Source organism: Mobula hypostoma, chromosome 9 (assembly GCF_963921235.1).
Source record: "Mobula hypostoma chromosome 9, sMobHyp1.1, whole genome shotgun sequence".
NCBI lineage: Eukaryota > Metazoa > Chordata > Chondrichthyes > Myliobatiformes > Myliobatidae > Mobula > Mobula hypostoma.
Window position 1 is genome coordinate 93101945 of NC_086105.1, and position 144179 is coordinate 93246123.

At 43.0% G+C, this 144179-nt stretch overlaps 1 protein-coding gene across 2 annotated transcripts; it reads left to right on the forward strand.

Annotated features, from left to right (window-relative positions):
- Nucleotides 1–20736: 20736 nt before the first annotated feature.
- LOC134351861 (ATP-sensitive inward rectifier potassium channel 12) lies at nt 20737–104553 on the forward strand. Of its 2 annotated transcripts, none has more exons than XR_010019280.1 (2): nt 20737–21416; nt 100745–100841. XR_010019280.1 is itself a non-coding variant. In XM_063058691.1 (2 exons), exon 2 carries the CDS (start codon nt 100945–100947, stop codon nt 102241–102243), a length of 1299 nt encoding a protein of 432 aa, XP_062914761.1. In that variant the 5' UTR covers nt 20738–21416; nt 100943–100944; the 3' UTR covers nt 102244–104553. The 2 variants fall into 2 exon arrangements, 1 of the variants encoding a protein (XP_062914761.1); XM_063058691.1 differs by lacking the exon at nt 100745–100841 and adding an exon at nt 100943–104553 and having other exon boundaries at nt 20738–21416.
- The last annotated feature ends 39626 nt before the right edge of the window (nt 104554–144179 follow it).

Sequence of the window (144179 nt, forward strand, 5' to 3'; positions counted from 1 at the left end):
TTACGAAAGCATTTGACTCTGTAAATCATCCTGCCCTTTGGCAGGTGCTGTCTGAAATCTGATGCCTGGAGAAATACCTCAAGATTTTGCAACTCTTACACAATGATATGATTGCAACAGTGGCTCTGAAACAACACCTTTTAAGATTGAGACCAGTGTCAAACAGGGGTGCATCATTGTCCCAACTTTGATTGCTGTGCCAAGACCTCTCACAAGGAGTCCAGATGGTCTATAGGATAGATGGGGGTGGCTCTTTCACCTTAACAAGTTCAAGGCAAAGAGCAAGGTGTCAACTACTTCCATCATGGAGCTGCAACGTGCAGATGACAATGCCATCGCAGCTCACTCTGAGGAGGATCTGCTGTGCATAATGGATGCTTTAGGCAGAGCATATAAGCTCCTGGGACTTGATCTAAACATCAAGAAAACCTAAGCCCTGGACTAACCTGCTCCAGATCAAGCTCCTAAACCTCCAATCAACCAAGTTAACAATATCCTTCTGGAAAACACTGATCATCTCCCATATCTTGGCAGCCTTCTTTCTTCAAGAGCCAACACTAACCTTGGAATAAATCACAGAATAGGCTGTGCAAGTGGAGCTTTTGCCAGGCTGAGAAAGAGGGTTTTTGAAGATCGGGATATGAAGAGCAACTCTAAGCTCCTGGTCTATAAAGTTATAGTCCTCCCCTCCTCGCTATATGGAGCAGAGTCATTGACAACATACAGCAGGCACATAAAACCCCTAGAAACTTACCATCAAAGATGCCTCCGAAAGATTCTGAAAGTTAGCTGGACGAACAGGCACACTAACTCCAGCATCCAGGAGGAAACTAATATTTACTCCATAGCCACAATCGTGACTCAACACCAATTGCGATGGGTCGGCCACATTATCCATATGCCTGACTCCCACCTCCCTAAACAACTCCTGTTCGGCCAACTCAAGGATGCAAAGTGCACTCCTAGAGGGCAGAAAAAGTGGTTCAAGGACAATATCAAGACCCACCTGAGGAAGTGCCACACCAACCTGAATGGATGGGAGAAATTAGCACCGGATAGGGAAAGCTGGAGAAGGACTGTCTATGAGGGGACTGTACAGCTCGAAGAATACCTCTACCATGCTGCTGAGACTAAACGACTTCTATGTAAGGAGAGACTGGGAAAAGCCCAACCAGCTACATCCACCACCACTTCAATGACCCACACCTGCCAACATTGCAATAGGGCTTGTGGATCATGGATCGTCTTCTTCAGTTATTTCCAGACCCACGAGTGACCATATCAACCACCAGAAGAATCATATTCAACTATGAGTGATCGCTGATGATGATACGCCCTTTTTTCAAGATCCTGGTGGATAGTAATTGTTCTTGAACCTGGTGATGTGAGTCCTGAGGCACCTGTACCTTCTACACAATGGCAGTAGGGTGAAAAGAGCATGGCCTGGGTGTTGTAAGATGTTGTAGGATGTAAAACAACACATAAAGGAGCTGGAGGAACTCAACAGGTCAGGCAGCGTCAATGGAGGGAGGTGATTGAGACCGTCAATCTGGGTAAGATTTAGATGTTTTGCTTGGATGAGTTGTGTTGCTTGGCCTAAACTGTAAAGTAAGAAGGTAGGAAGGCAAGCCAAAAGATGTCCTCCTAACTCCAGCATGGATTGAAGTTAATTTGGATTGAAATGGATTTCAAGTAAGGATTGATTTTCCTGATGTGAATTGGATGTGATGTCTTTTAATTTATATTAGAATCAGTTTCAATTATATTTATATTTGATTTATATTGGAGTTTAATATATTACATCTTCAAGGATGTTGTTTGAAAATATGAACATGAGAAAGTCTACAGATGCTGGAAATCCAAAGCAACACACACACAAAATGCTGGAGGAACTCAGCAGGTCAGGCAGCATCTATGGAAATAAATAAATAGTCAACTGTTCAGGCCAAAACCCTTCTCCAGGATTGCTAAGGAAGGGGGAAGACACTAGAATAGAAAGGTAGGCGGAGGGGAATGAGGATAGCTAGGAGGTGATAGGTGAAGCCAGGTGAGTAGGAAAGGTAGGAGATGAGAGTGGACCATGAGAGAAGGGGAAGGAGGAAGGAACCCAGGAGGAGGTAAGAGGCCCAAGTGGGGAATAGAAAAAGAAGGGAGGGGGAGGGATTTTTTTACGAGAAGGAGAAATCAATATTTACACCATCAGGTTAGAGGCTACCCAGATGGAATAAAAGGTGTTGGTGGTCCACCCTGAGGATAGCCTCATCTTGGCACAAGAGGAGCCCATGGACCAACATGTTGAAATGGGAATAGGAATCGAAATTAAAATATTTGCCCACTGGAAAGTTCTGCTTTTGGTGGATGGAGTGGATGTGCTCAATAAAATTGTCCCCCAATTTACAATGGTTCTTATCAATGTAGAGGAGGCCACATTGGGGGCACTGGACACAATAGATGACCCCAGCAGATTCGCAGATGAAGTATTGCCTCACTTGGAAGGACTGTTTGGGGCCCTGAATGGAGGTGAGGGAGGAGGAGAATGGGCAGGTGTAGCACTTCGGCTGCTTGCTGGAATAAGTGTCAGGAGGGAGATGAGTGGAGAGGGACAAATGGATAAGGGAATCATGGAGGGAGAAATCCCTACGGAAAGTGGAGTGGGAGGAGGTAACGATATGCTTGCTGGTAGGATCTCTCTGGATGTGGCAGTAATTGAAGAGGATGATCTGTTGGATGTGGAGGCTGATGAGGTGGTAGGTAAGGACAAGAGGAACTCTATGACTGTTAAAGCAGCAGGAGTGAGCATGGATGCTTGAGAAATGAAGGAAATGGTGGAGGAAGGGAAACTCCATTCTTTGAAGAAGGAGGATGTCCTGGAGAGGAAAACTGCACCCTGGAAACAGATGCAGAAGAGATGAAGGAACTGAGAAAAGAGAATAGCATTTTTGCAGGAGACAGGGTGGGAAGAGATATAGTCAAGATAGCTATGGGAATCGGTGGGTTTACAAAAGCTGGAGGTTGACAGTTTGTCTCCACAGATGGAAACAGAGAGATCGAGAAAGGGGAGCGAGGTGTCAGAAATGGACCAAGTGAATTTAAGGGCGGGGTGGATGTTAAAATTGATGAAATTGACGAGTTCAGTATGGGTGCATGAAGCAGCACCAATTGCTCACGGTGAGGATCAGTTCTGTCAGACAGAGGAGGCTGGTGGTGGTTGGTTCTTTTATTGAGAAAGAAACAGAGTGCTTTAAGGCTTTCTTTATGGGCGCTAGAGGTGAACAGGGACTGAACATCCATGATAAAGGTGAGGCAGTCAGGGCCAGGGAATCGAAAGTTACTGAGGAGATCGAGAGGATGAGAAGTGTCACAGACGTAGGTGAGTAGGGACTGAAACAAGGGAGGTAGAATGAAGTTGAGATATGAGGACAGGAGTTCAGTAGCACAGGGTCAGGCAGAGACAAGAGGCCTACCTGGACAGTCAGGTTTGTGGATCTTGGGTAGGAGGTAGAAGTGAGCAGTGTAGGGTAAGTGAACTACGAGTTCGATGGCAGTAGATGGGAGTTCTCCAGAGTTGATGAGGTCAGTGATGGTGTCAGAGACAGTTTTCTGATGGTGTGGAGTAGGGTCCTCTTCAGGAGGTAGATATGAGGAGGTGTCTACAAATTGCTACCAGTCCTCAGCAAGGTAGAGGTCAGTCTGCACACTGCAACAGCAACCCCTTTGTCTGTGGGTTTGATGGTGAAGTTGGAATTGGTGTGGAGAGAGCGCAGGACAGTGCATTCAGAGGGCGTAGCCTCCACTTACCGTCATCACTGTCAATGCGTGGAGAGACAAAGGTCGACAGATGCAGGAATCTGAAGTCACAGTTCTAGCAGCCTCTGTGAGAGGAAAGGAACCCTCAACGCTTGGGGCGGAAACCCTGCATCAGGACTGCCCTGTCTCGATGCAGAGTTTCAACCCGGAACATCAACAGTTTCTTTCCTACAACAGATGCTGTTTGACTTGTTGAGTTCCTCCAAGAGATGGTGTGTTGCACCATCTACCTAGTACAGCTGCTTCCTCAATGCCCCCAACTCCAACGCAGGTCTCCTCCTCAGGTACAGTCCTGACCATCACTGCTGTGTCTGCACATTCTCACTGTGACCATGTGGCTTTCCATTGGCTGCTCTCATTTCCTCCCTCATCCTAGCAGCATATGGGTTGGTAGGCTAATTGGCCATTGCAGATATTACCTTGTATATAGATGAGTAGTAGGCTCTGGGGAGAATTAAAAAGAATATGGGGAGAATAAAAATCAGATTATGGTTGGTCTAATGCTTTCCATCCATGTGGGGTTAAGAGCTGGTATCTCTTTGAAAAAAAAACTCACCTGGCAGAAGACAATGGCAAACCACTGCTGTAACTTGCCTCGTACGCGAATTCCAACTACGTCAGAACTGCGTGCGAGGAAGTCGTCCGGAAAAATTCCAGGTGCGACATACATTTATTTTTTTTAATGTAAAAAGGTGATGGTTGGTCAGTACAGACTTTATGAGTCCATGGACCCACTTCTGTTACTTGTGCCTGCAAAGTTGATTAATCAGTTAGCAAGTGAATTCAAATGCAGTTTCTCAGAATTGGCTATAAGAGAATTTTATCAATACAACCTATAATTTGTTGTTTCATAGCCAGATCAGGAGAACGTGTAGGAAAACCCCAGCTCAAGGCCTGAGGGCAATGTTCCTCCTGCCTCCAGATGTGGAGACACAGCTGGCAGGGCAGAGCAAGTGCCCAGCCTGCCAATCAGGAATGATACTGCATTCCACTTATTTGTGGGCATAAGCTATTATTATGAAGATCTGCAGATCTGAAAAGCTGCTGGGAAGAGCACCTCAGCTAACTGACAGGAAAGAGGGCTATAACAGCCATGAGCCTCAAGGACTGCAGTTGAAAGCAGATTATCCTGTTACAGTGGTAGTCAGATGGCATGGGGAAATCGTGGCCACTTGTGTTGCATCATTTGCGATATTAACATGTCCATGGCAGTCTGAGTCATCAATGACCAGGCTATTTGTTATTTGGGAGGTTTGGGAGGGAAACCTGATGTCTTACTGTGTCCCTGAGGGGATAGATAGAGAGTAGATAGGCAGTAGGTAGATAGAAGATTATGAGAAGCACAGGTAGGGTAGATAGACAAACTCTTCTACCCATGAAAGCAAGAGGGGAAAGGTTTATGAGAGAAAGGAGCTTTAAATGGGATGGCACTGGTTGATATTTGAAAGGCTCTGTCAGAGGAGGTGGAGGAAGCAGAGATAACCATTACATTTAAGAAGTATTTAGATAAACACTTGAATAAGCAATTATGTGAAGGAAGGATGTGAGCCTAATGAAGGTCATTTGGATTATGTAGATGAGCAGAAAGGTCAGTATCAATGCAATGGGCCGAAGAGCCTATTTTTGTGTTGTGTGTTTCTGTGATTCCAATAACTATAAAGATGAGGATTGTACCTGACAGCCTAATATGAATAATAATGTACAAATAAAGGAGATCAGATAATTAAAAGTAACCTTCTTGATGTGAGCTGTTTACCCACACTGTTCAATTGATATCTTCCTTCCATGGATCCCTCTGCGAACAATACCCTGGTCCTCATCAGAAAAGCAGAGGTAAGAGCACAGGAGCAGAACAAGAAGACAAGAAACATCCACAAAAATGCAGAAGTTAGGTCATACCCCTGTCTTTGCCCCCTTTCAAAACTGTTGAAGGTTAATTAAGCTAGGAGAAAGATTTTAAAAAAAGTAGTGATTTTTTAATTAAAATTAACATGATTCTAGGTAATTGAAAAGATCAAATGCAAGTTTGGTAAATACATTTAATGAAAAGTAGGTCATTTACCTTGGTCCCTGGTCGTCGCTCATTCTAAACAAAATGACTAGAATTGCTTTTCCTACATTAGGAATACTCCGGAGCAAGTTCAGCAGGCAGATTCCCAATGTAATTCTGGGAAATCAGGAAGTCTGCACACTGTTGGAGCACCATATTAGAGCAGGTAGTAGAGCTGTCTGTGTGGAGTTTGCATGTTCTCCATGTAACTGATTGGGGTTTCCCCCAGGTGCTCCAATTTCTTTTTATATCTCGAAAACACGTGGGTTGGTAGGTTAACTGGCAACTGTAAATTGTCCCTAGTGTAGATGAATTGTAGAATGTGGACTGGGTGGGGGAGATTAGTGTAGGATTTGTACTTACTGGTCAGCACCGAATCAATGGGCCGTTGGGTATGTTTTGCTGCTGTATGGCTCTTTAATTTAAAACATAAGTACACAAAGTAGAAGCAGGAGTAAATTATTCATTCCCTCATGCCACACCTCTATTCATTAAGATCTTTGGTGAATTTTATCTCCATGCCACACTCTTCCATACCCCTTGAATAGTATCAAAAACTACATCTAAATCTCTCCTGCAAATCCCCCTTGGAACTCCAATGTTCATTGCCTCTGTGTGGAAGTATTTCTCCTCTTCTCAGTCCTGAACGGCCAACTGTTTATGATACTGAGATTGCCCTCTAGTTGTAAATAATCCAGCCATGGGAATGGTCAACAAATAGTCTGCTGGAGCAGCTCAGAAGTTCATGCAGCAACTGTGGGCGGAAAGGAATTGTCAAAATTTCAGGTCGAGTGTCTGCATCTCTACACATGCTGCCTGACCCACTGAATTCCTCCAGTGGATTGATTGTTGCTCCAGATTCCAGCATCTACAGTCTCTTGCATCTCCATCCTGTCGAGCTCCGTAAGGATGTTGTATATTATAACTTGCATTTGCACGGCACTTTTCATGACCTGAGAATCTCCCATAGTGTTTTACTGCCTGCAACATAGTCACTGTTGGATATTAAAAACCATGATGCATTCATATAATTATATAGTAATTGATATTTACCCAGGTTAAGTGTGTGTTAGCTTGAGTCAGCATTATTTTGGTTTTTCCCTAATCTTCATTCTAAGCTGCTACAGAGGACATATCGAAATTTGGTGCATGTTATGCAAAATTTGATTTTAAACACCCTTTAAAAAAAACTCTTTTGGAGTTTGGCTGTATTTTTATTGAATGCCTGCTTTGCTTAGTATCTGCATTCAGATAATGGCCATATGTCAAAAAGAAAAACACCACAGATGCTGGAAACCTGAAATAACAATGGCAAATGTTAGAAACACTCATTGGAACAGGCTGCGTCTAGGCAGAGAGAAACAACATTAATGTTTCAGCTCAGAAACCTTTCATTGGAGCTCTTCTGATAAATGTTCATCTTCCTCTGTGCACAACCTGTGCTTCCAGCATTTTCAATCTTTATTCAAAGGGCCACATGTTGCTCCACAACCAAGACAACATCGGTGGGTGCTCCCAAAAGAGCTCCTTAGTTTAGCTCCATGATGAGGATCAGGAGTTCGATATAAGAGGCCACAAGATGGGGGTGCCTTGTCATTTGATCTCTTGTAATTTCTCTATTCTGTTGATAATCTAAGTAGAACTTGTACTTCAATTCCACATCCCTCACCATATCAGGGCATACACTCAATATCTATTCAGCAGTAGTCATGGTCCTTGCATCATATTGTCTACCTGCACTGCTCTTTTTCTTCAGCTATAACTATAACACTATATTCTGCATTTTGTTACTGTTCTTCCCATGTACTACTTCAATGTACTGATATTTTGAAAAGATCTGTACAGATGGCGTAGCAAAACTTACCTTTTCACTGTATCTCAGTTCATGTGACAACAATGAACCAATTCCATTCACAGATAGTAGTCTGGGGATAGAATGGCTTTCACCTCTTGCCCCTTTGAGCTTTTAAATGCACAGTGTAGATCATTAACCAGATCAATGGTTTAGTTCAATCAATGCATGCACTGTCTTCTTATTTTGAGGACAGGCTGGATCATGTATCAAGACAACTAAGAAATATAAGTGATAATCTTACTGCCTAACCTTAGTTTCACAAAAAAAAAGTGTATGGTGTACACACAACACCCATTCTTGTCATTCAGACAGACCATACAACATTTCAGTCTAATTAGCAGCTCTCGAATTTATAGAGAATTTGCAAGCTTTCTCTTATCTTCCACACTGAACAGGTTCAGAAGGTAAACTTCCCATTTTCCACTCCTCCACTGTTTTGGAAGTTCATTTGCTCCCATTCACAACATGCTTGCAACTGAATTTGTGGAGAATGTCCGGTCTAATTGGTCGAAATCCCATGTTGCAATCACCCTTATTCTATTCTGTGGCACCACTTGCCAATGCCACACCTATTTCTGGGTTTATGGCTCACACTGCACTTGAAGTACCTGGTTATTTAAAGATGAAATAGGAAACATATAAACGTGTACAGATGTTTTCGGAAGGAGGGGTTGGGGAGGGATTGTGGAGAGATGGGTGGGGTTGAACACAAGGAGAAGAGAAGACTTGATTTATTTCCTGTTGACATCATCAACTTCTAAAATATAAAGGCAACCTCTCTGGAAAATAGAACACTTTGTTGAGAGATTGCGCGACAAGATCCATTGGCTTCACATCTACCTTGGTGAAGTCACTCAGGTAAGCTGTTCGCTCTTAAAAAGAAGAGTGCTTCATTGGAAAATACCACCTGTCTGTAGCCTCATCTCTGCTTGTTCCACTGGCATGGTTTGACTGGGTGCTTTGCTAAATTAGAGGTCTTTGCTCACCCCAGATATAATATTTTTCTCTGATTTGACCAAGCAGGTTTTTAAAATGGGCTGATATCTCTTTTTTTAAAAAACAACTAATACTTAGGTTAAACAGCGTGGAAAGGGATTTGTTACAAATCCGTTAAGCACCTATACACAAAGACTACGAACAGCAGTATCTGTACTTGTATCTAGTATATGACCCTTAATCACAATTTTCTTCTGTTAACTGTACTTTACACATCACAATTTCCTATCATAGTTGCAAATAAAATAAGATCTGTCTAATTGTTTAGGATCAGCCGGCAACACAATACTCTTGTTTTACTTGCTCGTCTTCCTGGGGGTGATGAACTGGAGAGCTGAACCTTGATTAAATGCTCATACTTAAAACCAAATTGGAAAGAGAAACACAGAGAACTTATTTGAAAAAATAGTTTGTCAAGCTGAGAGTGAGAACATACTGGAAGATTGAAGGCAAGGAAACCTGGGCAGGCAATACACTGGAGGAGACTGGAGAACCACCTCATTTCAATATAATGATATGAGTTAAACCCAGCTTGGTCGATATAGAATGGCGTTATAAACCCATGGTCTCAGTGGGAATATTGCCCACTGGCATAACCAGTCAGAAATCTGGTTCCATGTGTACCACATTGTTCCAACTCATACTTGCTGATAGGAAGTGAAATTCAAATGACTGAATAGTCTGAATTATGCCACTGTTGATGTGTCTCACCAGCAGAACTCATTGGTAACCATAAGGTTAATGCATTCCACTCCAACAAGGATGCTGTATCTTGGCAAAATTTTATTGTGTTAGGCAAAATATTCTTGCTAACAAACAATATGCTAGAGGAGCTCAGCAGGTCAGTCAGCATCTATGGGGGGAAAGAATTGCTGGTGCAGCAGATCGGGGCTTTGCACTGGGACTCGTTCCTGCTGGTTGGGAAAGTGCAGAGTCAGAGGACAAGAGCTAAATACTAGAGCTGGATCTTTCAGGATGAAAATAAGAAAAAGCACTGTTACATGTAAAGGGTTGTAAAGCTTTGTAATTCTCTGCAACAAATCACGAGTAGGCTGTTAATTAAAATGTATAAATGAGGAGCTTTCTTTGGGGTGCTCTGGTTACTTCCTGCATCCCAAAGGTATGCAGACAGATGGGGATAGAATAAATGGTAATGGTAATTTGCTCCTAGTGTAAGTGAGCATCAATAGAATCTGTGGAGAGTTTGTTGGGAATGTGAAGACAATAAACTAGAATTAGTGTTGGATTTGTGTCAATGGTTGGTGGTTGGCATGTTCATGATGGGCTTAATGGCCTGTTTCTGAGCTGAATGCCAATGACTCTGAAAGCAGAAAAAGCTGGAAACACATCACAGGTTAGGCAGCATCAGTAGAAAGAATTTCTTTCTTTTTTCACAGATTCTCCAAACCTTCTGAGTACAGTACTTCTGTCATTTTCCATATTTATTTCAGATTTCAGACCTGTGATCTTCAGTTAATGCTGACAGCAACTGTTAGGCATAAACCTGAAGCCACTGATAAATGCATTTATCTGTAAAGGTGTATGTGGTGCTGAGTCTCAGATTTACCATCTCACCAAACAGTAGAACAGCTTGGAGGAACACAGTCTTCAATTGTTCCTATCTTTTGATTATTCTCATTCCCAAATCCCACCACAACCGCACTCATCCACCACACTGTCTCCCTATTCTGCCAGCACCACTCTTCCCCTTCCCATTACATACCCCACCCCATCACTCTCCATCACCCCAACACAATAATATCTCCTCCCCACTGCCCGCATGTCCATCACACTAGACCTCCGTCACCACCAAACACCTGTTCACCACATCACATTGCTTCCATAACTATGTTGCCACCCTACTACTGAAAATATCAGCCCACCCCGTATCTTTCCCATCACCCTTATCTCCAATCCGTTACACCTCCTACACACCTTCATGTCACCCACACACCTGCACACCATCACCTCTATTTCCACTCTGCTTCATATCACTCACCCCATCACCATCAGCCACACTTCCACCTTCACCTCCTCCATCACTGCGCTCCGCCCCGCTCCACTACCCACCTCCACTCCTCCCCATCATTCCCACCTCCATCGCCTACTTCCACCACGTTCCATCACCCAGAATCTACCCCCTCCCCACATTCCCACCTCCAGCCCCACCTCTATTATTTCCATTGCAACAACTCACCTCTCTCCATCACCCCCACCTTCACACTATCACCTCCACTGCCCGGCAATCCTCCCCACATCCACCCGCTCTCCATGACCTCCAAGTCCATCCCATCTGCATCCCTACCATCTCCTTTTCACAATCACTTTTGCCCAAATGCCCGGAGTGTTTACCAGCCAGATCCCCTTGAAGCTAGCAGCGGAGTTAACCCCTTGCAGGTAGTTCAATAGGACTGTCAACACTCAGAGTCCAGGGACTCGTTCCAATGAGGCTCGTGCTGTGATACTGGTGGGAAGTAGCCCCACCTTCATAAAGTAACCATGGATCGAAAAGGCAGGATGATGGGAATGGTGATTATGAGGTCTCAGAAATTTCAATCAGAAACACAATTCAGGAGTCCCGTCTCTTCCCTATCTTGTTATAGTACCAGGGAACTGAGGAACCAGAAGGAAAATTCCTGCTCCCAGACTAATTGGTGCCGGGAGCAGAATACTTAACACAACGCTAATAAGTTCAAACATTCATTCATTCTATAAGGGGAAGAGATGGTGGCAGCGTTTGAGGGGTGGGGTTTGATTGCTGCTGGTGGGGGATTGGAAAGAAAAATACTCACAGGTGGAGGTGGGGAGACAAAGCTCAGTGTCAGTGCATAGTTAATTGTACAGGGTGGCTATTTACTCTCTCCTGAGGTTTGTGGCTGCTTTCTAAAGAGTTAATGATACTCACTGTCCTCTCTGCCTCTGACAGTCACATCTGCTGTTCCCAGTCCCTGATCGAGCAGTTTTGTAACTATTCCACCACCCCCCCCCTTCGTCCTGCTGCCTCCACCAGCTCGCTGGCTGGCACCCACCGCCACCAGCACCAAGAGTGCTTCACATCAGTTTGAAGACAGCACTATTTTTCCCTGCAGCAAAACAACAAACTCCAGGTTTGTAACTTACAGTTTTTTTGAACTACATTTTGTAGATTTATTTCTGAAGTTACACAAAGCCAAAGACTGTCAGACAGTCAGCATCAGACGGGTACTCAGCAAATAGGGCGAGTTAGGAATGTGTCTGCCAGACTTTTATATATAATCTAATTATTATTATTAAGGACTACAAGCTTTACACCTATATCAAATATGTGCTTCTGTGTGACTTTTTTTTTGTTTTCCCTTGATTGTTACATTAAATTCTGCTTAGAAAAGCAAGATTTAGATCAGGAGGTAAAGCACTTCTTTTAAAGGACTTAATGTGTTTTGGTTTTGTGAAAATTTTTTTATGACAAGAGTCAATAACTGAACCAAGAGTGAGTGGGACTAGAGCAGATTGGTTTAGGGTTACAATCTCTGGGGTCTACCCAGACTATCTTCCGTTTATATTGCTTGTATAGAAAAGGAGAGAATGGTTCTCTTTTACCCTTAAGCTTTACTCTGCCTGTTTCAAACTAAAAAGTGTTTTGCACTTCGGGATGTACATTAACATGTGAATGTCTATATGGATGTTTGTACATGTCTGCATTTCTGCTGTGCAAGTGTATTTGCCTATATATGTGCAGATGTGAATAACGTGTTTGAGTGTGTGCATGCACAGATATGTCTCCGTCTGTACAGATATCTAGATATGTGTGCGTACACATGCAAGAGTTTTTTGTGTGATAATGTTTGTGTGTTTGTGTGTGCAAATTAGTGCATGAACATTGTGAGTTTACTTTTACCGGTTACAAGGACCGGGTGGAGTAGAACGTGGTGAGAATGATTATTTGGGTGTTTTGATTGTCCTCTATGTTCTACTAAAAAATATACAATCAGTATACCTTCAAGAAGTGGGTTGGCAATTATGTACAAATGACAAGTACTCTCTCAAGACATAGAATCATAGAGTCAGGGAGATGTACACATATATCCTTTCACCCACTGTGTGTTGTCAACCGTTATGCCTATTATACTAATCCTACTTGCCCGCATTAATTCGACTGTAAATTATCACTACTGTGTAGGTGATTAATAGGATCTGGGGGAAATTAGTAGGAGTATAGGGAGAATGGGCTATAGAGAAAATTAATGGAGAAAGAGATTTCTTTGAGTCTACTATTGACTCGATGGTCAAAATGGCCTCTTAGTCATCAGGCCAAATGGTACATGGTACTTTGATTAGAGGTCTGCACAAAATTAAACCCACGCTGTAATGTTACTTCCACCATTGGTTGCAACTGTCTTGAGAATGAGTTTTGATCTTAAATTGAATTGCAGTGCCCTCAGTGTCCCAAATTTTTCTCTTAAATAAATAAGTATAAATGATCCCATAGCATTCTTGAAGACAAGCACACAGGGTATCCCTAACATCCTGGCCAATAATAAACATTCAATTAACGTTATTGCGTGTGGGTACTTACACCATGCAGGTTAGTTGCTGTGGTATCTGAAATTAGAACATTTAAATACATGTGGAAGTGTTTAATTGGCGGTAAAACATTTAGAGGCCATAAATCACTCTTTCTAAATGCAAATCTTTCTCACTACTTTGTTGTCATCCTCAGTATGATTATTCCCGAAGGAATTTCTCCTATCATCCTACCAGAAAGGAAAGAAACCAGGATAAATTACCATACTTCCCTCCGGATATTTTTGACCAGAATAGAAGGGTTAGGGTTCGACCATAAGGCAATAAGACAACAAGGCACAGAAATAGAATTAGGCCATTCAGCCCATCGAGTCTGCCCCGCCATTCAATCATCGCTGATTTATTTCACTCTCAACCCTATTCTTCTGCCTTCTCCCCATAACTTTTGATGCCATTATTAATTAAGACCCTATCGGCCTCCACTTTAAATGTAACCCAATGACTTGGCCTCCATAGTCATCCATGGCAATGAATTCCACAAACACACCACTTATGGCTAAAGAAATTCCTCTTCATCTCTGTCCTAAAAATAACTATTCTAAGCTATTCTCTCTGGTCTTAAACTCCTCCGCTACTGGAAACATCCTCTCCATATCCACTCTATCCATACCTCTCAATATTCTGTAGGTTTCAATGAGATCTCCCTGTCATTCTTCTAAACTCCAGTGAGTACAGGCCTAGAGCCATCAACTGATCCTCATTCATTAACTCTTTCATTCCTCAGATAATTCTTCTAATTCTCCTCTGGACCCTCTCCAATGGCAGTACTCACTTTCTTAGTGGCCCAAACTACTCACAATACTCCAATTGTGGTCTGACCAGCACCTCGTAAAGCCTCAGCATTATTTGCTTGCCTTAATATTCTAGCCCTCTCAAAATGAATTTTATGCCTAGGATTAGGGCTGGGGCAGGGTTAGGGAGTAGGGCACCCAATGCTACTCCACACCAGGTCCCTGAGGTAATTCCTGCGGGCATTCCCATTTTCCTGTGATACTTGTTTTCATTGGTTTTGATATTTTCTTTAAAATTAGATGAAATGTGATGTTGTTTTCAACTGTTGCATAGGGCAAAATAAGAGGTCAAAATGTCTAATGTTACTGGTTAAGAATTATTTTTAGACACTCTTAAATTCATTTTTAAAGGTATTTATTTTCTACTTAGTAAACCTCTTAGAGCTGGTAAATCTGTAGAAACATTCCTACATTACCTGTAAAACTAAAAATAAAAGTTCTCACTTTACAAAGTCTCAGGACTGGAGGTACATGGGCAATTGATCTTTAAAACACAGTTCTCAACGACTGTGGCAATGTTGTTGGAGAACGGGTACATTCCATAGATCGCAATACATTGCTCACAATACAAAGTGGAACATCAATCAATTCACATTCTTTCAAAATATTTATGATACCATAGTGGGGATGTGTTGTTTCAAAATTTAATTTTAGTATCTTGCAACATAGTTCATTCATAAATATTATGAGTGTATTTTCCTGCTAAAATAACCTGGCAGGATTTTGGTGATCATGGGAGCATATTACATTACATATAGTACTAACATTCAGGCCAAAAGAGCAGTGCTTGTTTTAATAATTCAGTTGACATGCACTTCAGATGTGCCTTGTTACTGTCTTGCTTTATTGAGTGTTTGAAATAAAAATGGATTTTCTCTTAATTCATTGTTAATTGACCCAAACTCCCGCCCAGCATTCGTCCAGTGTCCACTACAAATATCAAAAGAAATAAAGGTAATTTTGGAAATACACTTGCTTGTGTTCTTCATTGACACTGGAATCTAGGTCATCATATGCAGTCTTGTATCCCTCCCTCCTTCCTCCTTACCTTCTTCCAGCTGAAAAATTCACTGATATCCCTGCCCTCCGCCAATTCCAACCTCTTCTGAATCTCCAGCAATCTCCAGGTTGAGTGAACTCGGCCTGGTTAAGTGAACTTGGCCTTTTCTCCCTGGAGCAACAGAGAATGAGAGGTGACCTGATAGAGGTGTATAAGATGATGGGAGACCTTGATCGTGTGGATAGTCAGAGGCTTTTTCCCAGGGCAGAAATGGTTGTCACAAGAGGACACAGGTTTAAGGTGCTGGGGAGTAGGTACAGAGGAGATGTCAGGGGTATGTTTTTTATGCAGAGAGTGGTGAGCGCGTGGAATGGGCTGCCGGCAACAGTGGTGGAGGCGGATACAATAGGGTCTTTTAAGAGACTTTTGGATAAGTACATAGAGCTTAGAAAAAATAGAGGTAAGCCTAGTAATTTCTAAGGTTGGGACATGTTCAGCACAACTTTGTGGGCCGATGGGCCTGTATTGTGCTGTAGGTTTTCCATATGTTAACCATATCCTGGAATTCCCTCTCTAAATCTCTATAGTCATAGTCATAGTCATACTTTATTAATCCCGGGAGAAACTCTCTATCCCTCCCTCACTTTTTGAGGTGTTCTTTAAAAACTACCAACCCGATTAAGCTCCTGCTCACCTAATATATTTGCACGTGGCTCAGTGTCACGTGCTTTTTGATCCTACTTCTATGAAATGCTTTGGAAAATTCTTTGACTTTAAAGGTGCCACCTAAACACAAATTGTCATTATGAAATCAGTAAGAACTAGTTGTGACAAGAGGAAGTGCTGCTGAATATCATCAATCTTTTTTTTTATTCTGAGTAAATTACGTATGGTAGAGGTTCATATTGTACTGTAGTTTGATAGGGGAGGATGGGGAGGGTGGGTATTCCCTGATTAATGGGACACATCATAAAACAGCATGCTTGAGGTGAGTTGTGTGATACCAACGAGTAGTTTCCAAAGTATTGCCACCTTCTCTGGCTGCTTTAACCACTGCCAGTTCAAAAAGTAAGAAGCCACTTTGGTCAAGAGACTGGTAGATGGAAATCCATGTGAACTGTAGATGATAAATATTTGAAATAAAAACAGAACATGCTGTAAACACGTAGCAGGTTAGACAATATCATAAAGAAAGCAAAAATTAATGTTTCAGGTCAAAGACCCGTTATTAGAATTGACTTCTGGGTGATTTTAAGCAACGCACAGAAAATGCTGGAGAAACTCATCAGGCCAAGCAGCATCTATGGAAAAGAGTAAACAGTCGACGTTTCAGGCCGAGATTCTTCAACAGGACTGGACAGGAAGGGGAGAAGTCAGAGCAAGAAGGTGGGGAAGTGGATAAAGAAGTACAAGGTAGCAGGTGATAGGAAAAACCTGGAGAGGTGGGGGGGGCGTGGTGAAGTAAGGAGCTAGGAAGTTTATTGGTGAAAGAGATAAAGATCTAAAGGAAGGGGAATCTGCTTGGAGAGGACAGAAGACCATGGAAGAAAGGGAAGGGGAAGGAGCGCCAGAGGAAAGTGCTGGGCAGGTAAGGAGATAAGATGAGAGAGTTCAACAAAGAATGGGGAAAAGTGAATGGGGGGGGCGGTGGGAGGGAGCAATTACCAGAAGTTAGAGAAATCAATATTCATGCCATCAGGTTGGAGGCTACCCATACGGAATATAAGGTGTTGCTCCTCCATCCTGAGTGTGGCCTCATCGTGGCAGTAGAAGAGACCATGGACTGACATAGAAAGGGGTGGTATCTTCCAATCACGTAATCCCAGTGTAAGTACTGCAAACCCGGTAATTTCTTAAGGGAAGGGATCAGGGTGGTCTTCTTTGCCTATCTGATTGATCATTTCTGGTAGTAAGTGAATCATACTCCAGCAGTCAGGTACTGTATTTACTATCTGCCATTCTTCTCACAGTCCCGAGGAAACACTACCGTTCTGATAGTTCCATCCCCACCTCACAGGTACTCTGCTTAAAGGTTCAATTATCACCATGTTTTTGGCAAAGAAACATCAGATTTTTGCAGTCATTTTGCAATTTGTCAAGTGCTTTTTTTTTTAACATCTGCCCTGAGATCCTACTCTAGATTTTCATTGATATCAGCATAGGTCACACTGAAAACGGTTAAACTTCTCCATTTGGAGATTTCTCACACAGTCTGGGAAAATAATTACAAACTACAGAAATGGATATATAGTAGCACCCTGGCCTCTTTCTTGGGTCATTGTCTTTGGTGTTGAGTTATGTTCACATAGTCAATACTTACACTTGGGGGGTACAGTAATGAGATGGCAACAGAATGTATGTGGGATTGGGACATTTACAACCAATTTCATGTACATGAATGTTACACCTTGTGGTTTTGTATGAATCTGGGGTGTTATTAATTTGTGAAGGGTGTGTATAAAGCTTCTGTGGGATATGATTAATGGTCTCTGTGGAGTGTGATGTGTTTGGAGTCTGTATCAGTGTATGTGTACTGCATGTGTTCCAGACCTATGTTGGGGCACATTCTGGAGTCAGGGTATATAACAAATATTAAGTTCAACAGAGGCCATTCTTCAGACATGAACATGGATTGTAGATTAAGATTAAAATGCAACCCTGAACAATAGTTTTCTTGGAACAGTGGATACTACTTGATTGAGAACCAGACAATGCTGATTAGCATTCATTTTGGGTGTCAGAAGTGTGGGTGCGAAGAAGGAGGATTGTAAAAATTATATGTAATTCAAAGGAAGCATTGTAGATACACTGTAACTATAGAGTTATTCTGTTGATACCTTTGGCCTTTAGCATTTAAAATGTCATGTAATATTGGGTTGAACAGGCCTGCTCCTCCAAGAGTGTCTCAGTATAGTGCCTACTGTTCATTTTTGTTGAACAAAACACTTCTGTATCCACTAGCTTCAGTGTCTCTCCAGTGACATTGTTCATGTTACAACATGCTGTATGGATTTTGGGTGACTGAGGATTGACATGTTGTGCTTTTATACCTGTAGTGGGTAAAGTTGTGTACTGGTACATGGAAGGTGTGTAGGTATGTATAAGTATGTTAGATTATCCATGTATGTTCTAAGATGTATAGGTATGTGCTACATAATTTTATGGATTGAGTATTGGTTCGTTCTGAGGCATTTTGGGTGGCTTCTAGGGTTTGTGGGTGCTGTATCTGTGCAGCTGAAAATGTGTGTTGATGGCGTAAGTATATATGGTGTTCAAAGTTTGAGTCTATGGACTGCAAATATGGATGGGCACATACACGAGTGTGTCTAATTATATTAACAAGGGACGAAAATAAGTTGAGTGTAGCTTGGGTGAAGTACATGAGTGTTGACTTGTGTGAATTGTGTTGACGCAGTGGCCACTTTATTAGGCACACCTGCTCACTAATGCAAATATCTAATCAGGCAATCACGTGGCAGGAAGTCAATGCACAAAAGTACACAGACATAATCAAGAGGTTCAGACCAAACATTGAAGTGGGGAACAACTGTGATCTAAGTGACTTTGATTGTTGGTGCCAGATGGGGTGGTTTGAGTATCTCAGAAACTGCTGATCTCCTGTGATTTTCATGCACAGCAGTCTCTGGAGTTTACAGAATAGAGCAAAAGAACAAAAAAAAACATCCAGTGATCAGCAGTTCAATGGGCAAAAACTAGAGAGGGCAGACTGATTCAGCTGAGAGGAAGGTGACAGTAACACAGATAACTATGCGTTACAAGACCAGTGTGTAAAAGAGCATCTCTGAACACTCAACACACCGAATCTTGAAGTGGATGCATTGCAGCAGCAGAAGATGACAATAATATAGTCAGTGGCCACTTTATTAGGTACAGGAGATATGTAATAAAGTGGTCACAGACTGTAGATGACTATGTTGATTTGTTGAATGTGAATGGGGGTATGCATGAATGTTGATTCAATAAGTGTATGTCTGGGTGTAAGCTGAGTTGATTGCCAGGAGAGTGTGCACAGACGGGTGTTCAGTTGATTGAGTGCAAGAGGAGTGCGCACTGAGTTGAGACAGTGCAATTAATATGAGTGTGTTTTGGGTTGATGAGTGTGAATGAGGTGTGTTGAGTTAATAAGGGTAGGGAGCCACAAGGGAGACTGCAGCTGCTGGCATTTTTGAAACACACACACAAAATGTTGGAGGAACAGCAGGTAAGGATACCATAGATGCTGCTTGACTTGCTAAATTCCTGCAGCATCTTGTCAGCGTGTGGGTTGCTTTGAGTTGATCAGTGTAAATGATTGTGTTCATCTGAATGTTAGTGATATGCAATGGGTTCCTATGTGTGTTCAAGATGCTGAGTGGTGCAGGGTGCGCTGCCCCGAGTAGCGACCAAGTTGATGAGCATGATGGGAGGTGTATTGGTTTGATGAGTGTACATTTGTTGAGGGTGAGTAAAGTGTGTTGAATTAATGAGTGCGAGCAGGATGTACAGTGTGAATGGAGTGTGGCCAGGGTATCTAGATTTAATGGCTTTAAGCAGCATGTATTGTGCCAATGAGTGTGCGCAGGTTGTGTTTAGGGTGTGTGTTGAGTGTGCGCAGGTTGTGTTTGGGGTGTGTGTTGAGTGTGCGTAGGGTGTGTTTGGGGTGTGTGTTGAGTGTGCGCAGGGTGTGTTTGGGGTGTGTGTTGAGTGTGCGCAGGTTGTGTTTGGGGTGTGTGTTGAGTGTGCGCAGGTTGTGTTTGGGGTGTGTGTTGAGTGTGCGCAGGGTGTGTGTTGAGTGTGCGCAGGGTGTGTTTGGGGTGTGTGTTGAGTGTGCGCAGGGTGTGTTTGGGGTGTGTGTTGTGTGCGCGCAGGTTGTGTTTGGGGTGTGTGTTGAGTGTGCGCAGGGTGTGTGTTGAGTGTGCGCAGGTTGTGTTTGGGGTGTGTGTTGAGTGTGCGCAGGTTGTGTTTGGGGTGTGTGTTGAGTGTGCGCAGGTTGTGTTTGGGGTGTGTGTTGAGTGTGCGCGGGTTGTGTTTGGGGTGTGTGTTGAGTGCGCAGGTTGTGCTTGGGGTGCGTGTTGAGTGTGCGCAGGGTGTGTTTGGGGTGTGTGTTGAGTGTGCGCAGGGTGTGTGTTGAGTGTGCGCAGGGTGTGTTTGGGGTGTGTGTTGAGTGTGCGCAGGGTGTGTTTGGGGTGTGTGTTGAGTGTGCGCAGGGTGTGTTTGGGGTGTGTGTTGTGTGCGCGCAGGTTGTGTTTGGGGTGTGTGTTGAGTGTGCGCAGGGTGTGTTTGGGGTGTGTGTTGAGTGTGCGCAGGTTGTGTTTGGGGTGTGTGTTGAGTGTGCGCAGGTTGTGTTTGGGGTGTGTGTTGAGTGTGCGCAGGGTGTGTGTTGAGTGTGCGCAGGGTGTGTTTGGGGTGTGTGTTGAGTGTGCGCAGGGTGTGTTTGGGGTGTGTGTTGAGTGTGCGCAGGGTGTGTTTGGGGTGTGTGTTGTGTGCGCGCAGGTTGTGTTTGGGGTGTGTGTTGAGTGTGCGCAGGGTGTGTTTGGGGTGTGTGTTGAGTGTGCGCAGGTTGTGTTTGGGGTGTGTGTTGAGTGTGCGCAGGTTGTGTTTGGGGTGTGTGTTGAGTGTGCGCAGGGTGTGTTTGGGGTGTGTGTTGAGTGTGCGCAGGGTGTGTTGAGCCGATGCGTGTGTGAAGTATTGGTGAGTCCCTCTTCGCTGCCGTGGATCCTGTGCAGACGAACAGGAGCCCGCAGCTCCGGTGCCGCTAGAGATGACGGGCTGCGGATCCTAATAAGCGGTTCGGGAATTTACTCGGCGTTAGCTTCGCTACCCTGGCCGGAGTCGGAGTGTGTGTGTACATGCGCAGTGCTGTGCGCCGGATCCGATGGGTTCCTGCCGGATCAGGTAGCGTTGGGCACGGATAAAAACCTCGCAGTGTGGCTTGGCCAGACTCTGGGCGCTTGTACAGCCGAGAGGGAGAGGGAGAGGGAAGGGTAGCGCTGCGCTCCAGCAGCAGCGCCAAGTGAAACCCCAAGTGAAATTGACAAGTGCAGCCATGCGACACACACTCGGGAACTGTGGCATCTCCCGAAAGACGGCCGCACGCTGAACGGGCAGTTTTGCCATGGATTCACCCCGTGTCTCCTCTGTAGCCAACCCCAGGGAGCGGTCCGACGTTTTACCATGAGCAGGTCCGAGCAGTCCCAAACTTTTGATGCGGGATTTACAGCTGACTCTTCCCTGAGAGCGACCCCAGTCCCTAAAATGCTCCCAGCTCACTGGAAAAGAAGGAATATTCGGGCCATTTCGCCACCACAACCGCTCTCCGTCTGAAGAGGCGGAGGGAGAGAGTCGGCGAAGCAGGTGAGCCAAAAAAAAATTAACCAAGATAAACAAGCCATCTCCTAATCTTCTAAATTATCCAGTAACTTTGTGGGCGAACGATCGGAGTGGAATTGGTCTTTCAATCTCCGCAAGGCGCGTGTTTGCAGTGAAGGTGGCTTTGAGCCCTGCGCACTTCTAATTAAAAAGAAGTCAACCCGCATTTCCCCCAGTGTCTAGCCTTTTAAAGCAGAAGGAGATGGTTAAAATTATTCTTAAGTGCCCGATATTTCCCAGCTGGGGGGGGGGGAAGCAAAAGTTAGACTGCAGAAAGCTAGGTTCGCTGTTAAATAACGGGAGGTGAAACGCAAGAATATTGCAGAGACTAAGCGAATGTTTGGTACCCACTGATCCAGCTATTTGAAACAAATTTTTAACATAATTACCTACCTTTTTACTGTATCGGATTTGCCCCCTCGCCGTTAATGAGCTAATGACCATTTTAGCTGTTACATTCACTTCAAGTACAAACCGCAGCAGATATTGCGACCCCTCTATTAGCATGAATCGGCATGAAGGTGCAGCTGAGATTAACTTTTAAAATAATTAAGAATTGTTGTAGCCCCTCTTACAAAAGCTGCCTAAATTAAATGTGTTGAAGTTACACATAATGCTGTCGTTAACTCCTGATCAATAACTTTAGGCACCGATTATATTGAGGTTATTGTACGAAAAGTATCATCTCCGCCAAAATTAAAACATGTTTCGTAAAATGTCCAAGTCGATGATTAGGTTAATCAGGGGAACATACACCAAACTCACTCTCCCTCTCTATGTATAGAATGTATGTATATTGGGGTCAATGGAACTGGATGGCTCTGCTGGTATATTAAACGAAACGTCACTCTTAATTTGAGTCTAATGTAAAATATTGTCTCAGAGCTACATTTATTTTCAGTTTTGAAGTTTAAATGGAGCTCTTAATGTTTTAAGTTGCAGCTTAGTTTGTTAAAATTAAAGAGGAAATATTTGTATCGTTCCCTGGTGTTGGATATCACAGTTCTAAACAACGGCCTTTATTTACTTTGGGAATGCTAGCGAGCACAAATGTTACAGTCAATAGACGCCACGCTGAAAAAAATTCAAATTGTAGCCGCACCGTTTCAGGTGATGAGTTGGGCCGGGCGATTTCCCTTTCGTGCACTCTCAGCAACATCGCACCTACCCACCCTCCTCACCTGAGCTGGGGGGTGGGGAACCCCACTGCCGTCCACAGCACATGATGCAGCGTGGTTTGGGAGTGAGCCAATAGGAGCAATGGTCTGAAGGGCAAGAGGATGAGTGGGAGATGATGTCATTGTGGGTAGGAAGGGTCATGGAAGAGTGGTTGGAGGGGTTGGGGAGAGATGGATGGAAAATCACAGGAGCGAGTACAGCAAGGCAGACAATTTGTCATCTTGTCAAAACATCAACAGCAGGGAAATAGAACGTATTGAAGGTTTTAAGAATGATGGACACCCAAAGAGGTAAGTATTCATAGGCACTCTTAGAGCCAGGAGGAAGAATGAGGAAGCAGTTGCTGTGATCTAGAATCTACAACTGATTGCTGTTCTTCCCGTAGACAGTTTCAGTTAATTAAACAAGGCAAGAGGAGCAATGAGAAAAGAAAAGAGAGGGGAGAACTCTTTAAACCATAAAAGGCTATGGTTCACAGAAAGAAAATTACTGTTTAAAAAACAAACAGGTGCTGCAAGATCACCACCACTCTGGAAATAAAAAAAACAAAACATTCCAGCACATGAGAAAATTACAGTGAATACTATAATGAAATATTTATTGTCCTTTTCAATAGGCAGAGTTGAAATGTGAAAAGAAGATTTGACACCATAGTGAGGTGCTAAAATGATTGAATTAGAGCTATTAACAACCTTGAATATTATTCTGTCAATGATTTCTCTATTTTTAGCTTGAAGTGGTTTGTATATATATATATATAAATTATGTAATTCAACTGCTGTCTGTTTAAAAATAAGCTTTTCTCCTAATTAATTCAATAGAATAATAAACTCCTACTAATGTGTCACAGAAGATTTGTGTGGGAAGAGTTCCTCCTTAAAATCATATATCATTCCCTAAAATTTGGCTTTGTGACTTGTGCTCACCATATTACTCAGCTTCTGAAACTGTTGTATCTGAGACTGGATGCTCTTAGAAACCACTTTTGTGAAGAAGTTTGTCGAATGGAATTTCCTGAAAAGATGAAGTTATCTAATATAAGTTGTTTCTTTTTAAATTAAGCCGGTGACATTTTTACAGGTTAGTATAGATGCCAGTAAACAATAATGCTTCAATAGGACAATTGGAGCTTTTCCCTTTCTTGATTGACAATAAGGCTGTGAATTGACTGAGAACACATAAAAAAACTCGCCTGTACATCCTTTCCATAAAGAAGATCATCGTAGAAAAAGGCCAGTAAGATCATGAAGGATACCACCCACCCTGCTCATGAACTGTTTGCCCTACGTCCATCAGGCAGGAGGCTACGCAGCTTCCACTCCAAAACCACCAGACTCAAACACAATTACTTTCCCCAAGCAGTAAGACTGATCAACACCTCCACCCACGAACCCACTCCTCCATGCCCCCAACCATCGCTACTTTATTAATTCCTGTCTGTCATCTAATGTACAGACATTCCTATGCCAAGCATCACTTTGTGAACATACAATCAATCAATGTATATACAGTAAGCTATCTTATGTATTTATATTTATTGTATTTTTATTATTGTTGTGTTCTTTACCTTTTGTGTTTTTTTTGTGCTGCATCGGACTGGAGCAACAATTATTTCGTTCTCCTTTACACTTGTGTACAGGAAATGACATTAAACAATCTTAAATCTTGAATCTTGAATCTTGAATCTTTTTTATTCAGCACACTTATAACCTTTTTTAGTGCCCATATATATTGTTTCACAACATATTACTGTAGACAATGTACTAAGAGTGGCCATGGTTTGAAGCTAGTTTGTATCGTAGCATCTACACCTTGTAAAGCATCGATCTAGAAATCAACACTTGTGTTTGCTTCTGCTCTGACTTTATGGCTGCATTGGTATCTGTTGTCAAAGAGTTCACTCTCAGATTCCTTTGCTCCACTATTCCATTTAGTTTCTCATTAAGATCTGATCTTGTAATTTTCTAATAAAGGAACATTTTCTCAAAAGAAAATGGAGTTAGTTAAAAGGCATTACCCTTTGAAGCATATTGACATTTCATTGGTTTTTGAGTTTCCACGTGTTTTTGATTCTCATTTACTGGCAATTATATTATTTTTATTAATAATCTCATATCCATAAATTTCCTTTTATTATTTTCATTTCCATTGAATAGTTAACTGTTTTATCTTTGGTAACTTAAATGTCTAATTTCTCTTTGTCTTTGTGATTATTTTATGACCTCTTTGCCAATCTCTTTAAGTTTACCATAGCCAAACTCTCCCCTACTTGTATCTATCTGACACAACCCTAGCCCTCCCCTTCATCCTTCCCTCAACCTCATTCTTAATATAACCCCCTTCCTTTACACTTATACTTAATATAATCTCCTTCCCTTGCCTTTATTCTTAATAATTCTTTTCTCTTACCTTCATTCTTAAATATAATCCACTTCCCCAATCCTTAATATAATCTCTTTCTCTCATTCTTAATATAATCCTCTTCCTCGCCCTCAGTCTTTCTCTCTTTTCATTCATTTATAGTTCATTCTTTTTTTATTTTCCCAGCCTCTGTCAATATCTTTATAAATATATCCCCATTGCAGTCTGCATCAAAGTTTGCTAATATTGTTGTCCATTTTATTTTGATGTGATCTTATTCTGGCCTTTTGAGAAATTATAAACCATTTCATGTTATGGTTTTGAATTTTACTTTGTATCTGCATCCAAGTGTTTTGGGGAATGGGCATTATTTGACCAATCATTCCCAACATCATATACTTCTGGGCCAGGTACTGCAGAATAGTACTGTCTTTGAAGAGAATCCTTTTCTTCTGCATAAATGTAGACGTTTCCACATTGTATTGTGACCAGTTTATGAAAATTTGCCAATTACCATGTATGATACTTTAAGCATCAAGCTTAAACACATAGCTGCCAGAAGGTGGAATCCCCCCAGGTCCCAAGCTTTCATTAGCATTGGATCCTACAGGTGGTTGACTAATGCCAAACCAGATTGAAAAGTTTTAAGATTAGTTTGTTAATCCATCAATTACTTGCCACAACCTTGTGAATTTTAATGTTTTCAGATATGCACCTAGCTCTGGACTTTTCATTGTCATCCCCCTGATTCTGAAGGTGATGTTTTTCAGAATGATAATGAATTACTGGGAGACTGTTGTCAGGGCAACACTTCACATTCTAGAACAAATGTATTTTTTTATTCTTGCAGTTAGAAATAATGGTGATGTGTCACAGGCAATCACCCTGCTTGGACACGGGAGCATGCGATGGCTGTAGTCTTTGCTACATATTTGGATATGTAAACTATCTTTTTGTAGATTTATGCCATCAATTTCGCTCCAATTATTCCTCTTCTCCAGGACAGGTACATCTCCCTTTAGTGAGGAGTTACCCATTGTCCAACATTCATTCCTCAGCCAACACTAATGGATTTCTTTTCATGCAGCTGTGGAATTGCTTGTCCCTGCCTACAGTATGAAAATATCTCTTGAATTGTAAACAGCAAAGTCTGGGATTTGCTGAGGTTGTGCAAGAGTCAACATAAACATCATTCTTCTTGGGACTGTCACTGTGGTTTCTCATCTTTGAGTGAGGAGGTTCTAGAGCAACCTGGCCTCCGATGTTCGCATAAATGAAAACTGATGGGAACGCTGCACAGCCAGAGATGTTGACTTTTGGATTAGATGTTATAATGCGGGAGCAGGTGACTGCTCAGGTAGATGTGAAAGACAGCATAACACAGGCTTGAATGTTAACTCCAATATCCTCTCTGTGTTCTATCCCTCAGCTAACAGAGGGCACAACCTCAGGCTAGAGGGGTGTCCATTTAAAACAGAGATGCAGAGAAATTTCTTTAGCCAGAGGGTGGTGAATTTTTGCAATTTCTTTTAACAGGCAGCCGTGGAGGCCAGATCATTGAGTGTATTTAAGGCAGAGACTGATAGGTTCTTGACTTAACATGGCTTCAAAGATTACAGGGAGAAGGCTGGGGAGTGGGGCTGAGGAGGGTGAAAAAAGATCAGCCATTGCTGGAGCAGACTCATTGGGCTAAATAGCCTAATTCTGCTCCTATATCATATGGACTAAGATGCAATTTACCTGGATATTGTTTGTGGAATCCTGCTGTGCACAAATTGCTGCTACATTTCCTGCATTTTTTTTTATTAATTCTCTCTCATCCAGTACTTACTGACCTTAAGTGAGCATTTTGCTGGAATGTTTCAGAAATTGATAGGCCTAGAGTCACACATAACCCAGAAGGAGTAATGGAGTCACATTCTCTTTGTGTTTTGTTGTCGTAATTACTGAAGACCTACTTCCAGTGGAATACTGCTTTGTTATTGGATTGTAGTTGCAATCAGGAATTTGTGCTCAAACCCTAATCATAGAGTAGTATGGGAGCACCGGAAAGGTTGGGACAAACCAGGACTCCAGCTGCTGTCTGCTGTCCTGTGGTGTTTAACAGAACAATGTATGTATCAGGTTCGGATTGAGCCTCAACGCTCCTAGCCTGGGCCTTCAGTATCTAAACCTGGTGTAATACTCAGTCTCCAGAAAAAGCTGCTGCAAACGGTGATGTACTGCAGTATCTTCATCAGAGCAGAATAAAATTAATTCGCTTTTGGTGAAATTGTGGTGCCATTAATTATTTTCGCATCTAAGCTTGCAACTTTTTTTTCTCACGAGTTATTTGTGGACTCATTAGTTAATAAGCAGTAAATACTGCAAGCAGAGCAGTCAAGACTGTACTCACACATTCAGTCCAGGCACGGCAGCAATGTCAGACTTACAGTCATATTTTCTGATGCTGTAATGTATTTCTCCAGATAAATCGTTGTAGATAAAGTGGACTCGTCTGTTGACCTTTGTCTCAAGAGGACCAACATCACTGGGTACAGGAAATGTGGGGTTTTCTCCTGAGGATAAGTGAGAGGAGTGATTAATCTGTTGAATTGGCACGTAAGGCTGCAGTTCTACAATGGTGGACATGACTCATTTATCAGTGTCCCTCAACACTCCCCTGTATTTGCATCTTATGCTTTCAAAGCAGCAGGCGGGAGACAGATAATCCATGTACAGTCTACCCTGATGTCAGACACAAAGTTTGGCGAAACTTGCCTCCATATTACACCTGTCAGGATGCTCCAAGGCCAATGAAGCATTCCCTGCAGTGCACCTGAAGGAATCTAGCGGCCATATTAAGCTGAGCAAAATTCTAGAAACTACACTGTACTATCGATGGTGTTTGAATGTTCAGCCAGGACACCAGGGAAAGACTCCGCTGTGGTCTTCAACAAGGTATCATATGGATGTGAGGTCTCAGTCTCCAATGGAAAAGAGATCTCGTACACTTCAACTTTGCCTCTGCACTGCTACAAGCAGTCCGCTGAAATCCTAGTGCCAATGTAGCTGGAGTGGGGCTTGCAGTCACAACCTTTTCATTTAGAGTGTTACTGATTAGTTACAGATAAGCACCAGTGAACAGTTGACCGCTGGACTAGAGGTCATACAAATTCACTCAGTACTGGTCCTGTCATGTACTGGTGGGTACAATGGTTCCCGTGTCTAAGCACAAAAGGATGATGGCTAACAAGCACTGAGACTTTCACTGTACAAAATACAAACCAACTTCCAAAGGGAATCTTCCACTCCTCTTAATTTAGTCAGTGTCAACGACACCTTGCAATGATGTAACTGGAAAGTAAAACCAATTTAATTGTAGGACTTGTGGAAGGGGGCACGTAGGGACAGAACGGGGACAGAGACTTCAGAATGTACACAAGATGAGAGAGACAGGAGCACAGGTAGGCCATTTGGCCCATTAAGTCTGCTCTGCCATTCAATCATGTGTGAATTATCTCTCCAACCCATTTTTCCCACCTTCACCCCATAACCTTTAACTCTTCTGCCTAGAACTTATCAACCTTTGCCTTAAATATGCCCAATGATTTTGCTTCCAAGGCCCTCTGTGGCAATGAATTCCACAAATTCAACACCCCCGGTAAGTAAGTTCCTCATCATCTCAGTTTTAAAGGAGTGCCACTTTATTGTGAGGCTGTAGCCACTGATCCTAGACTCTCATTCTAATGGAAGTACCCTCTCCACATCCACTCTATTCAGGCCTGTTAGGTTCTTGTTAGTTTTAATGTGATCCCACCTTCTCCTTCTGAACTCCATCATGTATAAGCCCACAAGCATCAAATGTTCCTCATACATTAAGCGTTTCCAAGGTTTCTGCACTCTTAGCGGCCAGTAGAACACCTTGTGTACGTTGTCATTGTTGTGCCTTAAAAAAATTATTGAAATAACTGTACAGCTCATGACTGTCAGTGATGTTAGTTGAGGGATCAATTCTGAGCAGCGCTACTGTGCTTTAAAGTAGGGTACAATGGAAAATTTGACCTCTATCTGAGAAGATGTCAGACCCTCACAAAGTTATCTGATTAGTTGCCTCACTACGCATTAGGGACAATTTACAGTAACCAATTAACATGCAAATTAGGATGTAAACAGAAATGGGAAGGTCATATGATGACACGGAGATTGTGCCAACTCAGCACAAACAGCACAGGAGATCAGGATTGAGCCTGGGCCATTGCAGCTGTGAGGCAGCAACTCTACTAGTTGCACCAGTTTGCCAAACTAAAGGAAGGGACCTGCAGGTTGTCAAGTTGAGTAGACAAAATTGTTTCAAGAGTTATGGAGGGGTGAGCTCCCTGGATCTTTTTTTCATCATAACACCCCGTATATTTGAAAGGTCAGGCAGACCTTTGCCTCATGAGAAATCTAAAGTCCAGGAGTCAAGCAGCTGGTACCTGATGGTCAGCATGGACTTGACAGGCTAGAGCAGGGGTTCACGACCTGGGGTCTATTAATGGTATTGGTCTATGGCATAAAAAAGATCTGTTTTTGTGCTGTCTGACTCTCTGCACCTCTGTGGAAGTGGGACATAAGATTGGAGGAGACTGCGGTGAGAGAATGGAATGAGGAAGGGAGGGAAGAGGAATGAGGGCAAGAGGCAAAAGGTGTGAAAGAGCAGGCATACCGCATTGATCAGTGAGGAAAGGGACAGTTTGCAAGTGGGAGAGGAAGAAACTATCAATAAGTCACAGAAATTTACAAGAGTTTCAAAATTGTGGGGAAGTGTTTCAGCTGGTACCAAGGTCTTATATGATCCTGTTCTACACCCCAGGTAGTCATGGAAGGGGTAGAAACTAAATAGTCAATGTCAGAGGCTGACTATTCCACCCTTGCAGCTTTCACCTCTCTCTCCGTATACCTCTGTATGCTTTCATCTGATTTCTGGATTGTAATTATTTTTAAAATGTATGAAATGGCATCTAACAAATGAAATTTATAATCTAAAGACAAAGTTCTGGAAATGTTCAGTAGATCAGAACGCATCTGTGAGAAGAAACCGAGTTAATGTTTCTGGTCTTCATTGGAACTGCTTCAGACTCCCAGCACCTGCAGGTTTTATTTTAATTTGCTTTTAATGATGGTTGTTGAGGATACCAGAAAGAACTACTCCCTTTCTCTTCAAACACCTGAAGGTCTCACATCCACTGAGGTACTCACTCTAAAATCTTATTATAGGATAACTGCATCTCCCAATAGTCCAGCACTCCCTCGATTCTGTATGCCATTTTACCCCAGATGTTTGTGTGACATTTGAACCCACAGCTTTCTGATTCAGAAACAGCATTGCTCAATGAGCTACAGCTAATGCTATGAGGTTGGGAAGAGGGATACAAAAACAGCAGGAATTGACAATCCAAATTCAGGGTTTTACCTTGACCGTCTAAGAATGGAGAATACATTCAGTGGAGATAAAATGAACCTTAATTATATGGCTTGTGGTTCTCCCTCTTCATCTTTGCCCTGCTCAATGAGGAGGAGGGAGAACTCCAGGCAGTGTCCCCAGTTCCTGGTGGAAGAATGAGGTCATTATTTCAAAACAATCAGGCTCATGTATGCAGGCTCAACTGATAAGGGAAGTGGAGAGTTCATGTCATATCAGGCGTGTTTTGAAGACAGTATTCTGATTTCAGCAAACCAAAATTGTCATACTAGCCCAGCAAATTAGAAATGAAGATAGAAGAGACTGCAGATTCTGAAACTTGGAGCAACAAAGCTAACTCTCTTGGAAGAACTCAGTAGGTCAGGCCGCATCTGTGGAATGAAATGGCGTTGATATTCTGGGTTAAAACACTTCATTTGGACTGGATAGAAATGAAATCTAATGGAAGAAATCTCTTGAATAATTGCGAAGAGATCTTAGACAACCCTTTACAAATGGGGAAAGACCTGATGAGCTGAACTTAATGCTATGGACTGTTTCAGTGTTTTGTATACTTTCACATTGTGTGTTCTCAAAATTTTGAGACAAGTACTGGCTGAAGGCTTTCTGCTCTGCTAGCGTCCTGTGATTCTGATTTGAAACTTTTCAGTCCTGCTATAGAAGCCAGTCAACTCAGCATATCCTTTCTGAATCTGTGAATATGCCTATTCAGTTCCTTTCCGTCTCCTGCCTGCCGCTGTCCCTCCACATCTCTGGAAAGGTCAAAATATCATTTAAAATATAATTCAATCTGCAAATTTATTGTTGAACCAACTTACTAATTGGAAGGAATAAGTCATAATAGCTCGCAGGGTTGAGGGTTATGTTTTGTTTTTATATAGAAGTTGATTGCACTGCCAGAGGTGGTGGTGGAATCAGATACAATCACTATGTTTAAGAAGCATATAGACAGACACTTAGCACCAAGACATGGAAGGATATGAATTTAATGAGAGCAAGTAGAATTAGTTTAGTTGGGGGAAGAAAATCAGCATTGATGTGATGGGCCAAAAGGAAATACTCTGCAAACTCTCTTAAAACTTACTTCTTTGACCAAGCTTGTAGTTATTCACTTGCAAATGTCCTTCTGTATACTGCTTCCATTTATTTTGTTTGCTAAAGTTCCTGTGAAGTATTCTTGGAATATTAAAGGTTAAAGTTGAAAGCTGACATTGATATTTCAATGTGTTGTCCAATGAAGCTGTCATATATCTAACATGCACCAATGCCAGCTCATCTACCCTTCCATATAATAAAAGTTCAACACATTCTTAATGTCCCCTTTTTTTTAATCATTTAGATTTGAACTGTAGTTCTCAAACGACCATTCTAAGTGTAACACCTTCCTTTCCAATGGCAGCGGCTGCCCTGGTCACTACTGGCGATTGGTTTCTGCTCAGTATGAAGCTTCTCGCAGCCAACTTCCTTTCTGCACTGTATAGTGTACCACCGCCATGACACTTCTGGTGATGGAAATTTGCCCTTGCAGCATTTACAGATCACAACAAAGAAACTTGTGATAAAAGAATAAAATTTCATTCTCACAGAATTTATATGAGGGAAAACAAAAAGAAATCATAATTTTTGTCAAGGGTTCACGTTACAGAAAATTGCAACAGTTTCTAGGAACCCACCGCCCCTCTGCAGTGCAGGAAGTACTGTACTTCATTGCGTGTTTGTTCAGTGTCATTTCACCAAAACTTGTAACTGCAGCCGTGCTGACTTCATTATATACAGACTATAGTTAGACGTTCACTTCCCAAAGAGGAAGTATCTCATAATCCAACATGTCATAAAGTAAGCAACATCCTTCCTTTTGGAAACACTTTGCTTTCTGTTGGATTTCCGTCTCTCCTGTTATTCTCCCCTCTCTCCTGATCCTGAACTTTGAGAATTACGAGCTCCGTGTTTGATGAACTCCGTTCTGATTGATGCCAGTCAGGGAGCAGCTGGATTGTAAATAGTGATGAGAGGGTTGTTTTTGTCTTGTCCAGCCCAAGATATTTAGCCCTCTAAATACTTCCTCGAAGCAAGCGTGTGATGTCCTTGCTGTCAGCAGGAAGACATTCTGCATTTTGGGCCTGTGACGTCGTTTGGCTTAACTGTGCTACTTTGTCATCTTCCTGCTTTAGCTCCCTGGTTCTTCCCCCCTTCACACAGTAAACGTCCATTTATCTCACCATGAAACCTCGTTGTCCCCAGTCTCCATTGCCTATAACGGGGCAAGATTTCTACTTTTTCAGAGCCAAGAGGAAAAGATCCTCTTTTTCCTTCTTTACTAGGTGGACAAAATCTGATTTCTCCACTTCTGCAATCCACTATTGGAAAATGGAACATAGGACAGTACAGCACAGCACAACACAGGCCCTTTGACACATGATATTATGCTGACCTTTTATCCTACTCCAAGATCAATCAAACCCCTTCCTCTCACATAGGCTTTGATTTTTTTTTAAATCCATGTGCAAAGAATCTTTTGACCTCTGATTCTTCTTTGCTCCAAATAGAAAAGCCCTAGTTTGTTCAGCCTATCATCATAAGACAGGCAGTATCCCATGATCTCTTTAACACTTCATATATAGTACCTGAATCACATCATTCCCAACATCCAGGACAGCTAGAATCTGTACAGCTGATATCATAAGTTAATCCTTTGTATATCGATGTCACTCTGGTGATCAACACTTCCCAATTCCTAAGCCACATGCACTTCAGCTTAGGAGATGGTGCAAAGAACTGAGCACCTGATAGGATCTGACCCAGGCATCTGAAGCATAATGTTCTTCAGACTAGTTGTAGTAAATAATATCTGTAGCTCTGAGACAACATCAGAGTAACATGTATTTACCTATTGGGAAGAACCTGTTTTTGATTATATTGCGGGGAAATACCCAGACGTGTACACAGGCTGCAGTATTCCAGACAGCACTGCAAGTTCTGGTTGGGTTGCTTCAGGTAACAATTTTGGCAACATCTACAAAATAACAATAAACTGTGTAACTTAGGGCGAGAGACATGCCCATCGGCCCAGCAAATCAGTACCAGCCTTCAAACACCTATTTATGTTAATCTTTCAATACCCTGCATTCTCTTAAATTTCCTCCAGATTCTGCCTCAATGTGGGCAATTTACAGTGGCCATTTATCCGTCAACCTGCCTGTTTTTAGGATGTACGAAGAAACTGGAACACATGGAGCAAACCCATGTAATTATTAGGGAGAATGAATAAACTCTATTGTGATTGCCCTGGAGGTCAGGATTGAACTTGAGTCACTGGAGCAATGAGGCTCTATTAGCTGCATAACTTAACCCAATACCAAAGAATATAAGGTAACTGAAAACTGCTTTAGAAATATTCAGGATGATTACTTGTTGAGAACTGGGAGATAAACTTGGGTCCTCAGAGCCTCCATCTTCTCTCATCCTACATTCCCTGAACACCTCAACTCTCCCCCCTTCTATGTTTCCAATAACTTTCCTTACCTCTCTGATCCCAGCTCTTATCCATGTCTTCACCATTCCCTCTGACATTCCCCTCTCTGACAGAGGAGGTGCTGTTGTAGTGTGATGGACTGACCTCTACTTTGCTGAGGCCAGACGGCAACTCTCAGTCATCTCCTCTTATCCTTTGAAAAGGACCATCAGAAAACTGTCTCTGACACCATTAACCTTATCAACTGGAGAGAACTCCAATCTGCCTCCACCAAACTCATAGTTCCCTTACCCTCCGCTGTTCATTTCTACCTGCTTCCCAAGATCCACAAACCTGATTGTCTGGCTAGGCCCATTGCCATCTTCTCCTGCCCCACTGAGCTCATGCCCACATACCTCAACTCTATTCTAACCCCTTTGGTTCAGTCCCTTCCCCCAACATCTTCACATGCTGTGTATCTGCTCAACAGCTTGATTGCCTCATTTTCATCATAGATGTCCAGTCCCTATACATTTCTATCCATCATCAAGAAGGCCTTAAAGCTCTTTGCTTCTTTCTCAACAAAACATCCAGCCAGTTCCCCTCCACCATCACCCTCTTCCGTCTGGCAGAACTGGTCCTCACCCTCAACAGTTTCTCCTTGAGCTCTTCCCACTTTCTCCAAACCCAAGGGTTAGCCATGGGTACCCACCTAGGCCCCAACTACGCCTGCCTTTTCATTGGATACGTAGAATAGTCCATATTCTGAGCCATCCCAGGTAATGCTTTCCAACTTCTCCTGTGCTACATTGACAACTGCATTGGTGCTGCTTCAAGCACTCATGCTGAGCTTGTCAATTTCATGAACTTTACCTCCAACTTCCACCTTGCCCTTAAATTCACTTGGTCCATTTCTGACACACCTCTCCCCTTCTCGATCTCTCTCTCCATTTCTAGAGACAAATTGTCTACTGACATTTCTTATAGACCTACTGATTCCTATGGCTATCCTGACTGTACCACTTCCCACCCTGTCTCCTGTAAAAATTATATTCCTTTTTCTCAGTTCCTTCACCTTTGCTGCATCTATTCCTAAGATGAAGCTTTCCTTTCCAAGACATCAGAGGTGTCTTCCTCCTTCAAGGAATGGGGTTTCCCTTCCTGCACCATTGACGCTGCCTTGACCTGTATCTCTTCCATTGCTTGGACATCCATGCTCACCCCATCTTCCTGTTGCCTTAACACAGATAGGGTTCCTACCACTCCATGAGCCTCCACATCCAATACATTATTCTTTGTAACTTCTGCCATCTTCAACGTGATCCGGCCACCAAACACATCATTACCTCCCTCCCACCACTCTCCGCTTTCCATACAGATTGCATCCTCCATGATTCCCTTGTCTATTTGTCCCTTCCCACCAATCTCTGTCTTGGCACATATTCCTGCAAGCGACAGAAATGCTACATCTGCCTGATTACCAGCTTCTTTACCTCTGTTCATGTTCCCAAACGTTCCTTTCAAGTGAGGCAACACTTCAGCTGACAATCTGTTGTGGTTGTTTATTGTATCCGGTGCTCCCGATGTGGCCTCCTCTACACTGGTGAGACTGTACATAAATTGGGGGACTGCTTTGTTGAGCACCTCTGCTCTATCTGCCAAAAATGAAAATTCCCAATGGCCAAATATTTTAATTCCTATCTCCATTCCTGGTTTCCAGTATATGGCTTCCTCCTTTGCTATGATGAGGCCATTCTCAAGGTGGAGGAGCAACACCTCATATTCCATCGAGGCAGCCTCCAACCTGATGGCATGATCACCGATTTTACTTCCAGTAATTTTTTCCCTCCCCTTCCTTCTCCTTCTATTCCCACTCTGGTCTTTTACCTCTTCTCCTCACCTGTCTATCACCTTCCTGTGATGCCCCTCCTTCCCTTTCTCCCATGGTCAACTTTCCTATCAGAGCCCTCCTTCTCCAGGCCTTTACCTTTCCCACCCATCAGGCTTCACCTATCATCTTCTAGCTTATCCTCCTTCCCCTCTCCCACCCTTTTTATTTATTTTGGTGTCTACCCCTTTCCTTCCCAGTCCTGAAGAACGATCTCAGTCCGAAACATTGACTGTTTATGCATTTCCATAGAAGCTGCCTGACCTGCTGAGTTCCTCCAATATTTTGTGTGTGTTGCACTGAGAGATGAGGTTCCTCCTTCCTGCAATTTCGGTAATTGAATGAATTTGGAATTAAAATTTGATGTCATTAATGCTAATTATGAAACTGTTGGATTGTCTTAGAACAAACCTATCCTTCAGGGAAGGAGACATGCTGTTGGCCCCCGGCTTGGTACACCTTCAGGCTTACACCAGCAATGGTGAAGCTTCCTCAGGGTGTATTGTTGCTTGGGACCTCGTAGCAATCCAGGACTATTACGATTGGCAAAAAAAGTTTGTCCTTGCCAGTGAGGACAGCTTTTCGGGAGTGAGTACAAAAAATTTGCCTCCTTTGACCTGCACATAAGTATAAACATTTTCAAATCCTCCACCACCACAAAATAGTTTGTCAAGAATCAAGAATTGTATCATTATATTATACCCCTCTGTTGCTATCTTAATCAACTTCTGTTGTCCACCTAAAGTGCACAAGGGTTGCCCTCTCTGCTTTTTTAGCTTGCTTTAAATTCCATTGTTAAAGTCAAGGCCAAAGTTGAGTTTATTGACATATTTAATACTTGTAGCAGCATCATTGTTGCATAGTATCAAAGATTAAACATTCACAAGTATTACCAAAGGGCATTAGGTAGCCAGGGCTGTTAATCATGTGTATGCTTCTGAGAATAGCCAAATGAGATATTTCTAATAAAGTGGTTGGTAAGTTAATAATTGTGTTGCCTCAAGTGAAACAGTTATACACAGGAAGGCGTTTCCAATTAACCACGGGTTCCTATAGCAGGAAAGCCATAACCCGTTTCATAGCCAATGAAGAACATCGGAAAGTGGTCATGACTGCAATGTAGAGGTGGCAGTGAATATTGCATAGCGAGCTCTACAGACTGGAAAAATAACTGGAGACACTGTGTTTACAGCGGTACTGTTTCAGTCACTGTAGAGACATCAATACTTTAATTTGAAGTAGTTTATTTCATTATTTTAGTCCACTCTGCTAAATTCCTTATAGAGTTCAATCTTGCTGAAAACTGGAAGAACTAATGTACAGTATCCAGTGATAGTTGCTAGCCAGATAATTACCAGTGGTTGGCTTCTGCTCACTTGTGAAGCACTTCATGGTCAACTAGCATAATGGTGTCATACAGTCTCATGCTTCTAGTGGTCAGCTTGTTTGAACCGTATTCTAACTTAACTCAGTGCCTTTAGGAAAGGGAGAACTTTCAAAAATTCACAAATAACTGCAGATGCTGGAAAGTTGAAATAAAAACAGAAAAGCTCAGCAGGTCAGGCAGTATCCGTGTTGAGTGAAACAGATCATTTCACATTGTAGACATTTTATGAGGTGGAAAGAGGGAAAACAAGGGAGTTTTAATGTGTAGAGATGGTAAGGTAAAGGTGGTAGAACAAAGGGAATATCTCTGATAGGGTGAGACCAGGGTTGTCACTGGAGATAAATTATTTAGTCATCTGGTCAATGGAGAAAAATGCGTGTAATTTGATTAAATTTGTAGTTGGCTTAGTTTCAGTTCTTGTACAGTAAGTAGCAACCTCAGCTCTGATTCAGAAGGGATGGGCTTAGCTCCAGTCAAAAGACCAGAGGACAACATTTGAGGCCAAGCCAGTGTAGCACTCTGGTATGTACATCATTGGGATGAGGTTTTAAACCAAATAATTTTGGAAATACTGAACAGGCCAGGTAACAACTGCAGTGAGAAACATTTTCTTCTGTTTCTGATGAAGAGTTATTGATGTGAAACAGTAATTCTGCTTCTCTCTCCACAGAATCTGCCTAAGTATTTCCAGTATTTTCTATTTTTCTCTCAGATTGTCAGCATCTGTAGGTACTTGCTCATTGACTTCTTTATGCCAAAGCTCTGCATGTTCTTTGAAGTGCATGAATATCAGTGCAGCCTGCAGAGATGTCAAGAACAGCAATTAATCAAGTACAGGGCCAGCTTCATCTTTCTCAGTCCAAGCAAACAATATCCCAGCAAAAGGACAAACCAAAACCCTTCCAGCCACAATTGGAAACTGAAGGTTGGACAGAAGCACAAACCATGATACTGCATCATTAACCAACACTTGAAAGGGATTAGTGGGACATTGCTGCTTTAATTAGTATTTGTGGGATCTTGTGCTCATTTTGGCTGCTAATATTTTCCAAATTCACAACGGTGACTAAACTCTTTACTGGCCGTAAATTGGAGCTATGAAATGTGCCATCAAAATGCAAGACTTGCATTGAATTTGTAGTTACAGGTGATATAGCCATGATAACCAATCAGATCAAGCAAACAACAACATTTCAGATTCAAACTAAGGTTGTCTTTCTAAATTGGTCAAGTTATTTTATGTATTCACCTTTTTTATCAGACCAACTTTAACAAGGGTGCATCATGGTGCTCCACTGTATTTATCAATTACCCCTTTATCTCTGTTGGTGACTGCCTGTTAGTTTAAGCAATCAGTGTACTTTCCCATTGTCATTCTGCTGGCTAGAGTAGATCAGGAACCATGAACATGATGCTCCAGATGGAGAACTGGAAGCAGTAGAAGCTATCATGGTCAGCCAAATGGCTAGGTAGCCCATGTAGTCAAAAACCTACAGATGCTGAAACTCTGAGGGAAAAGTAGAAAGTATTGGAAATACTCAGGCAGGTTCTGTGGAGAGGGAAGCGGAATCATCAGAAACAGAAGAAAATGTTTCTCACTGCAGTTGTTACCTGACTTGTTTAGTATTTCCAAAATCATTTGGTTTAAAACCTCATCCCTATGATGGTACATACCAGAGTGCTACACTGGCTTGGCCTCAAATATTGTCCTCTCGTCTTTTGACAGGAGTTAAACACATCCCTTCTGCATCAGAGCTGAGGTTGCTACTTACTGTACAAGAACTGAAACAAAGCCAACTATAAATGTAATCAAGTTACACGCATTTTTCTCCATTGATCAGATGACCAACAATCTATCTCCATAACAACCCTGGCCTCGCCCTATCAGATATATTCTCTTTGTTGCGCCCTCCCATACCTTACCATCTCCACGCATTAAAACTTGCTTGTTTTCCCTCCTTCCTACATCTCACAAAATATCTGCAATGTGAAATGATCTGTTTCTCTCACCACAGATACTGCCGGACCTGATGAGATTTGCCTCATTCAGTAATTCTTTCTGAGCAACATCGATACTTACCGCATAAACTATGAATAGCTTAATGTTAGGCACTGGTATTGGTAACATTGTGGTTAGCACAACGTTTTACAGTATAGGCAACCCAGGTTCAATTCCCACTGCCTTTAAGGAGTTTGTATGTCTCCCCATGACTGTGTGTTTCCTCCAGGTGCTCCAGTTTCCTCCTACTGGTAAGTAGGTTAATTGGTCAGTGTAAACTGTCCAATGATTAGGCTAGGATTAGATCAGAAATTGCTGGGTGTCATGGCTCGAAGGGCCAGAAGGGCCCATTCCAAGCTGTATCTCAATAAGTAAATCTTTAGGAAAATAAGAAGACTGATTGTTTCAGAAGTTTGACATCATCAAGGGCAGATAAACCTGTTTTATTGCCACCCCAACCATCATCCTAAACATTGATTCACTCCATCAGCAATGACTGCAGTGTATGAGATCTGCTAATTTCACTGCACATATTCACCCAGGCTGCTCCAGCAACAGTTCCTGTACCTTTGACTTGTACCAGCAAGATGGAAAAGGGCAGCAGGTGTGTGGAAACACCAGCAACTGTAGGTTTCCCTCCAGGTTCTGCACATTCTGAATTGGAAACATATTGATGTGCTTTAATTATCATGGACTCCTTCCCACTGAAGCTCTGCTGAGATTAGAAAAGGCAGTTCACCAGCACCTTCGAGGGGCAGTTAGGGATGGAGTGTCCTTGCTAGTGATGCATATACCCAGTAATTGATGAAAAACAATTGTCTGAGATGATGCCTCTGTATCTAGTTTGGTGGGAATCTCAGTCTAGATTCAAGCCCAAAAAAGGTTCATGGATAGCAAGAAAAATTGTGTTAAATTTATAGTACATTGGGCCCTTTACAACCTCAGGACATCAGAATGTGATGGAGAAATACAACAGCTGCTTTGCACATTAACGTGCAGTGATTCTCCTGGTCAAAGGAGAAATATCTACAAGACAGCAGGGAGGAGCCCTTCTTTGTATTTCTACTGAGAATCATTTTGATCCATCTGATAGTGTTGGCTTGAAGATGGCATCTCTGACAATGGAGTTCTATCTCATCTGTATCTAAACTTAGTGCTCAGGACTCTGGCATGGGTCCTGAACACATGAACAGCAGGCTCAGAGGGTTACCACAAAAAGCCATGGCTGTGCTCCAAGCAACAAACTGTCATTCACTGAAATATTGTTTCTCTTTATTTCAACCTGTGAAACGTCATGGAAGGAAATCATTTTTAACTTGAATATGGGAATGTCGGATAGGCATTTAACGCAAGGGAACAACTCCAGATATTATTCAAAAGCCTAATTAGCTTTCTAATGATGATTGCAGCCAAACCTAAAGGACTGCGCCAGACAACGTGTCACCAATAGATGCCATTTAGCAATCTGACATGAACTGCTGTAACAAAGCTCTCATAATAACAACAATCTTTCTGAATAAAGGCAGTGAGATACTTTGGGAGTTTAAGCCAAATGTTGTAAGACCATGTCACTGAACAATGAAAGACTATCTAGTCCCACTGCCTGAAAAGATACAGTCTTCACAATAAGCACTAAAGAGATATAGGGTGGGTTTGCATCAAGGAAGAATGGAAGTGGGTAGGATTACTTACAGAATGTACAGATGTTTAAAAGAAAGCTAGAATCATGAAGGTTAACTGGAAGATGAAGGAATTGAGGGCTATGGGAACTAGCACAGAGGAGGAATTGAGAGTTGAGGTAGATCAACCATGAGTGGAGGTGAATGGAAAGAGAAAAATGGGAGTGGATGACATTGGATGAGGTACTAATGAATGCTTTAGAGGAGATGAAGATTCTGGCTGAGATGGAGGCGCTGTGTGAATGGATGTTAGAAGTGAATGAAGAGAGAACGAACAGATGGTTGCAGGGATCTAACACAGTGTGGAAGTGGATGAAAAGAGGTCTGAAGGGTTCAGAGTGCATGAGGTGAAGGTCGGAGTGGCTGAAGAGAGGACTGGAGGAGTCAGTGACAGGTAATGTTGACTGCAAATGAAGAGGTGAGTGAAGGAGTTAGTAACAGTGGATGAAGTGTAGCTGAGAGTGGGTGGAGAGAGGTAGGAAATGGGTGAAGAGTGGTTGGAATGGAGAGTGTTTGGGACTGCATAACGAGTAAGTGGCAGCACATAATGGGAAGATTGGATTTCTTTGTGGGATGGATGAAAAAGTCTGTGGCTGGATGTGGATTAGAAGGTTGGAGTTGATACCAGTAGGTGAAGAGCCAGATGAAGACACTCTAGTGCAGCTATGAGTGGGATGGAGTAGATGACAAAAGGGCATGATGTGGTGGAAAAAAGTTCAGGTGGGAATGGATAGAGGGAGGATGGAGTGGTTTGGGGAAAGTGAGAGTGGATAAAATGAGAGGTTGGAATGGGTAATCACGCTGAAGCTGACTGGATTAACCATGCTGTTTCCGTGCTGTGTCTTCCATGCATCAGTAGTCGAGTCATGCATTCTCAGACAATTTACTTAGTATCCATGGGTGTGAAGTAGTAATCCCACAGTCTTCCACTATCCCATCCCCTGCTCGCCACCCCTCCCCTCACCAAGTACAACTGAGCAGAAACAGGCTGGCTTCAAAATTAATATTCTTGATACCCAGACAGCTGGTGAATCAGTACAGATACCATTTTGGAAGACTGAGGAGTTGAGGGCTTTGGGAACTGGCTCAGAGAAGGAATTGAGAGCTGGGGTAGACCAACCATGATTATATTGAGTGGTGGGCCAGGCTTGAGGAGCTACTTACACTTTCTTGTGCATTCTTGTGAAAGATTATGTAATATTTCCAGAAAAGCTGCCACCAACAAATTAAATCACTTGTAATCCAAATATTACCACTGCTGATCACACCAAGTACTGGTGCCTATAATTTTCAGTGATGTTTGGAGCAGATGTGCTGAAAGAGGATGGGATGGAAGAGTTATTGTGCCTTTTAAAGGCAATGGGAAAGTGCAGGGGGAAGAAGCAGATTCAAGAACTCTTCCAGAGAAGAGGGTCAACAACTTAAATGAGTTGCTGCTGTAATGCACGGTTCCGCGATTGTTTTTTATTGCTAGAAAACAAGCCATTCACAGAAGGTGGTAGGCATTAGAGAATAAATAGGAAATTTCTAATGGATAAAAACCCCAAGGAAAAGCATCACGTAACACCCTTGAACATAAATATATTTTATAAATAACTACTCACTGGATTTTGAAGGCTTATGAGGAGTAGGTCTTGTTTTAAGTAACTACTACATCTACTGTGTTGGCATTTTTGATAAAGAAAATAATTATTGTTCATTTGGACCATTGCAATGGCAGAAGGGTTGGTCAACCATTGAAGTCTGGAAGAAATAAATTGATTCAAACAGAAGTTCCATTGTTGAAATGATATTTAAAGTGGAACATTCTAGTTTTTATGTCCTGCATTTCATCACTAATTTTTAGCAAGTTGACTTCAAAAAGTTCTTTATTGACTATGTGGAGCTTTAGTATGATGTCAGAAGTGTTACATGAATACAAGCCTTGCTTATTTTTCCAGTGATTGAGGAATGCATTAGTTATTACATAAGCAAATTTTTCACTTGTTCTCTGAGAACTCTTGGTATAAATCAAGTGTTTTAAATCAAAAGGTATACATCTGATTTTGAGATTTGGAGCACCTTTTCATTAACATATCCTCCCACAGGACCACTTTAACCTTTGATGCACAGTGAGCTACTGCACAAAGGAGCTGCTATCCAAAGCAACAGCTTGGTCTAAATCCATCAGTGACCGGTTTTAAGGTTTTTTTTTTCATTTGAACGGAAAATTAAGAAATCAATTTTATTGGCACATTGACATTTCTGTTTAAGATAACAAACAAAAGAAAATAGATCCAATAGAATCTGATGCTAAAGATAGACACACAATTCCTGTCTTAGACTTACAAGTTGAAGAGACGCACTGCTAAAGCACACTGTTTACAACAATACTCAGAGAGACAGTAATGGTAGCTGGTGTCAGAAATAGATGTAATATACTAACACATTTGATTGGAAAATCAAGCCTAGAACAATGCTCAGAGAACACCAAAGCAGCAAGACAAGGTTCAGGCTTGTGAAGGACAACTCATTAACAAACACTGGGAAGTATTTCTTACCACATTATGGATGAGTTTGCCAAGAACATTGATTAAGACCAGGGCACAGGTATTCTGTTGTGGGACAACTACAGCACTGGACCAGGAGAAAATGGACTAAACAGATTCAAATTAATTCCATGATGCAGCACATGTTCTAATAAAGTGGGTTGCTAGGATATACTTATAGGGCAAACTAGTGGAATTTTACTCTTCTTTCTTTGCAGGCTGTGGTTAACACAAGCATATTTGATCTGGTGCTATTATATAAAACATAATCCTGTAAAAGCAGACACTGTAATGCTATATGACAACTTTATATTCAGTTGTCTGAACCAGAGTGGTGTCCTGTAACTATTAATAGTACACTGTGACTGTGATGATCTTTTTTAAGACAGTGCACACTACAGTGCAACCTGTGTGCACAAGTGGTGGAGAGAATGAATGTTCAGGGTGCTGGGTGAGATGCCAGTCAAGTGTGCTGCTTTTTTTTCAGAATGGTCTAGTACTCAAGTTTGTTGAGTGTTAGATCCAGTGACTGCAGCCATCCAGGCAAGCAGAAAGTATTCTATCACACTCCTGATCTGTGGCTTGCAATTGATGGAAGTGCTGAGAGGTGTCAGGTAGTGACTCATTTGCCATAGAACACTCAGCCCGGACTTGCTCTTGTTTTAACTGGTCCTGTTGAGAGTATAGACAGTAATGTTGGTCATGCACTGAACATCAAGGAAGATGGATATTGTCTGTTTTGTTGGAGGTGGTCGTTGCCTGGCATGAATATTTCTTGACACTTATTAGGCGATATCTGAGTATTGTAGAAGTCTTCCTCCATCCCGGTATGTATTGAGTTTATGCCAGCTCTGAAGGTAATCCCATCAATCCCATTCCTCCATTTGCTGGGAGTTGTGAACGGATTTGAATATTGTGCATTAGTCAGTGAACAACCCCACCCAATGATAGAAGGAAGGCCCTTGTTGAAGTAACTGAAGATGCTTAGGTTTCGGACTCTGTAGTAATATCTTGGGACTGGGATTGACCTCCAACAACCACAACCATCATTATTAGAGCGATTTTTCCTTGAGACCCATTGACTTCGGTCTTACCAGAGCTCTTTGATACCATCCTTGGTCAAATGGTATCAAGAGCTGTCCTTCTCACCCTACCTCTGGAACTTTGCTTGGTGGTCTATGTGCAGACCAAGGTCTGGAGCCAGGTATTTGTGGCAAAACCCAAGCTGGGCATTGGTGAGAAGTTATTAGTGAGTAAGTGCCACTTGATACTGGTGCTCCCCATGACCCTTCACCACTCTTTTCATCTTGTCAAACCAAAGTACCTTTTCTTTCTTTTCTTATTATGAAAGATTTGACTTGTAGGGGTTTAAGAGCTCTTAAAATTATAAATAATAAAAAGAATCATTGCAAGTCAATGTATCAGAGGCAAGTTGGTGTAAATAAGATGCGGTGTAAGGGAATCACTGATAAACAAACTGTCAAAATAAGAGAAGGCGATAACAAGGCAGATTCTACATTCATTGGAAACACAAATATTAAATATTAATAACAATGAAAACTATGATTCAATCCTGTAATCTCTGCCTAAATAGGAGCAGATATAGGCTATTCAGTCTCTCTTATCTACTTCACGATACAATTAATATACCTGTATATAAATAGCACTTTTCACAATCTCAACATGCCTGATGCTGTTTTACAGTGAGTGAAGTATCTACAAGTATAGGCACTGTTGTAATGCAGTCAGGTTGTACACAATAAGCTTCCACAAAGATTGTTATTAATGATTATGATATAGTTGGGATCACAGAGACATGGCTCCAGGGTGACCAAGGATGGGAGCTCAACGTTCAGGGATGTTCAATATTCAGGAGGGATAGACATGAAGGAAGGGGAGGTGGGGTGGCGTTCCTGGTTAAAGAAGAGATTAACGCAATAGAAAGGAAGGACATAAGCCGGGAAGATGTGGAATCGATATGGGTAGAGCTGCATAACACTAAGGGGCAGAAGATGCTGGTGGGAGTTGTGTACAGGCCACCTAACAGTAGTAGTGAGGTCGGAGATGGTATTAAACAGGAAATTAGAAATGTGTGCAATAAAGGAACAGCAGTTATAATGGGTGACTTCAATCTACATGTAGATTGGGTGAACCAAATTGGTAAAGGTGCTGAGGAAGAGGATTTCTTGGAATGTATGCGGGATGGTTTTTTGAACCAACATGTCGAGGAACCAACTAGAGAGCAGGCTATTCTGGACTGGGTTTTGAGCAATGAGGAAGAGTTAATTAGCAATCTTGTCGTGAGAGGCCCCTTGGGTAAGAGTGACCATAATATGGTGGAATTCTTCATTAAGATGGAGAGTGACATAGTTAATTCAGAAACAAAGGTTCTGAACTTAAAGAGGGGTAACTTTGAAGGTATGAGACGTGAATTAGCTAAGATAGACTGGCAAATGACACTTAAAGGATTGACGGTGGATATGCAATGGCAAGCATTTAAAGGTTGCATGGATGAACTACAACAATTGTTCATCCCAGTTTGGCAAAAGAATAAATCAAGGAAGGTAGTGCACCCGTGGCTGACAAGAGAAATTAGGGATAGTATCAATTCCAAAGAAGAAGCATACAAATTAGCCAGAGAAAGTGGCTCACCTGAGGACTGGGAGAAATTCAGAGTTCAGCAGAGGAGGACAAAGGGCTTAATTAGGAAGAGGAAAAAAGATTATGAGAGAAAACTGGCAGGGAACATAAAAACTGACTGTAAAAGCTTTTATAGATATGTAAAAAGGAAAAGACTGGTAAAGGCAAATGTAGGGCTCCTACAGACAGAAACAGGTGAATTGATTATGGGGAGCAAGGACATGGCAGACCAATTGAATAATTACTTTGGTTCTGTCTTCACTAAGGAGGACATAAATAATCTTCCAGAAATAGTAGGGGACAGAGGGTCCAGTGAGATGGAGGAACTGAGCGAAATACTTGTTAGTAGGGAAGTGGTGTTAGGTAAATTGAAGGGATTGAAGGCAGATAAATCCCCAGGGCCAGATGGTCTGCATCCTAGAGTGCTTAAGGAAGTAGCCCAAGAAACAGTGGATGCATTAGTGATAATTTTTCAAAACTCGTTAGATTCTGGACTAGTTCCTGAGGATTGGAAGGTGGCTAATGTAACCCCACTTTTTAAAAAAGGAGGGAGAGAGAAACCGGGGAATTATAGACCAGTTAGCCTAACGTCGGTGGTGGGGAAACTGCTGGAGTCAGTTATCAAAGATGTGATAACAGCACATTTGGAAAGCGGTGAAATCATCAGACAAAGTTAGCATGGATTTGTGAAAGGAAAATCATGTCTGACGAATCTCATAGACTTTTTTGAGAATGTAACCAGTAGAGTGGATAGGGGAGAACCAGTGGATGTGGTATATTTGGATTTTCAAAAGGCTTTTGACAAGGTCCCACACAGGAGATTAGTGTGCAAACTTTAAAGCACACGGTATTGGGGGTAAGGTATTGATGTGGATGGAGAATTGGTTGGCAGACAGGAAGCAAAGAGTGGGAATAAACGGGTCCTTTTCAGAATGGCAGGCGGTGACTAGTGGGGTACCACAAGGCTCAGTGCTGGGACCTAAGTTGTTTACAATATATATTAATGACTTGGATGAGGGAATTAAATGCAGCATCTCCAAGTTTGCGGATGACACGAAGCTGGGTGGCAGTGTTAGCTGTGAGGAGGATGCTAAGAGGATGCAGAGTGACTTGGATAGGTTAGGTGAGTGGGCAAATTCATGGCAGATGCAATTTAATGTGAAGTTATCCACTTTGGTGGCAAAAATAGGAAAACAGATTACTATCTGAATGGTGGCCGATTAGGAAAAGGGGAGGTGCAACGAGACCTGGGTACCATTATACACCAGTCATTGAAAGTGGGCATACAGGTACAGCAGGCGGTGAAAAAGGCGAATGGTATGCTGGCATTTATAGCGAGAGGATTCGAGTACAGGAGCAGGGAGGTACTACTGCAGTTGTACAAGGCCTTGGTGAGACCACACCTGGAGTATTGTGTGCAGTTTTGGTCCCCTAATCTGAGGAAAGACATCCTTGCCATAGAGGGAGTACAAAGAAGGTTCACCTAGATGCAGGAAGATTGTTCCCGATGTTGGGGAAGTCCAGAACAAGGGGTCACAGTTTGAGGATAAAGGGGAAGCCTTTTAGGACCGAGATTAGGAAAAACTTCTTCACACAGAGAGTGGTGAATCTGTGGAATTCTCTGCCACAGGAAACTGTTGAGGCCAGTTCATTGGCTATATTTAAGAGGGAGTTAGATATGGCCCTTGTGGCTACGGGGGTCAGGGGGTATGGAGGGAAGGCTGGGGCGGGGTTCTGAGTTGGATGATCAGCCATGATCATAATAAATGGTGGTGCAGGCTCGAAGGGCCGAATGGCCTACTCCTGCACCTATTTTCTATGTTTCTATGTAAAGTAAATCTATTTCATTCATGATGGATGAATGATAAATATTAGTTAGAACTCTAGGGACAATTCCCTGATTTGAAAGCTGCCTTGAGTTCCAATCTGAGATGGTACGTGACTTCTGACAATATGGCTCTCCCTCAGCACCACAATAAATGGAAGGTTTGGGATTTTGCTTGTGTTTCCAGAGGAGAACTTCAAATTCTTCATCTATTTGACTCGGAGATGAAAGCTGGCCAAAATAACACATGAAGCATGACTTTGAGTATGAACATCATAGCATTATTATGCACTCGTGATGGAGATTAAGTTCACACACTTGTAATTACAGAATTGAGGAAATGCTAAGTGTGAAACAGAGAAAATGAGAGACATTTTAAGATGGGGGTACAAAGGCTGGAGAGAGGATGAAGCAGACAATAACATGAAGGGAAGTGAAGGTGACCGGCAGAGGTTGAGAGGGAGAGTAATTAGAGAAGAGCAGAGAGGTCAGGAGCAGACAATTATATGTAGGTGACAGGGTGTTACAAACTAAGAAAAGTAGAGAAAAGAAGAATCAAGAAAGCAAGAGATAGATAAATAGGAGAGAGTAGAAGAGAACAAAGACAGCTTCTATCCTGCTGTTATAAGACTATTGAACAGTCCTCTTGTATGATAAGATAGACTCTTGACCTCACAATTAAACTCATCATGGCCTGCACTGCGCTTTCTGTGTAACTGTAACATTTTATTCTTCATTCTGTTATTGGCTTTCCCATGTACAGTACCTCAAAGTATCAAAGTACTGAAGCGATGAAATAACCTTTATGGATGACATGCAAAACAAAGTTTTACCCTGTACCTTGCTACATGTGACAATAATAAACTAATTTACCAGTAACACAGGTAATATTGGAAATCAAGAAGAGATATAGGAAATTGCTAGAACATGTACATCTTATTTGCTGAACTTTAACTACACTGAGCATTTGATCTTTAACTTTTCCATACATTGCCCTGCTTTTCCCCTTATGAAAAGAACGTGATTCATATGTGTATATTATTTATAGTTTGAACCTGTTCACAATGTTTGTGAGTCTCTTTGATCTCCTGAAATGGACTTGTGTTGTTGACGATGTATCCACTTCCTTTCGGAGAAGGCATGAACTTTCACTCACTTCAGGAGATTCCTGCCTTGTTTCTTCCACAGTCTGCAATGGATCAATATTCAAATCACACGATCACAGCTCTTCCACATTCCCTGTGTATATTCCAGTAGGAACAAAGTGATTTAAGTGTGGGTGCTATTTCTATCTACTGTATCGTTTTCTACCCACACTTCCCCTATCATTGCAACATTCCGTTTGCCTGGGTCGGGTTTACAATGTGATATTAACACCAACCTCTGTCACTTTTCTTTAATCATACCTTGAACTATAATTTCATTCCGTCTTACCTGTCTCTTCTCCTCTCTTCCTTGAAGATCTGACTAAGCTAACGTCAGCCATGAAATGAGTCTTCAACACATGAGCAAAGCAACAGGAGAATAACGTTTGGTAAAAAGAATGAAAACATGTTTTGTCATTAAGGCTGAAAAATATCTATTTCTGTAGTGGTTGTTTGACAATTCTCGTTGACCTTATAAGAGACATGTAGTACATGGGGTGAGTAGATTGATTTCCCATGGGTGGGGTATCAAAAACAAGAGGACGTAGATTTAATTTGAGTGGAAGAAGATTTAAAGGGGATTTGAGGTGAAATTTTTACACAGTATGGTTGATATGTGGAATACACTGCCAGAGGAGTGTGGAATCAGATGCAATCACTACATTTAGGAGACATTTAGATACTTCATAATGTGGGCAAAGAGGATATGGACTTAATGCAGGCAAATGGGATTAGTGCAGATGGGCAAAAATTTAACATGTATGTGGTGGACCGAAGCACTGTGCTTCAGAAGTCTATGACTCCGTAATATGCCTTTTACACTGACTGAAATAAGCATGTGCTTAAAACTATTTTGTTGTGGAAGATTTTAAGGAAATTAAGAAAAATGAGAACCAATATCGGAGATTAGTTTTCATTGGTCCTCATGATGTATTGCATCAGTGAGCTAACAACCTTTTACCTCCCGGACTCTTGTGTAGTAAGTCACACAGTCCCAATCTCCTGATCTTCTCTCCGTATCCCTTCATACCCTGACCAAACAAGAATCTATCACCCTCTGCCTTAAATATGCATAAAGGCTTGCCTCCACAGCTACCTGTGGCAAAGAATTCCACAGATTCACCTCTCTCTGGCTAAAGAAATTCTTCCTCATCTTTGTTCTAAAAGGACACCCCTTTACCCTTTATTCTGAGGCTGTGTCCTCTGGTCTTAGACTCTCCCACCATAGGAAACATCCTTTCCACATCCCCTCTATCAAGGCCTTTCACCATTTGATAGGTTTCAATTAGGTCACTCCTCATTCTTCTGAATTCCAGTGAATACAGCCGCAGAACCATCAAATACTCCTATACGTCAAGCCATTCAATTCTGGAATCATTTTCATGAGCCTCCTTTGAACCCTCTCCAGTTTCACCACATCCTTTCTAAGATAAGGGGCCCAAAACTGCCTACAAAACTCCAAATGAGGCTTCATCAGTGCTTTAGAAAGCCTCAAGATTACTTCCTTGCTTTTATATTCTAGTCCTCTTGAAATGAATGCTAACATCACGTTTGCCTTCCTCACCACAGACTCAACCTGCAAATTAACCTTTAGTGAATTCTGCAGGAGGACTCCAAGTCTCTTTGCACTTCAGTTATTTGTATTTTCTCTCCGAATTTGTATCTCTTGTATCACTCTACTCTTTTCCTGTCTAAGGACATGTCCTTAATGTATTTTAAACTTTGTATTTGTTTCTGCCTCTACCAGTTCCTCTAATGGCTCATTCTATACACCACCATACTGTGTAAAATACTTACCCTTCCGATCTTTAATTTTCTCTCTTTTCACCTTAAGCTTATGATTTCCAGTTTTAGGGCCCCACATCATAGATTAAAGATATTGATTATTTTCCCTATGTGTGCACTCATAATTTAATAAACCACTATAGCGTTACCACTCAGCTTCCTATGACTTAATAATGAGAATAAAGCCAACTTATCCCATCTCTTCTTGAAAGTAAAACCTTTGTTATGGGCAACATTCAGGTGAATCTCTTCTGCACTTTTTGTTGCTACCACATCCTTCCTATAGTGCGATGACCAGAACTACAGAGTTCTACAAGTGCGGGCTGAATGATGTTGTATAGAGTTGCAACATGACGTATCATCCCTTGCACCTATGAAGCGGAATGCCTTCTTCGCTACTCTATGCTTCCACAGCATGTTGCCATTTTCAGACAGCTACTGTATGTATTTGCACCTCAAGGTCTTTCTCTAAATTAACACTGTTTGGATTCCTGCCAGTTATTTTATATGCCCTGTTATTCTTTGATGTACTAAAATGCATCACCTCACACTTTGCAGCATTAAATTCCATTTGCCACCACTTGCCCAATGTTTCAGCTGATCTGCAGTCCTCTGTATCATTTCACAACCTCCTTTGCTGTCTACTACTTCACAAAACATGGTGTCATCAGTAAAATTACTAATCAGTCCACCTACTTCCTCATCTGTCATAGATTTATATATAAAACAAATGATTGTCCCAGCACCAATCCCCGTAGGACATCGCCTGTTACAAGCTTCCAGTCACAAAAGAACTCTTAACACAATTCTCTGCCTCCTATCACCAAGCCTATTTTGAACCCATTTTGTGTACAAACCTTGGGTCCCATATGCTCTAACCTTCTTGACTAGCCTAGTGTGTGGGTCCTTATCAAAAGTCATGCTAAAGTGCATGTTAACTATGCCTCCACCCTGCCTTCATCAATTTTCACTGAAAATCATGGGCTGTTCACTGCCCTTTGCTCCAATCCATTCCTTGTCTTTTTTCAGTGTTGTTGTGATTGGTAATTTAGCATGGTACAATGCCATGTCAATTCCACATCCCATTCCTATTCTGACATGTCTATCCACGGCCTCCTCTACTGTAAAGATGAAGCCACACTCAGGTTGGAGGAACACCTTATATTCCGTATGGGTAGCCTCCAACCTGATGGCATGAACATCGACTTCTCTAACTTCCGCTAAGGCCCCACCTCCCCCTTGTACCCCATCTGTTATTTAATTTTATACACACATTCTTCCTCTCACTCTCCTTTTTCTCCCTCTGTCCTCTGACTATACCCCTTGCCCATCCTCTGGGTTCCACCCGCTCCCTTGTCTTTCTCCCCGGACCTCCTGTCCCATGATCCTCTCGTATCCCCTTTTGCCAATCACCTGTCCAGCTCTCGGCTCTATCTCTCCCCCTCCTGTCTTCTCCTATCATTTTGCATCTCCCCCTCCCCCTCCAGCTTTCAAATCCCTTACTAGCTCTTCCTTCAGTTAGTCCTGACGAAAGGTCTCGGCCGGAAACGTCGACTGTACCTCTTCCTAGAGATGCTGCCTGGCCTGCTGCGTTCACCAGCAACTTTGATGTGTGTTGCCATGTCAATGACCTCAGTTCAACAATGTTTTCACATTTCCTTGTTTTCATAATTGCTTCCACATTTTCTTTGACAAGTTACAATCCACTTACTTAAGCCTTTAGCCGAAGGTAAACTCCTTACTTCTGTGTGAATGACCACTTTCGATTGTTGCGTTGTTTTTCTGTACCTGTTTGAACAGTTCTTCAAAAAAATTCAGTATTTCCTTGTCTGGTACTTGCAGATAATAGTGCATCTCAGTGGGACAGGCAGGGAACTATACTTGGTGGTATTGTATCCACTGAAGCTTGAAAGGTCTTTGTTGATGATTTCACAGCATAAGTAGATCTGTGTGAGAATTAAGATCCTCGTACATGTAATAATTGTCAGATATTACTGACTCTGCTAATTCAGCAGAATTTATGACTGATCTAGTTTAGTGAAAACTTTGCTTTCTGCTAACTTTATATATGACGTGGGCAGTGTGCTCTATTGATTATCAGCTGCACGTTCAACTCCAGAGACTCATGAGAATGATTCTGGAAATGAAGGTGTTAACATATAACATACTTTTGATGACTCTGGGCCTGTAATCCATCAGACCATAAGACACAGGAGCAGAATTAGGCTGTTTGGCCCATCGAGTCTGCATTGCCGTAGCATTGTGGCTGATCGATTTCCTTCTCAACCTCATTCTCCTACCTTCTCCCAGTAATTATTCATGACCCAACTAATCAAGAATCTATCAACCTCCGCCTTAAATGCATTCAATGACCTGACATTCACAGCTGTCTGTGGTAACATATTCTACAGATTCACCACCATATATCTACAAATTCTTCTTCATCTTCATTCTAAATGGATGTCTCTCTATTCTGAGGTTGTGCTCTCTGGTCTTAGGCTGCACCACAACAGAAAGCATTCTCTGCACATTAACTCTATCTAGGCCTTTCAACATTCGATAGGTTTCAATGAGATTCCCCCTCTTTCTTCAGAGGCCCATCAGGACAGTCCTTTATAAAGTCTTAGCATTACATCCTCGCCTTTATATCCTAGTACTCTCAAGATGAATGCTATCTTCGCATTTGCCTTCCTCACCACCGACTCAACCTGCAAATTAACCTTTAGGGAATCCTGCAAAAGGACTCCCAAGTCACTTTGCACATCCGATTTTTGAATTTTCTTCCTGTTTAGAAATATTCTATGCTTTTATTCCTTCTACCAAAGTGCACGATCAGATACTTCTTGACACTGTATTCCATCTGCCACTTCTTTGTCCGTTCTCCTAATCCAATACTTTCTACTGCCTCCCTGATTCTTTAGCACGACCTGCTCCTCAAGTTATTTTCAAATTATCCACAAACCTGTCCACAAAGCCATCAATACCATTGTCCAAATAATTAGGAAACAACCGAAAAAGAAGTGATCCCAACACTTAGCCCTTCAGAACACCACTGGTCACCGGCAGCCAATCAGAAAAAGCTCCATTTATTGGCCTGCTGCCAAACAGCCAATGCTGCTGAGTTCCTCCAGCATGTTGTGTGTGTTACTCTGTCCATTCTCGTATCTTTATTGTTATACAGTGTGCTCTCATCTTGCTAAGCAGCCTCATGTGTGGCACCTCCAAGTACACGACATCCACTGATTCACCTTTGTATATCCTGCCTGTTATTTCCTAAATGAGTTCCAACAGGTTTGTTAGGCAAGACTTCCCCTCTAGAAAACCAAGCTGACTCTGGCCTACTTTATCTCATGCCTCCAAGTACCCCGAAATATCATCACTAACAATTGAGCCAACCCCTTCCCAGCCACTGAGGTCAGGCTAACTGCCCTATAATTTCCTTTCTTCTGCCTCTCACCCTTCTGGAAGAGTAGAACTGCATTTGTAATTTTCCAGTGCCCCAGAGCAATGCCAGAATCTATTGATTCTTGAAAGATCATTACAAATCCTACACAATTTCTTCAGTTATCTCTTTCAGAACCCTGGGTTATAGTCCATTTCAAACCTTCTGGCATACTGCTGGTGTCTTCCACAGTGAAGACTGATACAAACATATTTATTCAGTTCATCCACATTTCCTTGTTCCCCCCCCCCCATTACTACCTCTTAAGTATTATTTTCCAGAGGTCTGATATCTACTCTCATATTTCCTCTTTATATCTGAAAAAACTTTTGGTTTCCTCTTCGATATTATTGGCTAGCTTACCTTTATATTTCATCTTTTCCCTCCTTATTGCTGTTTTAGTTGCCTTATGTTGTCTTTTAAAAGATTCCCAATTCTATAATTTCCCACTAATTTTTGTTCTATTATATGCCCTCTTATTTGCTTTTACATTGGCTTTAACTTACCTTGTCAGCCACAGTTGTGTCATCCTGCCTTTAGAATACTACTACTTCTTTCGGGTGTATCAATCTTGCACCTTCTGAATTGCTCTCACAATCTCCAGCCATTGCTGCTTTGCTGTCATCCCTGTTATTACCCATTTCCAATCAACTTTAGCCAGCTCCCCTCTCGTGCCCTTTACTCCACTGTAATACTGATACATCTGATTTTAACTTCTCCCTCTCAAATTGCAGCGTGAATTCTATCATATTATGATCACTGTCTCCTAAGGGCTCCTTTACCTTAAGCTCCCTAATCAAATCTGGTTCATTACAGCAGGCGGTGAAAAAGGCGAATGGTATGCTTGCATTTATAGTGAGAGGATTCGAATACAGGAGCAGGGAGGTACTACTGCAGTTGTACAAGGCCTTGGTGAGACCACACCTGCAGTATTGTGTGCAGTTTTGGTCCCCTAATCTGAGGAAAGACATCTTAGCCATAGAGGGAGTACAAAGAAGGTTCACCAGATTGATTCCTGGGATGGCAGGACTTTCATATGAAGAAAGACTGGATGAACTGGGCTTGTACTCGTTGGAATTTAGAAGATTGAGGGGGGATCTGATTGAAACGTATAAGATCCTAAAGGGATTGGACAGGCTAGATGCAGGAAGATTGTTCCTGATGTTGGGGAAGTCCAGAACAAGGGGTCACAGTTTGAGGATAAAGGGGAAGCCTTTTAGGACCGAGATTAGGAAAAACTTCTTCACACAGAGAGTGGTGAATCTGTGGAATTCTCTGCCACAGGAAACTGTTGAGGCCAGTTCATTGGCTATATTTAAGAGGGAGTTAGATATGGCCCTTGTGGCTACGGGGGTCAGGGGGTATGGAGGGAAGGCTGGGGCGGGGTTCTGAGTTGGATGATCAGCCATGATCATAATAAATGGTGGTGCAGGCTCGAAGGGCCGAATGGCCTACTCCTGCACCTATTTTCTATGTTTCTATGTTTCTATTACACAACACCATGTCTAGAATAGTGGTTGTCCTAGTGGCTGAACCACATGCTGGTTTAAAAAGCCATCTCATAAGCATTTTACAAATTTTCTCTCTTGGGTTCCAGTTCCACTAATCACTGGAGTTTAAAATAATGAGGGGAGATCTAATTGAAACTTATTGAAAGTCCTATATTAAGTGGATGCGGAGAGGATATTTCCTATAGGACCAGAGAGCGCAGCCTCAGAATAGAGGGACGTCCCTTTAAAACAGAGAAGAGGAGGAATTTCTTCAGCTAGAGTGTGGTGAATTTGTGGAATTCATTGCCACAGGCAACAGTTGAGGCCACGTCATTGGGAATTTTAAAGCAGAGGTTCATAGATTCTTAATTAGTAAGGGCATCAAAGGTTATGGGAGAAGGTAGGAGAATGGGGTTGAGAGGGTTGATAAATCAGCAAAGATGGAATGGTGGAACAGACCTGATGGGCCAAAAGGCTGAATTCTGCTCCTGTGTCTTATGGTCCAACACATAGTTGAAAGGTCTTGCTTTTCCAAGGCACCACCTCAGTTGATATTTCTCAGTCACCTTTGGGTGCCTTCTCTACAACTTCAGTTCATTCTAGTTCAGTGAACTCTTGTTCCACCCACTTCTTCAGTCTATATGAGATAGGTGGAGGCTGACAGTAGGTTGGTTTTATGCCCAGCATGGGTATAGAGGACAACCTTCTCCAGTCCAGCTTCATTCCCTGAGCTGGTCTATGCTCACATTTGAGTCAATTAGTGTGACCAGGTTCAGTCATTGGTGGTTCTGTTGACTGTGTAGACTAAACGTTTTATCTGTTTTCCATACTTCAGCCAAGTACATTTCTCAAGTTCACTGCACCGTTGGTCAGTGGTGCTTGACTGAATTGAATCCTTGCCCACAATTGGCATTTGTATATACTCTTGCTTTTAACTTTTAACTTAGTTCAGCTTTTAACTTTTGGCAGCAGTGGTATCAGTGCTGGACTAGGCCAAATCTCCACTGTTCACATTGCTTCCGTACTCAGTACATTTGCCCACAGTTTCTTGCTGTAAAGATACCTCCTCAATCACCCTCCCAGTCATGTGCCTTTTATTTCTGGAGTTGCCCTTGTGTGTGGAAGAAAGGTTCTGTTGCATCATCAGCAACAATTCTCTCCACGGATTGTGGATCCTGGTTTGAACCTGAGCTTTTGCCCCTGCCCTAACATTGGAAGCTGCTACAAACAGCTCATGATGGATCTCAATATTATCTGAGAGTTGTGGCATAATAATCGATCATCAATGAGTGATGTAACATGCAGACATTTTCTTCCGCACACCAAGTCTGTGCTGACCATCAAATGCCCAGTTTTACACTAATTCTACCCTAACCCATTTTATTCTTTCCACATTCCTATCAACACCCTCTCCCCACCCCCAGATTCCACCACCTGCCTACACAGTAGGGTCAAATTGCAATGACCAATTAACCTACCAAGCCATACAGCTGGGGAATGTGGGAGCGCTCAGAAGAATCTTATATGATCACAGGGAAACCTGTAAACTCCACATGGACAGCACCCAAGGTCAGAATCAAACCGTGTTGATGAAGTTCCACTCATAGCACTATTGTGCCATCCCAATTTGACCAGAAAAAATTAGTACGATTGGTGTGTTTATTAACTTGAATTGTTTTTTTTGCATTAATTAAACTACCAGTAATTTTATCATTGAGTTTCTTGCCTGAAGAAGTCATTGTGGTGAGATAGGTCTTTCTGCCAGAGACCTATTTTAGCTGATTTCTGGGTCTGCTTCTATACTTGTGGCTTTCTAGCATTTCTGATCATTTAGAATTGAAATGACCCTGCCACTTTGCAAACAGCTTTTGCTTTCTATGATATTAAATGCCTTGCTTATATGCTCAACGTTTCAAAGAAATACAGGAGACTGCAGATGCTGGAATCTAGAGCAGCAAACAATCTGCTGGAAGAACTCAGCAGGTTGCTGCAGGGTTTTGATCTAAAACATGAACAATTCCTTTCCTCCCAAAGACGCAGAGTTCCTCCAACAGATTGTGTGTTGCTCTACACTTTAGAACCACTTCAATGAAAAGAACGGATTATTCATGTCCCTGTCATATTGGCTGGGTACAGTCTCACCATCACTACAATATGCATCATTAATTATTGTAAGAAACCACTCCATGCATTTTTAACAGGAACTGCAAGGCTTCTGCCCTTGCCATACCCACCAACACTTCCAATATAACCGCTCAAGTCAAAGCATCTACAGTATTTGTCTTTGTGATGCTGATTCTGCTAATGTTACTCCAGGGCTTGTGATATTTCCCATGTTTCTGGTATCTGTTGAGCCCATTGTCTGCATTCCCCGAATTAATAGGCTATTGCATCATAACTTCTGACATGACTTCACTTTGTGGTCAGGATCGACAGCTTCCTCCCTCTGTTACAGACACCTGAAGTCACTTCACTGAAGTAAGGTATCTACTTCACTCTCTGCAACCAATATGTTGGTCCATGCTCAAAGCTCTCACCCAGCTGATCTGCTCACTTTTCCTATTTAGAGCCCACCCTATATTGTTCTCGCAATCACACAGGGAGAGCCACTGCTGCATTAAGTGGCACCATTGGTGTCCCTCTGTCATCAGAGTGGCTAGCTCACAAACAGTTTGACAGGATGCAAAGTCTAATATTTACCTCTTGCTTTGAGGTCCATTCTTGGCACCCTTGCCTGACATTGTACTGCATGGCATGTGCACACGTTCATTATACTGGAGGATAGTGTGGGGAATGCGGAGCACCAAGAAGAGTCACAAAGACATAGGAAGCACGTCCATCCTGTCAGATCACCTCTTCAGCTGTACCATGCAGATATGCATACACCACAGTGTGCAAGAGACGAATTCAACTGACAGAAGGGCAGATTAATAAAGGAGTGGACAACCAGATCAAAGGGGATGGAAGAGAGGAAGAAAGGGAAAATTAGACAGGGTGGAACTGTGGGAGAGGAGTAGGAGGAGGCTGACAAATAGATGAAAGCAGAGGGTGTGTGGAGAGGCAGAGGCTTATGTTTACTGGAGGAGAATGAAAAAGTGAAAGGGAGAAACAATTAGATGATTAGAAACAGAGGAATAGAAGAGACAAAGGATTAGGATAAACTAAGGGAATATTTGGATATTTGGTTAGAAGGGGCAGAGGAGGCAATGAGATTTAGAGACAAATCTTTAGTTAAAGAGAGGAACAGAGAGAATCTGGAGAGGAAGAGATGATTAAATAAAAAGGGACTTGTGTACTTGGAGAAGGGAGGATAATTGGTTAGGGTGGGCACGGGGACAGGAAGAGGAAAAATACATTTTAATGAGGAGAAAATTTTGATTAGCATCCCATCTGCCACTGTAAACACTCATTCTCTCTAAAACCCAATAAAGCACAGTGGCAACATTGTGCATTATTGACAAAGGACACTGCAATTACTCTGCTTTAACAGCACCCCCCGAACCAAAACATTCACTACCCAGAAGGACAACAGCAAAAGGCACATTAGAATGTCACTACCTGCAGCTCCAATTCAAGTCTCATTACATCCTTATTTGGGAACATATAATCAGTTCTTCAATTGCCACTGCTCTGACTCCAAGAACCTCCTTCCCAGTAGCATCACAGGAGGACCTTCAGCATGATAACTGCAACAGTTCAAGGAAGTGTCTTATTACTACCTTCTCAACAGTTGATGGACATGAGCAATAAATAAACACAAGAAATTCTGCACTCTCTGGAAATCCAAAGTAATATACACAAAATGCATCAGGTCAGGTAGCATCTATGGAAATGAACAAGTAGTCGACATTTCAGGCCGAGACCCTTCTTCAGGGCTGGAAAGGAAGGGGAAGATGCCAGAATAAAGAAGTTTGGGGAGGAGATTAGATTAGATTAGATTATGAAGACATGCAGTCCTCTTTCATTGTCATTTAGTAATGCATGCATTAAGAAATGATACAATATTTCCTCCGGTGTGATATCACAAAACACAGGACAGACCAAGACTGAAAAAACCTAAAACCACATAATTATAACATATAGTTACAACAGTGCAACAATACTATAACTTGCTGAAGAAGTCCATGAGCACAATAAAGTTCAAAGTCTCTCAAATGTCCCACATCTCACACAGATGGAGAGAAGGAAGAAAAACACTCCCTGCCATACCCGATCACGGTCCGAATCTGAGTCATCCGAAAAATTCGAGCTCTGATCAGCTCTCCGACACCGAGTACTGAGCGCCATCTCTATCTGAACGATTCGACCTCCTTCTCAGTCGCCAAAAGCCGGCAAGGCCGGGGATTTTGAGGCCTTCCCTCTGAAAGATTCCCGACGATGCAGTAACGACAGCAGCGAATGAGCGTTTCAGAAATTTTTCCAGATGTTCCTCTGTGCTTTCACGTCCATCTCCATCAAATCAGAATTGTCCACGGTCCCTATTTAACAGATATGATATCATTTTTCATCGGAGGGCTGCGCACGCGCGGCGCGCTGCTCTCTCTCTCCTCCCGCCAGAAGGGGGATAGCTAGAAGGTGATAGGTGAAGCCAATTAGCAGGGAAAGGAAAAAGGCTGGAGAGGAAGAAATCTGATAGGAGAGGAGGGTGGACCATGGAAGAAAGGGAAGGGTGAGGGGGCCCAGAGGAGGTGACAGGCAGGTGAGAAGAGATGAGAGGCCAGAGTGGGGAATAGAAGAAGAGGGGAGGGGGAGGGAAAACCTTTTTTTTACCGAAAGGAGAAATCAGTGTTTATCGCTTAGATTGGAAGCTACAGTGACAGAATATAAGGCTTTGCTCCTTTACCCCGAGCATGGCCTCATCATGGCACAAGAGGAGGCCATGGACCAACATGTTGGAACAGAAATGGGAAACAGAATTAAAATGTTTGGGCACTGGGAAGTCCCTCATTTGGCAGAGGTGCTCAACGAAGTGGTTTCCCAATTTAGGACGGGTCTCACTAATGTACAGGAGGCCGCATTGGGAGCACCGGACACAATAAACGACACCACCAGATTTGCCTCACCTGGATAGATTGTTTGTGGCCCTGAACAGAGGTGAGGGTGGAGGTGAACAAACATAGTACTTTGGCTGCTTGTGCCAGGTGGGAGAGGTACAAAGAGGTCATGGAGGGAGTGATCCTGTGGAGAGTGGGGGTGGGTGGGGAGTTAAAGATGTGGTTAGTGGTAGGATCCCTTTGGAGATAGCAGAAGTTGTGGAGAGTGATATGCTGGATGCAGTACATGTTGGTGTCTTGGATGTAAATGCTGGTCACACCCACGGTTCACACTTTTTATAATAAGAGGTAGAGGGGTCGAGTGAAACAGGGAGATGGCCAGTTAATGGAGTTAAGAAGAGATGGACAGCTAAAAGACATGGAATTTATCAGAGCTGAAAGGCTTGGAAGGACTCCCCTTAATCATGAGGGTATTGAAAAGGACTGAAAGAAAGACAAGGTTATGGTAATGAGGAAACATTGGAAAAATGAAGAGATTGATGAGGATAAGACTGTGTGAGCAGTAATTCAAACTGGGAGAACAGCAAAGGACTGTTGAAAGGAATTACTGATATGCCAAGAGTCAGAGTAGCCTCTTTGATAAAGAGTTAGAATGTTTCTCTGTATGTGTATCTTACACCCGGTTTAAATGCTAGTGTGATTATCCGCCTATTACAAATTGATATAGGCTTGTTTCTTTGCATTTCATGTGGAATTATACTGTCTCTCGAAACAGCTTCCTCTGTTTGCACAATGTGATTATTTGGATAGGTTACAGAAGGAAATCTAAGCTAGGATGGGGAAGAATAATGAAGATCTTACAGGTGGATACACTGCACCAATAATACTGCAGGCTTTGGGATTAAGGATTAATCTTGCTGTTATGTTTCCTCACCAGGGCCATAAATAATTCAGATTCAGATTCTTAGCCTGTTAAACGTTCCAGATGTCAAATAAGTAGTTCCTGTTTGCATTCTGTAAATCATAAAGCAATTGGTATAGAATTAAATAAATACTGCTTACCTCTCTATCCCATAGAGAATACAAAATCATTTTTAGCCAAAGTAGTTTACAAAAGATCACTGGAAGAATGTTTTGTTGATTCTAAAGTGGAATTGATTCTTCTGAAAAGAGATATTATAGTGCTGCTTAAATTGATGGAGCTGTTGGAAAACTATGAGTCTGTCCAAGAAGCAGCAGTGAGTCTGGATCAGACATGATTTAATGACAGCAGCAAAGGATTGATATATGTAGACTTACAGTCCACATCAATTTACATACCCAATAAACTCACACCGTCCCTGTTCACTAACACCTGATAATGACAGGTCTTCCTATCCTGGAAACATAAAGTCGTACAATGCCAAATGAGCTTACTGATGCCGTGTCAATCGCACTAACCCTCCACTGAACACATTTTTATTTAACCCACATTTCCCCAACCAGCCCAGTTCCACATCTTGTCTGCACTCTAGGGCAAATTTATAGTGACCAATTAATTTACCAAGTGTGGGGCGTGGCCAAGTGGTTAGGGTGTTGGGCTCACGATCTGAAGGTCGTGGGTTCGAGTCTCAGCCAAGGCAGCTTGTTGTGTCTCTGAGCAAGGCACTTAACCACACACTGCTCCAGTCCACCCGGCTGAAAATGGGTACCGGCAAATGTTGGGGGTTAACCTCATGATAGACTAGTGTCCTATCTGGGGGGGGGGGGGGGAGTCTTGTACTCGCAGTCGCTGCATGCCACAGAAACCGGCATATGCACTGGCCTGATGGGCCACAAAGGCTCGGGGCAGACTTTGACTTTGAATTAATTTATCAACCAGCACATCTCTCGGATGTGGGAAGAATCCAGAGAAACCAGAGCATCATGGGAGAACACAAAAAAGTCCGTACCAACAGTCCTCAAGGTCAGGATCAAAGCTGAGTCCCTCCCTGGCGTGGTCAAATCCACTATATACACCCATCCAAAACCATGTCATGTCACCCTAGGTTGATTCAGGGAATGTTCCCCTTTGGTCCAAGTAGGCAATCCAAATGTTTAGGAGATGCCTTCAATCTAGAGTTCTTGCAATCATCATCATCATCATGGCTAGGCTTCGCAAACGAAGATTTAGGAAGGGGGCTGCCCACATCTGCTGCAGGCTCGCTGGTGGCTGATGAGGCCAATACGGGACAGCCAGTTCCGGCCACAGCGGCTGCAAGGGAGAATGGTCGGGGAGGATGGTCGTAGATGTTGGCGTATCCTTTGGCCTGCGCGATGGTATTTTAGGTGGAGTGCCATGTGCGCGGTACTGGCCCCACCCTTTACACCCGGGGTTCATCTGCCATAGCCTAGCAAGCTGGGACAGTGACAGCGAGGTCCTCGTGTCGTAGGATTTACGTCGGAGTGTCCTTCTCCGAGGTGGATGGCCTGACAAGGTTAACGAGCCCCACCTGCCCGGGTTTGGATTCAGAGTTGCCCTCCTGTTAGGCTGGCTGCCAACCAAGGCTAACAAGCCCAGCCTACCCATCCAGTTATACTGCCGGACACTCGGTCGCGCCATGACGTAGCAAGTTTGGTGGAAACGGCGGGCACCAGCGAGAAGGTGTTGTTACGGACGCAGTAATGTAGGAGAGGCCATTTGCAGTGGCCCCCTGCCTAGCAGGCCAGACAGTGACACACGGCAATCACTACACTGGGAAAGGAGAGGCGATGTATTGTGCGTACATTTTCCCTGGGTGAGCGGGACGTCAGGCCCAGACCTCACCCGCCCCCTTCTTGCAATACCGAAGGGATAATTCCCAAGCCAGCTAACAGCATATCCAAGATCTTTGGATAGATAATGTTCATAGCACGAAGTAGCCAGATGATATAAAGATCCATCCACCTCGGTGAAGGGAAAGCAATATGAATTGATGTCTTACCAAGATCTGGCCTTCCACAGGCTGGTGATCCTGATTTTACACCACAGTCTAGTTAGACTGTAATGTAGATACATAGTGCAGATACGGATGGACACATTAAACCCTATTCTGTAAGGTATCATCCCAAGGAAACACTTCTGTTTAAATTAGGGCTTGTCAGTGCTCACCTTTGCTTCGACACTGAACCAAGAACTCATGTCATTCCATGAACATTATCATTGAACAACAGAAGGGAAAGTTACAGTTGTAACTCACATGCAAGCGGTATGAGCGACCTATCAGCCACCATAGTTGGTAAACAAGGTCATTTAAGGAGAAAGAGTCAGATCAGTATGTGCTGATTGAAAATGCACTTACACTTAGTGGCAACTTTACATCTGTATACCTCGTTAATGCAAATATCTAACCAGCTAATCGTACGGCAGCAACTCAGTGCATAAGGGCATGCAAATGTGGTTAAGAAGTTCCTTTGTTGTTCAGACCAAACATCAGAATATCAGAATGATGAGGAAATGTAATCTAAGTGACTGACCGTGGAATGATTGTTGATGCCAGACGGGGCGTTTTGAGTATCTCAGAAACTGCTGATCTCCTGGGATTTTCATGTACAACAGTCTCTAGATAGAGTTTACAGAGAATGGTGTGAAAAACAAAACAAACATCCAGTGACCGGTCGTTCTGTGGACTAAAATGAGAGAGGTCAGAGAGGAATTGCCAGATTGGTTCAAGCTGACAGAAAGGTGACAGTCACTCAAATAACCGCGAGTCTCATCAGTGGTGTGCAGAAGAGCACTTTTGAACACACATTACATTGAACCTTGAAGAAGATGAGCTACAACAACAGAAGACCACAAACTTACATACTGTATACCTCATAAAGTGGTCACTGAGTGTACTTGCACTTTACATAAGGAACGGAGGGGTTGCTGCATTGATACCCTCCACTGCTATGGTTGACAATAAGTCCCCGGTGTTGTTTTCCTGTTACATGACACTGAGGGATCTTGGTTGTAAATTCTGATACATATTAAACCTCAGGGTATTTATGATATTAAAGGTGTTATATAAATAGAAATTCTTGGTGATGCCACTTAAAAGCAATCCATAGCTGATCCGTATCTCTATCCCTGACCCTGGATTAGTTGAGTATCTGCGTATTGGAATAAGCTGGGTACACCTTTCTCTGTGTTTGTAGATAAGAAATGTTTGCAAAATCTGTCATAAAGCAGCTGTACATCCTGGGTCCACCAGTTTTCTTTACACAGACTTACAGGTTACTTTCTTCCACGTGACTCAAATTCTGGTGGAGTCTGAATTTTGCAAATGGGGCAATGCATGTGTTAACAACCTTTGTGCGAAGAGCAATTTCACCTCTCGCTCTTGCTGCTAACAAACTAAATCTAATAGCGGTGTTACTTTCATAATGTCTGAAATCTAACCAAGATAAGTACTCAACAGTTTAAGGGGAAATCCAAAAGACAAAGAGTAACAGGTGGACAATATTAAAGAAATAGGCTTTGCTCTCTCAAAGTTAAAACACATTTTTTTTTATTTCTTTAATGCCAGAATGTATGTACATTTAACACTGGAACTGCTGTCAGGTATCAGAAACATTTTAAAGAAAGCATTAACTTTATTTTAAGCAGAGCAATGCAACTATTGCTAATATGACACAGAGTAACTTACTCCTTTGGTGCACGATCATATTCCAGACAAGAACTATTAATGGGCTTTGTGCAGAAGGTGTTAAAATGCAAACTCAGGAAGCTACTTGTCATAATAAAAAAGAGTCAGGACAGCAGGGTGTAACTTCACAGGGTGCCTTGCCCACTGACTGGACATGGTAATTGCACATGTTTCTACAGTAACTAAGCCATATATAAGGCTAGTTATTGGGTCCAAGATGGTCGGCCTGAGCCACCGTGGTGCCAAAACTTGATGCTTATCATTCATTCCACTTCCAGCTATAGCAAAGAGCAAAAGATGCAGTAGAAAGATGATTTGCATTCACTTAAAGCTCTTTATAATCAATGAGATGTAGCCTCTCAGTCATGTGGATATGCAGCAATTTTGCTAGTCTAAACAATAACTTTTAATGTGTTGGTTGACCAGATCACCAGAAATTGCTCCCTTTCAGGTCTTCAGTTTGCCCCTGAAGAACCTCTGTGCCTGAATTTGAGAGCATAGTTAAATGGTCCTTGTATCTACTCTCCCTGTTACCACACCCAGCATATTGGGCATGGTGAGAACTCTAAATCATCTTAAAGGAGAAATTCAAACAGAGTTCGTAAGGTAATTACTGAAGCTGCACAACGGTAACATTGCAGCACCACAGTCAGTTTTATGACTTGTCTAAATGATAGCACTTCCAGTAATGAAGCACTCCTTCAGGGACCCTAAATTTTTGCAGTGAAGTCTTTCTCCTAACTTAAACCAGCAGCTTCTGAGTTGGAGGCAAGAGTGCAACTGGCCAGTTCAATACCTATGTTTCAGGGTGAAGAAATCTTGCCCTTGATTTATTTTTAAAGCTCAGACTGAAGTTGGGATAGAAAATTTGACAAAGAGCCTGGGTCTAAGCAATTTAATATTTCAGCAAGTGCTTGTTAGACTTCTTCAGCCATGATAAGCATCAAGTGATTTTGAAGGCTTTGGCCTGAAGGCATTTTATAATAGGCTGAGATCCTTGTAGAATGGGAATTCACTGAAGCAAGGAGGCAAGGTCGGGATGTATGCTTATCAAGCTGATGGATGGCAGAAAGGGGACTGGAACATTTTCCCTACACTTACCAGTGCCCACAACGAACAGGGAGAGCTGCTACAAGGACTATTGACCTGTAGAACTCACATCTATCAATATGAGATGCTTGAAGAGATTTGTTATGATTTGAATAAGCTCCTGGACTCACTGTAACAGGTCTACAGTGGACACAATCTCAGTGGCTTTCCACTCTGCACCTAGATCCTTGACACCCTCATTTGGAGACCACAATCAGAACAAATCAGTAAAAATCCCGTCCTTCTCGCTCAAGTGCACCTTAAGGAAGTGTGCTTAGCCCACATCTCTAGTCTCTCCACACTCATGACCACATGGCTAAGCACAGCTCAAATGCCATCTATAAGTTCGCACTGTGGCTAAAAATCACGGATGGTGATGCGGAGGTATAAAGGAGGAAGGTGGATCGGGTGGTTGCAGTGTTGCAGCAACAACTTCATTCCCAACATGAGGAAGATGAATGAATAGATTGTGGACTTCAAGAAGGAGAAGATGACCAGTCCTTTGAGAGGGGCCATTGGTGGAAAGGGTGAACAGCTTCAAGTCCCTGGGCTGTCAACATTTCAGAGGATCTATTCTGGGCCCAAAACTTTGCAGCAATCTTGATGCAGGTACCATAGTGGTACTTTTTTTGTAGGGAGTTTGAGGAAATTTGGAATATCACCAAAGTCTTGCAAATTTCTCCAGATATACCATGGAGAGAATTCTGACTGAGTGCATCATAGCTGGGTGTGGAGGCTTCTATGTATAGGATCGCAAGAGGCTGCAGAGGGTTGTGTACTTAGCCAGCACTGTCACGGTACAATTGTGGACATCTTCAAGAGGTGGTCCTCAAAAAGGCGGTATTCATCCCTCACCATCCAGAGCATGCCTCTTTTCATTACTACCATCAGGGAAGATGTACAGAGCCTGAAGAATCACACTCAACAATTCAGAAACAGCATCTGCCATCTGTCCTCTGCCATCCAATTTCTGAATGGTCCATTAATATAACCTTGTTTCTCCTTTGTTTTGTGTTATACACAGTGGACACTTTATTAGGTATGCCTGTACACCTGCACGTTAATGCAAATATCTAATCAGTCAATCATGTGGCAGCAAATCAATGCATAAAAGCATGCATACATGGTCAAGAGCTTCAGTTTTTGTTCAGACCAAACATTTGAATGGGGAAGAAATATGATCTAAGTGACTTTGGCCTTGGACTGATTGTTGGTGCCAGATGGGGTTGTTTGAGTATTGCAGAAACTGCTGATCCCTTGGGATTTACATGCATAACAGTCTGTAGAGTATAAGAAAATGGTAAGAGAAACAAAAAGGCATCCGGTAAACAGCAGTTCTGTGGGCAAAAATACCTTGTCAGAAGAGTATGGGCAGACTAGTACAAGCTGACAGGAAGGTGACAGTAATTCAAATAACCACGCGTTACAAAGGTGGTGTGCAGAGAGCACCTCTGAATGCACGTCATATTGAACCTTGAAGTGGATGGGTTATAACAAGTGGAAGACTAGAAACATACACTGTATGTCCACTTTATTAGGTGCAGCAGGTGCCAAATAAAGTAGCCTGGGAATGCATTTATTTTGTAATTTATAGTAATTTTGTGCCTTTACACTGTAATGCTTTTGCAAAACACCAACTTTCACATCATGTAAGACAGTGATAACGTTCCCATTCTAAATCTGATCTATCCATGGAAATAAGTACAGCATTTGCCATTTACCCATTAACCGGATACGGGGTGTCACTGCCAATCTGAATGTTTCTGATTCCACCTCAGGATACCTAAGCAAACTAAAAATATCTGGCAGGCTCTCTCAGTGCAACCCCCAGGAAGCGTGCACTGTTGGACTTGCCATCTCACAGACAGGAAAATCTACTGTTGACCTGTCAACTTCCTCCGGCATGTAAACAAATCCACAGAGCTGTCATAAGGCAGGGGAGATTTCCTCAATGTTCTGATCTGTATTCATCTTTTAATTAACATCACAGAAGACATGAAGATTATCCTGAACACGATGGACCAAAGGGCCTGTCTCTGTCATGAATTACTCCATGATATCTGGTGCCCATCAGACTATTAGTTATGGGAGCCTGTTGTGTGCCTTTATTGCATTGCCCTGCAACTGTCTACATTCCTAAACACTTTTCCTTGGCTACAAAGCATTTTTGTGGTGATTGTGGTGAAGAATCCAACAGATATGGAAGTTTTCTTTCACTGTCTCCATTAACCACAACCCCCGGGCACAGTTATCACTGAAGCAACCCGTGCAATTTAGGAACATTCTGCAGAAGGTTGGTGAGTAGGCAAAGAGATTTTGTGAATGAATTCCAGATCTTGGAGAAGTTGACAGCTGAGTTTTCAGTCACCTGTGTTGGAATGATTAGGTTTAGGAATGACCAAGAACACAGGATTAGAGGAAGAGTGAGGATGAGAGTGAGGGAAAAGACAGGAAGAGAAGTAAAATTAAGTGAATGGCCAAGGTGTATTTACTTCTGGATCTAGGCAGGTGTGAAATCACTTTGCTGAGGCAGAGGGGGACTTTGCACTCTCCCCAGTCTCTGCAGAATTAGAGCCAGATCTCAGTAGTGAAAGGACAAGATGTCACTGATAAGCTCAGAGCGAAATTTTGAGCCAGAGGTAGTATTTCTTCCCGTCAGAATGTCTGGACCAGTGCCCCACTTTCTGGGTGGACAATATAGGGCTAACATGTCAAAGTTCAAAGTAAATTTATTTTCAAAGTACATATATATCACCATATATAACCCCGAGATTCATTTTTGCGTGGGCATACTGAATAAATCCAAGAATCACAATGGAATCAATGAAAGACCATACCCAACAGTGTGAACAAACCACCAATGTGCAAATGACACCAAACTGTGCAAATACAAAATAGAAAAAAAATAAATAAATAAACAACAAATATCAAGAACATGAGAGAAGGATCCTTGAAAGTGAATCCATAGGTTGTGGGAACAGTCCAGTGATGGGGCAAGTGAAGTTTAATGAATTTATCCCCACTGATGGTTGAGGGGTAATAACAGTTCCGGAATCTGGTGGTGTGAGCCCTGAGGCACCTGGACATTTTTCTTGATGGGTGAAAAGAGAACGTGACCTGGGTGGTAGGGGTTTCTGAAGATGGATGCTGCTTTCCTGCAATAATGCTCCATGTAGATGTGCTCAATAAGTGGAAGGCTTTAACCATGATGGACCTGGGTCATATCCATTAGTTTTTGTAGAATTTTACGCTCAAAGGCATTGGTGTTTCCATACCAGGCTGTGATGCAGCCAGTCAAAATGCTCTCCACTACACATCTATTCAATGCCATGCTGAATCTTTGCAAACTCCAAATGAAGTAGAAGCTTTCTTCATAATTGCATTTATGTACTGGGCTATGGACAGGTCCTCAAATGATAACACCGAGGAACTTAAAGTTGCTGACCCACTCCATCTTCAATCCCCCAGACAGGACTGGCTCATGGATCTCCAGTTTCTTCCTCCTGAAGTCAATAACTAGCTCCTTCGTCTTGTTGACATTGAGTGAGAAGTTGTGGTTGTGGCACCACTCAGCCAGATTTCCAATCTCCCTCCTATATATCCTTTCTCGTCACCATCTTTGATTCGGCCTATGACAGTGGTGTCATCAGCAAACTTACTACGGCATTAGAGCTGTGCCTAGCCACACAGTCATAAGTGTAAAGCGAGCAGAACAGAGGACTAAACACATAGCCTTGTGGTGCACGATATTAATCGATTTTGGGTGTCCATGGATCTCCATTTGGAAAGATCACCCCTATGTCTGAAACTTATGCAGAAGGCCTATTCACCATCAATATTTTGTAGGACTTCATTGACCAGAAGCTCATCCGGACTAGATACACAAATGCTACAGCTGCAAGAGCAGGGCAGATACTGTGATCTTTTAACATAGGACTGTCCGCAAACTAAAAAACCATAAGATACAGGAGCAGAATTCAGCCATTGAGTTTGCTCTGACATTAATTTTTGGCTAATGTTTTTAACCCCATTCTCATGCCTTCTCTCTGTAACCCTTAATCCTTTTGCCAATCAAGAATCTATTGATCTCTGCCTTCAATACACCAAATGACTTGGCCTGACTGCCGTCAGTGGGAACAAATTCCACAAATTCACCATCCTTTGGCTGAAGAAATTCTTCCTCATCTCACTTTTAAAGGATCATCCCTTTTATTCTCAGGCTGTCCCCTCACATTGTTGACTCTCCTACTAATGGCTATACCTCCTCCAAATCCACTCTATCCTGGTCTTTCAGCATCCAGTAGGTTTTGGTTAGATTCCCCCTCATCCTTCTGAACTCCATCATACAAGCCCAGAGACGTCAAACTGCCCTCATATTTTAAGTCTTACATTCTTGTGAACCTCCTGTAGCCCTTCTCTAGAACTAGCTCAGCTTTCTTTAGATCTGGTGTACAAATTTGCTTTTAAAGCAAAGGTCAGAAGTATGATGGAATACTCTCCGCTTGCCTGAAAGAGTGTAGCTCTAACACTCAATAAGCGCAACCTGGATAAAGCAAGACCCATCAATCACCCAATGCATTCCCTCCGCCACATAGGCACTATGACTGCCATATATATCAAAATGTTCTGCAATTGCTCAACTAGACCACTTCAGCAGCACCTGCCAAACCTGTGATCTCTATCGCAATGAAGGACAAAGAAAACCGGTGCATAGGAACTTCATGACTGTAGTTACCTCTCCAAGATGCTCATCACTCTTTCCTGGAAATATATTGCCATTCTTTTATTGTTGCTGGGTCTAATTCTCGTATCTCCCTGACATAAGGACTGTAGCAGTGTCAGATGGCAGCTCACCACTTGCAGTATAGTTAGCAAATTTGTGGTAGAATGAACTAAAATTGGTAATACCATAGAGAGTGAGGAAGGTTCTCTGAGACTGAAAGTGGTTCTGGACAGCTTGCCTTAATTGGTCCGGGCACTAAGTACAAAAGTTGGGTCGCCATGTACCACTTTGCAAGACGTGGTGAGACCACACTTGGAGCATTTGTGCAATTCTGGAAGATTGAAAAAGGTGCAGAAAAGATTCACAAGAATGCTACCAGGACTGGAGGGCTCAAGTTATTAGGGACGACTAAATAGGCTGGGGCTGTTTTCCCCAGGAAGGTAGGAGGCTGAGAGATATCCTAATAGAGGCATATTAACATCATGAGGGTCATAGGTAAGGTGAATGGCCACCATCCTTTTCCCAAAGTAGGAAGGCATAGATTTAAGGAGAGAGCAGAAAGATTTAAAGGGGACCTGAGGGGCAAGATTTTCACCCAGAGGGTGATAGATATATGGAACAAGCTGCCAGAGGAAGAGGCAATAGGCAGATAAAATTAAAGGACACTCGAACAGGTACATAATAGAAAAGTTTTAGAGGGAAGTGAGCAGTTAGGACTAAGTCAGAAAGGTATTGTGTTCAGCATGGATAAGTTAGGCCAAACTATCTGCTTGTACGTTGTATAACTGTACATGCTATTGAGACGGTATCATAGAGTCTTAGCAAAGGTTAGTTAAAACCAGACCTCATCAACGATCCTCAGATCCTGGAAAATATTCTGATCACAGCATATTACCCAATCCCTTAAATCTTTCAGTTTCAGCCTTCTTTGTGCATACCGAATTAAATTAAATGGATAATTCCGAGGAGATTTTAGCTAATTGTCAGGATAATAAAAGATGGAGAAGTCCAAAGATTCAATACTGATTTACAGACCAGCAAAATGCTTCTTATTTCTGTCTCTGGTATATTGGTAATAACAAATGGACTCACTCCTACAGTAGATAGTAGAGGACAAACAGGTCAACCTGAAAGATGAGAACCTAGGTTAAGTCCAGTCCCTTGGAATACTTGGCTTATTTTTCCAACACGCAGCTTTGCACAATGTGATTCAGTTGCAAAATGCAACCTCCTGCCAAAGGCATTTGACAAACAAAGGAAACACTGACATAAGCATGCTTGCCAGAATATAGTAAAATCTTCCAGACAAACTATGCCACTGTATAAAAAGGTCATGTTGTAAAAAGTAAGTAACATCTAAAGGTGAAAGAAGAGAGACAAAGTTAAGGTGGGATCCTTCCTACCTGTGGATGTTCCAAACTCATTGTCACCCGTCAATGTTGTGATGTAGGAAATGTGTTAGTGAGCTTGTACACAGTAAGCTTCTAGAAACAGGATATGACAGTGACCAAATGTTATTTTATTGATTTTTTTTTACTGAGAGATAATTATTGACAAAAATATCAAGTATAACTCTCCAGTTCAGCCTCAAAATAGTGTCATGGGATCTTTTGACTCACCTGAGCAGTTTAAGAGTTCACCTGACAGGTATTGTCTCTGAAGATGCAGCGCTCTCTCGGTGGGTGCATCAGATGGACACTTGTGCTTAAGCGGAGTGGAGCTTCAACCCACAGCCAGAGCAAGGGTACCTGGTAACCATGAGTCACACTGATGCAATAAGCAGGAGAATCATACATGTCACATATTTTACTGTAAATACCTGAGAGGCAGGGAGATTGGCAGACTTGATTTTACCCTAGTAATGCTATAAAGAGGACATTTTAAGCTAAAAGGCTATGACAAAGTACCTGACACAGAGATCACTGCCTATATATTTAATATGGGGTCAAACAATAAGTGTAATTTTTGAACAATGTAGAATTCTTATGAAAAGCCAGCTAGTTATTTCAATTGGTCACAACATAGACTGTGACTCTTTTCCTCTATTTTTGAATACTTTCGATCACTCCGATGCAGTGACATAGCTAGCTCCAGTGACGTGCTGTCAATCCTGACTACTAGTGCTGTCTATATAGAGTTTGTACATCCTCCCTGTGACTGCATGGGCTTCTCCTGGGTTCTTTCTTTTTTCTTTCTGAAATGTTCAGGTCAGTAGGTTAGTTGTCCACTGTAAATTGCCCCTGGTGTGTAGGTGAATCTAGGGGGAATTGGCGGGATGTGGGGAGGATAAACTGGGATTGGTGTAAATGGGTGCTTGAAGTCCCATGTGGAATCAGTGGGCCAAAGGTCCTGGTTTTGTATTGTATGACTCTAAACCTCATTCACCAAAATTTACATTCCCCACCTCTACAATCCCCTCCAACCCTCCAACCCATATGATTTCTGCACTTGTTTAATTTTGTCTTTTAAGCCATCCCTGATAAATCATTCCAACACTGATGGCCATACTGTCATTTGATACCTTAATGTCCTAAGATGTGAAATTCACTTCCTACTACTATCCTTCGCTGAACGTTGCTTCATGAAAATCTTGACCCTAAACACTGACTGGCCATTTCTCTCCACAGATGCTGTCTGACCCTTTAAATCCCTCCAGCAGTTTGTTTTTTTTTGTGTTCTTTGACCATTTGTTAATTTCATCAGATACTACATTAAGTGTACTAATCATACTTACTGACTGTCCTGTGAAGCCATTTGCGCTATTTTGCAGTGTTTAAGGTGTAATTAAAGTGCATTGCTGTTGTTGCTGTGTGCTCAACAGTGACATTGCTGGAGATTAAAGGAACTGCAGCAGAATAGTTGTAAAAATCTGTTTGCAGACTGTTATCCTCATTACCTATGCTAAGTTTGAACCAGTGATTCTTCTTGTTTGCCTATTTGTTCTTGAGCTACCTATTCATGAAGGAGTAAGCATTAAATACTTACCATCTTCTCTCAGTACTATTTCACTGTACTTAAAATATTTTGGAGTTGAAAATCACATATTTCAGTTGCAATTTCTCTCTTGGCCTAAAGCAGTGCCAGAGAGCATCTTTGTGTGCATTTGAAAGCCAAGGCCAGTAGAAGACGAAAAAAAAAGAACCAAATAGAATTTACAAAACTCAGACTGGTTTTTTAACTTAATAAGGTAGAATTCTTGAATCTAAGAATCTCTCTCAGTCCTTCTACTGCCTCTAAATTAGTGAATGAACAAAAAGTTTGAACAGAATGGTAGAATGTTAATAACTCATAAGGCCATTCAGACCATTACTGTATCCCAGTTAGAGGAAAGGTATCTGAATTTTCCCACTCTTACTCCCATGAAGGTCTTTGCTCATGTTCAAAATTTGTTTGGAAGTCTGCCCTCCCTCTGCCCACCTGAAGATCTATAGTACACTCCCAGCAGAGCAGTCACCTCTTTTTTTGTCCTTTAGTTCAACTCATGTACCTCATTTGATGATCCTTCAACATTCACATCCTTTCTCACAGCTCCGATTGTTTATTTAACACTCTTTCCTCCTTTGCTATCCCCCTTTAGCTCTACTCTGAAAACTCTGTAACCCAGGGATGTCTAGCTTCCAGTCCTGCCTTAAGCCGGTAAAAGAGTATAATATCAAACTCTTATGCAACCATCAGTGCCCCACCTGCTTTGTTCATCAGCCATTATAAACAATTAAGCTCAGTCAGACCAGACTTTGTTTTGTTAATTTTCTATTCTTTATTCAAACAAATTCTGTGTTCCATTTCCAGTTTAGTTTTGATCAATTTTGAATCCTTCCTCAAATTACAACTTTTCTGCTGAGTTGATTTAATCTCCCCCAGCAGCATTTACAAACCTGTTGGCTTAAGTCTACACCTCAGATTTGTGATATCTTTACTAAGGGAGGTATGTCCTTTTTTTTACTCTAAATAGACCCCTTATAATTTTGTTCATCCCACCTTACAAGAGGAAGTAGAAAAGGCGTGACAAGAGAGCAATGTTTTGATAGTCATGGGAGATTAGAACATGCAGGCCGATTGGGATAATCGGGTTGATAATGGATCTCAAGAGAGTGAGTTTGTTGAATGCCTATGAGATGCCTTTTTAGAGCAGTTTGTCGTTCAGTCTGCTCGGGGATCAGCTGTACTGGATTGGGTGTTGTGTAGTGAACCAGAGGTGATTAGGGAGCTTAAGGTAAAAGAATCTTTAGGAGGCAGTGATCACACTATGATTGAGTTCAACTTGAAATTTGATAGGGAAAAAGTGAAGCCTGACGTAGCAGTATTTCAATCGAATAAAGGATGTTACAGTGCTATGAGAGAGGGAGATGGCCAAAGTAAATTGGAAGGAGATGCTGGCGGGGGATAACAGCTGAACAGCAGTGGAGTGAGTTCCTGGGGAAAATGAGGAAGGTGCAGGATAGGTGTATTCCAAAAATGAAGAAATAGACAAATGGCAAAATAGTACAACCAGGGTTGACAAGGGAAATCAAAGCTAATGTAAAAGCAAAAGAGAGGGCATACAACAAAGCAAAAATTAGCTGGAAGATAGAGGATTAGGAAGCTTTTAAAAACCTACAGAGAGCAACTAAAAGAATCATTATGAGAGAAAAGGTGAAATATGAAAGCAAGCTAGCAAACAATACCAAAGTGGATAGTAAAAACTTTTTCAAGTATGCCACAAGTAAAAGAGAGATGAGAGTGGATAAAGGACTGCTAGGTAATGAGGCTGAAGAAACTATAATGGGGGACAAGAAGATAATTGATGAACTAAATGAGTACTTTGCATCAGTCTTCACTGTGGAAGACACTAGCAGTGTGCCAGATGTTGAAGAGTGTGAGGGAGAAGAATTGGGTGCAGTTATTATTACAAGGGAGAAGCTGCTCAAAAAGCTGAAAGACCAAAGGGTACTCAAGTCATCTGACCAGATGAACTGCGCCTTAGGGTTCTGAAAGAGTAGTGGTAGAGATTATAGAGGTATTATAAACTATCTTTCAAAAATCATTAGAGTCTGGCACGGTTCTGGAGGATTGGAAAATTGCAAATGCCACTCCTCTCTGTAAGAAAGGAGCGAGGCACCCAGAATGGAAAATATGGACCAGTTAGCCTGACCTCAGTGGTTAGGAAGATGCTGGGGTCAATTTTTAAGGATGAGGTTATGGAGTACTTGGTGACACAGTATAAGATGTAAGAAAGGGAAAAAGGGAAAATCTTGCCTGATGAACCTGTTGGACTTTGAGAAGGCCTTTGACAAGATGCTACACATGAGGCCAAGTTAAGAGCCTATGGTATTACAGGAAAGTTGCAGGCATTATTAAAGCTTTTGCTAATTGATAGGAGACAGCGAGTGGGAATAAAAGGATCCTTTTCTGGTTAGCTGTCAGTGACGAGTGGCGTTCCGCAGGGGTTGGTGTTGGGACTGTTTTTTGTGCTGTATATCAGTGATTTAGATGATGGAATAGATGGCTTTGTTGCCACGTTTGCAGATGTTATGAAGATTGGTGGAAGGGCAGGTAGTGTTAGGAAATAGGTACGCTCCAGAAGGACTTTGACAGATTAGGAGGATGGGAAAGAAAGTGGCAAATGAAATACAATGTTGGAAAATGCATGGTCACGCACTTTGGTAGTAGAAATAACTGTGCAGACTATTTTCTAAATGGAGAGAAAATCCAAAAATCTGAGATGCAAAGGAATTTAGGAGTGCTTGTGTAGAACACCCTAAGGGTTAACTTGCAGGTTGAGTTGGTGGTGAGGAGGGCAAATGCAATGTTACCATTCATTTCAAGAGGTCTAGAATACAAGAGCAGGGATGTGATGCTGAGGCTTTATAAGGTACTGGTGAGGCCTCACCTTGAGTATAGTGCACGGTTTTTGGGCTCCTCATCTAAGAAAAGATGTGCTGGCATTGAAGAAAGTTCAGAACAGGTTCACAAGGATGGTTCTGGGAATGAAAGGGTTATCATATGAGGGATGTTTGATGGCTCTGGGTCTGTACTGCTGGAATTTAGAAGGATGAGGAGGGATCTCATTGAAACTTTTTTGAACATTGAAAGGCCTAGACAGAGTCGATGTGGAAAGAACATTTCTCATGGTGGGGAGTCTAGGACAAGAGAGCACAGCCTCAGGATAGAGGGGTGTCCATTTAGAACAGAGATATGGAGAATTTTTTTAGCCAGAGGGTAGTGAATTGGTAGAATTTGTTATCACAGGCTGTTGTGGAGGCCATGTTGTTGGGTGTATTTAAGGCAGGGCTTGGTAGGTTTTTGATTGGACATGGCATCAAATGTTATGGGGAGAAGGCTGGGGAGTGGGGCTGAGGAGGGGAAAAAGGATCAGCCATAATTGAATGGCGGAGCAGACTTGATGGGCCAAATGGCCTAGTTCTGCTCCTATGTCTTATGGTCTTAAGTCTCTCCTCTGTTTTCTTTATTGCATGAAAGCAGATGAAAGCCACAGTGGTCAGGTCTCTGGTACCAAGTTTGGCTCTGAGGCTGAGAAAGAAATTGGAGGAGAAGAGGTGAGCAGTAGTAACATCTAATTACAGGAAATAAATCAATAAGATTGAAAAAATTGGATCTGCTCCAAATTGCCTGCTGGAGCAACGGGTCCATGGCATATGCAATCTCATTGGCTCTTCACTTGACCCTGGAACATCTGGACAGTAAAGGTGCATACATCAGGATGTTCCTTATTGACTACAGCTTAGCATTCAATACCACCATCCCCTCAAAACTAATCAATAAGCTTCAAGACCTTGGCCTCAATATCTCTTTATGCAATTGGATTCTTGATTTCCTCACTTGTAGATCCTAGTCAGTTTGCATTGGCAACAACACCTCCTCCACGGTCTTAATCAGCACAGGTGCACCACAAAGCTGTGTGCTTAGCTCACTGCTCCATTCACTTCACACCTATGACTGTGAGGCTAAGCACAGCTCCAATGCCATGCTAAAGTTTGCTGATGGCACCACTGCTGTGGGCCGAATCAAAGGTGGTGATGAATCAGCATACAAGAGGGAGAGTGAAAATCTCGCTGAGCGGTACCACAACAACAACCTCTCACTCAATGTCAGCAAGACCAAGGAGCTGATTATTGACTTCAGGAGGAGGAAACCAGACTTCCATAAGCCAGTCCTCATTGGGGGATCAGAGGTGGAGAGGGTCAGCAAATTTAACTTCCTCAGTGTTATTATTTCAGAGGACCTGGGGGCGCAGCACATAAGTGCAATTATGAAGAATGCATGTAGCACCTCTACTTTCTTCAGAGTTTGTGACAGTTCAATATGACATCTAAAACTTTGACAAACTTCTGTAGATGTGTGGTGGAGAGTATATCGACTGATATGGAAACGCCAGTGCCCTTGAATAGAAAATCCTACAAGACGTAGTGAAATCAACCTAGACCATCACGGGTAAAGCCCTCCCCACCACTGAGCATGTCTACACAAAACGTTATTGCAGGAAAGAGCATTCATCATCAAGGATCCCCACCACCTATAACATGCTCTCTTCTTTCTGCTGCCATCAGGAAAAAGTACAGGAGCCTTAGGGCTCACACCACCAGATTCGGGAACAGTTATTGCCCCTCAAGCATCAGTTTCTTGAACCAAAGGGAATACCTTTACTCAATTTCACTTGCCCATCATTAAAATGTTCCATGAAGCTATGGACTTGCTTTCAAGGACTCTTTATCTCAAGTTCTCAATATTATTTATTTATTATTTCTTTCTTTTCACATTTGCACAGCTTGTTGTCTTTTGCACACTTATTTAATGCCCAAGTTGGTGCGGTCTTTCATTGATTCTGTTATGGATTTATTGAGTACGCTGGCTAGAAAATGAATCTCAGGATTGTATATGGTGATATACATGTACTTTGATCTTTGAACCTTTGAAAGAGCACAGATAAAATTTACAAGGATGTTGATGGGACTTGAGGACCTGACTTACAGAGGAAGGTTGAATAGCATGGGATTTTATTCGGCCATCTCCAAAGGGATCCCACACCAAACATTTCTTTACCTCCCCCTTCTCTCTGCTTTCCACAATGATCTCTCCCTCCATGATTCCCTTGTTCATTCATCTCTCCCAATTAATCTCCCTCCCAGCACTTACCCCTGCAAGCAGTCAAAGTGAAACACCTGCTCATTCACCTCCACCCTCGCCTCCATTCAGAGCCCCAAACAGTCCTTTCAGGTAAGGCAACACTTCACCTGTGAATCTGCTGGGATTGCCTGTTATATCCAGTCCTCCCTCTGCAGGCTCCTCTACAATGGTGAGTCCCAATGTAAATTGGGGGACCACTTCATTGAGCACCACCACTTCATCCACCATTTCCCTGTCAACAAACACTTTAATTCCAATTTCTGTTCCCATTCCGACATGATGCCATGATGAACCAATCCTCAGGGTGGAGGTGCATCACCATCTGGGTAGCCTCCCACCTGATGGTGTGAACATTGATTTCAACTTCTGGTAAAAAAAAAGCTTTTCCCTCCCCTCCCTTCTTTTTTTACTCCCCGCTCTGGCCTCTACCTCATCTCACCTGCCTATCACCTCTCCCTGTTGCCCCCTCCTCCTTCCCTTTCTCTTATGGTCTACTCTTCTCTCCAGCCATTTACCTTTCCTACTCACCTGGCTTCACCTAACACCATCTAGCTATCCTCCTTCTCCACCCCCACCTTTTTATCCTGCCATTTTCCCCCTTCCTTTCCAATCCTGAAGAACAGTCTTGGCCTGAAACGTTGACTGTTTATCTCTTCCATTGATGCTGCCTGACATGCCGAGTTCCTTCAGAATTTTGTGTGCTTTGCATAGGATTTTATTCCTGGAGCATAGGATAATGAGGGGGGATTTGACAGAGCTATAGAAAATAATGAGAGGTATAGATAGGGTAAATGCAAGTAGGCCTTTTCTCTGAGGTTGGCGATACTAGAACTAGAGGTTATAGGTTAAAGGTGAAAGGTGATAAATCTAAGGGTAACCTGAGGGGGAATTTCTATATTCAGAGGGTGATGTGAATGTGGGAAGAGTGGCCAGCAGAAATCCTGGATGCAGGTTTGATTACAACTTACATTTAAGAGATGTTTGGATAGGTACTATACATGAATGGAGGGCAATGGTTGATGGGACTAGGCAGAATAACAGTCTAGCATGGACCAAAGGGCCTGATTTGGTGCTGTAGTGCTCTGTAACTCTAAAGCACCCCTAGCCTATCCATTCTTTCTTCAGAGAAACTACTTTCCAGTCTTGGCAAATTCTCATACTTTCTCCAGTGTAATTATAAGGTGGTGACCAGAGCTCTGTGCATTATTCTTGCTGTGCTATAAATAGTGTTATATATTGTTCCAACATAATTCCACACTCAGCTAATAACACTGACCATCCCGTGTACCTTTCTAAGCACCTATTCAGTGTGTCCTGCTGGCTTTAAGCATCACTAGATGTGTATTCCAAAACCTGCTTCTGTTTCTAGGAAGATAGCAAAAATAAAGTTGTACACTATTTTCTAAATAGGAAGAGAATTCAGAAAAGTGAAAAAGGCAAATATAATGATGCCATTCTTTTCAAAGCAGCTAGAATATAAGAGCAAGGATGTTCGTTGAGGCTTTGTTAGGCTTTATTAGCCCATATTTGGAAAATTGTGAGTATTGGGCCTTGCATCCGACGAAATGTGTGCTGGCTCTGGGGAAGCTCCAGTGAAGGTTCACAAGAATGATCCCAGATATGGAAGGCTTAATGTTTGCAGAGAGTTTGAAACTTCTAGGCCAGTACTCACTGGAGTTCAGATGGATGAGGGGGGATCTCATTGAAAGCGATCAGATAGTGAAAGGCCAAGATGGAGTGAACACAGAGGTGATGTTTGCATTAGTAGGAGAGTCTAGGATCCAAGGCCACAGCCTCAGAATAAAGAACCATCCTTCTAAAACTGAGATGATGAGTAATTTCTCTGGACAGACTGATGAATTTGTGGAATTCATTGCCAAAGAGGCTGTGGAGATCAAGTAGAGCTTGACAGATTCTTAGAGACACAAGAGACTGCTATTGCTGCAGTCTGTTAACAACAGTGTGCTGGAGGAACTTGTAGGTAATGCAGCATCTTTGGGAGGAAAGAAACTGTTGACATTTCTAGTTGAAATGTCTTTATTAGGACTGTGAGTATAGAGGTGAAATAGCCAGCATAAGGAGAAAAGGTGGAGAGGTGAGAAAGCATGGTGGTTGGTGGACTGAGAATGAAACATGCCAGTTAGTGCCAGGTAGGAGAGGTGAAGGCAGGTGGAGTCGGCTGGTTCATGACAGATGAAGGCAGACAAAGAGAAAGAGTGAAAAAGGGGAAAAACCAATAGAGCAAGGTGTGGGGAGAGATTGTGAAGATAGGTGACAGCTGCTGGAGGGAGATGAGCAGGAACACAAAACACGAGCAGTGCTAAATTCGGGTAGGTAAAGGAGATGAGAATGGGAACCGCTGGAAGGGTGATAAGTGACAGTTGGAAGCAGATGGTGAGTGGAGAAAATGTTTGTGAAGTGGGTGGATGGAGCCGGGAGTGGGAAGGGGACGAAGATGGCTGAAGGTGAGCTGGGAAGGGAAGGGGGAATTAGAAAGGGGAAAAAATGGGAGGAGTGGAGGATCAGAAGGAGGGGATGGGGGAGGAAGGGGAGAAAAGAAGGAAAGGGAGATGGTTTTCTTAAGACGGGGAATTTCAGTGTTAATGCCATTGAATAGTGGACTCCCCAGGCAGAATAGGTGTTGTTGCTCTTCTAGTTTGCCTTGGATTTCATGCTGGCAGTGGTGAATGTCCAAAGAGACAGATCAGTATGAGAATGGGAAGGGCCACTGAAATGATCTGCAACTGGGAGCTCAGATTGGCTATCAAATGCAGTAGACAAGATTGAAGAAGATGCACGTGAACCTTTGCCTCACCTGGAATGGCTGTTTAGGTTGCTAGTGGTGAGGGAGGAAGTGTAAAGACAGGTGTCATATCTCCTGAAAGGGGAGATGGAAGGGCCAGGGATATGAGAGGTATGGGCAGGGATAGATGAGTGGGCTAGAGAGTCATGGAGGAAATAGTTTCTGCGAAAGGGAGAAAAGGTTGGAGAGGAGAAGATGTGGCTGGTAGCAGAAATGATGAAAAATTATATTGGATGCGGAGCCAGTAGGGTAAACAGCAAGGACCAGGGAGACCCTAACTCTGTTCTGTCTGGGAGGAGGCGGGGTATGAGTAGATGTACCAGAAACAGAGGAGAGTTGATATCGACCTCCATCAACCGGAGCAGAAGAGATGCTACATTTCATGAAAAAGGAGGATATTTCAGATGTCCTGAAACAGAAAACCTCTCCTTGAGAGCAGAAGGGGCAGACGGCAGGCACAGATTAACTGGACAAAAGGAATAGCATCCTTGCAAAAAGAAGGAAGGAAAATATTGTCTAAATAGCTGTGGGAGTAATATCAGTGGGGTAATTTGTCTCCTGAAATGGAGACAGAGATGTAAAAAAGGGAGAGAAATGCCAGAAATGGTACACATGAATTTAAAAGCAGGGTGGAATCTGGTAACGAATGTGATAAAATTGTTGAGTTCTGCACTGGTGCAGAAAGCAGCACCAATGCAGATAATGTAATAGAGAAAGAGTTGGAAGTGGCTGTGGAGGGATGCTCTCCTGATGTAATGAGGTCTGTGACAGTGCAGGGGTGATGGTTTGGTGTTTGTGAGTAAGGTCATCACCCAGGGGTTGATAAGATGAGGTATCCGAGAGCTGTCGCCTGGCCTCTGGGAGGCACCACCTTTGTCTGTGGGTTTGATGACTAGGTTGTGATGGGATTAAAGTGAGTTGTGGGCTGCACTTTTGGATGGGTTGATGTTAGAGTTGGCTAGGAAAGAGAAGCAGTTGAAGCAACTGATGTCATAGCAGCAACTGGTGATGAAAGTGTAAGGAGGTCAAAGAGCCTGAAGGGGATATCCGAGAGGAAATATAATGTTGGAGATGTGATAAGGGGTCATCTGTGAGACAAGAGAACTCTGCCAAAGAAATAGACACAGAGGTAACAATATCTCAACATCATGGTGGGTCCAGATCTCAATCAGATGTGTACACAGGAGTACAAAAGTGAAGCCTTGATTGGGACAGACCATTCAACATCAGAGACAGGGAGATCAGGGGTACTCTGGAGACCTTACATGGTTTGGGACTGGGGCAAGAATCAGGGTCAGAAGAAAATAAGGGGAGAGCCGAGATGAGATGGGGGGTGAGGTGAGAAGAGGAGTGATCCCAGAGGCAGGAGGAGAGGAGGATTTAGTAAGTATGGTGTAGGAGAATGGGATATGAGGTCCAAAGTTGAGGGGCTGTAATGAGAACAGAGGTGGAGGAAAGGGGAGGAAAATCCAGTGGAGTGGTGAGAACTTGGAACCTCGTAGGGCGCAGGTGATAAAAATGATGAGGAGGTGATAAGGGAGTGATAAAATTGATAGGTTTTTAACTGGTAAAGGGGTTAAGGGTTATGGGAATAGGTGGGAGGATGGTGTTAAAAAACTAATTCACCTTAAATGAATGACAGAGCACACTTGATGGGTCAAATGGCATAATTCTGCTCCTAGACCTTATGAAGTTATGGCTGTATGAAGGGAATCCATTTGATCTGACTGATCCTTTGAAAAGGGCCATACTTGGCTCTACATTCTTGAATTTGTGTCTAACCCTAGAACATTCCTCACCCTCACAAATCTGTTCAGCTAGCCCATGATGGAGATCGACCTGAGAACTACCAACAACAGTATCTTATCCTACACACCAAGATCTAAATAACTGGTAACTGCTTATTCCTGGCACATTTCATCAGCCACTTCTGTTTTCCAATGTTTCTTATTACTTTCATTTCACATTTTAAATACCTAAGGTCCAAGGGAGAACATCTCCCTCTCAATCTGACCAATTAGTTATTAAAATGAACGAACTGTTTAGTCATTGTTCAGTTACTGGTGGCTTGTCAACAAACCGCTGACACTTGGCACAGAGGAAGTGGAAGCTTTATCTAACATTGAGAGTTGACCACAGTGATAAGGTATGAGGTTTTAGGATATACAGGAGCAGTAAATCATAGGTCCACTATGGGGCCGGTTTCCACTGATATCCCCTTGAGTCTGACAAGAAAGTGGAATATTCACACAATGTCTACCTCCTCTCTTCTTCTCGGCCAGAGCAAACAACAATAGAGGAGGGGGAAAGTGCACAGGAGCAAAATGGACGAAGAAGAGAGCAAGGACAGGATGAAGATGAAAACCCAAAGCAAGCAGCAGGGAGGAGAGGCTGTTAACTCCTTAATATATTCCTAAGAATCCTATTTTAAGCACCCCTTCTGAGTAATTGGACAAGGAATCTCAGCTGTAAATATAGCTTCAATGTGGTCATCTGGTCCAAGCTCCAACTTGCGAGGACAAAATGCTGAAGTTTCCCGTCTGCTATTTGAGTATAAATGTCATCTCATTTAACATTAACAGAGTGGCACTCCATCAGGGCACAAGTACATCTGTCTAAATGCCCAATGGCAGCGGGGCGAAGTAACAGAGAAAGAAAGTCAGAGTAAAGAGCTCCTTGATTGCAAAAAGGGCACTGACTGACAAGAGAAGGAAGACAAGGGGAAAGTGGCTAGAATAGCTGTGAGACATTACTGAATGCATATTGAATTCCAGATGGCATTGGAAAAGGTTAAAAGGGGAAAAAAAAAGTTTATTTGCAGAAGCACCATTCTGTTTTTTTCAAGATGACCCGTGACAATCTGCAGGCTACATTGTACATTTTTTTCAGCACAGTCGTGGCTGAAATGGGACAAATAAGCTCCTGAAAATAAATACATTGAAATTTTGTTTCAGTAATGTTGTGGGTGAGGGTATTGGCCAGAACATCAGGAATAACTCTTTGTCCTTTTTGCAGTGATTTCATAAGATGCTTACCCTGAGAGGGTATATTGTATCTGTTTAAAACTAGCCGGCTAGTATCTGTTTAAAATTAGACAGGCCGACTAGGGGGAATGCCGTACTAGATCTAGTACTAGTAATGAACAGGGTCAGGTCACAGATCTCTCAGTGGGTGAGCATCTGGGGGACAGTGACCACCGCTCCCTGGCCTTTAGCATTATCATGGAAAAGAAGAGAATCAGAGAGGACAGGAAAATTTTTAATTGGGGAAGGGCAAATTATGAGGCTATAAGGCTAGAACTTGCGGGTGTGAATTGGGATGATGTTTTTGCAGGGAAATGTTCTATGGACATGTGGTCAATGTTTAGAATTCTCTTGCAGGATGTTAGGGATAAATTTGTCTTGGTGAGGAAGATAAAGAATGGTAGGGTGAAGGAACCATGGGTGACAACTGAGGTGGAAAATCTAGTCAGGTGAAAGAAGGCAGCATACATGAGGTTTAGGAAGCAAGGATCAGATGGGTCGATTGAGAAATATAGGGAAGCAAGAAAGGAGCTTAAGAAGGGGCTGAGAAGAGCAAGAAGGGGGCATGAGAAGGCCTTGGCGAGTAGGGTAAAGGAAAACCCCAAGGCATTCTTCAATTATGTGAAGAAAAAAAGGATGACAGGAGTGAAGGTAGGACCGATTAGAGATAAAGGTGGGAAGATGTGCCTGGAGGCTGTGGAAGTGAGCGAGGTCCTCAATGAATACTTCTCTTCGGTATTCACCAATGAGAGGGAACTTGATGATGGTGAGGACAATATGAGTGAGGTTGATGTTCTGGAGCATGTTGATATTAAGGGAGAGGAGGTGTTGGAGTTGTTAAAATACATTAGGATGGATAAGTCCCCAGGGGCTGACGGAATATTCCCCAGGCTGCTCCATGAGGCGAGGGAAGAGATTGCTAAGCCTCTGGCTAGGATCTTTATGTCCTCGTTGTCCACGGGAAATGGTACCGGAGGATTGGAGGGAGGCGAATGTTATCCCCTTGTTCAAAAAAGATAGTAGGGGTAGTCCGGATAATTATAGACCAGTGAGCCTCACGTCTGTAGTGGGAAAGCTGTTGGAAAAGATTCTTAGAGATAGGATCTGTGGGCATTTAGAGAATCATGGTCTGATCAGGGACAATCAGCATGGCTTTGTGAAGGGCAGATCGTGTCTAACAAGCCTGATAGAGTTCTTTGAGGAGGTGACCAGGCATATAGATGAGGGTAGTGCAGTGGATGCGATCTACATGGATTTTAGTAAGGCATTTGACAAGGTTCCACGCGGTAGGCTTATTCAGAAAGTCAGAAGGCATGGGATCCAGGGAGGTTTGGCCAGGTGGATTCAGAATTGGCTTGCCTGCAGAAAGCAGAGGGTCGTGGTGGAGGGAGTACATTCAGATTGGAGGGTTGTAACTAGTGGTGTCCCACAAGGATCTGTTCTGGGACCTCTACTTTTCGTGATTTTTATTAACAACCTGGATGTGGGGGTAGAAGGGTGGGTTGGCAAGTTTGCAGATGACACAAAGGTTGGCGGTGTTGTAGATAGAGTAGGGGATTGTCGAAGATTGCAGAGAGACATTGATAGGATGCAGAAGTGGGCTGAGAAGTGGCAGATGGAGTTCAACCCGGAGAAGTGTGAGGTGGTACACTTTGGAAGGACAAGCTCCAAGGCAGAGTACAAAGTAAATGGCAGGATACTTGGTAGTGTGGAGGAGCAGGGAGATCTGGGGGTACATGTCTACAGATCTCTGAAAGTTGCCTCACAGCTAGATAGGGTAGTTAAGAAAGCTTATGGGGTGTTAGCTTTCATAAGTCGAGGGATAGAGTTTAAGAGTCACGAAGTAATGATGCAGCTCTATAAACCTCTGGTTAGGCCACACTTGGAGTACTGTGTCCAGTTCTGGTCGCCTCACTGTAGGAAGGATGTGGAAGCATTGGAAAGAATATAGAGGAGATTTACCAGGATGCTGCCTGGTTTAGAGAGTATGGATTATGATCAGAGATTAGGGGAGCTAGGGCTTTACTCTTTGGAGAGGAGGAGGATGAGAGGAGACATGATCGAGGTGTACAAGATATTAAGAGGAATAGAGTGGATAGCCAGCGCCTCCTCCCCAGGGCACCACTATTCAATACAAGAGAACATGGCTTTCAGGTAAGGGGTGGGAAGTTCAAGGGGGATATTAGAGGAAAGTTTTTTACTCAGAGAGTAGTTGGTGTGTGGAATGCACTGCCTGAGTCAGTGGTGGAGGCAGATACACTAGTGAAGTTTAAGAGACTACTAGACAGGTATATGGAGGAATTTAAGGTGGGGGGTTATATGGGAGGCGGGGTTTGAGGGTTGGCACAACATTGTGGGCCAAAGGGCCTGTAATGTGCCTTACTATTCTATGTTCTATGTTCTATGAAAGACAGCACCTTTCTAGACACCCCAGTGATATCCCTCACTGGCTGCTGTACATTGTCCCTTGTGAAATTGAGTGGTAGAACCTGGGGAGGAGGAGTTGAAGAGAGTGTAGGGAGAATAAAAACAGATTAATGTAGAATGGGTGGTTGACAGCTGGTGGGCCTGTTTATGTGCCGTATCTGAGGTATGGTTGAAATGTAAGTCTTCAAAGAAACTTAGCTAATGGTAATAAACTGAAGACACGTGGCTGACCTAAGTTGGAATTTGATGAGGAATTAGAAGACGAGGAATAGGGATAAAGGGGGTATGTATTCAAATTGTAAGTAACTAGTTATGTCCTATAATGATTGTTATTGTGGCTTTTACTGCACACTTTATTTCTTAATAAGATATAACACAGTTGGGAGCCGTATATTCATCACCTTCTAGCTAGCCTCCAGTGCACCCCCACCTCCCAACCTTTTTATTCTGGTATCTTCGCCTTTCTATTTCAGTCCTGAAGAAGGGTTTCGACCTGAAACATTGACTGTTTATTAATTTCCATAGATGCTTCCTGACCTGCTGAGTTCCTCCAGTGTGTTACTTTGGATTTTCAGCATCTGCAGACTGTCTCCTGTTTATCATATATTCAAGCTTGTTAATTGAGCACAGATTGGTGTATTAGTAGATATTGTATTGAGAAGCTTGAAATCACAAAATGTCATTGATAGATTAAGATACTGGATGAAAAGGAAGCAGAAGGGTTTCACTGCAGGTATATCTGGGATCAGCAATTCTAGAGTAGAAAAGGACAGATTTGGTGTTTATTGAGTTGCAAACAGTGGGAGGTCCAGAGAAAATTCTGTGATCTGGGCTCATACGTGTAGTTTTAAAGGCAGATAAAATAAACAAAAAACTAATGGAATGTTAGTCTTTGTAATTGGAGGACTGAGATGTAATGGAAAGGATATACTATATCTGTCATCAATAGGTGTTTATCTGAGACAGATGTGAAATATTGTAGAGCCAAGGCAGATGGATGGGATTAAAATGGAGACATAAGAAGTGGAATAAGAGTTGAAATTGGTTTATTTTTGTCATATGTACTGAAGTATAGGTGATCTTGCATGCTGTGGATACTGATCACAGTCATTGTGGTAATACAAAGTAAAACAATAACTGAATGGAGAATAAAGTGGAACAGCCACAGAAAAAGTGCAGTGCAGATAGGCAATAAAGTGCAAGGTCAAAATGAGATGGACTATGAGGGTCAGGAGTCCCTTTTATCATACTCAGAACCATTCACCAATCTTATAACAGCAGGATAGAAGCTGTCCTTCAGCCTACTTGTATATACTTTCAGACTTTTGTACTTCCTGCTAAATGGAAGAGGGGAGAACAAAGAATGTTCAAGTTGTGTGGGATCTTTTGATCATGCTGGCTACATTACTGAAACTGCGAGAAGTAAAGACAGAGTCCATGGAGGAGAGGCTGGTTTCTATGACGTGTTGAGCTGTGTCCACAACAGTTCAAAGTTTCTTATGATCACAGGCAGAACAGTTGCCAAACAAAGCCATAATGCATCCAGATAAGATGGTGCAACAAAATAATTGGAAAGAGTTGACAAACTTCTGTAGTCTACTAAGGAAATAGAGGATTTGGCGAGCTCTGTTGGTCATGGCACATAAATGGTTAGTCCAGACAGCCTATTTGTGATGTTCACTCCGAGGAACTTAAGCTTTCAACCCTTTCAGCTTCAGCACCATTGATGTAGATGTGCACTGCCCACCTTTTTAAATTTAATGACCAGCTCTTTTGCTGACATTGAAGGAAAGGTTGTTGTCATGACACCATGTTACTAAGCTCCCTGTCTCCTTCACGTAGTCAGGCTCATCATTATTTGAGATACAGCCCACTACTGTCTAGAGTAAACTATGGATTGAACAGCCCACTAATGACGCTGCACACAAAATGCTGGAGGAACTCAAAGTTAGGCGGTGTCTATAGAAGGAAAGGACAGTTGATGTTTTAGGTCAAGACCCTTCATTTGGACTGACCCCAGTTCTAATCCCTGCTGTGTCTCACCCATCCCCTCCGACCTTGCTCTCTCTAAACCAGAATGGTTTGTCCTCAGCAGCAGTCTCACCTTCATACCCCCGCACCGGAACAAGTTCCGTGCCAGCCGTAATGTAACCCTCTTCTTCCATTGTCTCCACCCTGTGCCTATATCTTTGACTAGGATTCACCCCCGCCCCCCACCACTCTTAAAAGGTAGTCTGAGTAAAGGGACTCAACCAAAAATATTGATTGTCCATTTCCCTTCACAGATGCTGCATAACCTGCTGAGTTCCTCCAACTTTTTGTGTGTTCCTCCAGATTTCAGCATTTGCAGTCTCTTGTGTATCGATTTTGAGACTCACAAAACTCCCTAGCATGAAAATCACAGTCTTAACAATTGTCCTGGTAAGCTCTCAGTTTAGCATTAACATTTGATTTTTCATGGAAACTGCTTGAGAAAGTGAACACAATCGAGGTGCCACACTACCGACAACCAGCAATGTGATGAAAGAAACTGTTGGGAGCCCAACCTCTTGCCCATTCAGGTCCTGCCCTGATGCTGGCTTAAGCACCAGTAATGAAACACATTAAAATGTTACAGTCCTCATTGTTTTTTCTGGTATGCTGGAGAAAGCCCGGCAATTCCCAAAGAATTTGGCAGTGATGAGATCTCCAGTGTCATGTGAAAGATCAGAAATAATCACTGAAAATGCTTCAACAATGCAGGAGACCCTTCATTGCTGAAGTGAATGGATTCAAATGTAATCATCCAACTCAAACATTAACCGCTGTATTTTTCAAGTGCAAAACAGCTTGTTCTTATTTTCTGGAATTTTTGTCTTATTTTAATGCAAAAAGAAATGGAGCTTTCAAGATAAACAGGATTTGATTTAACTGTGGATGTTCTGCTTAGCTTCCCTCCACCAACTCCCTTTGTGTAGAATTCCTACAAATTAAACTCTTTCACATTGTATGCAGATCCTTCTGAATAAATTTCTTTCCTTCCACTCTCATTGTAGAGAATTCCCACAAACTAACCCACTTCCCATCCGTTCCCATTGGATGTCATTGTTCATGCTAAACCTCTTCCCATCCATTGCCATTGTATAAAAATCCTTTCCATTCACCCCTGTTAAGATGCAAACAGCATATTTCATGATCCCAGCAATTCCACAGACTTTTAAAAACTTATTAACTACTTTTATGAAGTATGGTCGCTGTGACAGACAGAAACAGCATCCTGCAATTAACATGGAGTAATATCTTCATTGCAATTATTTTTGAATGTTGGTTGAATAATAGCCATTGACCAAGACGGACAAGAAATCATTGCCTCTTCTTTGGAAACGCAGGGAATTCTCTCCAGACCCTAGCTAATATTTATTTATTTTTCCTGATTTATTTTATTTATATCCGCGCAGTTGCAGAGCTTGTAAGGCTGCTGCCTCATAGCTCCAGCTTTCTAAATGGAGAGTTCAGTCCTGATTGCTGGTGCTGTCTGTGTGGATCTTAAACATTTTCCCTGTGACTGTGTGGGTATCCCCCAGACAAAGACACACAAGTTGTTCGGTTAATTAGCCCTTGTGAATTGTATTAAGTAGGTGAGTAGTAGAATCTGAGAGGAGTTGTTGGGAATGTGGAGAGCATAAGAATGGGTTAATGTAGAATCAGTGTAAATGGCTGATGGTGTGGTCCCATGACCTCTTAAAGTGCAGTTACCCTTCAGCACTGCACCACTGTATCAGTTTGGATTTTTTAAATTCTAAGACTTTAGAGTATGATTTAAACTCACAGCAATCTTCTTCTGAGTCCCACATTTAGGATTTGCTGTTTTCTTTGGTTTTATTTCAATTAATCACCAAGCAATGATTAAATTAGCCTTGGTACAAACATCAGGTCAATCAGTTCCTTTCAAGATCTTGACTTCTTTTTGCAAACAAATGTTAAAAAGATTAAAGAAACCTTTGTTGAGCAGCTCCTCCCCTCTGGATATTAAATCCTCCTGAACATCTAGAGTTATTACAGACATAACAAGCTTCAGCACTGGAAAAGGAATAGTGTGACGCATGGACAAATGATGCTTTTATTCATACAAGCACACTCACTTTTGTTTTAAAGGGACAAGGGCTTAAAATGTGCTGAATTCAGTTTGTGAAAACTGAATTTTTTTACTTTCAAAGGATTTGGCTTGATTAAACAACTCCTCTCATATCTTACTAAGAGCACAGAGGCTCCTGTGCTCTGGGTGTCTGACTCATGCCAGTGCTGAGAGCACCAAGTGTTTTGAGTAGAAGCAGAAAATGTTTGAAATACCCAGCACCATCTGTGTTGGGTTTATTTGGGTGAAACCAGAAAGGGATAACAAACTGACCTGAAACATTACCTCTATTTCTTTCCCCACAGGTGCTGCCTGACCTGCTGAGTATCCCCATCATTTTTATGATTTTCATTCAGACTTGCAGCATCTGCATTTTTTTGCTTATGTGTAATATATTTAGACTCAGTTTAACACGTTGTGCATTGGGGGCTTTGATATCTCAAGGAGGGAGATGGTATTTTCAAGGTCCATACCCAAATAGATTCCAACTCTGAATATGGTTGGAGTACTTTGTAGAAAGGGGTCAGTGAGGAAAAGGTTATGAGCTGGTGATTATGTAGTGCCATTGTCACTAATTATAGAGTCGTTAACTCTCTGACCCCTCACTTAAAGTGGTTAGTTCCATAGCTGAAGCAGACTGTGGAGGGAGGAAAGGTAACAAACAATAAGCACCTCACCATTTCTTTTACAATACAAAATTAGATCTGGACCCAGATTTGGGATGCTGCCCAGTGCCTCATTAAGCCAAATTGACTGAGTACTGTCAGCCATTCCTGCTGAGTGCATAGTCCATTGACAAAGGTGAAAAAAACTGAGTGTGATTATCGATCATCTAATACGATTCCACTTAATTAGAGTCTGCTATAAACCAATCTATTAAATGTCATCTTGGAGAATTGTAATTGCTGGTAAAAATGAGCTGTGAGGTTGGAGTTAGCCGATGATTCTGCCCAATAATTGTTTTGTGGATTTGGCTTTCTGTTTTGTCATTTACATCCACTGTGGAATTAAAAAGAAAAATTAAGTGTTAAGTACAATAGGCAGCACTTAAAATGCTCACATATTTATTACCTAAGCCCAGTAGGCTACAACTCAGGGTTTGAGTGAATCTACAGATGGATGATAAATTTTCTTCCCTACCAATATCCCTTTGGGGATATTCCTGAAACTTCCAATAACTCATTTTGTTTCCAAAATCTGAACGGTAATTTTATTACCAAATTTGTTGGTAAGATCTGAAATCCCAATGGCTGCTTTGTAGGAGGCATCCTGTAGCACGTTGGACATAGCTTTCTGAAGGCAGCATGATAGTGTAGCGGTTAGCATAATGCTATTACAGCACTAGCGACTGGGGTTCAGTTCTGCCGCTGTCTGTAAGGAGTTTATACGTTCTCCCCATGACCATGTGGATTTCCTCTGGTGCTCCAGTTTCCTCCCACATTACAAAGATGTACAGTTTAGTAGATTAATTGTTCACATGGGTGTACCTGGGCAACACGGGCTCGTTGCGCTGGTAGGGCCCGTTACCATGCTGTATCTCTAAATGAAAATAGATAAAACAACAAGAAAGTGCTTTGTAGGAGTATCATCAAAAATATTTAGTTATGAGCTGTGTAAAATGTTGAGCAAAGACATGAATAAAGAGATAGATCTTAAAAAACTTCTTAAAAGAGTTTAGAGGTTGTATGAGCGAATTTATTTACTCAGTAATCCAGTTTACCGTTTGCTTATGCATCCAGTGCTTTTCAGCTGACTAAATACACAGTGATATCTGTGGCTCTTGCTGAATATCATTTAACCTGCATGTGATTTGAATCCATGGTCTTCTAAGTTATATACAATCTTTGGGTGGCAAAGTTGCTTTTCTATCCCACTAGAATCACATAATGAAAAGTCTGGAATCAGCTGGGTGTCTGTTGACTATAGGTAGTTCAAACTTGTAAAGGGTGGAGCCTCTGCCCACAGACCCAATGGTGTCATGAGCTGGAATGGGGCTGAGAGCCTCGAGCACTGAGAACTTCTCCTTATTTGGGCCAGAAGTGATGTTTGAAAGCCAAAAGGGAGTAGTGTGCTGACTCCAGCAGAAAGGAATGGGCTACGAGCAGAGGGATCCATATTATGGAAACAATCGGGAACCTTATGGAGGCTGTTAGAAGGATGTATTGCTGGTCTTATGCCGCAAGTATGTCATGGAGTGAGACACGTTTGACAATCCTCCAGGCTTGTCTTGCCTCCTGACTTTCCCATGATTAAGGATGATCTCCAGGACATTGCAATAAACACCACCTGGAAGAGAATGTGTGAGAAAAGGGACTCATTATATCTATTTTTTAAAAAAATTTGGTTTATTGACTTTAGAAAGACCAGAGAACAAAGCCATTTGACAAGAGTCGAGACTCAACCAGTCAATCATCATTGAATTATGACCCTATGGGAAGACAGGGCCAATGCAGTACAGGAACAGATCTTTACCCCATGATGTTGTGCCCAACAAATTCAGCTAATGATGCATAATTAAACTAAATCCTTCTGCCACATGCAATCCATATCCTTCCATTGTCTGCATATACATGCCTGTCTAAAAACTTCTTAAACACTACTAAAGTATCTGCCTCCCTGGCAGTGCATTCCAGGGACCCAACATTCTCTGTTTAAAAATAACTTGCCCCATATATACTCTTTGAGCTTTCCCCCTCGCATCTGAAATGCATGCCCGCCAGTATTAAACAATTTGACCCTGTGAGAAAAATAGCAGCTGCCTACTCTTATCTATGCCTCTCATAATCTTATAAACGTCTACCAGGTCTCTCCTTACTCCGCACTGCTCCAGAGAAAGTAACCCTAGTCTGTCCAACCTTACAGGTTGTTATTTACAATACATGCCCTTTCATCCAGGCAGCATCGTGGTAAACCTCTTCTTCACCCTCTCCATATCCATATCCTGTAAATCCTCTGTATCCTACCTGCAATGTGGCAACTAGAATTGAAAGCAATAATCTAGATGCAGCCTTACAAGAGCTTTATAAAGCTGCAACATCATCTACTGATTCTTGAATTCAATTCTTCGAGCAATAAAGGCAAGCATATCATATATACCTTCTTTACCATCCTATCAACTTGTCCAGCCACTTTCATGGAGATCTGGATCCCTCTGTACCAAGCTAGATTAAGGGTCCTATCATTAATTGTGTGCTTTCTCCTTGCAGTTGATCTCATACAGTGCAATGCCTCACAATTGCCTGGGTTAAACTCTTTTTCCAGCCATATCTGCAACTGATGTACATCCCACTCTATCTTTTGGTGATCTTTTACATGACCCTCAACACTACTAATTTTTCTATCATCTGCAAATTTACCAAGCCGCCCATTCACCTTTTCATCTTAATCATTTAAGTATATCACAAAGAGCAAAGGTCACAGTATGGATCTCAGTAAAACACCACTAGACATGGACCTCCAACTATAAGATAGGACCCTCGACCACTGCACTCTGTCTTCTGTGGGCAGGCCAATTCTGAATCCAAGTAGCCAAGACTGCTTGGATTCCATGCACCTTAATCACCCGGATCAGCCAACCATGATCGACCTTGTCAAATGCCTTATAAATGTAACCATCTCACTGGGGCTCGTATACAAACTTGGCTCGTTAGCAAATTCTGTGAACAGTCATGTGACTCAGTGGTGAGAAGGCCACCTTTCAAAAACAATATATGTCTATCGTCAGTATGATTTGGGGTTCAACCAAACAGGAACATTAGGAGTTCCATTTAAAGGAACCTCAATTTGAGTAAATGCTGTGTGAAGACAGACCATACACAATTATTGGTCACCAAGAAATAACAGATTGTACACCAGGATAAAATTTATAAAGCAAGTATATTTACCAATTTCAACTTTATCAAATAGTTGATAGGAAAAAGAAAAGGAAAAAAAAGGACTCATTACAATTAAACCAGTCTAAATGTGTACATAGTGTCACAAAGGGGGGGCGTTGGGAAATGGACCCAAATGCAAGACACATACACTGAAGTACTAGGAACAGGATAAGGATGCAGGACCTGGGCAAGGACATGGACAAGAAACAGGGAAACCAGACAAGGAACTATGAACTAGGAGCCTGGGCTTGAACCCCGAGCCAGAGACTGGACAAGGACCCAGAACCTGGGTCTTGCCTCGGGCCTGGGACCCAGAACCAGGCAAGGACATGACATGATTCCAGGACAGGAGGCTGGGGTCTAGAGGCTTGAGGCTTGGAGACAGGCTTGGGGTCCTGAGGCTTGAGGCTTGGAGACAGCCTTGGGGTCCTGAGGATTGAGGCTTGGAGACAGGCTAGGGGTCTTGAGGCTTGGAGACAGGCTTGGGGTCTTGAGGATTGAGGCTAGGAGACAGGCTTGGAGTTTTGAGGCTTGAGGCTTGGAGACAGGCTTGGGGTCTTGAGGATTGAGGCTTGGAGACAGGCTTGGGGTCTTGAGGATTGAGGCTTGGAGACAGGCTTGGGGTCTTGAGGATTGAGGCTAGGAGACAGGCTTGGAGTTTTGAGGCTTAAGGCTTGGAGACAGGCTTGTGGTCTTGAGGATTGAGGCTTGGAGACAGGCTTGGGGTCTTGAGGCTTGGAGACAGGCTTGGGGTCTTGAGGCTTGGAGACAGGCTTGGGGCCTTGAGGCTTGAGTCTAGGGTACTTCGAGGCTTGGGTATGAACTCCGAACCAGAGACTGGGCAAGGACCCAGAACCTGGGACTTGACTTGGGCTCAGACTCCAGAACTAGGTGAGGACAAGACAAGGCTACAGGACTGGACACAGCTTGGGTGACGAACTCCTGGGCAGGGTGAGACACAAGAGCAGGTAAAGGCACATGGACAAGACTTGGATAGGTCTGGACTAGGCACGGACTGAATGAGGGCCTTCAGGAACACGGAGCCTTGGACTAGAGGAGACGGGAGCATGGAACACAGAACCGGGACCCCTCCTTGGGATCAGGACATAGGGCCAGGACTCATACACATAACACAGAGCCGGGAGAGGTATCCAGGTAGAGGGTCAGGCAAGGTATCCAGGCAGAGAGTCAGACGAGGGGGGAAAGACAAAGAGCGGAACAGACAGTTCAGCAGGGAATCCCTGGTTTGCAGAGGTATTTATGTCTCAGCCCCAAAACAAGAATCATGTGCCTACAACAGAAACTGAGGAAAACCAGAAACCCTGGAATAAGGAACTATGGACCGGACCTTGAACCAGAATACGGACTTCATGGACCAGACCATGACACATAGACAACAGAGCTCATGTCTGTAGTGGTCGGGTGTACCAGTTTATTCATGGTGCTGAATTCTCATCACCAATCACAGTTAGATCTTGCCTTCTTGGGCACATTCATCTTGCGAAGCACTCCTTGCATTAAGGTCTTCCCTTAAGATAGGATCATCCAGGCACCTGCCCTGGTCCTCTCCCCTTCACCCGCCAAAAGACCATTCACCTGACCACTGTCCGTCAGAATCTCTCTCTGCCCAGCTCTCTGTAGAACCTTCCCACCATCCTGATTGGCTAACACAGCAGTCCTAAGTTGAACAACATGGCTCCTTAACTTTAGCCAACACCAAAACATTCTACGAGCAGGACATGCTGCTTTTACAGAAAACTGCTCGAATAAACTACCCCACAGCAACGCAGTAGAAATTTTAACCAGGACATTACACTAAAATTTATATAGAAGGCATCTTCTGCTCTACACTCATCAATCACCTTTGTCACATCCTCAAAAAAATCAAACAAGTTAGTAGGAGATGACCTGCACCACAGAAAGCCATTCTGACATCCTTTTCCAAATGCTCTTAAATCCTATCCCTAGGAATCCTCTCCAATAGTTTCCCTACCATTGATTTGAGATGAAGGATGGAACATGACATGAGATGGCATGGGTGAAGTATGGCGAGTGGAGGGAGGAGATTAATGTGATACATTCTTAAGAAATTCTGCCACCCGAGTTGGCAATTACAATTGCTAGAAATTCATGTGTGCACCTGGGCAGCCATGTGCTATCAGATAGGGTTAATATTGAAAGGAATTCATAGGAACGTTTCTAATAGCCGAGAGGGATTTGTATCCACGTGTTAGATAACTGTCTTTCAGGATATGTTGGAGAATGATGTTGGAAAATGCTGGGATCTATTTTTAAGACGGGGCAACAGGATATTAGGAAAACAATGATTTGACAGTGTTAATATGGATTTAGGAAATAGAAATCATGTTTGACAAATCTATTGACATTTTTTGAAGGTTGCAACTAGCAGAACAGATAAGGATGAACCAATAAATTGGTTAACTGACCATAACTGTAAGCCTATAAGTTATTGGAGCAGAAATGGGCCATTCAGCCCATTGAGACTTCTTTGCTGTTGAACCATGGCTGATTCTTTTTCACCCCATTCTCCTGCATTTTCCCTATAACCCTTAACTCCCTTAAAGAACCTATCAATCTCTGCCTTAAATACACCCAAAAACTTGGCTGCCACCAATCTGAAACAGTAGATTGGATAAAAATAGAAAACAGAAATAAATGAGTCTTTTTCAAGTTGGAAGTCTGATGTCAGTAAGATGTAGCAATTGGTGCTATGGTGCAGCTGGACAATATCTATATTAGTGGTTTAGGCAATAGGACCAAGGGTAGTATATCGAATTTTGTAGCTGGGATATAGCTAACAGCTAACAAGGGCTTTGAGAAGAATTCAGAGGGATATGTACAGGTTGCGTGAATAGGCAAGGACATAATTGATGGAATATAATGTGGGAAAGTGTGAAGTCATCCAGTTTGATTGGAAAGAAAAGAAAATACTGAGCAATTGCAAGGTGTTAGTGTCTGCAAAGGCTTGGGTGCCTTTGTATATGAATCATTGAAAGTTAATATCCAGGTACAGCAGGCAATTAAGAAGGCAGCTGATGTGTTGACCTTTATTGCAAGAGAATTTGACTATAAGAGTAAAGATGTCATGCTCCACTAATAGAGTCACAGTGAGACTGCATTTAGAAAATTGTTCAGAGGGTCTCTCTCTCTTCCTAAGGAAAGATGAAATGAGATAGATAAAGTGCACTAAAAGTATATCCAATCAATTCCTAGGGCAGTAGGTTTGTTGTATGAGAGATGAAACAGATCATGTCTGTACTCTCTTGAATTTAGAAGAATGAGAGGTGATCTAATTGAAAGCTACACAATTCTTACCAAGTTTGGCCGGGTAGATATGCAGATAATGTTTCCCTTGGCTGCAATGTCTAGTGTCAGGGGTAAAAATTACAAAGTAAGGGGTCAGCCATGATCAAAGAAGAGAAGAATCATTTTCACCCAGAGGCTAGTAAATCTTTGGAATTCTCTTCCCAAGGCTATAGAGATAGATTTTTAGGTATTGAGGGAAGCAAGAGATGTGGGGCTCGCGCAGAGGTAAAAAAATCAGCTGTGGTATTATTGGATGGTAGAGCAGGTACGAGGGGCTGAATGGACTATTACTGGTTCAATGTCTTGTGTCCATTTGGCTGCCTTTGCCTAGGTAGTCAGCAGCTCCTACTGAGCTCATCTTAAGAGCAAAGAACTATTACAATATCACCAGCTCACCTGAAAATCTCCCAGAGAGGGAGAATGCTGGCAATAGAGCTGCTACCCCATTGCTGTGAGGTGTTCTTGTGATCAAAACCAGCTGAGGAATCTAAACTGAACAGTTGGTCGGAATTGAGAGAGTGACACACATCAGTTGACAATGATGTCCTGCTTGAGATTCCAACAGCTACTGGTTTCATCCTGCATGATAAAAAACTAGCACAATTAGCTCTGCTGTTTCACAGCTCCAGTGATCTGAGTTCCAATCTCGACCTCTGGTGCTGTCTGTGTGGAGGTTATACATTCTCTCTGTGATCACATGGGTTTCATCAAGATATCCGTTTCTTTCCGCATCCCAAAGACATGTCAGTGGATTAATTGATTTCTGTACATAGACTCTATTGTGGCTGAATGGTAGAAATTGGGAAGGAGATAATGAGAAGGAAGGGGAATAAAATGTGATTTGTGTATGAGTAGAGTAAATAGGTGGTTGATAGTAGGCACACTCAAGCCTACAACTGTCATTGAGCTCAGATGCAGTCTCTTCTTTGCTCAAAAGAACACAAGATTAGACGGTTGATGGCTTAATTATATATATATATATATATATATATATATTATAAAGTAGTAAACAAAGAGCAAAAATAGTGAGGTATGGGTTCATTGTTCCATTCAGAAATCTAATGGCGATGGAAAGAAGCTTTTCCAAACACGTTCAGTGTGTGTCTTCAGGCTTCTCTATCTCCTCTCTGATGGTAGTAAGAGAAGAGGGCATGTCCTGGGTGGTTGAGGTGGGAGGGTCTTTAATAATGGATGCCAACTTTCTCAGGCATAATCTTTTGAATATGTCCTTGATGGTAGGGCCAACCAGGAATGTGCAGGAACTGCCGTGGAGCTGGAAAAAGGAGATTTATGGGGATTTTGTCAGGACTTGATGGACTGAGTTATGAAAGAGATTGAACAGGTTGAAACTTTTCTTCATTGCACTGTAGAAGAATGAGGGGTGATCTTACAGAGGTATTTAAAACCACAAAGAGGATTGATATGGTGAATATACAGTCTTCTCAGCCTTGGGGAATCAAGAACTAGTGGTATAGGTTTTATGTGAGGACGAGAGATTTAGTAGGAGTCTAAGGGGCAACATTTTCACACAGATGGAGGTCAGTATATGGAAGGAGCTGCCAGTGGAAATGGTTGAAGCAACATGTAGGGAATACTTGGACAGGGACATGGGTAGAAAGGTTTAGCAGAATATGGGCCAACAAGAGCAAATGGGACTAACTTAGATGCGAATATTGGTTGGTATGGGCTGGTTGGGCTAAAGAGCTTACTTCCATGCTGTTTGAGTCCAAGAAGAGAGTCCTCTCCTGGCAACATTTCAGGAAGTCCAATTCCACTGCCAATTACAGGTATGACAAAACCTGATCTGATAGCAAGGCTACAAGGACTGAACGGTCCACACTTGTTCCTAATGCAATTGAGTCTAACATTATTTGCAAGGTTTTTGAATGTATTTGCTGCATTTCTGAATATTGCACATTTTAACCACACTTATTCTTGTTTCAGGATTTTACACTGACAAGACTCCGCTCAGGGCAACCTCAGCTGCCTGGATTTGCTTCAATTTTCAAAGACTCTACCTTTCTTTCATTTCAATTTTTTTGGGGGGTGGGGGGTGGGTGGGTGGGGGAGGGTGGGGGCAAGAGGGTTCATGGTTGGCACTTGGGTTGACACCCAACTGAGCAAATTCACTTCTGCGGACAGGAATGACTGGTGCCTGTGACAACCGTTACAGCATTGTGTCCTCTGAAGAAGACGGACTGAGGTTGACAACCATGCCAGGAATCAATGGCTACGGCAATGGGAAGATCCACACGAGGAGGAAGTGCCGCAGTCGCTTTGTGAAGAAGAATGGGCAGTGCAACGTGCAGTTCGCAAACATGAGCGACAAGCCACAGCGGTACATCGCTGACATCTTCACCACATGCGTGGACGTGCGCTGGCGATATATGTTGCTGATCTTCTCTCTGGCATTTCTCATTTCGTGGTTGGCCTTCGGCCTGGCCTTCTGGCTCATCGCTCTGATCCACGGAGACCTGGAGAAGCCCCTGGGCGATGAGAACTTCATCCCGTGTGTCTCGCAGGTGAATGGATTTATTGCTGCCTTCCTTTTTTCTATTGAAACTCAGACAACCATTGGATATGGATTTCGCTGTGTGACTGAGGAGTGTCCATTGGCCATCTTCCTGGTGGTCTTCCAGTCTATCGTAGGTTGCATTATAGACTCATTCATGATTGGAGCCATAATGGCAAAGATGGCACGGCCAAAGAAGCGAGCCCAGACCTTACTCTTTAGCCACAATGCTGTGATAGCCATGAGGGATGGCAAGCTCTCCCTTATGTGGCGAGTGGGAAACCTGAGGAAAAGTCATATTGTTGAAGCCCACGTCAGGGCTCAGTTAATCAAGCCACGGATCACTGAGGAAGGAGAGTACATTCCCCTTGACCAGATTGATATTGATGTGGGTTTTGATAAAGGGTATGACCGCATATTCTTGGTTTCCCCTATAACTATCCTGCATGAAATTGATGAGTCAAGTCCACTGTATGGCATCAGCAAGCAGGACCTGGAGGTGGCCGATTTTGAGATTGTGGTAATCCTTGAAGGCATGGTGGAAGCCACGGCGATGACCACACAGGCACGCAGCTCGTACCTGGCCAGTGAGATCCTCTGGGGTCAGCGATTTGAGCCAGTGCTCTTTGAGGAGAAGGACCAGTACAAAGTTGACTACTCACATTTCCATAAAACCTATGAGGTCCCCACAACACCCACTTGCAGTGCCAAGGATCTGATGGAGAGCAAGTTCCTCGTTCCCAGCACGAACTCCTTCTGCTATGAGAATGAGTTAGCTTTCATGAGCCGGGACGAGGACGATGAGGGTGAGGACGATGGCAGCAGGATGCTGGATAACCCCAGTCCCAACAGCAGCCGACATGAATTTGACCGGTTACAGGCAACGTTGGCTTTGGATCAAAGGTCGTTCAGAAGGGAGTCCGAAATATGACCTTTGACTGTTACTGTGACTGTTTTGTCAAAATAAGCAATGGGATTCTGATCATCATGAGTGCCATAAATGAAGGTACAGTATAGAAATCGGTGAAAATTTGATTGTAAAGGTGGAGGGATTTCTCAACAATGAAGCTGAATGATAGCTGCAAAGCAACAGAATGAGTTAGCAGTCAATGAGTAAGATAGAATTATTATCATCAAGATTTTAAGAGAAAATGTAATATTAACAAATACCTTTGCAATGGATTTAGACATTAATGTAGGAAGTCAAGTAACTGGTTACAGCAAGATGTTGGATGTGAAGTCCTTTAGAATGTGTGCAACCACGAGCTTTAAGGAGAATAGATCTAGAATAAAACCATGATGTTTAGACTCGCAAATAGGCCATTCAACCTGTCAGACCAGACTTAATGCTCCTTAGGGTTTTCTTCACCATTTGACATTTTACTTGAAAGGAAGTATTTTTGTGTCCGTTGGCAAATGAACAGAGAGCAGAGATGGAATTACCAAGCATCAATGCACATCAAATTAGCCAGAGTGTGTGTGGCTTGAAGCTGGCCCGCACAATTACCTGTGCACTTTAACTAGTGTGAAGAGCTAGACATTGTACGAGGTGAAAATTGCACAAAGCTCCTGAGGTGTGTAAAAAAAAGGCATCATTTGCACACGAATTGTCACATGAATGTCCCTCAAGCAGAGTACATTTTTGTAAAATCAAAGATCTTTATCTTTAAATACAAATTGCTTCATAAGATAATATCATTGTACAGACTTAGCTAGACGAGTTCTATTATATATAATGTATAGACCTAGCTAAGAAGAAAGATGTTCCCATATATTTTATATATACACAATACACAAAAGCAAACTCCCAAATACACATCCATTCATTGGTACTTTTACAGACAGACAGGCCAGCACACACTCGTGAACTTACCTACCCACCGATATTTACATAAAGCCACACAGACACACAGATTTGCACATACACATACAGTTACACATACACATACACACGCACTCGCACACTGTATAATTGGGAAAAATGATGTTACATACTGTACAGACCTAGCCGGCATGAGTGCTATGGTTAATTACTATCAGGGAATAAATTAAAGGAAACGTCTGAAGGTAGAGTGTTTCTCCACAAGACAGAAATAGAAGAATAAAGCTCCAAGGATCTATTCCAAGTCTGCATTGATGGTAAATGGGAGCTTTCGTTTCAGAACTGATATATTGTCAGAGCCTTACAGCAGGCTTTTAGTGGAGCTCCATACTGAGAACTGAACCCAACAAAATAACTCACATAATGTCCTTACCAGAATTTTGATTAATATTCTTTTTTACAAAAACGCCAAATTGCATGGAAACTCTCTGCTGGCAGTTCTACAATCATCAGCAGTAAGGTGGGCAATTAGTTACCCCAGGGCATCCTCAGAGGCAAGAGGACACCAACTGCAGAAAGACCTGAGATTTGTTCTATAGTCATGGGAGGAGGGGGATATATCTTATGGTGCACATTTCCCCACCAGCTTTGGGGTCCACCCAAATGGACTGATGTTCAACTTCCACTGATTTTATTTTTAAAGAATTATTCTCAGAATGAGCATCACTGGTATTAATTGTCCATCCCCAGTTACTCTTCAGAAGCTGGTTGCAAGTTTTCTTATGCTGATGCAACCAGTGGGTGAAGGTGGTCCCACAGTCACTGTGGAGAGGCTTCAGAATGCACAAGCCCTCTTGTTAAGAGCATCCTCTGAGATTTCAGGTGGGTGATGCATGAATGGGGCAGTACTCTTAACTTCAAGGTACTCTTTCCTGCCAGGGTTTTCCAACCTCTTCTAGCTTTTGTGGCACTCTTTAGCATTTGCCATGCCTTCTGAGAAGGCACTGTCTTTGACACCTGTTGTGTGAAATCCTTGTACCTACTATAGGGGTGTGATACCACGGGAACGTTTGTGGCTTGTCTCACACTAGGTAACCATGGTGACAGCATCATCAGCTTCTCTGCTGCAGCCTTGCACTTGTGAGACTGTATTAATTGCTTTGACCATCAATTATGCTAGACAACCTCCTTGTTTTGGATGTAGCCAATAAGCTTAATCCGGTGTTCCTGTTACTTTAGTTTCTTTCCTCTTGAATTTTTGCGATACGTCTCAGCATAGAAGCTTGTGATTAAAAATGGTATTTCTCTTAAAGGGATAAGGTGAACTTTGACCTCTGTGGAAGTCTTCCTCTTCACCCAGATTGTAAATGTAAAGAATGATTCTGGGTTCTGTTTTATTTTATTGGATGATCAAAGAATTTACTAAATTAAAAAAAAGAATTCTAATACAAATGGGAGTTTGTCTTTTTTCAGTGATGTTAATTCACCTGTTTTTTAATGAGAGACATTAAAAGTTATTTGTTACTATGAATTGTTTTACTAAATTTGCATGCATAACATTCAAATCTCATGAGACAATGCTACATCTACTGTGTAAGTCAAGTCAAGTTGAGTCTATGGTCAAATGCCCAAGTACCATGAGGTACAGGTACAATAAAAAAACTTACTTGCGGCAACATCACAAGCATATAGATTCAGACAACAACTCACAAAACATGTTCTATATAAATTATACAGAAATTTTCCAAAACAAAACAGTGCAAAATAAAAATATGGAGCAAGTCCAGAGTATTACAAGGGGTGGTCTGTATTGTTCTGTTACTGAGATGTCTGTCAACTAGGACCAGGTTGATCGCAATCTTGCCTCTAAGGATTCAAGTCCCGCTTCAGAGAGCCAACTGGGCTAGGAGTCCAATGCTGTACTGAAGGAGTGCTGCACCTTGGAGATTCTATCACTTAGAATTACATATCTCACATGTAAAAGAAAATCTAATCACCTACAGGGCCTATGTTTAAAAATATACTACATCGACTGTGATAAGAGGTGATATAAGAGATTTTTTTTATAGACAATAGGTGCAGAAGTAGACCATTCGGCCCTTCGAGCCTGCACCACCATTCTGAGATCATGGCTGATCATCTACTATCAATACCCGGTTCCTGCCTTGTCCCCATAACCCTTGATTCCCCTATCCATAAGATACCTATCTAGCTCCTTCTTGAAAGCATCCGGAGAATTGGCCTCCACTGCCTTCTGAGGCAGCGCGTTCCACACCTCCACAACTCTCTGGGAGAAGAAGTTCCTCCTCAACTCTGTCCTAAATGACCTACACCTTATTCTTAAACCATGCCCTCTGGTACTGGACTCTCCCAGCATCTGGAACATATTTCCTGCCTCTATCTTGTCCAATCCCTTAATAATCTTATATGTCTCAATCAGATCCCCCCTCAATCTCCTTAATTCCAGCGTGTACAAGCCCAGTTTCTCTAACCTCTCTGCGTAAGACAGTCCAGACATCCCAGGAATTAACCTAGTGAACCTACGTTGCACCTCCTCCACAGCCAGGATGTCCTTCCTTAACCCTGGAGACCAAAACTGCACACAATACTCCAGGTGTGGTCTCACCACGGCCCTGTACAAATGCAAAAGGATTTCCTTGCTCTTGTACTCAATTCCCTTTGTAATAAAGGCCAACATTCCATTAGCCTTCTTCACTGCCTGCTGCACTTGCTCATTCACCTTCAGAGACTGATGAACAAGTACTCCTAGATCTCTTTGTATTTCTCCCTTACCTAACTCCACACCGTTCAGATAGTAATCTGCCTTCCTGTTCTTGCTCCCAAAGTGAATAACCTCACACTTATTCACATTAAACGCCATCTGCCAAGTTTCTGCCCACTCACCCAGCCTATCCAAGTCACCTTGAATTCTCCTAACATCCTCGTCACATGTCACACTGCCACCCAGCTTAGTATCATCAGCAAACTTGCTGATGTTATTCACAATGCCTTCCTCTAAATCATTGATGTAAATCGTAAACAGCTGAGGTCCCAATACTGAGCCCTGTGACACCCCACTAGTCACCACCTGCCATTCTGAGAAACACCCATTCACTGCTACCCTTTGCTTTCTATCTGCCAACCAGTTTTCTATCCATGTCAATATCCTCCCCCCAATGCCATGAGCTCTGATTTTACCCACCAATCTCCTATGTGGTACCTTATCAAATGCCTTCTGAAAGTCAAGGTACACCACATCCACTTGATCTCCCGCATCTATCTTCCTGGTTACATCCTCAAAAAACTCCAATAGATTAGTCAAGCATGATTTGCCCTTGGTAAATCCACGCTGGCTCAGCCCAATCTTATCACCGCTATCAAGATATGCTGCTATTTCATCTTTAATAATGAACTCTAGCTTCTTCCCCACTACTGATGTTAGGCTAACAGGGTGATAGTTCTCTGTTTTCTCCCTCCCTCCTTTCTTAAACAGTAGGATAACATTAGCGATTCACCAATCTTCAGGAACTGATCCTGAATCTAAGGAACATTGGAAAATGATCACCAATGCATCCGCAATTTCCAGAGCCACCTCCTTTAGTACCCTAGGATGCAGACCATCTGGACCTGGGGATTTGTTAGCCTTCAGTCCCATCAGTCTACTCATCACCGTTTCCTTCCTAATGTCAATCTGTTTCAGTTCCTCTGTTACCCTATGTCCTTGGCCCATCCATACATCTGGGAGATTGCTTGTGTCTTCCCTAGTGAAGACAGATCCAAAGTACCTATTAAATTCGTCTGCCATTTCTCTGTTTCCCATAACAATTTCTCCCAATTCATTCTTCAAGGGCCCAACATTGTTCTTAACTATCTCCCTTCTCTTCACATACCTAAAAAAACTTTTGCTATCCTCCTTTATATTCCAAGCTAGCTTGCGTTCATACCTCATTTTTTCTCCCCGTATTGCCTTTTTAGTTAAGTTCTGTTGCTCCTTAAAAATTTCCCAATCATCCATCTTCCCACTCACCTTAGCTCTGTTATACTTCTTTTTTAATGCTATGCTGTCTCTGACTTTCTTTGTCAACCACTGTGGCCACTTTCCCCCCTTTGAATCCTTCCTTCTCCGGGGGATGAACTGATTTTGCACCTTGTGCATTATTCCCAAGAAGACCTGCCATTGCTGTTCCACTGTCTTTTCTACTAGGATATCCGACCAGTCAACTTTGGCCAGCTCCTCCCTCATGGCTCCATAGTCTCCTTTGTTCAACTGCAATACTGACACTTCTGATCTGTCCTTATCCCGCTCAACTTGCAGATAAAAACTTATCATATTATGGTCACTACCTCCTAATGGCTCCTTTACTTCAAGATCACTTATCAAATCCTGTTCATTGCACAACACTAAATCCAGAATAGCCTTATCTCTGGTCGTCTCTCGTACAAGCTGCTCCAAAAATGCATCCCGTAGGCACTCTACAAACTCCCTATCCTGGGGTCCAGTACCAACCCGATTTTCCCAGTTCACCTGCATGTTGAAATCCCCCATAACTACTGCAACATTTCCTTTGCCACATGCCATTGTTAACTCCCTATTCAACTTGCACCCAATATCCATGCTACTGTTTGGGGGCCTGTAGATAACACCTATTAGGGTCTTTTTGCCCTTACTGTTCCTCAGTTCTATCCACACTGACTCTACTTCTCCTGATTCTATGTCCCCCCTTGCAAGGGACTGAATCTCATTCCTCACCAACAGGGCCACCCCACCCCCTCTGCCCACCTTTCTGTCCCTTCGATAGCACGTATACCCTTGTACATTCAATTCCCAGGTCTGATCCCCCTGCAGCCATGTCTCCGTTATCCCAACAACATCATAGTTACCCATTTGCACCTGAGCTTCAAGCTCATCCGCCTTATTTCTGACACTTCGTGCATTCAGATATAGAATTTTTAACCCATTTCCCCTCTCTCTGTTTAAATCGCTACCTATTGTGCATAACCCAGCTCCCCGAACTCTCACCGGGCTATACGCCCCTTGAATTTTGTTGTACTTCTTAAATTTACTTACTCTCTCTGCACATTTAACTCCATGCTCCGTCAGACCATCCCTCTGCACATGTATCCTCCTTATCACTTGTTCTGCCTCACCTTTCTCTACTTCACACTTAATATTCTGGAACCGTGTAGTCCCCACCTGTCCTTTATACTTTATTTTGCTATCCTCTCTCACATTCTGGATCCCTGACCCCTGAAAATTTAGTTTAAACCCCCCCCCCACCCAAGCAGCACTAGCAAACTTTCCTGCAAGAATGTTAGTACCCCTCCAGTTCAGATGTAAACGGTCCCGTCGGAATAGATCCCACCTTCCCTGGAACAAAGCCCAATTATCTAAAAACCTGAAGCCCTCCCTCCTGCACCATCCTCTCAGCCATGTATTGATCTGTATAATCCTTCTGTTCCACGCCTCACTCGCACATGGCATAGGTAGCAATCTTGAGATTGTTACCCTGGAGGTCCTGCCCTTCAGCTTCGCGCCTAACTCCCTGAACTCACTACGCAGGACCCCCTCACTCTTCCTACCCATGTCATTGGTCCCTACGTGGACCACAACATCTGGATTCTTGCCCTCCCTCTCGAGAATAACCTGCACCCGATCTGAGATGTCCCGGACCCCGGCACCAGGGAGGCAACATACCATCCGAGACTCCCGATCTCCCCCACAAAATCTCCTAACTGCCCCCCTGACTACAGAATCCCCTATCACTACCGCTGTCCTCTCTTCCCTCCTCCCCTTCTGAGTCGAGGGTCCAACCTCAGTGCCAGAGATGGGACCACTGCAACTTGTTCCTGGTAGGCCATCCCCACCAACAGTATCCAAAACGGTATACTTATTGTTGATGGGAATGGCCACAGGGGTGCTCTGCTCTCTCTGCCTGCTCCTCCTCCATCTCCTGACAGTCATCCAGTTGCCTACCTCCCGTATTTTTGGTGTGACTACCTTCCGATAACTCTTATCTATCTCTGTCTCTTTTATGCAAACAGGAAGACAACAATATTAAATTGTTTCATAAAAAGGAGTCCACTGTTCTTCCAATTATTTCCCTCTGGCCTGAGTACACTCAATGGTTCCAGCTATCAATTATCTTTCACCCGCTTACTCTTTCTAGAGCAGATTATGATAAACCCAGTAAACGTGGTTGGTTTTAAGGAGGAGGTTGGGGTAGGAAGAGGCCACGGAGAGGCAGGGAGGATTAGGAAGGGATCACAGCAGCAGCAGGAGTAACTGCCACTGTTGCAATGTTTGACTTTATACAATGCAGATACTTCGCAGTTTATGGGGATGGAGGAGGTTACAGCAATAAAGAGGAGGAAGAGCTCAGAAGGATTCAGGAAAAAAAAGACGAGTTTTAATTTTGCGATGTTAATCCTGTGATTAACATTGCAAAATTAAAACTCTTGTCCTTTTTTTTCTCCAAATCCTTCTGTGCTCTTCGCCCTCTTTATTGCTGTAACCTCCTCCATTCCGTAAGCACCTAGTGACTGATTGGCTGGTTATATTGTATAGTTTGCCTGTATTCAAAAGATAGCAGAAGCAAAACAGAAAATCCCTGGAGATTTTTCCACCATCCAATGCCATGAGGTACCTACCGAATGTTGAAAAGACTAGATAGTGTGAATGTGGAGAGGATGTTTCCTCTGGTGGGGTATCCAGAACTAGAGGGCACTGCCTCAAAATTGAGGGGCGACCCTTTAGAACAGAGGTAAGGAGGAATTCTTTTAGCTAGAGAGTAGTAAATTTGTGGAATACTTGGAATGCTCTGCCACAGACTGCAGTGGAGGCTAAGGCCATGCATAATGTTTAAGACAGAAGTTGAATGTTTCCTGATCGGTCAGGGCATCAAAGGAGATAGCGAGAAGTCGGGTTTGTGGGATCTCGGATCAGCCATGATGGAATGGCGGAGCAGACTCGAGAGGCAGAATGGCCTAATTCTTTTCCAATGTCTTATGATCTTATACCCACCATGTCCGATTCACCTTAACACTGTTATTGACCAAAAACCATCAATCTCTGATTTGAAATTTTCAATTGAGTCCCCATCCATCACCACTCCCCAAGCCACTCATTCATCCACCTAGTTAATACACATATCCCTGCCCTCTGCCGCATCATTAATAGATTTCTGGGGGTTGCTATAGTACATTTCCCTTGTCTTTGTAGAAAAGTACTTGCAGCCCTCTCTGATATTTAAGGATGTATCACCAAATTTCCCATCAAAGTAAAAAATCCCTACTTTCACCCTTCATGCTTATTAAGCATCATGGTATAGCTAATAGTTCGGCTGCCTTCCAGCTCCAGTGACTCTGGTTCAGTCCTGGTGCAAGTTCAGATTCTGGTGCAAGATGTGTGGAGTTTGCATTTTTTTCCTGTGATCATGTACATTTCCTCCAGGTGCTCTGGTTTCTTTCGATATCCCAAAGACATGAAAGTGGAATAATCATTCACTGTATATTGTCCTTAGTGTGAAGATGAATAGTAGAATCTGGGATGGAGAAAATAAAATGGGATTAGTGTAAATAGATGGTTGATGGTTGGTCCTCTATGATCTCAGTTGCTGCACCTTCTCATTCTAAACAATGCAAGAGTATGCAGTTTCTCATCAATTTACCCACAGTTAAAGTGAAACAACAAATAAAAAGCTTCTAGCCCATCGAGTCTTGTTCGCAGAAGTCATTTCCAAATGTGATATATTTGGGAAGTTCTGAGGACTTCAAAAAACATAGGCTAATTGAAATTTTGATGCAGGGTGTCAACCTAAAACATCATTTATCCCTTTGTCGTTATTAATGCTCCTTGACCCTTTCAGTTCCTCTAGCTGTTTGCCCTTTACTCCAAATCCCAGTATCTACTGTCTCTTGTTTCTCTGATCTTCTCTCTTGTATCTTGATACAGTCTTGGTATTTTTTTAGTTTCCTCTGTATATATTTCCCTATTGGAGATGACCTTCTAGTAACATTAAACCATAAGCAGGACTTTTGTGTCCATGTGCATTCCTGTTTGCCTATGATGCACACAGCCAACTTTATGACTTGGTTGTCCCCATTTCACACTGTCTTCAGTGATTACCAATCTCAGTCTGATGATGGAATATTAAGTGGTGTTACTCAATCACCAGTGTTTGGTTTTGAAGTATGGATAAATGTGAATATATAACAAAGCCTGCAGTTGTGTCCAACCTCATCTTGGTGGTGAGCCACCTTCTTGTAGTTCCTATTGTGAGACTACTTCCACAGATCTCCACTATGGGGAACTCCAGGACTTTTACAGTGTAAAATGTGAATAAATGTTTCAAGTGAACATACACAATTATGATGAAGGGCCATCAACCTCAACATACAACATAAAATATGAAAAGGACCTTCTGTCTAGTATATCTGTGCCAAACATGAGGCCAATCTAACTAACTCCATCTACCTGCACATGGTCTATATCTCCCTATTTCCTTCCTGTTCAGGTGTCTATCTAAATGCCATCTAAATGTTATTTCTATCATCTTTCCAGCAGCACAATCCAGGCATCCACCCCTCATTGTGTAAAAATGCTTGCCTTCCACATCTAATTTAAAGTTCCATGCCTCCCATCTTAAACCCATGTCCATTAGTTTTAGACATTTCTATCCTGGGGAAAAGTTCCTGTTTTTTTTCCCTTTCTATATTCCTCTCATAATTTTTTATAGTTCTACCATATCACTGCTCAGCCTCCAATACTCCAGATAAAACAGCTCTCGATGTCCAAACTCTCGTTGGCTGTCCAATTCAGCCAACATATTGATGAACCCCCTTCTGCACCCTCTCCAAAGCCTTCATGCAATGTGGCAACTGGAGCTGCACACAATGCTCCAACTGTTGCCCAATCAGCTCTATACAGCTCCAGCATGACTACCCTATGTTATAACTGAATGAAAAAAGGCAACTGTGCTGTAAGCCTTCTTTACCACCTAATCTATTTGTTTTACCACATTCAGAGAGCTGTGGACTTACACACCAATATCCTGTATATCAATGCTCCAAAGGGACATGTCATTTACTGGATACTTTCCTCTTATATTTGAGCTTCCAAAATATATCACCTCACATTGTCTGAATTAATTGTCCAACAATCTTGATGGCATTAAATGGGAATTTGAAAAAGTAGAAAGCAGTAGGGAGTTTGTGGGAAAAGGGGCAGCTGGCTCTTTGGTGAGTGTTTAAGAGTGGGTAGGTGAGAGTTCAAACATTGCATGTTCCTGTTGGAATAAAGGGCATGACTAGCAGGTGGAGGGAACTCCAGATGACAAGATATTGAGGCTTTGTGGCCAGGAAAAAGAAAGAGGCATGGGTCAGTCTAGGCAGCTGGGATAAACTGAATCCCTGGAGGAGTACGGGGAATTGAGGTGTATACAGTACTTAAGAAGGAAATCATGAGGGCACAAAGTGGTCATGAGTTAGCTTTAGCAGAAAAGGTAAGGAGAATTCAAAGATAACTTATAGTAAAGGAGAAAGAGTAACTAGGGAAAGAGCAGGGCCCCTTAAGGACCAAAATGAACATTAATGCATGGAAACACAGGAGATGAGTGAGGTCCTCCATATTTATAATCATTTCTTTTTACCATGGAGAAAGGACGAAGGTGAGGTAAAGTTAATGAAGATGTCCTGAGGATAGTCTACATTAGAGTAGAGGAGGTGCTGGACATCTTAAAACGTACAAAGGTAGGTAAATCGGCAGGCCTTAAAAAACACTGCTGGAAGCGAAATGGGAAATTTCAGGAAACCTGGCTGAGAGACATTTATCATCATTGGAGACAGGTGAGATGCAAGTAAACTGGAGGGTGGTTAATGCTGTGTCTTTATCCACCATGGGCTCAACACGTTGATGTAAGCATGAAGAAAGCATGCCAGTAACTGTACTTCATTAGGAAGTTGAGGAGATTTGTTATGTTATCAAAGAACCTTTCAAATTTCTACTGATGTACAGTGGAGGCTCCAATGGACAGGATTACTAGATGCTTCACCGATTTGTAGACTTAGCCAACTCCATCATGGACACAACCCTCTTTACCATCAAGGTCATTGTCAAGAGGTGGTGCCTCAAGAAGGTGGCATCAGTCACTAAGGATCGTAAATATCTGGGACATGCCCTCTTCCTATTATGACTATCATAGAAGATGCACAGGAACCTAAAGACCCATACTCAACAATTCAAAAATAGCTCGGACCCCTCTGCCATCTGATTTCTGAATGATTCATAAGTTCAGAGTGGAGAATAGAAGAACAGGGAAGGGGAAGGGAAAAAAAATACTGGAAGGAGAAATCAATGTTTATGCCATCAGGTTGGAGGCTACCAAGAAGAGGATGCTGTCTAAGTTGTATGCCATCTTGGTCGATGTCTCCCATCCACTACATAATGTACTGGGTGGGCGCAGGAGTACATTCAGCCAGAGACTCATTCCACCGAGATGCAACACAAAGCATCATAGGAAGTCATTCCTGCCTGTGGCCATCAAACTTTACAACTCCTCCCTTGGAGGGTCAGACACCCTGAGCCAATAGGCTGGTCCTGGACTTATTTCATATTTTACTGGCAGAATTTACGTATTACTATTTATGGTTCTATTACTATTTATTATTTATGGAGCAACTGTAACGAAAACCAATTTCCCCCGGGTTTAATAAAGTATGACTATGATTATGACTATGACTATGATATGTGATGTTGCCCCTCTACTCTGAGGGTGGCCTCTTCATGGAAAAAGAAGAGGCCAAGGACCAATATGATGGAATGGGAATGGGGATAGGATTAAAATGGATGCCACTGGGAAATTCCGCTTTTGTGAATGGAGTGGAGGTGCTCAACAAGGTGGTCACCCAATTTATGTTGCATCTCACAAATATAGAGGAGGCAGCATCAGGAGCAAAGGATATAATAGATGACACCAGCAGAAGTATTGCCTCACCTGGAAGAACTGTTTGGGGCCCCGAATGGAGATAAAGGAGGATTTAAATGAGCAGATGTAGTATTTCTGTCAGGAAGGAGATTAGAAGGGAAGGACCAATGGATATGGGAACCACAGAGAAAATTATCTCTCTCTAAAAGCAGAGGGTTGGGTGGAGACAAGGATGTGTTTGGTAGTAGGATCCCTTTGAATATTATGGATATAGCAGAGAATGATGTGTTGTATGTGGAGGTGCATTGGGTGGTAGGTGAGGACAAGATGAACTCTTTCCCTGTTAAGGTGGCAGGAAGATGGGGTGAGCGCAAATGTCTGAGAAGTGGGGGAGATGTAGGTGAGGGCAGCATTAATGGTGGAGAAAGGGAAGCCCTGGGAAAAAATGTGGTGGAGATGAAGGAACTGATGAGGAAAAGGAAACAGCACTTTTATAGGAGACAAGGTTGGAAGAGGTCTAGTCAAGATAGCCATGGGAATTGATAAGTTTATAAAAGATGTTGGTTGACAGTTTGTCTCCAGAGATGGAGAGAGAGCGATTGAGAAAGGGGAGAGAGGTGTTAGTAATGGACAGGGTGGAAGTTGGAGGCAAAGCTGATGAACTTAAAAGGTTCAGCATGGATGCATGAAACAGCTCCAATGTAGTCATCAATGCAGTGCAGGAAGAGTTGGGGAGCATTACCAATTATACATTAGAGTGTATGTGCTTTGAAGAGAGGTTGGACAAACTTGTGTTGTTTTCTCTGGAGCAATGGAGGCTGAAGGGAGACCAGTTAGTAGTTTATAAAATTATGAAAGGCATAGATAAATTCAACAGCAGGTATCTTTTTCTCAGGGTCAAGAAACATAATACTAGAAGGCATGCATTTAAGGTGAGGGAGGAAATGTGTTGGGCAAGTCTTTTACACAGAGAGTGCTGGGTGTCTGGAATGAATTTCTAGGAGTGGTAGTGGAGGCAAATACGATGGAGGCACATGAATGTGCAGAGAATGGAAGAATATGTAGGTAGAAGGAATTAGTTTAGTTAGTCATTTAATTACTAGCTTAATTAGTTAAGCACAACATCATGGGCCAAATTGCCTGTTCCCGTGTTGAACAATTTTATGCTCTATTTGTTGTGTCCAATATTCTATCAAAAAACAGCATAAATCCTCAGTGCAGATAGAGTGAGGCTTTTAAAAAAATTATCAGGAGGAGGAAGCAGAAAGACCACAACCTTTTCACTGGATATTTTCTAGATTCTCCATTGGGGTGTCTAACACATACATGTTCACACACTGGATCTATCCAGACACTGGTTTAAATTAAGACCCATGCTCAAATATGCTAGGACCATCCACCATTGACTGAAATGGTAAATGGGGCAGGGCGTGAATGGAGGCCATCCCTCGCAGCTTCAGTACAGGATCACAGTCTGCAGCACCTACGAGGCCCTTTCCACTGCTGGAAACCCCAAACCATTCAGCTCATTATCAGAACATGTTTCACTGCTGCCGCAAGCTAAACCTTTCAGCTGAGGTGGGAGGTGAGGACTCTCACAGTTGAAGAGCAGAATTGAACTGTAACAGTTACATGTTAACATGGGGCATTTCGAAACTCTAGGCTACTTCAGTGTGTGCAGCCCACCTTTTTCACACACTGTCTCTGTGTGTGGCGAGTATGAAACAAGGTGCGTTAGGTAATCAGCAGGGAGTTTGACTGATCTAAGCTGAGTCCTGAAGTGGCAGCTCCACTTCTCTTGACCAATAGACTCTTCAGAGTGACAAACCCAGCGCAATCCATCACAGGGTCATCACTTCCTTCAACCAGTCCATCTTAGCACTGTATTGCATCATGAAGGCTAACAGTATTGTCAAGGTGCCTGCCACCCCGGCCATTCCCTTTTCTCTCTTCTATCTTCTGGAACCTGAAAACATGGATATCCAGACTTAAGTACAGCTTCTTTCACACTGGTATCAGATTATTGAACCAAGCACCTCTTTTACATCCACATCCCAGTAGTGCTGCCACATTCTCACACACTTAACTCCACTTATGGAGATGGGGGTCGCCGTAATTCAAAAGGTAGAAATAAAAGAGGGAACTGCTTGTATTCATGGCCTTGACCAAGATATTTCCAAATTTCCTTATGACATAGGAGGATATTCAGCCCATCTAATCTATGAAGGATCATAGAGCAATACCACCCTCCCTATTTTTCCCTGTTACCTACCCCCCTCAAACTTCCATCAATTCCTCCCTGCTTGTGTCACTCTACTGCCCACTAACTCAACAACCTGCATGTATCTATAATGTGGGAGGAAACTGGAGACCCTGGGATAACCGTGCAATCTCTGGGTTCCATCAGACAGCATCTTAGTTCCAGATCTGGTAGTGTGAGGCAGCAGCTCTACTAGTTATACGACCAAAAGAAATAGGAACCGAGTTAGGGATTTGGGTCCATCAAGTCTGCTCCTCCATTCCATTATCCCTCTCAGCCCATTCTCCCTGTAACCTTTGAGACCCTTACTGATCAGAAACCTATCAATCTCCACTTTCGATATACCTATCTATATAGGGGGTAACTAGCTAAGCCACTGTTGCCTCCCACCCCATAGCTGTCGATTCAAGAAGTGAAAGCCCTTGGGATGGATAATGTAAAGCAGTGCTTGGTGAGTACTGCTTCAGAAAGTGCATAGCACCTGTAGATCTGTGTAGACACTCAACCCAAGTCCCTTTGAGGGAAAAAAGAATGATTCCCTTTGACCCTTTGACTGAATGTCCTAGTGCTGCAGACAACATACAAGGCAGGGGGAGGCTTCAGGACATGACCTCTCTGGTTTGCTCAAGAGGTCTCCAGTCTCCAGAGTAGACCAGAGTGGTAATGTCACCAGTTACAGGATGAGTTAGACTGTTACATTAGGAATGACATTACGGTGTACACAACCCTAGACACTGTAAGCAGATGTAACCAGCTGACTTCACGGAACTGCACAGTTCTCAAGAATTAATCATGTTTTTATGATTTACATCAGAAAAATGTGTTTTCATGGGGTATCAGATAAACAAAAAACACCTCGTTATTCGACCTCTAGATATTCATTATGTGTATTTGACAATTCTTTGGAAGCCACTGTAGTTCTCAAAATAATATGATAGCAGCTTCATAATACCAGCCTTTAAACAAACACCATGAAACAATTATTCTGTTTAGCACAGGTGGCAAGAAAAATAACAGTCCTTACTAAAAAAGGAAAATAAAACCACGTAGTCAAAAATGCAATAATGAATTGCTTTGTTAGAGTATGATTGAGCTCTTTCAATAGGCAACAAGGGGAGATAAAGCAATGTAGTAATTGGGATTTGATAATAGGTGGGAAAAGTTGGAGTCGGGCAGAATGTTACTGGTTTCAAGACAGAAAGCAATGTATACAGGAAAATCCTCCTCAGGTCAGTGGAGAATGAGATCCTAAAGGGATAAGTCCTTGGATCACTTTTGCTTCCATTTTAAATTAACAGATGTGAGTTTCTACCTGGAAACACAATTACTAACACACACAAAATGCTGGAGGAATTCAGCAAATCAGGCAGCACCTATGGAGGAGGATAAGCAATTCATGTTTTGGGACAAGATCCTTCATCAGGACTGGAAATGAAGAGGCAAAAACCAGATTAGGAAGGTGAGGATAGGGGAAGAGTGCAAACTCTTGCAAGGTGATAGGTGAGACCAGGTGAGGGGGAAAGTGAGTGTGTAAAGGAGGGGGGGATCAAGTAAGAAGCTGGGAAGGGAGAGGCAGAAAAGGTAAAAGGCTGGGTAATAGGAGATGACAGTGGACCATGGAAGAAAGGGAAGGAGGAGGGGTAGTCAAAGGGAGGTGTTGAGGAGGTTAGGAAAAGAGAAGGGATGAGAGGATAACCAGAATGGGGAATCAGTAAATTTCTGGGTGACACAGACTGTGTGGAAAAGGTCAACTTGAGGAGGCCTGTAAAAAATTACGTGAATGATCTTATCTAATGACCTCACTATTGGTAAATGAATTTTAACATAAATAAGTTGGAGGAATTACATTTTGTTAAGACATGCAACCAAGCATATACAACTGGGAAATGTAAATGTAAATTAGGTAGACAAACCTTGGAGAACAAATCTTAAAATGTGGTTAATAAAGCCAATAATAAAGGCAGATTAACCACCACTGTTTATTTTTAGAGGAATAGAATTAAAAGCAGAACAGTTATGCTAAACTTTTATCGAGGATTGTTTAGTTTGCATTTGGCATACTGTACTAAATCTGTATCACACTATTATAAAAAGAATATACAGGCAGTCTGAAGTTGTGAAAAAGAGCTACAAGAAGAATTGGAAAATAATATCTTTCAGGGAAAGATAAATAGTGTGGGTCTTGCCTTCTGAAAAAGAATAAATCTTGGACTGCTGTAAAATTATGAAAATAGTTTGTGGGTCTATATAAATTAAGCATCTCCATATTTTGACAGAGTATCTTTAGAACTCTTCAGTATAAGATGGTAAGAAATAAATTTATGGGAAATTTAGCCAAAACCTTTTTTTACTCGGAGTGGTGAGAACATAGAATTTGTTGGCTGTGGGTGTAGAGAGTGGGAGATGATGCTGTTGTTGCATTGAAAAGGCAATTAAAAGAGTGTATGATGGAGATGAGAATGGAGGTTTATGCTGTAGATGTTAGATAAGGAAGGCTTGAGTGGGTCATGGAATGTGGGGCTGAATGGCTTGTTTTATGCTGCACATAAATCTTGTCTGCCATGCCTAAGGGCTGTAAACTCCTCTCCCTGAGAAGATCAATGAAAATAACATTAGAAATGGTTCTCAGCTGGAAGGGAATTGCGTTAAATTCAGAGATCTCCAGGGTTTTCCATCTGACACAGCAGCAGAGACTAGGATTATAAGCAATACAGTGGCTATGAGGAATGTTGGTGTCACAACTGCAGAGTCTGGGAGCTCTCGTAGGTGGACAACTAAAAGAAGGCAAACACGCACACATTCCCAGTTAAAGTTTCTTTATTAACTCCCTTCCTTTTATTTAGTCTTGTCAAGTCCTGACCAAAGCACAGCGATGACAACGCTCCCTGCTTACCTTAGTACACATTTCAGGGAGGAAGATTGGTGATTGAGATAGATGCCATTAGAAGAATAGTATTAACTTAGTTCTAGCCTACTGCTTTCAGGAAAAGATCTTCTCTTCCGAAAAGGGAATTATTCTTAGCCACAGCGATGGCATTAGTTTTTAGTTAGTTTGAGAGTTTGTGGCCTTGTTGGCCTGGCATTTATTATGTCCGTTTCACTCTGTATGGTCCTTGTTCAATATCAGTGAACTGTTGGTTCCGGGTTTGTGTCTATCTCTGTGCACTTGGGCCATCACTGAACTCTTGTCAGTAAGACATGACCATCAAAGTTGACCCGGCAGAGAGAGAACAGCTGAAATCAGCTCTGAATTTCATTAGTCAGGGGGAGGAAGAAGGTAATCGGTGGAGGCTGGGTGGACAGAAATGGCTTTCGCAGCTCGGCAGCTACTCTCAGAGCAGCAAGCCCAGTCCAAGATGGAAGAACAGGTGTCAACACCCAAAACAATGGTTTAGCAACTTACAACAGACAGAGACACAATCTGTTGACAGCCACTGCTGCTCTCACTGCCACTATTCAGCTTGCCTCCGGCAGGACAGCACCTGCACTTTCCCCATCCTCTTCTATTTTTTTCCCATTTACGGGATGTGGGTATCGCCAGCTAAGCCAGCATTTTTTGCTCATCCCTAGTTGCCCTTGAAAAGGGGGTGATGAGCTGCCTTCTTGACCCACTGCAACCCCTGAGGTGTGGGTACACCCCCAATGCTCATCTCATTGCAGAGTCCTCAGCCACTATTGTCCCAGTTCCCTTGGATTATTCCAGACTTTATCTGAACATTCCTCCAAAAGACAGATCGTCCAGTGACCCTGAAAGCTGAAGAAACTTTACTACCCAGTGTGAGCCGACTTTCCAACCCTAGCCAAGTCATTTCAGTGATGATGTGCGTAAACTAACTTGCATGGTGAATCTCTTAGATGGACTCCTGCTCAGCTGTTCAATGCCCTACGAGCAAAATGTTCTCCTGCAGTCCAGTCCTTCTCGTAATTTGTAGTTGAGTTCAAGAGTCTGCATGACCTTCCAGTACAGGGTCAGGAGGCTGCCTGCTGACACCTGGACCTACGCCAAGAGAGACGGCCAGTGAGGTCTACACAGTAAAGTTCAGTACTCTTCTGATTGAGCTGGGGTGGAACAAAAGATCTCTCATTAATGCTTTCCAGCATGGGCTGAGCGCAGAGCCCCAGCAAGAGGTCACGTTGTGTGACGAGCAGGACAACCTGGGTGGCGTGATAAAGATGACCATTCAAACAGACAACCAGGCAACTGAGTGGCACAGAAAGAGAATGCCCCAAGCCTCCTACTCCCCCAGTACTCAGTCCATCAAGGAGTCCGTGTATGTGGAGGGCCTGCATCTATCACGGGAGGAACAAGACTGGTGACGTACCCCTCGAACAGGACCCCACGAAGGAACACCACGCCATTGTCTCCCACACTATCACCAACCTTAGTGACTCTGGGGATCTCCCAGTCACTGCCACCAACCTCATAGTTCCCGCACCCCGCACCTCCTGTTTCTACCTCCGACCCAAGATCCACAAACCTGCTTATTCAGGCAGACCCATTGTTTCAGCTTGTTCCTGTCCCACTAAACTCATATCTGCATACCTCGACACTGTTTTATCCCCCCTGGTTCAGTCCCTGCCTACCTCCATCTGTGACAAATCACACGCTCTGGATATTTTCAATGATTTCAATTTCCCTGGCCCTCATAATCTTATTTTTATTATGGATGCCCAGTCCCTATACACCTCCATCCCCAACCAGAAAGGCTTCAGAGATCTCTGTTTCTTTCTGGACACGAGACCTAACCAGTTCCCCTCCACCACCACTCTCCTCCACCTAGTGGAACTTGTCCTCACTCAAAGTAATTTCTCCTTTGGGTCCCCCCACTTCCTTCAAACAAAAGGGGTAGCCCTAGGCACTTGCATGGGTCCCAGCTATGCCTGCCTGTTCGTTGGCTATGTGGAACTGTCCATATTTCAAGCCTACCCTGGTGACCGTCCCACACTTTTCCTGTGCTATATCGACGGCTGCATTGGTGATGCTTCCTGCACCTATGCTGAACTCATCGACTTCATCAACTTTGCCTCCAACTTCCACCCAGCCCTCAAATTTACCTGGTCCATTTCCGACACCTCCCTTCCCTTTCTCAATCTCACTATCTCTATCTCTGGAGACAGCTTATCCACCAACTTATATATAAACCCACAGACTTTCACAGCTACCTAGACTATACTTAATTCCACCTTGTTACTTGTAAAAGCACCATCACCCTTCACTCAATTCCTCCATCTCCGCCACATCTGCTCTCAGGATGAGACTTTTCATTCAAGAACAAAGGAGATGTCCTCCTTTTACAAAGGGAGTTTTCTTCCTCACCATCAGTGTTGCTGTCAACTACATCTCTTCCATTTCACACTCTTAACCCATCCTCCCACAAATCTACCAGGGATAGGGTTCCTCTTGTCCTCACCTACTACCCCACCAGCCTCTGCGTCCAGCAGATAATTCTCCAAAACTTATGCCACCTCCAACGGGATCCCACCACCAGGCACATCTTTCCCTCCCACCAACTTACTGCTTTCCACGGGGATTGCTGCCTACGTGACTCCCTTGTCCATTCATCTCTCCCCACTGATCTCCCTCCTAGCAATTATCCTTGCAAGCGGAACGAGTGCTACACCTGCCCCTACACCTCCTCCCTCACTACTATTCAGGGCCCCAAACAGTCCTGCCAGGTGAGGCAACACTTCACTTTGAGTCTGTTGGGGTCATTTACTGTGTTCGATGCTCCCGGTGTGTCCTGTACATCGATGAGACCCAGCGTAGATTGGGAGAGCACTTCACTGAGCACCTGAGCTACATCTGCCAGAAAGAGTGGGGTCTCTCCTTAGCCACCCATTTTAATTCCACTTCCCATTCCCATTCCAAAATGTCCATCCATGGTCTCCTCCACTATCATGATGAGGCCCCACTTAGGTTGGAGGAACAACACCTTTATATTCCATTTGAGTAGCCTCCAATGTGATGGCATGAACATCGATTTCTCAAACTTCCAGTAGTGCCCCTCACCCCTCCCCTTCACCATTTCCCATCTCCTTCTCCATCTCTCACCTTATCTCCTTGCCCACCCATCACCACCCTCTGGTGCTCCTCCCCCCTTTTCTGTCTTCCATGGCCTTCTACCTCTTTCACCAATCAACTTCCCAGCTCTTTACTTCATCCCTCCCCCTCCAGGTTTCACCTATCACCTTGTGTTTTTAAACGCAAACAACAGGAATTCTGCAGATGCTGGAAATTCAAGGAACATACATCAAAGTTGCTGGTGAACGCAGCAGGCCAAGCAGCATCTATAGGAAGAGGCGCAGTCGACGTTTCAGGCCGAGACCCTTCGTCAGGACTAACTGAAGGAAGAGTGAGTAAGGGATTTGAAAGCTGGAGGGGGAGGGGGAGATGCAAAATGATAGGAGAAGACAGGAGGGGGAGGGATAGAGCCGAGAGCTGGACAGGTGATAGGCAAAAGGGGATACGAGAGGATCATGGGACAGGAGGTCCGGGAACACCCCCCCCCCCCGTCTTTCTTCCCGGACCTCCTGTCCCATGATCCTCTCGTATCCCCTTTTGCCTATCACCTGTCCAGCTCTCGGCTCTATCCCTCCCCCTCCTGTCTTCTCCTATCATTTTGCATCTCCCCCTCCCCCTCCACCTTGTGTTTTTCTCTCTTCCCTCCCCATACCTTTTAAACCTACTCCTCAGCTTTTTCCTACAGACCTGTCAAAGGGCCTCGCCCCAAAACATCAACTGTACTCTTTTCCCAGGTGCTGCCTGGCCTGCTGAGTTCCTCCAGCTTTTTGTATGTGTCGCTCAGATTTCCAGCATCTGCAGATTTTCTCTTGTTGGCTACTGCCTCTATTGTGTTTCTCCAGAACACTTCTGGGCATCATGTCCCAAGCACCCAGTAAAAGAAGAGATCCGTCAATTAGAAAGGGAATTTTAACAAGTCAATTATACCTAAAGACATCTTTCCCTAACAGAGTAATGCTCCCAGCTTCGTTGTCGGGGGCATCTGGCATTTATTGACTCTGAGGCAGCCAGGATCCAGCTGCTGGCGTGGACCTGTCTGGTGTTCCAGCTGAATATGCTGATCTTCTTGAGGTCATCAGTAAGAAGAAAGCCACCTCCCTGCCCACTCTGCGGCCATATGACTGCACTATTGACTTCTTACCTGGTTCTAGTCCCCCTCATAGCCGGCTCTTTTCCCTCTTTCATCTGAAATGGTGGCCATGGCAGAATAGAACAAGGAGGCATTGGCCTTAGGATTCATCCATCCATCTCTTCACCAGCAGGAGCAGGCTTCTTTTTTTGTAAGCAAGAAGGATGGCAAGTTCCATTCCTGCATTGATTATCAACCCCTCAACAACATCATGGTGAAAAACTGCTACCCTCTTTCCCCGCTTGCCTCTTCATTTGAACATCTCCAGAGAGCAACCATATTCTCTAATATAGATCTGCACAATGCTTACAGCCCAGTTTGCATTCAACTCCTCCACTAGCCACTATGAGTACCTTATGATGCCATTTGGTCTGGCCAATGCCCCTGCTACTTTTCCAGCTCTGGTCAATGATGTTGAAGCAGTTTGCTGCTGATTATTTGGACAACATTCATATCTATTCCCACTCTCACCAGGAACACGTCCAGCATGTCCAGAAGGTTCCTATATCCCTTTTGATCTCTCCAATTCTTGTTGAACTCAGTTAGCTGTTCATTCTGGGTCTGTGTCTCTCCCTCTGCACTTGGGGCCTCACTGAACTCTTGTCAGTTGGGACATTGTGATATTGTGAAAAGTGTTGTATAAACATACCTTTCCCAAATGTCTGCTCTACACAATTAAAGACTTGACTTTTGCTTCAAATTTACATAGGCTGATTCTCAGATCAGATGCTCCTTTGTATCTCACACTCCTCATTGGCAGATGGAGTCGTGCCATTCACATGTGCTAAATCAAAAACTGTAGAAGAATTGAGAGCTCTCTCTTGGCAGAAATCAGCCCGGGTTTGCTACGTCAGTGCAAAAGTCCATTGAGATACTGAAAATCAAAGGTTGGAAATCCACCTCCATCCAGGAGTAACAGAATGACCAAAGAAGCAACAGATCAGGTGGATGAATATCCAATTCACTCTTTTTTAAGAAAGAGGTCATGGGCTAGACTTCTCCTTTAACACACCTGGGATCAGCTTTGAACTGGTTCACTGTGAGATCATGTTCACATGTACCTCATCCGGTAAGTCCGGAGTGCAAATAGTCTTATTTTAGGATCTGGATATTACCAGAAAGGTCCATACGAACTGACTTTGAGAAACATAGAAACATAGAAAATAGGTGCAGGAGTAGGCCATTCGGCCCTTCGAGCCTGCACCGCCATTTATTATGATCATGGCTGATCATCCAACTCAGAACCCAGCCTTCCCTCCATACCCCCTGACCCCTGTAGCCACAAGGGCCATATCTAACTTCCTTTTAAACATAGCTAATGAACTGGCCTCAACAGTTTGCTGTGGCAGAGAATTCCACAGATTCACCACTCTCTGTGTGAAGAAGTTTTTCCTAATCTCGGTCCTAAAAGGCTTCCCCTCTATCCTCAAACTGTGACCCCTCGTTCTGGACCTCCCCAATATCGGGAACAATCTTCCCGCATCTAGCCTGTCCAATCCCTTTAGGATCTTATACGTTTCAATCAGATCCCCCCTCAATCTTCTAAATTCCAACGAGTACAAGCCCAGTTCATCCAGTCTTTCTTCATATGAAAGACCTGCCATCCCAGGAATCAATCTGGTGAACCTTCTTTGTACTCCCTCTATGGCAAAGATGTCTTTCCTCAGATTAGGGGACCAAAACTGCACACAATACTCCAGGTGTGGTCTCACCAAGGCCTTGTACAACTGCAGTAGTACCTCCCTGCTCCTGTACTCGAATCCTCTCGCTATAAATGCCAGCATACCGTTCGCCTTTTTCATCGCCTGCTGTACCTGCATGCCCACTTTCAATGACTGGTGTATAATGACACCCAGGTCTCGTTGCACCTCCCCTTTTCCTAATCGGCCACCATTCAGATAATAATCTGTTTTCCTATTTTTGCCACCAAAGTGGATAACTTCACATTTATCCACATTAAATTGCATCTGCCACGAGTTTGCCCACTCACCCAACCTATCGAAGTCACCCTGCATCCTCTTAGCATCCTCCTCACTGCTAACACTGCCACCCAGCTTCGTGTCATCCGCAAACTTGGAGATGCTGCATTTAATTCCCTCATCCAAGTCATTAATATATATTGTAAACAACTGGGGTCCCAGCACTGAGCCTTGCGGTACCCCACTCGTCACCGCCTGCCATTCTGAAAAGGTCCCGTTTATTCCCACTCTTTGCTTCCTGTCTGCTAACCAATTCTCCACCCACACCAATACCTTACCCCCAATACCGTGTGCTTTAAGTTTGCACACTAATCTCCTGTGTGGGACCTTGTCAAAAGCCTTTTGAAAATCCAAATATACCACATCCACTGGTTCTCCCCTGTCCACTCTACTAGTTACATCCTCAAAAAATTCTATGAGATTCGTCAGACATGATTTTCCTTTCACAAATCCATGCTGACTTTGTCCGATCATTTCACCGCTTTCCAAATGTGCTGTTATCACATCCTTGATAACTGACTCCAGCAGTTTCCCCACCACCGACGTTAGGCTAACCGGTCTATAATTCCCCGGTTTCTCTCTCCCTCCTTTTTTAAAAAGTGGGGTTACATTAGCCACCCTCCAATCCACCTACAGCTGAATGGCTTCCTGGGCCACTACATAGTTGGCGATATGGTAATTGGTATTTAGCCTATTGTTGTCACCTGTACTGAGATACTGTAAAAAGCTGTTGTTTTGCATGCTATCCAGACAGATATCTCCATACATAAGTATATCATGGTAGTACAAAAGGAAAATAAAACAGAATACAGGATATAGTATCACAGTTACAGAGAAATGCAGTGCAGGTAGACAGATAAAGTGCAAGGTCCATGACAAGGTAGATTGTGAGATTAAGAGTTCATCATAATTGTATAGGAGGTCTGCTCAAGAGTTTAACACCAGAGTGGTGGTCTGGAGTCTGTGCCACCGCTACTACTGGTAAAATTCACTTTGCATTTCAGGTTAGGGACTAATCCTGATGCTTCACAGTTTTAAATACCTTAGAAACTCCACCAAACCATCTGTTCACATTGCTGAACGTCACTCATTCCAGATTTCCTTTACACTCTAGATGGATTGATTGAAGTTAATATTTGGGTAAAGATTGGAAGAAAAGAAATTGACTGGCTTGAAAGTGGATTACAGAGCATCTTTTTTGTGTGTGCAATGTGATTCAATTTTCATGAAAAAATAATTCCTCATGTGAAAGCAAGGACTCACTATCAGTTGCACCTAGTTTTGCAAATTTCCTTCTCGGGATTCAGTGCTAATACTAATGCAGGGAGGAGGCATCTGTATTGCAGGTGTTTTTCAAAGGTTTGGATAAAGCAGTAAGATTTTTAAACAACACTCACAGCAAGCTGGAGGAACTCAACAGGTCGAGCAGCATTAGTGGAAACAATGAGTCGACGTTTCGGGCCGGAACCCTTCGTCAGGACTGAAGAAAGAAGGATGGGGAAGGATTTGAAGAATGCTTGTAGGTTCAGTTGAAAAACCAGTGATTTGAAAGACAAAGGGGTGGGGGAGGGGAAGCAGGGATGTCATAGGCAGGAAAACAATGGGTAGTAGAAGAAGGAGGCAGAACCATGAGGGAGGTGATAGGCAGCTGGGGGAGGGGGCAGAGTGAAATAGGGATAGAGGATGGGAGGGGAGGGAATTACCGGAAATTGGAGAATTTTATGTTCATACCAAGGAGCTGGAGACTACCTAGACGGTATATGAGGTGTTGCTCCTCCAACCTGAGTTTAGCCTCATCATGGCAGTAGAGGAGGCCATGTATGGGCATATCTGAATGGGAATGGGAAGCAGAGTTGAAGTGGGTGGCTACCGGGAGATCCTGTCTGTTGTGGCGGACGCAGTGGAGGTGCTCGACGAAGCGGTCCCCCCATCTGCATCGGGTTTCACCGATGTAGAGGAGGCCACACTGGGAGCACCGGGGATGCAATAGATGACCCCAACAGACTCACAAGTGAAGTGTTGCCTCACCTGGAAGGACTGTTTGGGGCCCTGAAAGGTGGCAAGAGAGGAGGTGTAGGGACAGCTGTAGCACTTATGCTTACAGGGATAAGTGCCGGGTGGGAGATCCGTGGGGATGGACGTGTGGATAAGGGAATTGCGGAGGGACCGATCCCTGCGGAAAGCGGAGAGGGGTGGAGAGGGAAAGATGTGCTTAGTTGTGGGGTCCTGTTGAAGGTGGCGGAAGTTGCGGAGGATAATGTGCTGGATCCGGAGGCTGGTGGGGTGGTAGGTAAGGACAAGGGGAACTCTGTCCCTGTTGTGGTTGCGGAAGGATGGGGTGAGGGCCAAAGTGCGGGAAATGGAGGAGATGCGGGTGAGGGCATCATTGATGACGGTAGACGGGAAACCACGATGCTTAAAGAAAGAGGACATTTGAGATGTCCTGGAACGGAAAGCCTCATCCTTGGAGCAAATGCGGCGGAGACGGGGGAACTGGGAATAGGGAATGGCATTTTTACATGTGGAGTGGTGGGAAGAGGTATAGTCGAGGTAGTTATGAGAGTCAGTGGGCTTGTAGAAGATGTCAGTGGACAGTCTGTCTCCAGAGATGGAGACTGAGACATCGAGAAAAGGGAGAGAAGTGTCCAAGATAGACCAAGTGAATTTGAGGGCTGGGTGGAAGTTTGAAGTAAAGTCAATGAAATTGACGAGCTCAGCATGGTGCAGGAAGCAAGATGAGGCTTTCCGTTCCAGGATATCTCAAATGTCCTCTTTCTTTAAGGATCGTGGTTTCCCTTCTACTGTCATCAATGATGCCCTCACCCGCATCACCTCCACCTCCCGCACTTCGGCCCTCACCCCATCTTCCCACCACCACAACAGGGACAGAGTTCCCCTTGTCCTTACCTACCACCCCACCAGCCTCCGGATCCAGCACATTATCTTCCGCAACTTCTGCCACCTTCAACAGGACCCCACCACTAAGCACATCTTTCCCTCTCCACCCCTCTCCGCTTTCCGCAGGGATCTGTCCCTCCGCGACTCCCTTATCCGCACGTCCAACCCCACGGATCTCCCACCCGGCACTTATCCCTGTAAGCATAAGTGCTACACCTGTCCCTACACCTCCCCTCTTGCCACCATTCAGGGCCCCAAACAGTCCTTCCAGGTGAGGCAACACTTCACTTTTGAGTCTGTTGGGGTCATCTATTGCATCCGGAGCTCCTGGTGCGGCCTCCTCTACATTGGTGAAACCCGACGCAGATTGGGGGACCGCTTCGTTGAGCACCTCCACTCTGTCCGCAACAACGGACAGGATCTCCTGGTAGCCACCCACTTCAACTCTGCTTCCCATTCCCATTCAGACATGTCCGTACATGGCCTCCCGTACTGCTATAATGAGGCTAAACTCAGGTTGGAGGAGCAACACCTCATACACTGTCTAGGTAGTCTCCAGCTCCTTGGTATGAACATAGAATTCTCCAACTTCCGATAATTTCCTCCCCCTCTCTTCCTCTATCCCTATTTCACTCTGCCCCCTCCCCCAGCTGCCTATCACCTCCCTCATGGTTCCAGCTCCTTCTTCTACTACCCATTGTTTTCCTGCCTATGACGTCCCTGCTTCCCCTCCCCCACCCCTTTGTCTTTCAAATTACTGGTTTTTCAACTGAACCTACAAGCATTCTTCAAATCCTTCCCCCTCCTTCTTTCTTCAGTCCTGACGAAGGGTTCCGGCCCGAAACGTCGACTCATCATTTCCACTGATGCTGCCTGACCTGCTGAGTTCCTCCAGCGTGCTGTGAGTGTTACTTTGATCCCAACATCTGCAGATTATTTTGTGTTTAAGATTTTTAAACACCTTAATTGGCCTGAGGCGGGTTCTGAAGGACTCTTAATAGTGTGTGTCTAGGGCCTGATCCCTAAGCACTGATAGTCCTCTTTACTTCTCAGTGATCCAATCTCAACCCAACAACGGATCTCCTAACTGCTGGCTGAAATGTGAGCCTCGCACCCTTGTGACTGCTGTCATTTGTCTTATCTGAGTTCCTTCACAATTCACAAAGGCTACTGGAGAGGGGGTTCCAGGATTCAAACTCAGCCACAATGAATGAACTGCAATCTTTCTCTAAGTTACAATAAAGTGCACCTTAGATGGGCTTTTATTAGTGACCCATAAAAGACAATATTAAAGCGGAAGTATTGTATTTGTAGAACATATTCACACTTTCACAAGGCGCCTACATCCAGGAAGGACTCTTGAGGTGAAGGAAATGCAGCAGCTAATTTACATACAGAAAACTCTCAGAACCAATTAATTAATAAATGATTATTAATCAAAAGTGATTGACAGAAAGCACTGGAAACAGACCATGCCACCTTCTCATAGCTACAATTGGGCAGGAGGTACATAATCCTAAAGTTCGATACCACCACATTCAACAGCAGCTACTTCCTTTCAACTATTCAGATCTTGAACCGATTGGACAAACTTTATTAATATTTCAAACATGACCTTGACATTGACATTTTGCTGGTTGGGCAACATCTGTGGCAACAGACTTGCTGTCAGCTCAGCTTCTTTGGTGGAACAGTGGCATGTAGTTAGAGATACTTCTGTGGACCCAGGTTCAATCTGGAGTTCCTGAGTTCCTGTATTGTCTGTGCAGGCTGTCCTCGTACTCTTTGTGACCATGTAAGGCAGAGGGGGTGGTGTGGCTCTGTTGGTAAAAAAGAAATTAAATTATTAGAGAGAGGTGACATAGGGTTGGAAGATGTTTAGAGCTAAGGAACTGCAAGGATGAGAAGACCCTGATGGAAGCTATGTACAGACCCACTAAACAGCCGCAAAGATGTGGTCAAAAAGCGACAATGAGAGATAAAAAATGCATGCTAAAAGGGCAATGTTACAATAGTCATGGGGAATTCAATATGCAGGTAGAATGGGAAAGTCAGGTTGGTGTGGAATTCCAAGAGGAGAATGGCTTTTTAGAGCGACTCATGGTTGAGCCCACAAGGGGATCATCTTTTCTGGATTGGATGTTGCGCATTGAAGCAGAATTGATTAGAGAGCTTAAGATAAAAGAACCCTTAGGAGTAAGTGATCATAATATGATCAAACATGAGGAAATCTGCAGATGCTGGAATTCATCCTGAAATTTGAGGCGAAGCTAAAACCAGATGTATTAGTGTTTCAGTGGAGCAAAGTTAAATACAGAGGTATGAGAGAGGAGTTGGCTAAAATTGACTGGAAAAGAACACTGGCAGGGATGATGGCAGAGCAGCAATGGCTGGAATTTCTGGAAGCAATTCAGAAAACACAGGATATATACGTACATCCCAAAGAGGATGAAGTATTGTGAAGGCAAGATGACACAACCATGGCTAACAAGAGAAGTCAAAGCCAACATAAAAGCCAAAGAGAGAGCATATAATACAGCAAAAATGGTGGGAAGTTGGGGAATTGAGAAATTTTTAAATACCAACAGAAGACAACTAAAAAAAAGTCATTAAGAAGGTAAAGAGAGAATATGAAAGAAAGTTAGTTAATAATATTAAAGAAGATACATGAAGTGTAAAAGAGAGGCAAGAGTGGATACTGAACCACTGGAAAACAATGCTGTAGAGGTAGTACTGGGGGAGAAGGAAATAGTGGATGAACTGAGTAAGTATTTTGCATCAGTCTTCACTGTAGAAGACACTAGCAGTATGATGGAAGTTCCAGGTGTCAGGGGTAATGAAGTGTGTGAAGTTATCACTACTAGGGAGAAGGCTCTTGGGAAACTGTTAGGTCAGAAGGTAGACAAGTTATCTGGACCAGATGGTGTACACCCCTGGGTTCTGAAAGATGTGTATGAAGAGACTGTGGAGGCACTAGAATTGATCTTTCAAGAATCACTAGGCTCTGTAATGGAACCGGAAGACTGGAAAAGTGCAAATAACACTACTCTCTTCAAGAAGGCAGAGAGGCAGAAGAAGGGAAATCATAACCCAGTTAGTCTGATCTCAGTGGTTGGGAAGGTGCTGGAGTTGATTTTTAAGGAAGTGATTTTGGGGTACTTGAAGGCACATGATAAAATAAGCCGTAAAGGGGAAAATCTTGCCTGACAAATCTGTTGGAATTCTTTGAAGAAATAACAAGCAGGATAGACAAAGGAGAATTGGTTGATGTTGTGAACTTGGATTTTCAGAAGGGCTTTGACAAAGTGCCACATATGTGACTGCTTATGAAGCTACAAGCCCATGGTATTACAGGAAAGATTATAGCATGAATAAAGCAGTAGCTGATTGGCAGGAGGCAAAGTGTGGGAATAAAGGAAGCCTTTTCTGACTGGCTGCCAGTGACTAGTGGTTTTCTACAGGGGTCTGTGTCTGGACGGATTCTTTTTACATCATATCTCAATGATTTGGATGATGGAATTGATGGCTTTGTTGAAAAGTTTGCAGATGATATAAAGACAGATGGAGGGGCAGGTAGTTTTGAGGAAATAAAGAGGCTGCAGAAGGACTTAGACAGATTAGAATGGGCAAATAAGTGGCAGATGGAATACAGTGTCGGGAAGTGTATGGTCATGCATTTCGGTAGAAGAAATGAATATCTTCTAAATGAAGAGAAAATACACCAAATCTGAGGTGCAAATGGATTTGGGAGTCCTTGTGCAAGATTCCCTAAAGGTTAATTTGTAGGTTGAGTCTGTGGTGAGGACGGCAAGTGCAATGTTAGCATTCATTTCAAGAGGACTAGAATATAAAATCAAAGATAAAATGTTGAGATTTTATAAGTCACTGGTGAGGCCTCACCTGGAGAATTGTGAGAAGTTTTGGGTCCCTTATCTTAGAAGGGATGTGCTGAAGCTGGAGAGGGTTCAAAAGAGTTTCATAAAAATGATTCCAAGATTAAATGGCTTGTAATATGAAGAACATTTGATGGCTCTGGGCCTGTATTCATAAGGAATTTAGAAGAATGAGGGGTGATCTATTTGGTGAAAGGGTTTGATAGAGTGGATGTTGAAAGGATGTTTCCTATGATGGGAGTGTCTAAGATGAGTGGACACAATCTCAAGATAGAGGGAAGTTCTTTCAGAATGAGATACGGAGAGAAGGCAGGAGATTGGGGCTGAGAGGATAACTGGATCAGGCATGATGAAATGGCGGAGAAGACTCGATGGGCTATATGATCTAACTCTGCTCCTGTATCTTTTGGTCCTATGCTCTTATATAAGGCTTCCTTCTGCTGTTCCAGTTTCCTCCCATGTCCCAAAAATGTCTGGCTAATAGCTCACAAAAAAAAGAGAAAATCTGCAAATGCTGGAAATCTAAGCAACCCACGCAAAACGCTGGAGAACTCAGCAGACCAGGCATCATCTATCGAAAAGAGTAAAGAGTTCACGGTTTGGGCTGATACCCTTCATCAGAACAGAATCTGCAGTTATGATTAAGGGTGTCGGCCTGAAACGTCAGCCGTTTGCTCTTTTCCACGGACGCTGCCTGGCCTGCTGGGTTCCTCCAGGGTTTTATGAGTGCTGGTTGATAGCTCAATAGACTACTGTAAATACTTCCAGTGTAAGTGAGTGGCAGGAAAATCAGGCTGAAGGGAAATGGAGATTTATATTAATGGCGATGTGAGAGGAAAATTGGGATTTGTTCAAATAAGTGTTTGATACTTTGACCATGGCGAGAGTACTATGGGTGCCATGCCTTAAGAAAAATTTGAAATTTTGGAGTGATTGTAGGAGAGGTCACTAAAAGAGTTCCAGGAATGAGGGACTATAGGCTGGAGGAACTGGAGCTGAACTCATTGGACCTGAAGAGGTCTGATTGAGATATTCAGAATCATTCAGAGTGTATACAAGAGTTTATAATGAGAAAATATTCCCATTGACAGATGAAAAATAACCAGAGACATGGGATGTTGGACCAATAGTGACATAAAAATTTTATCTACAGTAAGTTGTCACAAACTAGTGTGCATGGGCAGGAAAGTACTAGAGGCTGATTCAAAAGGAATTAGACATATATCTGAAGGAAAGAAGTTACGAGGGTATGGAGAGAGTGAAATGGAGCAGAAATGGCCAGATTGCTCTTACACAGAGCCAGTACAGACTCACTAAGATGTTAGGCCTCCTATCATGGTGCAGCTATATTATTATCAGGGAGAGGGGTGAAGATGGAGGTTGGAGAATGGATTTTAAGATGGAAGCCAAAGATGATGTATCCAAATTTCCTCCTTACTTAGTTGGAGGAAATTTTTACCCACCCAGTAATATTAACTGGCCTGACAATGTAGAGGCCTTTAAAGGATCAAGAGAGATCATTCTGGAGTTGTGAATTATCACCATAAAGATGGAAATAGATACCATGCTTTAGAATAATCTTGCTACGGCCAAGTTCCCCATCTGTACTTTTCCCAAAATTTTCCCAAAAGTCCTGTGAGAAGACCAGAGTATTTAATGAAGGCATGGGTAAAGAAGGCATTTTTGGTTCAATTTGCTGTGACTCCATTGGTAAAGGTGTGGCAAGTGATTGCAGTACCACCCTGGTAGATAGCTGTAGAGAGGCACTGTTGGAGGATGCTATGGTCAATTGAATCCAGAGCTGCAGGATGAAAATGGCTGTGGCAAGACCCAGAGTCAGGAGCTTTTGCACGAGTATTCATACAAACAAATAGAAGCAGAAAGCTACATGGCACCTCAGACTAACTAGTCATTCAATATGATCATGACTGACTTACTCAGTCCTCATCTCCTCCTCTGTGCCAGTTCTCCACAACCCTCAATTCCATAATCTATGAAAAATGATCCACTTCCTCTTCAAATACCTCTGCTGATTTAGCCTCTGCAAAACTTTAGAGTAAACAATTCAAAAGGTCCACCACCATCTGTAAGAAGAAAATGTTCCACGCCACAATTTTAAATAGGCTTCCCATAGGAAATCCCAATTTCTCCTTGTGAGACCCTCCTACTAGTTGAAACAACTCACCATCCACCTTCTCACAATGTCCCCTTAGGATTTTACTTGCTTCATTAGGAACATCTTTCTTGGAAGGAATTCAGACAATGAGTTCTGAGAAAAAGGATTCAAATTTTCAGATGGTGGATTGCATCTTTTTGGAGAGGAAAGTGAGTCTTCACCTGTTCCACAATGAGTCCGCTATATTTTATGCCATGCACGTGAGTGTACATATGATACTCCCCATTGTTACCATCTGCCTCAGTCTCCCAAACTCAGCACGTGCTGCTGAATAACTGGCCTTGTGTTCCACTAGCCACCTGGAGACCTGCTTGCAAAGCAGCAGTGTTAAGCTACTGAGATCACAATGAATGACAGGAAAGCGGGATTACAACAGATAAGCTTTATTTTGCCAGCGTAACAAAAACGATAGCAACATGATCGGAAGAAAAGGCAGCAATTGTATGGCACACTGAGTTGAGTCCAAGCTGCTTAAGGTGGCAATAACCTACTGGTATCTGATATACAATGTATTGTGCCCATGCCAAGCTCATGGTGTTTAATATTGCTTTTTGAATTAAATTTTAAATACAGATTAATAAATGCAGCAGGCATTTGACATTAGCGGACAACTAAGGAGGTCCCACTAATGAGTCTGAAATATTATCAAAATGAAATGAAAGCAATACAGTGAGAATTCCTCCAGTAAGAAATAATGGTTGTGCAGATACAGTGATGCTTTCAGCTTGAGACCATCCCAATATCAGTGAAGTGTCGTCCTTGAAAAGGAAAGGTCCCAAGTCAAATTTTATTGTCAAGTGCACAAATATATGTACGTGCATTGTAAACTTATTTGCAGCTGCTTCACGGGCACGTAGCAATAGAGAAACAGCATTCAAAGCAAAACATAAATTAAGCATATATTTTACAAAAGTATGCAAGAAAGAACACAACTAGAACAAAAAAAGATGTGAAGTCCATTGTATTGCAAAGTGATAAAAGTGGTTATAGTCTTGCTGTAGTGAGGTAGTGATTAAGGTTGTGCTGGTTGCTTCAAGAACCGAAAAGTTGAAGGAAGGTAGCTATTTTTGAAACTGGTGTTGTGGGGTTTCAGGCTTTTGTATCTCATGCCTGAAGGTGGCTATGCGAAGATGGTATGTTTCAAAGGGTGGGGATCTTGGTCAGCAAGACTAAAGAACTGATTGTAGACTTCAGGAGAGGGAAAGCAGAGGTCCATGAGACAGTTCTCATCAGAGGATCAAAGGTAGAGAGGATTAGCAACTTTAAATTCCTGGGTGTTACTATTTCCATCTTCACTGAGAGGATACTTTGATTCAGTGTTGGGATGAAGTTCCAAAATCATTAGCCCAGCATATTTCTTCATGTGAGAGCACAAACTGTAAACCATAGAAACCATAGAAACTACAGCACAGAAACAGGCCTTTTGGCCCTTCTTGGCTGTGCCGAACCATTTTCTACCTAGTCCCACTGACCTGCCCACGAACCATATCCCTCCATACACCTCCCATCCATGTATCTGTCCAATTTATTCTTAAATGTTAAAAAAGAACCCGCATTTACCACCTCGTCTGGCAGCTCATTCCATACTCCCACCACTCTCTGTGTGAAGAAGCCCCCCCTAATGTTCTCTTTAAACTTTTCCCCCCTCACCCTTAACCCATGTCCTCTGGTTTTTTTTCTCCCCTTGCCTCAGTGGAAAAAGCCTGCTTGCATTCACTCTATCAATACCCATCATAATTTTATATACCTCTATCAAATCTCCCCTCATTCTTCTCCGCTCCAGGGAATAAAGTTCTAACCTATTCAACCTTTCTCTGTAACTGAGTTTCTCAAGTCCCGGCAACATCCTTGTAAACCTTCTCTGCATTCCTTCAACCTTACTTATATCCTTCCTGTAATTTGGTGACCAAAACTGAACACAATACTCCAGATTCGGCCTCACCAATGCCTTATACAACCTCATCATAACATTCTAGCTCTTATACTCAATACTTTGATTAATAAAGGCCAATGTACCAAAAGCTCTCTTTACAACCCTATCTACCTGTGACGCCACTTTTAGGGAATTTTGTATCTGTATTCCCAGATCCCTCTGTTCCACTGCACTCCTCAGTGCCTTACCATTAACCCTATATGTTCTACCTTGGTTTGTCCTTCCAACATTGCAATACCTCACACTTGTCTGTATTAAACTCCATCTGCCATTTTTCAGCCCATTTTTCCAGCTGGTCCAAGTCCCTCTGCAGGCTCTGAAAACCTTCCTCACTGTCTACTACACCTCCAATCTCTGTATCATCATCAAATTTGCTGATCCAATTTACCACATTATCATCCAGATCATTGATATAGATGACAAATAACAATGGACCCAGCACTGATCCCTGTGGCACACCACTAGCCAAAGGCCTCCACTCGGAGCAGCAATTCTCTACTACTACTCTTTGGCTTCTTACATTGAGCCAATGTCTAATCCAATTTACCACCTCTCCATGTATACCTAGCAACTGAATTTTCCTAACTAACCTCCTATGCGGGACCTTGTCAAAGGCCTTACTGAAGTCCATGTAGACAATATCCACTGCCTTACCTTCATCCACTTTCCTGGTAACCTCCTCGAAAAACTCCAATAGATTGGTCAAACATGACCTACCACGCACAAAGCCATGTTGACTCTCCCTAATAAGTCCCTGTCTATCCAAATGCTTGTAGATTCTGTCTCTTAGTACTCCCTCCAATAACTTACCTACTACCGATGTTAAACTTACTGGCCTATAATTTCCCGGATTACTTTTCGATCCTTTTTTAAAAAACGGAACAACATGAGCCACTCTCCAATCCTCTGGCACCTCACCTGTAGACAGCGACATTTTAAATATTTCTGCCAGGGCCCCTGCAATTTCAACACTCGTCTCCTTCAAGGTCCGAGGGAACACCCTGTCAGGTCCCGGGGATTTATCCACTTTAATTTTCCTCAAGACAGCAAGGACCTCCTCCTTTTCTATCTGTACAGTTTCCATGATCTCACTATTTGTTTCCCTTAATTCCATAGACTTCATGCCAGTTTCCTTAGTAAATACAGACGCAAAAAACCTATTTAAGATCTCCCCCATTTCCTTTGGTTCCGCACATAGCCGACCACTCTGATCTTCAAGAGGACCAATTTTATCCCTTACAATCTTTTTGCTCTTAATGTACCTGTAAAAGCTCTTTGGATTATCCTTCACTTTGACTGCCAAGGCAACCTCATGTCTTCTTTTAGCCCTCCTGATTTCTTTCTTAAGTATTTTCTTACACTTCTTATACTCCTCAAGCACCTTATTTACTCCTTGCTTCCTATACATGTCATACAACTCCCTCTTCTTCTTCATCAGAGTTAATTTTTTTTTATTATTTCACTTCGTGTTGAAGATATCTGCTGGATGACTACAATGGTCCAGTTTTGATGGTAACCGATCACCCTTTATACTGTGCAATGGATTGCATTGTCCAGACAGTGATCAAACTTTGGCCATTCTAGGAGTGATATTCCATTTCTTTCTCCTATCCTGATATATCATTTGAACTCAGGAATAATGAGCCGGGCTGGAACACCCATCATTTTTTTCAAGAGGTTTGTTTATAATTTTAGAGAAGAATATAACACTTTACATTAAAATAAGCTACTCTGTGCAAATAAACAAACATAGTTTGCTTGTATAAATAGAAGCTGGAGCCGAGGGCAATTCCCTCAGGAATTCTCTAGGAAGAGGTGCAGTCGACGTTTCAGGCCGCGAGCCTTCGTCAGGACTAACTGAAGGAAGATCCCTTACTCACTCTTCCTTCAGTTAGTCCTGACGAAGGGTCTCGGCCTGAAACGTCGACTGTACCTCTTCCTAGAGATGCTGCCTGGCCTGCTGCATTCACCAGCAACTTTTATGTGTGTTGCTTGAATTTCCAGCATCTGCAGAATTCCTGTTGTTTCCCTCAGGAATTTCTTCTTTTAAAGATAATTATGGGAGTAAATGCCACAGCATTCCCTCAATGAGAAACATATGTACATATATTGATGCTGGTGTATATATCTTCTTCCCATTTCGCTGGTGAGGGGAAGAGGGGAGGCGAGGGGTGAAGCCATAGTGTTGAACCTGCAGACAACACTCAGGAGCTGAAGGCTGAAATGTTCATCTGAATTCAGTTGGATTGCCTGGTGTCTAAGATGCGTGGCAATAATTGAAGAATACTTCCTGGTGAACTACTTTCATACTAGCTTACAGTGAGGAGACCACTGATGTTATGCCTAGTCCAGAGCAATCTCATTCATCTCATTTCCCCACTTGTTTTCTTGTAACCTAGTTCGTCACACATGCACATCAATAACACCCCCCCACACACACACATACACCCAGTCCTACCCCTCTGATTCTTCTGCACCAGAATATAATTTCTAATGGTAAACTAACCAACTGGCACAATTCTGGCAACATACATCAAAGTTGCTGGTGAACGCAGCAGGCCAGGCAGCATCTGTAGGAAGAGGTGCAGTCGACGTTTCAGGCCGAGACCCTTCGTCAGGACTAACTGAAGGAAGAGTGAGTAAGGGATTTGAAAGTTGGAGGGGAAGGGGGAGATCCAAAATGATAGGAGAAGACAGGAGGGGGAGGAATAGAGCCAAGAGCTGGACAGGTGATAGGCAAAAGGGGATACGAGAGGATCATGGGACAGGAGGTCCGGGAAGAAAGACAAGGGGGGGGGGTGACCCAGAGGATGGGCAAGAGGTACGTTCAGAGGGACAGAGGGAGAAAAAGGAGAGTGAGAGAAAGAATGTGTGCATAAAATAACAGATAGGGTACGAGGGGGAGGTGGGGCCTTAGCAGAAGTTAGAGAAGTCGATGTTCATGCCATCAGGTTGGAGGCTACCCAGACGGAATATAAGGTGTTGTTCCTCCAACCTGAGTGTGGCTTCATCTTTACAGTAGAGGAGGCCGTGGATAGACATGTTAGAATGGGAATGGGATGTGGAATTAAAATGTGTGGCCACTGGGAGATCCTGCTTTCTCTGGCGGACAGAGCGTAGATGTTCAGCAAAGCGGTCTCCCAGTCTGCGTCGGGTCTCGCCAATATATAAAAGGCCACATCGGGAGCACCGGACACAGTATATCACCCCAGTCGACTCACAGGTGAAGTGTTGCCTCACCTGGAAGGACTGTTTGGGGCCCTGAATGGTGGTAAGGGAGGAAGTGTAAGGGCATGTGTAGCACTTGTTCCGCTTACACGGATAAGTGCCAGGAGGGAGATCAGTGGGGAGGGATGGGAGGGACGAATGGACAAGGGAGTTGCGCAGGGAGCAATCCCTGTGGAATGCAGGGGGGTGGGGAGGAAAAGATGTGCTTAGTGGTGGGATCCCGTTGGAGGTGGCGGAAGTTACGGAGAATAATATGTTGGACCCGGCGCTCCCTACGCAACTCCCTTGTCCATTCGTCCCTCCCATCCCTCCCCACTGATCTCCCTCCTGGCACTTATCCGTGTAAGCAGAACAAGTGCTACACATGCCCTTACACTTCCTCCCTTACCACCATTCAGGGCCCCAAACAGTCCTTCCAGGTGAGGCAACACTTCACCTGTGAGTCGACTGGGGTGATATACTGTGTCCGGTGCTCCCGATGTGGCCTTTTATATATTGGCGAGACCCGACTCTCCTTTTTCTCCCTCTGTCCCTCTGAATGTACCTCTTGCCCATCCTCTGGGTCCCCCCCTCACTTGTCTTTCTTCCCGGACCTCCTGTCCCATGATCCTCTCGTATCTCCTTTTGCCTATCACCTGTCCAGCTCTTGGCTCCATCCCTCCCCCTCCTGTCTTCTCCTATCATTTTGCATCTCCCCCTCCCCCTCCAGCTTTCAAATCCCTTACTCACTCTTCCTTCAGTTAGTCCTGACAAAGTGTCTCGGCCTGAAACGTCGACTGCACCTCTTCCTACAGATGCTGCCTGGCCTGCTGCGTTCACCAGCAACTTTGATGTGTGTTGCTTGAATTTCCAGCATCTGCAGAATTCCTGTTGTTTTCAGTGTTTCACAGTGTTTCAGTGATGCCACTGGCTCCTAGCAGTGGACAATGAAATATTCCCTTCATGTCGAGAGTTTCTGGTTCCATCTGTATGACAACAGATGAAGGAATTTTATTTTTTTTTTGTTTAGAGATACAACATGGCAGTAGACCTATCTGGTTCAATGAGCCAGCACCACCCAACGACACATATCGAACTAATTCATATACTAGCCCAGATAGAAAAAATATAGAAGAAACATAGAAAACCTACAGCACAATACAGGCCCTTCAGCTGTGCCAAACATGTCCTTACCTTAGAAATTACCTAGGGTTACCCGTAGCCCTCTATTTTTCTAAGCTCCATGTACCGATCCAGGAGTCTCTTAAAAGACCCTATCGTTTCCGCCTCTACCACTGTTGCCAGCAGCCCGTTCCATGCACTCACCACTCTGTATAAAAAACTTAACCCTGACATCTCCTCTGTACATATTTCCAAGCACCTTAAACCCGTGCCCTCTCGTGTTAGCCATTTCAGCCCTGGCAAAAAGCTTCTGACTATCCACACGATCAATGCCTCTCATTATCTTGTACACATCTATCAGCTCACCTCTCATCCTCTGTCGCTTCAAGGAGAAAAGGCCGAGTTCACTCAACCTATTCTCATAAGGCAGGTTTCCCAATCCAGGCAACATCCTTGTAAATCTCCTCTGCACCCTTTCTATGGATTCCACATTCTTCCTGTAGTGAGATGACCTGATTTGAGCAGAATACTCCAAATGGGGTCTGACCATGGTCCTATATAGCTGCAACATTACCTCTTGGCTCTTAAACGAATTTCATGATTGATGAAGGACAATACACCATATGCCTTCTTAACTACAGAGTCAACCTGCACAGCACTTTGAGTGTTCTATGGACTCGGACCCCAAGATCCCTCTGATCCTCCACATTGCCAAGAATCTTACCATTAATACTATATTCTGCCATCATATTTGACCTATCAAAATGAACCACCTCACACTTATCTGGGTTGAACTCCATCTGCCACTTCTCAGCCCAGTTTTGTATCCAGTCAATGTCCTGCTGTAACCTCTGACAGCCCTCCACACTGTCCACAACACCCCCAACCTTTGTGTCAACAAATTTACTAACCCAACCTGCCACTTCCTCATCCAGGTCATTTATAAAAATCACAAACAGTAGGTGTCCCAGAACAGATCCCTGAGGCACACCACTGGTCACCGACCTCCATGCAGAATATGACCTGTCTACAACCACTCTTTGCCTTCTGTGGGCAAGCCAGCTCTGAATCCACAAAACAATGTCCCCCTGGATCCCATGCCTTCTTACTTTCTCAATAAGCCTTGCATGGGGTACCTTATCAAATGCCTTGCTGAAATCCATATATCCTACATCTGCTGCTCTTCCTTCATCAATGTGTTTAGTCACATCTTCAGAAAATTCTATCAGGCTCGTAAGGCACGACCTGCCTTTGACAAAGCCATGCTGACTATTCCTAATCATATTATGCCTCTCCAAATGTTCATAAATCCTGCCTCTCAGGATCTTCTCCATCAACTTACCAAGAACTGAAGTAAGACTCATTGATCTATAATTTCCTGGGCTATCTCTGGGCCCTTTCTTGAATAACGGAACAACATCTGCAACCCTCCAATCCTCCGGAATCTCTCCTGTCCCTATTGATGATACAAAGTTCATTGCCAGAGGCTCAGCAATCTCCTCCCTTGCCTCTCACAGTAGCCTGGGGAATATCTCATCCGGTCCTGGTGACTTATCCAACTTGATGCTTTCCGAAGGCTCCAGCTCTTCCTTAATATCTACATGCTCAAGCTCTTCAGGCCGTTGTAAGTCATCCTTACAATCGCCAAGATCCTTTCCCATAGTGAATACTGAAGCAAAGTATTCATTAAGTACCTCTGCTATCTCCTCCGGTTCCATACACACATTTCCACTGTCACACTTGTTTGGTCCTATTCTCTCATATCTTATCCTCTTGCTCTACACATACTTGTAGAATACATTGGAATTTTCCTTAATCCTGTCCGCCAAGGTCTTCTCGTGGCCCCTTCTGGCTCTCCTAATTTCATTCTTAAGCTCCTTCCTGCTAGCCTTATAATTTTCTAGATCTCTATCATTACCTAGTTTTTTGAACCTTTCGTAAGCTCTTCTTTTCTTCTTGATTAGATTTACAACAGCTTTTGTACAGCACTGTTCCTGTGCCCTACCATCTTTTCCCTGTCTAATTGGAATGTACATAATCCCCTGAACATTTGCCACATTTCTTCCTTACCAGAGCACCATGAGGAAACCCATGTGGACATGGGAGGATGTACAAATTCCTGACAGACAGCCGCAGATCTGACCCAGATCACTGGCAATATGGTAGCATTACACTAAGCACTACACTAGAATTCACTTTGTGGCTTGTAATTGCCGGACAATAGTGACAAGGTGCTGAGAGCCAAACATCCCTTCAACATAAATGAAGCATGACATGGACTAGCATGGACCAATTTGAAAAGGTAAAGTAGCTGAGAAAAGCATTAACAGTTCATTAACCCAAGCTTTAGTAGATTGAACCAATTGTCAGACTGTTCAGCAACAGGGAATGCTTCTGAATACTGAAGTACTTAATATCACATACACAATTGAGAACATTCTACTAAAGATTAATTAAAGACACTTTTTTCTTGTGTCTTTCCATTCAAATGGATGGAAATGTCTTTCTTCCATCAAGTCCAGTGGCAGAGTGCAAATGTGTGGCGTGCACACAGCAATCATGCCACAGGACTCCAGAGATTCTAGATAATGTGAATTTGCTGGCCACCTTTTCCAGCGATTTCCCATCTATGCTTTGAGACTCAGGGAGCAAGTCACCAACAAGTGCTCGCCCAAAGCTGCATATATGGGACTTACAGGGAAACACTGGCAAAATCCACACCAATAAACTAATATTGAGATGTAAGTCATTATATTTTTGTAATTAATACAACTTGTGTATTAAATATTTTATTTAAAACTGACATCGGAGTGATGGTATACATACCCCAACCTCAAGAGTAGTCCCCAGCTAGAAATAGCCACCAGGATCTTGAAGCCATTGTTGCAAAGTTCGGATTATGTGAGGAAGCATTGATCATAGGACTGTCATTATTGCCTTGTGTAATGGTCAACAGTTGTCTCACAGCAATTAGATGCTTCAGTGCCAACCGCTGAAAGCTGGATACGAATTACTATCAATGAGTTCTGTAACTGTAATTTTTGTACTTTAAATTACATTTGATTATGATTGAATCAAAAAGAAGATAGATGTTTAAAAAAAGTAATCGACAGACTGACTATTCCATTCATGGGAAGTGCTAATTCAGCTAGTACAAATACAGAGACAGACACCAAGACTAACACAAAATCATGTCACAGATACTGTATGTACTAATGTGTAACATATAACTTTGAGAAAGGAATGTGAGTATTCCAATTCCCATAGAGAATCTTTCCATTAAAGTAGAAGGTGACCTCTTTTTTTGAAATGGTTCATCTGGGCGAAGTGTCTCTTACCAAATGCCCCATCTATTCATTATCTTTCAGTGATTGATCTGCCATTGACATTCTTCCTCTACATGATCTGGGAAGTTTCAAGGTCAAGGTTTCTGATTTAGCAGACATAAAAAGATAAGGAAATAAAGATTCCTACAGGGGAACAATTGAGAGCATCCTGACTGGC

Bases quoted from the DNA above. Each gene is read 5' to 3' on its own strand.
- LOC134351861 (XM_063058691.1), top strand. From the start codon at position 100,945: ATGACTGGTGCCTGTGACAACCGTTACAGCATTGTGTCCTCTGAAGAA.